This window comes from Pelophylax lessonae (assembly GCF_965119305.1).
Source record: "Pelophylax lessonae genome assembly, chromosome: 6".
Taxonomy (NCBI): domain Eukaryota; kingdom Metazoa; phylum Chordata; class Amphibia; order Anura; family Ranidae; genus Pelophylax; species Pelophylax lessonae.
This window is the reverse complement of record NC_138773.1, coordinates 211682299-211826477: the sequence shown is the minus strand read 5'-3', so window position 1 is coordinate 211826477 and position 144179 is coordinate 211682299. Positions and strand designations below refer to the sequence as shown.

The following is a 144179-nucleotide window of genomic DNA, read 5'->3' as shown; positions in this document are numbered from 1 at the left end:
GTGTGGTTGTGTACGTGTGATATACATACACTTTTTTGGGATCATATTTTCTATTCCGCTATTTAATCAAAAACCTTTGGGGATCAGTTAAATTGGGGGATAGTCTGTGTTGGTACGTGTGAGAGAGATCCACCTTTCCAAGTTGTTGGGGTTCATCTCATACTTCTGAAGGTTTGAGGGTGCTGCCTGTTCCATACTCCCCCTACTCCTAGCCTTTTAGGGGTACAAACAATAGTAATTGGGGCCTAGTGTGGTTGTGTACGTGTGATATACATACACTTTTTTGGGATCATATTTTCTATTCCGCTATTTAATCAAAAACCTTTGGGGATCAGTTAAATTGGGGGATAGTCTGTGTTGGTACGTGTGAGAGAGATCCACCTTTCCAAGTTGTTGGGGTTCATCTCATACTTCTGAAGGTTTGAGGGTGCTGCCTGTTCCATACTCCCCCTACTCCTAGCCTTTTAGGGGTACAAACAATAGTAATTGGGGCCTAGTGTGGTTGTGTACGTGTGATATACATACACTTTTTTGGGATCATATTTTCTATTCCGCTATTTAATCAAAAACCTCTGGGGATCAGTTAAATTGGGGGATAGTCTGTGTTGGTACGTGTGAGAGAGATCCACCTTTCCAAGTTGTTGGGGTTCATCTCATACTTCTGAAGGTTTGAGGGTGCTGCCTGTTCCATACTCCCCCTACTCCTAGCCTTTTAGGGGTACAAACAATAGTAATTGGGGCCTAGTGTGGTTGTGTACGTGTGATATACATACACTTTTTTGGGATCATATTTTCTATTCCGCTATTTAATCAAAAACCTCTGGGGATCAGTTAAATTGGGGGATAGTCTGTGTTGGTACGTGTGAGAGAGATCCACCTTTCCAAGTTGTTGGGGTTCATCTCATACTTCTGAAGGTTTGAGGGTGCTGCCTGTTCCATACTCCCCCCTACTCCTAGCCTTTTAGGGGTACAAACAATAGTAATTGGGGCCTAGTGTGGTTGTGTACGTGTGATATACATACACTTTTTTGGGATCATATTTTCTATTCCGCTATTTAATCAAAAACCTCTGGGGATCAGTTAAATTGGGGGATAGTCTGTGTTGGTACGTGTGAGAGAGATCCACCTTTCCAAGTTGTTGGGGTTCATCTCATACTTCTGAAGGTTTGAGGGTGCTGCCTGTTCCATACTCCCCCCTACTCCTAGCCTTTTAGGGGTACAAACAATAGTAATTGGGGCCTAGTGTGGTTGTGTACGTGTGATATACATACACTTTTTTGGGATCATATTTTCTATTCCGCTATTTAATCAAAAACCTCTGGGGATCAGTTAAATTGGGGGATAGTCTGTGTTGGTACGTGTGAGAGAGATCCACCTTTCCAAGTTGTTGGGGTTCATCTCATACTTCTGAAGGTTTGAGGGTGCTGCCTGTTCCATACTCCCCCTACTCCTAGCCTTTTAGGGGTACAAACAATAGTAATTGGGGCCTAGTGTGGTTGTGTACGTGTGATATACATACACTTTTTTGGGATCATATTTTCTATTCCGCTATTTAATCAAAAACCTCTGGGGATCAGTTAAATTGGGGGATAGTCTGTGTTGGTACGTGTGAGAGAGATCCACCTTTCCAAGTTGTTGGGGTTCATCTCATACTTCTGAAGGTTTGAGGGTGCTGCCTGTTCCATACTCCCCCTACTCCTAGCCTTTTAGGGGTACAAACAATAGTAATTGGGGCCTAGTGTGGTTGTGTACGTGTGATATACATACACTTTTTTGGGATCATATTTTCTATTCCGCTATTTAATCAAAAACCTCTGGGGATCAGTTAAATTGGGGGATAGTCTGTGTTGGTACGTGTGAGAGAGATCCACCTTTCCAAGTTGTTGGGGTTCATCTCATACTTCTGAAGGTTTGAGGGTGCTGCCTGTTCCATACCCCCCCTACTCCTCATCTAGCCTTTTAGGGGTACAAACAATAGTAATTGGGGCCTAGTGTGGTTGTGTACGTGCGAGATACATACACTTTTTTTGATCATATTTCCTATTCCGCTATTCAATAAAAACCTTTGAGGATCAATTGAATTGCGGGATAGTCTGTGTCGGTACGTGTGAGAGAGATCCACCTTTCCAAGTTGTTGAGGTTCATCTCATACTTCTGAAGGTTTGAGGGTGCTGCCTGTTCCATACCCCCCCTACTCCTCATCTAGCCTTTTAGGGGTACAAACAATAGTAATTGGGGCCTAGTGTGGTTGTGTACGTGCGAGATACATACACTTTTTTTGATCATATTTCCTATTCCGCTATTCAATAAAAACCTTTGGGGATCAATTAAATTGCGGGATAGTCTGTGTCGGTACGTGTGAGATCCACCTTTCCAAGTTTTTGGGGTTCATCTCATACTTCTGAAGCTTTGAGGGTGCTGCCTGTTCCATACTCCTCCTCCTCCTCATCCATCCTTTTAGGTGTACAAACAATAGTAATTGGGGCCTAGTGTGCTTCTGTACGTGTGAGATACATACACATTTTTTGATCATATTTCCTATTCCGCTATTCAATAAAAACCTTTGGGGATCAATTAAATTGCGGAATAGTCTGTGTCGGTACGTGTGAGATCCACCTTTCCAAGTTTTTGGGGTTCATCTCATACTTCTGAAGCTTTGAGGGTGCTGCCTGTTCCATACTCCTCCTCCTCCTCATCCATCCTTTTAGGTGTACAAACAATAGTAATTGGGGCCTAGTGTGTTTCTGTACGTGCGAGATACATACACTTTTTTTGATCATATTTCCTATTCCGCTATTCAATAAAAACCTTTGGGGATCAATTAAATTGCGGGATAGTCTGTGTCGGTACGTGTGAGATCCACCTTTCCAAGTTTTTGGGGTTCATCTCATACTTCTGAAGCTTTGAGGGTGCTGCCTGTTCCATACTCCTCCTCCTCCTCATCCATCCTTTTAGGTGTACAAACAATAGTAATTGGGGCCTAGTGTGCTTCTGTACGTGTGAGATACATACACATTTTTTGATCATATTTCCTATTCCGCTATTCAATAAAAACCTTTGGGGATCAATTAAATTGCGGGATAGTCTGTGTCGGTACGTGTGAGATCCACCTTTCCAAGTTTTTGGGGTTCATCTCATACTTCTGAAGCTTTGAGGGTGCTGCCTGTTCCATACTCCTCCTCCTCCTCATCCATCCTTTTAGGTGTACAAACAATAGTAATTGGGGCCTAGTGTGCTTCTGTACGTGTGAGATACATACACATTTTTTGATCATATTTCCTATTCCGCTATTCAATAAAAACCTTTGGGGATCAATTAAATTGCGGAATAGTCTGTGTCGGTACGTGTGAGATCCACCTTTCCAAGTTTTTGGGGTTCATCTCATACTTCTGAAGCTTTGAGGGTGCTGCCTGTTCCATACTCCTCCTCCTCCTCATCCATCCTTTTAGGTGTACAAACAATAGTAATTGGGGCCTAGTGTGTTTCTGTACGTGCGAGATACATACACTTTTTTTGATCATATTTCCTATTCCGCTATTCAATAAAAACCTTTGGGGATCAATTAAATTGCGGGATAGTCTGTGTCGGTACGTGTGAGATCCACCTTTCCAAGTTTTTGGGGTTCATCTCATACTTCTGAAGCTTTGAGGGTGCTGCCTGTTCCATACTCCTCCTCCTCCTCATCCATCCTTTTAGGTGTACAAACAATAGTAATTGGGGCCTAGTGTGCTTCTGTACGTGTGAGATACATACACATTTTTTGATCATATTTCCTATTCCGCTATTCAATAAAAACCTTTGGGGATCAATTAAATTGCGGGATAGTCTGTGTCGGTACGTGTGAGATCCACCTTTCCAAGTTTTTGGGGTTCATCTCATACTTCTGAAGCTTTGAGGGTGCTGCCTGTTCCATACTCCTCCTCCTCCTCATCCATCCTTTTAGGTGTACAAACAATAGTAATTGGGGCCTAGTGTGCTTCTGTACGTGCGAGATACATACACATTTTTTGATCATATTTCCTATTCCGCTATTCAATAAAAACCTTTGGGGATCAATTAAATTGCGGGATAGTCTGTGTCGGTACGTGTGAGATCCACCTTTCCAAGTTTTTGGGGTTCATCTCATACTTCTGAAGCTTTGAGGGTGCTGCCTGTTCCATACTCCTCCTCCTCCTCATCCATCCTTTTAGGTGTACAAACAATAGTAATTGGGGCCTAGTGTGCTTCTGTACGTGTGAGATACATACACATTTTTTGATCATATTTCCTATTCCGCTATTCAATAAAAACCTTTGGGGATCAATTAAATTGCGGAATAGTCTGTGTCGGTACGTGTGAGATCCACCTTTCCAAGTTTTTGGGGTTCATCTCATACTTCTGAAGCTTTGAGGGTGCTGCCTTTTCCATACTCCTCCTCCTCCTCATCCATCCTTTTAGGTGTACAAACAATAGTAATTGGGGCCTAGTGTGTTTCTGTACGTGTGAGATACATACACTTTTTTTGATCATATTTCCTATTCCGCTATTCAATAAAAACCTTTGGGGATCAATTGAATTGCGGGATAGTCTGTGTCGGTACGTGTGAGAGAGATCCACCTTTCCAAGTTGTTGGGGTTCATCTCATACTTCTGAAGGTTTGAGGGTGCTGCCTGTTCCATACCCCCCCTACTCCTCATCTAGCCTTTTAGGGGTACAAACAATAGTAATTGGGGCCTAGTGTGGTTGTGTACGTGCGAGATACATACACTTTTTTTGATCATATTTCCTATTCCGCTATTCAATAAAAACCTTTGAGGATCAATTGAATTGCGGGATAGTCTGTGTCGGTACGTGTGAGAGAGATCCACCTTTCCAAGTTGTTGGGGTTCATCTCATACTTCTGAAGGTTTGAGGGTGCTGCCTGTTCCATACTCCCCCTACTCCTCATCTAGCCTTTTAGGGGTACAAACAATAGTAATTGGGGCCTAGTGTGGTTGTGTACGTGTGATATACATACACTTTTTTTGGATCATATTTTCTATTCCGCTATTCAATAAAAACCTTTCTAGGGCAAGATCTTAAATTACAGAAATATGAGGAGACCGTCAAATAAGGGCCGTGGCCTGGGTCGTGGTGCTGCTGGTAGAGCTCCTGTTGCAAGGAGAGGACATGGTCGATCTGTGCCAGCTACACGCACAAGTGAAACACCTTCCTCAAGTGTGAGTAGGCGACAGAACCTGCATCAGTATTTGGTAGGGCATCAAACGCCCCTAGAAGTGATGAGGCCAGAACAAGTTGAGGCGATAGTAGATTGGTTTGCTGCTGACAGTGCCTCCAGTTCCTTCACATTGTCTCCCACCCAGTCTACTGCAGAAAGGTCAGAGTTGGCACCTGCAGCCAATGTCCAACCGTCTTTCACCTCACCCCCTTGCAAATCAGGCCAGCAGTCTGAGCCCCAAGCCATACAGCAGTCTCTTATTCTTTTTGAGGACTCTGTCAGCAGGGTTTCCCAGGGCCATCCACCTAGCCCTGCCCCAGAAGTGGAAGAGATTGAGTGCAGCGATGCCCAACCACTTATTCCTCAAGATGAGTACATGCAAGGATCATCGCAGCACGTCTCCGATGATGACGAAACGCAGGTGCCAACTGCTGCGGCGTTCAGCATTGTGGAGACCGACAAGGAGGGCAGGGGTGAAGACTGGGTGGAAGATGATGTGGAGGACGATGAGGTCCTCGACCCCACATGGAATGAACGTCATGCAGGTGAACTGAGTAGTTTGGAGGAAGAGGCGGTGGTCGCACAGAGCCACCAGCACAGCAGAAGAGGGAGCAGGGTGCAGAAGCGGAGCGGCCGTGCCCTAGACACTACGCCCGCTACTGCCCAACGCAGCAAGGGAACGAGCGCACCAAAGTCAGCTCAAAGGAGTTCTCTAGCGTGGAAGTTCTTTAGAAAATGTGCTGATGACAGGACACGAGTGGTTTGCACCCTGTGCAATCAGAGCTTGAAGCGAGGCATGAACCTTCTCAACCTGAGCACAACCTGCATGATCAGGCATCTAAGTGCAAAGCACGAGCTGCAGTGGAGTACACACCTTCAAAACCAAGAAACGTCTCTGGCTCATCCTGCTTCCTCTTCTGCTGCAGTCTCGGCCGCTCCAGCCACATCTGTAGTGATACCGGCACCTGCCACCCCGCAAACAGACGATCTGTCAGCAACACCACCACCTGGGTCACCAACAACCATCTCCACAATGTCCCGTGGAAGCGTTCAGCTTTCCATCTCCCAAACACTTGAGAGGAAGAGGAAGTACCCCCCTACCCACCCGCGATCCCTGGCCCTGAATGCCAGCATTTCAAAATTATTGGCCTTTGAAATGCTGTCATTCCGTCTGGTGGAGACGCACAGTTTTAAAAACCTTATGTCGGTGGCTGTCCCACAGTACGTCGTGCCCAGCCGCCACTACTTTTCCAGGCAAGCCATCCCTTCCCTGCACAACCAAGTGGGGGAAAAAATCAGGTGTGCACTGCGCAACGCCATCTGTGCCAAGGTCCACCTAACTACGGATACGTGGACCAGTAAGCACGGTCAGGGGCGTTATATCTCCCTAACGGCACACTGGGTAAATGCAGTGGCGGATGGGCCTGAGGCGGATAGCAATTTGGCGCATGTCCTTCCACCACCGAGGATTGCAGGGCGCTTCAGTTTGCCTCCTGTTCCTAACTCCTCCTACTCCGCTTCCTCATCCTCTACCGCCTCCTCATCCGGACAGCGTAACACCTTCACCACCAACTTCAGCACGGCCAGGGGTAAACGACAGCAGGCAGTTTTACAACTTGCCTGTTTGGGGGACAAACCACACACCGCGCAGGAGTTGTGGAGGAGCATGGAACAGCAGACAAATGAGTGGTTGCTGCCAGCGAGCCTCAAGCCCGGCCTGGTGGTGTGCGATAACGGGCGAAATCTCATAGCAGCTCTGGGCCTAGCCGGTTTGACGCACATCCCTTGCCTGGCGCATGTGCTGAATTTGGTGGTGCAGAGGTTCCTTAAAAACTACCCCGATATGTCAGAGCTGCTGCAGAAAGTGCGGGCCGTTTGTGCGCACTTTCGGCGTTCTCACCCTGCTGCTGCTCGCCTGGCAGCGCTGCAGCGTAACTTCGGCCTTCCCGCTCACCGCCTCATATGTGACGTGCCCACAAGGTGGAACTCCACCTTGCACATGCTGGAAAGACTGTGCGAGCAGCAGCAGGCCATAGTGGAGTTTCAGCTGCAGCACGCACGCGTGAGTCGCTCTGCGGAACAGCACCACTTCACCACCAATAACTGGGCCTCCATGCGAGACCTGTGTGCCTTGTTGCGCTGTTTTGAGTACTCCACCAACATGGCCAGTGGCAATGACGCCGTTCTCAGCTTAACTATCCCACTTCTATGCCTCCTTGAAAAAACAATTCGGGCGATGATGGAAGAGGATGTGGCACAGGATGAGGAGGAGGAGGAGGATGAAGAGGTAACATTTCCAAGGCTTTCAGGGCAGTCATTCGCAAGGGGCTCCGAGGGTGGGTTCCTGCACACGCAAACGCCAGGGACGCAATTGTCCAGCAGGGGCACAGTTCTGGAGGATGAGGAGGATGAGGAGGAGGAGGAGCTGGAGGAGGAGATGGAACCATGTTCACAGCAGGGTGGCACCCAGGCCAGCTCATGGCCATCACTGGTGCGTGGCTGGGGGGATACAGAGGACACGGACCATACACCTCCCACAGAGGACAGCCTTTCGTCGCCTCTGGGCAGCCTGGCACACATGAGCGATTACATGCTGCAGTGTCTCCACAACGACCGCCGAGTTGCCCACATTCTAACTTGTGCTGATTACTGGGTGGCCACGCTGCTGGATCCCCGTTACAAGGACAACGTACCGTCCTTAATTCACTCACTGGAGCGCGATCGCAAGATGCGCGAGTACAAGCGCACGCTGGTAGACGCCATGCTGCTGGCATTCCCATCTGACAGCGGGGCCACAGTGGAAGCACAAGGCAGAGGAGGAGGAGGAGGAGGTCGCCAACGCAACCAGGGCACCGCCAGCACCTCAGAAGGCAGGGTTAGCATGGCCGAAATGTGGAAAAGCTTTGTCAGCACGCCACAACAAACAGCAGCACCAGCAGCTCAGATGGAACGTCTTAGCAGGAGGCAGCATTTTACCAACATGGTGGAGCAGTATGTGTGCACACGCCTACATGTAGTGAATGACGGGTCTGCCCCCTTCAACTTCTGGGTCTCCAAATTGGGCACATGGCCTGAGCTTGCCCTTTACGCCTTGGAGGTGCTGGCGTGCCCTGCAGCCAGTGTATTATCTGAACGGGTATTTAGCACGGCTGGGGGCGTTATAACAGACAAGCGCAGCCGCCTGTCCAGAGACAATGTGGACAAGCTCACGTTCATTAAAATGAACCAGGCATGGATCCCACGGGACTTTTCCGTACCTTATGCAGAATAGCAATGGATACCGACCTTACCCACCCATTGTTCCATTTTTGCTCTTTCTCACTCTTTTGGGGTGTACCCTCATTTAAAATTTGTGAAAAGAAGCAGTGTTGGCTACCTCGTCCTCCTCCTCAGGGCCAGATTAATGTAGGGTCTATTGGAGCTGCAGCTCCAGGCCCCTACCTTTTATATAGGCCCCGGGTTGGCCATATTCACTGTTACCGCTCTTCTGTCACTTGTAAACACAGAAGTCTGGCTTCTATGCTCGCTTCCCCAGGCAGCACCCTCAGAACCTCCCCACACAGCGTGAAGGCCGGACAAGGAGGGACAGTTGGCGATGCATGGATGTGTTTATGGGCTTCAGAGACAGCATCCCATGTTGAATTAGGCATGCATGGCTGCACCCTTCCTCCTCTGGGTGCATGGCAAGGCACGGCCCTAAGGCCCTTCAAAATCCTCAGCACCAAGCCCATGATGCTGTTAATCCGGCCCTGGTCCTCCTCCACCGCCGCTTCCACCTACACCGCCCATAGGTGTGCGCAGCCTATTGCATTAAGGTGTGCACCCCAAAGTTGAAATACACATGCATGTGTTTGCCAGCAGGGAGAGTAATGTATCGGGGCCATGTACCTGTAGGCAAGGAGAAATAGAGCAGAGCAGGTCCCAGGGAGATCTTTCCCATCTCCTCACTGGCAATGCTATGTGCCCTAGGTGATTAGGGTGTGCCCAGGCACACCCAGCACACCCTGTGCGCACGCCTATGTCACCGCCACATCCACCACCACCTCAACCTCCCTCCTACTCCATATGGGCCTCGTCCTTCAGAGATGAAGAAGAACATTGTTTTATTTTTCTGTTTTTTTTTGTTGTTTTAAGTTATTTCCCTATCCACATTTGTTTGCAGAGCACTTGCCATGCTCTTAATTACGTTTTGCTGCCATTTGCAGCACTCTAGCCCTTTCCTTTGGTGTTTTAGAGCCATTTTAGTGCCTTAAAGTTCGGGTCCCCATTGACTTCAATGGGGTTCGGTGTCCGGGAAAAGTTCGGTAAAAGTCCGGGACACGGACCCGGACTTTTTTTTAAAGTTCGGCCGAACCCGTCGAACACGGACATCTAGGTGTCCGCTCAACCCTAGTGAAGAGCACTTTTAATCACATCACTTTCATGGACTTATATGGGGGCTAATTTATATGATATTACCATTGCCTGTCATTTTTAATTTGGATGTGTTTGTTTATTAATTTTCACATTTTTATGGTGTTTGTTAAATAGATTATAGCACTGCACTTTCTTACTTATATATACTATAAAATATGTGTTAAAGAGTAACTCTACTTTAGTTGAGAAAAAAAAAACATCCCTCTGGGTGATCAATGTACGTTGCAGGGATTTAACAAATTTTGCTGCAGAATTCTACATGTTTCTGGTCTGAAGAAAAAGCTGTTTGTTCTCCAATGTCTTTTGTATACTAAAGCCCCGTACACACGTACCGATTGTCGGCCGTAAATATTCGGCCGACGACCGATCGGCCGATTGTAGGCTTGTTAGTATGATGCTTCCGACAGCCGACAGCGCATTTTCGGCCGAACAGAATCTGTCCTGCAGGCATTAAAATTTCTGTTGGCCAACACCAGAACGGCCGATTGTTCGCCAGTCAGTACAGAATTCGGCCGACAATCAGCAGATTTGCAAGACTGGGCATGCTCAGAAAAGAAAAAACACAGGGAAAGTTAACCATCACATGACATCACTTCTGCAGTCAGGGGACAAAATTCCTGTGCAGTCTTTTGCACTTTTCAGCGGACAGGACAGCCCTGGACAAAAGACGGCCGATCGGTCGGCCGACGATCGGTACGTGTGTACGAGGCATTAGGGGTTGACTTTTTCATTATTCATTAGCTAATGTACTTGCAGGGCTGTTGTTGTGAGGAAAGTTGTAGGGTCTGCATACCTTTAGAAGTGATTAACCCTTTAGGACCATCTCACCAAAAATTATATTTGTGTTGCAGAGGATGGCTAAAATCTGACTTGTATTTTAGTGTAGATTTCTGGGAAAATTGAGCCAATCACACAAACAGCAAATTACATTTCTGGGGGATTTCCTTACAACAACTGTGTACAGAATACCTCCAGGTTGCCATATTGCATTTCATTGTACAGAAAATTACATCGCTGCAAATTGAAAAGGAAATGTCATTTTTAATAACAGTAAATTACAATATGGCTTGTGTAGTAATTGTATAAGCTATATGATTTTTTTAATTTGCTGTATTTTTCCTTTATATTAAATCAAAGTCTATAGTGCTGAACTAATTTTTCACATACATTGAATTTTGCTGCTGTAACTGCATTTTTCTACTTTTTAATTTGCTATCACCTTTTCCTTAAAGCGGTGTTCCAGCTGGGGGAAAAAAAAAATAAAAGTCAGCACCTACAAATACTGTAGCTGCTGACCTTTTAACATATAGACACTTACCTGTCCAGGGAGCCCACACTGTCAGCACCACAGCCAATTTTCGGATCAGCTGCCGGGTGTTGCCGGTGCCATTCATTCTAAGGGTAACCGGCAGTGAAGCCTTTCGGCGCTGAGCAATCGAATTGGCTCGGCGGTGGGAGAAGAAGGAGGGGGGCCAAACTTCAGAGGGACGGCGCCGTGGCGCCGTCTCCCGGGAGTGAGCAAGGGTACCTGTCCCCCCCCTCCCCCCTTAACTGACATTTTTGACACTTTTGGGGGGACCAGTGACATTACTACAGTAATCAGTGCTAAAAAATATGCACTGTTACTGTAATAATGACACTGGCATGGAAGGGGTTAACATTGTGGGTGATCAAGGGGTTAAATGTGAGCCTAGGGGAAAGATTCTAACTGGGGGGGGCGTGGCTTGTGAAATGATCATAGACACCTGTGATCCTATATAGAATATACAGCTTTCCAGGGAGAACTGTCAGCTGTGTTTACAACAACTTACCATCCTTCTCTCTCAGCGGGGAACGATCGCGGGTGTCAGGCAGAAATCAGAGCTGCCTGACCTGTGCTTCTCTGCTGCAGAGTGGAGGCGGGAGCGCGCCGCCGGCGGCGCATGCTCGCTCCCTAGCTGCAGGTCTACGTTGGTTTGCGCAGAAGAGCCACCCTGCCATAGTAAAAAGTTGGCGGTGGTCGGCAACAGGTTAAGGAGAAGTGTACAAAAAAAATAAATTTGTGTCACAATAAATTTAATGGCATCCCGGTGTTAGTCCGTAGAGTTCAATATTAAGTTTGCCCACCCTTTCCAGCTATAACAGCTTCCACTCTTCTGATAAGGCTGTCCACAAGGTTTAGGAGTGTGTCTATGGGAATGTTTGACCATTCTTCCAAAAGTGCGTTTGTGAGGCCAGGCACTGGTGCCTGGCTCGCCGTCTCTGCTCTGATTTATCCTAAAGGGGTTCTATTGGGTTAAGGTCAGGTTAGTCAAGTTATTCCACCCCAAACTTGCTAATCAATGTCTTTATGGACCTTGCTTCGTGCACTGGTTCAAATCATTTTGTGAAGTGGTGATTATGGTGTGGGTTTTTTTTTCAGTGGTTGGGTTTGACCCCTTAGTTCCAATAAAGGTAACTATTAAGGCGTCACCATACTTTGGACAATTTCATGCTCCCAACTTTGTGGGAACAGTTTGGGGATGGCCCCTTTTGGTTCCAACATGACTACACACCAGTGCACAAAGCAAGGTCCATAAAGACAGGGATATGCGAGTTTGGGGTGGAGGAACTTGACTGGCCTACACAGAGTCCTCAACCAGATAGAACACCTTTGCGAGCAGAAACTGTAAGCCAGGACTTTTTGTCAAATATCAGTGCCTTGATCATTCTTCCAGAAGCGCATTTGTGAGGTCAGGCACTGATGTTGGATGTGAAGGCCTGGTGCACAGTCTCCACTCTAATTCATCCAAAAGGTATTGAGCACAAGACTCTGTGCAGGCCAGTCATGTTTCTCCACCCCAAACTCACTCATCCATGTCTTTATGGACCTTGCTTTGTGCACTGGTGCTTAGTCATGTGGGAACAGGAAGGGGCCATCTCCAAACTGTTCCCACAAAGTTGGGAGTATGAAATTTTCCAAAATGTCTTGGTATGGTGACGCCTTGGTTGTTCCCTTCTCTGGATCTAAGGGGTCAAGCCCAACCCCCGAAAAACAACCCTACACCATAATCCCCCCTCCACCAAATGATTTGGACCAGTGCACAAAGCAAGGTGCATAAAGACATGAATGAGCTAGTTTGGGGGTGGAGGAACTTGACTGGCCTGCACAAAGTCCGATAGAACACCTTTGGGATGAATTAGAATGGAGACTGTGAGCCAGGCTTTCTCGTCCAACATCAGTGCCTGACCTCACAATTGTGCTTGTGGAAGAATGGTCAAACATTCCCCCCATGGACACACTCCTAAACTTAATTGGCATGTAAAAGCAGGCATCCCAATACTTTTGAATATATATATATATATATATATATATATATATATATATATATATATATATATATATAATATATATATATATATATATATATATATATATTTGTATATATATTTATGCATGGATGTGTGTGCGTAGGTACCATTCACAAATCAGAGAATGGTGACCTGCATTTATATTGTATATAGAGGCAGTTTGTTCAGGAAGGGCTGGACAACAGTACAATATTGGTGTCTGCAGGCAACAGTGAAGCATGGTGGAGGTTCGTTGCAAGTTTGGGGTGGTGTTTTTGCATATAGTGTTGGCAAGTTGGTCAGGATCATTATTGTCCTTAATGCTGAGAAATGCAGGTAGATACTTATCCATTATGCCATACCATCTGGGAGGCATGCGATTGACCCCAAATCATTAAAAATATCTTCATTGTAAAGGACAGAGTCCTGGAAGTGTTGGTTTGGCCCCCACAGAACCCTGCTCTCAACATCAACGGGTCTGTCTGGGATTACATTATGAGACAAAAGGATTTGAGGCAGCATACATCCACAAAAGATCTGTGGTTAGTTCTCTAAGATGTTTGGATCAACCTACCTGCTGAGTTCTTTCAAAAACAGTGTGAAGGTGTACCTAGAAGAACTGGTGCTGTTTTGAGGGAAAAAGTTGGTCACACAAAATATTAATTTGATATGGATTTCCCTTCTGTTCATTTCCATTTTGTTAATTGATAAATCTAAATTAGTAACACTTCCATTTCTAAAAGCATTCTTAATTTAGAGCACTATTTCACATCTGCCCAAGGCTATATATATATATATATATATATATATATATATATATATATACACAGTATCTCACAATAGTGAGTACACCCTTCACATTTTTGTAAATATTTTATTATATCTTTTTATGTGACAACACTGAAGAAATGACACTTTGCTACAATGTAAAGTAGTGAGTGTACAGCTTGTATAACAGTGTAAATTTTCTGTCCCCTCAAAATAACTCAACACACAGCCAATAATGTCTAAACCGCTGGCAACAAAAGTGAGTACACCCCTAAGTAAAAATGTCCAAATTGGGCCCAATTAGCCATTTTCTCTCCCTGCTAATTGGGCCCAATTAGCCATTTTCTCTCCCCTAAGTGAAAATGTCCAAATTGGGCCCAATTAGCCATTTTCTCTCCCGGGTGTCATGTGGCTCCTTAGTGTTACAAGGTCTCAGGTGTGAATAGGGAGCAGGTGTGTTAAATTTGGTGTTATTGCTATCACTCTCTCATACCGGTTTACTGGAAGTTCAACATGGCACCTCAGAGCTCTCTGAGGATTTTAAAAAAAGAATTGTTTCTCTACATAAAAATGGCCCAGGCTATAAGGAGATTGCCAAGACCCTGAAACTGAGCTGTAGCACGGTGGCCAAGACCATACACCCGTTAAACAGGACAGCTTCCACTCAGAACAGGCCTTGCCATGGTCGACCAAAGGGGTTGAATGCACGTCCTCAGCATCATATCCAGAGGTTGTCTTTGGAAAATAGACGTATGAGTGCTTCCAGCAGTGCTGCAGAGGTTGAATGAGTGGGGAGTAAGCCTGTCAGTGCTCAGACCGTACGCCGCACACTGCATTAAATTAATCTGCATGACTGTCGTCCCAGAAGGAAGCCTCTTCTTAAGATGATGCACAAGAAAGCCCGCAAACAGTATGCTGAAGAAAAGCAGACTAAGGGCATGGATTACTGGAACCATATCCTGTGGTCTAATGAGACCAAGATAAACGTATTTGGTTCAGATGGTGTCAAGCGTGTGTGGCAGCAACCAGGTGAGGAGTACAAAGACAAGTGTGTCTTGCCTACAGTCAAGCATGGTGGTGGGAGCATCATGGTCTGGTGCTGCATGAGTGCTTCCAGCACTGGGGAGCTATAGTTCATTGAAGGAACCATGAATGCCAACATGTACTGTGACATACTGAAGCAGAGCATGATCCCCTCCCTTCAGAGACTGGTCCACAGGGCAGTATTCCAACATAATGACCCCAAACACACCTCCAAGATGATCACTGCCTTGCTATAGAAGCTGAGGGTAAAGGTGATGGACTGGCCAAGCATGTCTCCAGACCTAAACCCTATTGAGCATCTGTGGGGCATCCTCAAACAGAAGGTGGAGGAGTGCAAAGTCTCTAACATCCACCAGCTCCGTGACATTGTCAGGGAGGAGTGGTAGTTGACTCCAGTGGCAACCTGTGAAGCTATGGGGAACTCCATGCCCAAGAGGGTTAAGGCAGTGCTGGAAAACACAGGTGGCCACATAAAATATTGACACTTTGGGGCCAATTTGGACATTTTCACTTAGGGGTGTACTCACTTCTGTTGCCAGCAGTTTAGGACATTAATGGCTGTGTGTTAATTTGAATGGACACCAAATTGACACTTTTATACAAGCTGTACACTCACTACTTTACATTGTAGCAAAGTGTAATTTCTTCAGTGTTGTCACATGAAAAGATATAAACGTGAGGGGTGTACTCACTTTTGTGAGATACTGTGTGTGTGTATATATATATATATATATATATATATATACAGTATATATATATATGTGTGGATATATTTATATATATATATCATACACAAACAACTATATAAAAAGTTCACCTTTCACTGTAAAATAGCAATGTCCTATGTGTTTGTCCTTGATCTATAGTTTTTAATTTTGTGGGGTTTTTTTTTTTTTATTAGTTACACCTGCTGCCTCGTGCAAACAGCCAAACAGTAAATCATGTGGCTATGGCACGATACATAAAGCAGACCTGTTCAGGAGGTATGCTTTCATATAAGCAAGCTTTAGAATGGAGAAGAACTGCATCTAAACAACTGTGACTGTAAAATAATTGTTTGTGCCCCTTGGCCAACACAGTGATGGTGGTACCAACCCAGAAATTGCCGACCTTCTTCCACTATCACATACTGCAACGTGTAGAATTTATAGAGAGTGTTGTGAAAAGCAAAGAAAAATGAAATGAGTGTGTGAGTGAAAGCACCTTGTTAATGAGAGTTCAGAGGAGAATGGCTAGACTTGTTACAATAGGACATCCACACCTGTTCAAATAACTGTTCTTTACAACATTGCTGTGCAGAAGGCCACAAATAATGCTACCACATTCAGATAGAAAAGTTACAAACCAATCTGCAGGTGTGTGGTGGTGCAGATGTCATACTACTAAAATGTATCCCTACCCAAACCTTTTCATTAAAGTTTCCGGTAGATAAGTGTTAGAGCCTTTGTTAGATTTTGATGGCTGTCTGTGTCCCCTCTGGATAGAATCACCCCTTCTATTTGTCCTGGTGAATGTTGTCACTGAAAAAAAAAGTGATGGGCTATCCAATATTATACAGTTGTTCTCCATTCTACTCTAATTTTGGAAAAATTTCCTCTCCCCAGCTGCTGTTTTGACTCTGTGACAGGAAGTGAAGAGAAACCTCCCTAACAGGATTTCCTGGTGCCTCCATGGCAGCATACCAATGATAGAGCTCCGCCTCTACTCCGTCTTCAGGACTAGTGAATAGCATAAAAGAAAGACGCCCCCTACTCCCATCATTCTCCTTTTTTTCCTCATACCTTCTTGACTGGTGAATAGTAGCAGTATGTCCTTACCTGCTGACCATCTGGCAACTTCCGCCGGGTTAAGCCTCTCCCGTGGCAGTCCCTGCTTCTTGGTTCGCTCAAAGCACTGATAAGACTGGGAACCCCTTCTGTGGATCTTGGGGTAAGGCACAGAGTTTCCTCATAGGAACGCATTCTGCCTGCAAAGGAACAGATTTATGATGATTTGCCTGCAGGGTTTTGCAGGAGGACTCACTTCCTTTAAAGTAGTTCTTTTCCTTTTTTTTTTTTCTTTTCCTTTTCCTTCCCCCTTTTCTGTTCCTCTTTTGTAAATAGGTAATTTTCTTTCCCTCTTTTGCTCTCCCCTTCTAATTTTTTCCCCCTTCTCTCCCCTCTTCTATCGATTGACAAAATATAGCCCCCTTGTATGTTATGTACCTTGTTTGAGTGCCTGGTGGTCGCCCTGTTTGGATTCGTTGTCCCGCTCCGGGCTCCCGCTTTGCCGGCGTGCAGTATCCCAATGTGTGCATCTCAGCGCTCTGGAGTGTTGTTCGGCCGCTCCGCTCCTCCACTCCTTATCCCATTCGCTGGCGTCCCAGCGTGGGGAGGCGGGGATTCTGGCAGTCGTGTGGGTAGGGCTTGTGCACATTCGCAGGCGCATGCGCAGTGCGGCCGAGGTGCGGCGGCCATCTCGGTTAAGGGAAACGGGTAGGGTTTTTGCCCCCAGTTTCCCTTAACATTCCAATTAATGGAGGAGGAGGGATTTTCGAGTTCCCTCCCTCCTCCTTTTAGTATTAAAGGGATCATTAGCCTGGTAGTTATCCAGGCTGATGGTTCCTGCCTCATCCTCTACACATAAAGCCCTAGGTAAGATATTGCTATCTGCAGGGCAATATAGTAGGTAGGAGTGAAAAACTTTATTCTTTGGTAAAAACATTTTCTTGTCTTAAAAGTTGGTTAAAATAAAAAGAGAAGTGTGTGTATGATAGTATATATGTATATATATATATATATATAAAAAAAGGGAACTTTAAAAAAAAAAGGGGGGGGTATTGTTTTCTTTTCGTTTTTCTGTTTTCCCCGGCCCCTTCATTGAAGACCCCTGTGCCCATTCTTTCTCTAATCACCTTTTGTTCTCATCGTCTTGGCCTCCTTTTCATCTATTCTACTTTTTCTTTTTAGTCAGTCCTCCCGTAACGCCCTGCAATGAGACAATCATCCCGTGGACAAGATCCTCGCAATAGATATAGGACCACCTTATCGTGAGTATGTTTAGGTACCAAAAAAGAGTGCATAATTGGCTGACAAAAGTACTTTGTTTCAGCCCTACTCATTCTAGAAGATCAGGAAGATCTTCAGGACACCGCGAAGATGACAGCCCGGATCGCAGATCCCGCCATAGATCTTCAGAAAGATCAAGATCAAGGCAACGTCGCTCGCCCTCTGCACCTCCTCGCTCCCCCAAGAAATGCTGGGCCTGTGGAACAATACCCTTGCCACGCAAGCTGGTTTACAGAGACTGCTTCCGCGAGTATGCCTCCAACCGGGAAGCAGAAAATATCCAAGTGGTAGATCTGCTCAAACAAACTATTAAGGACTCCCTCGCAGAGTTGACAACCCTGGTTCCCGCGCAGACAGCCCCTCTTAAGGCATTAGTGCAAGGCACAGATCCTGATGCTCCAGGTCCTTCGGGCCTCAACACCTCTCGGCCGTCAGCAGACCCACCGGCCAGAGACGATTCCGCGGATTCACTCTCAGAGGAGTCCTCAGATGAAGCACATCCATCAGGCTTCAGCTATACCTTGGTGCAGCCATTCATCCAGGCAGTGAAGACAGCCATTGCCTGGGAAGACACAGAGGATTCCCCGGCAAAATCCAAAACTTACTTCCCATTCCTTAAAAGGAAGCAGGTTTTTTTCCCACTAATGGGCAAGATCAGAGAGATCATAGAGGAAGAATGGAAGAAAACCGATAAAAAGTTTTCTCTGGGCCGCCTTAATAAGCTTTACCTACTGGCCGAATCGGATGCACAATCCTTAAACTGTATGCCGGTAGTTGATGCAGCAGTGGCACGCCTTGCCAAGAATGTGACTCTTCCCATGGAGGATTCAACTTCCTTTAGGGATCCTCTAGACCGCAGAATCGATTTTGATCTAAAGAGAAGCTACTTGGCCTCAGGCGCTGCCTGCAAGTCGGCCATTGCACTCACATCGGTGTCTAACGCCATCAGAGTCTGGACAGATAATGTTGAGACAGCCTTGCGCCAGGGTGTTCCCCCGAAAAGACATCTTCAAGGCGCTTGAAGAACTCAAGATATCAGCAGATTTTGTCGGAGAAGCCGCAATCGATACAATCCGCTGTTCAGCCAGGTCAATGCTTCACGCAGTAATGGCTAAAAGGGCCCTTTGGTTAAAGTCTTGGACGGCGGATCTATCGTCCAAACAAAATTGGTGTAGGATTCCCTTTGATGGAAAGGCTCTCTTTGGGAAAAGATTGGACGAAGCCATCTCCAGAGTCTCAGGAGGGAAGTCCGGTTTACTCCCCCAGGACAGGAAACCCAAGAGATCGAGAGTGGTTTCTTCAAGAATTCGCCCATCAAGATACAGAGACTACAGGCAGCCAATACAACAAGGGGAGAACAGAAGACCCTGGAGGGGCACGCAGGCCTCCTTTCTAGGGGCATGCAGAAACAAGACTCTTACAGCTCCCCAAGATTCCACAAAGTCTTTTTGACGCCAGGGGTCTGCAGTCCCTCCCAGTCGGAGCAAGACTGCAACTTTTCTACCCGGTTTGGGCTGCCCGCTGACAGGACCCTTGGGTCTTATCTGCAATCAAGCTAGGGCATCATTGGGAGTTCTCCCATTCACCGCCTCAAGTCTTTCAGAAGACAAGGATCCCAGCTTCTCGGGAAAAAGCTTCGGCTCTACTGCAATTTCTGACAGAACTTCAGCTCCAGGGAGCAGTCGTTACAGTCCCATCAGCAGAACACTATACAGGCTTTTATTCCCTGCTCTTTCTGGTCAAAAAAAAGACAGGAGGATGGAGACCTGTGATAGATCTCAAGAAGCTAAATCGTTATATATAACACTCGAAAGCTTCAAGATGGAATCATTAAATACAATCATCCAGGTAATCCAGCCAGGAGACTGGATGACATCCCCATCCTTCCAGAGGTTCCTGAGGTTTACAGTAGGGGGACTACATCTACAATTCAAGGCCCTTCCATTCGGCCTCTGCACTTCACCTCGGGTATTTACCAAGGTTCTGATAGCCGTTCTCGCTCCCCTCCGGGAGAGGGGTTTAAGAGTGTTCCATTATTTGGACGACATCCTTCTCCTTGCAGACAATCCAGTACAGCTCATGTCCCACAAGGAGATTCTTCTTCAGTCCCTGAAAGATTTCGGATGGCTGGTAAACCTGAAAAAGAGTCATCTTTCACCAACACAACAGATGGTTTATCTAGGGGCATTCTTCAATACTCGACAGGGGACGGTATCCTTACTCCCCGAGAAGAGAAACATTGTCATCCAGAGAATGTTCAAGATCACAGAGAGTACTCATCTGATGGCCTCTCAGTGCCTGAGCCTAGTGGGTATGATGTCATCCTGCATCCCCATGGTGCCATGGGCCCATTGGCATCTACGTTTCTTCCAAACAGGCTTCCTAGCGCAGTGGAAGAAGGAACATCTTTGCCAGAGGATCAAAATAACCTCAGTAATGCGCAGGAGCTTACACTGGTGGACAAAGAAGAGGAACCTCGAGAAGCCTCATTATCTAGGCTTGTTTTCATGGACCATTGTTACATCAGACGCGAGCGGATACGGTTGGGGCGCCCATTGCGGAGATACAATACTCCAAGGAAGATGGTCTTGTTCAACCAGGGGAACAGTATCCAATGTGCTGGAGTTGAGAGCGGCCTTCTTAGCCCTAACATGTTTAACACCACTCCTCCAAGGACACAGAGTTCTTCTCAGGATGGACAACAAAGCAGCAGTATCCTACCTACAGAAACAGGGGAAAACACGCAGCAGATCCCTCCTGTTGGAGGTCGAACCGCATACGCTCCCTCCCTCGGTATTCTAAATTACAGGAGAATGTTGGGAGTAGGGGGCATCTTTCTTTTATGCTATTCACTAGTCCTGAAGACGGAGTAGAGGCGGAGCTCTATCATTGGTATGCTGCCATGGATAGGCACCAGGAAAGGAAATTTACGGTAAGTATGATACAATTTTCCATTTTCCCCTAGTTTTAGAAATATTTCCTAACATTGCTATTGGGTTTCTGGGACAGGAAGTGATAAAAAATCTTTCCAAGAGGATTTCCCTTCATTTTAGAAAGATTTCCTCACAGTTGTAATTGTGTTTCTGGGACAGGAAGTGAAAGAAGAATCTTGTGTATCAGGATTTTCCTTAATTTTAAAAAGATTTCCTCACAGTTGCTATTGTTTTTCTGGGACAGGAAATGAAAAAAAATCTTCCCAACAGGATTTTCCTTAATTTTAGAAAGATTTCCTCACAGTTGCTATTGTGTGTCTGGGATAGGAAGTGAAGAGAAACCTCCTTACCAGGATTTCCCCTAATTTTGGAAAGATTTCCTCACAGTTGCTATTGTTTTTCTGGGACAGGAAGTGAAAAAAAATCTTTCCAACAGGATTTCCCTTCATTTTTGAAAGATTTCCTCACAGTTGCTATTGTGTGTCTGGGACAGGAAGTGAAGAGAAATCTCCCTAACAGGATTTTCCCTAATTTTAGAAAGATTTCCTCACAGTTGCTATTGTGTTTCTGGGACAGAAAGTGAAAAAAAAATCTCCCCAACAGGATTTTTCTTTTCATTTTAGAAAGATTTCCTGAGATGGGCAAAGTGGTTCTGAGAGGGCGAATCATTGCGTTCGCCTCCGCATACAAAGGTAGCGGTTGGCTATAAAACGGCCAGCGCTGCGCTCCAATCGGCCCACACACATCTTCAGCTGCAGCACTCCTCCCAACATGTAGCGCAGTGGAAAGAGGCAAAGCATAATTTTGACGAATGGGCATTGGCCCAGGAACAGTTCCACAAGTCTGTCCAGGACATTCAGTTCCATAAATTCGGAAACAAGTCTGTCAAATTGCTATCCCCTCTGTGTAAGGGACCTCATACCACCACCCCTATAAAATCGTTAAAAGATCCCATGGGTACCCTGATTTCCACTCCAGAGGGAATTAATCTGATTATGGAACGCTTTTATGCTACTCTATATGGTCAAGATCCCATTGATGAGACGGAAGCTCACAACTTCCTCCGGGGAGTGACTCTGCCCATGATCTCGGACTCCCAACTATCCCAACTCAATGCCCCCATTGCTCTTACTGAAATTCACACCGCCATCACCTCACTATCCTCTGGCAAAGCCCCTGGACTGGATGGGTTTTTCCTCTGAGTTCTTTAAATTGACCAAAAACGTCTTCTCCCCCACCCTGCTCACCATGTATCAGCATATTTTGGATGGCGACAGATATATCCCTACCGGTGCCCAAGCCTATATTAAGCTTATCCCCAAACCGGGTAAGGATCCTTCCGAGCCAGGATCATATTGTCCGATTTCCCTGATCAATCTAGATGCCAAATTGTTATCTAAAATCATAGCCAACCGTCTTGCACACATCATGCCCACACTCCTGCACCTCTCCCAATCAGGTTTCACTAAAGGACGTTCAGCTACTGCCAACATTCCTAAAGTCCTGGCGGTGTTATCCAAACAACAAGCCCAGCCACACTCTGATATTGCCATACTTACATTAGACGCCGAAAAGGCATTTGATAATGTCAACTTTCGTTGGCTACACCTTACCCTTCAAAAATTTGGTTTCTCCGGTCCCTTTCTACATCTTATTAATGCCATGTACAAATCGCCCACTGCAAAAGTAATCACCTCCAACTTTCTGTCCAACGATATCCCCCTACACAAAGGCACCCGTCAAGGCTGCCCCCTCTCCCCTCTCCTTTTCAATTTAGCCCTGGGACCTCTATCCTGTTTCCTTGCACTCCACGCCCCTCTCACTGGTGTCCAGATTGGCCATGAGGAAATCCGTTCTGTCCTCTTCGCTGATGACATTTTACTTTTCACCTCCAATCCCGCACAGGATGTCGGTATGGTCAAACTAATCTTTGATAGATTCAGGCTATGCTCTGTTCTTAGGATTAACTACACCAAAAGGGAGATCCTTGCACTGAGATCCCCACTCCCTCCACTTTGGTCAATCTCTTTTCCTTTCCCAATAGCCAAAACCCACATTAAATATCTGGGAATTCTGATTGGCAGGACTCCGTCCCCCCTATATCACCTAAATTACACCCCGCTCATTATTAAACTTACCAAAGAGTTAGCCGGCTGGTCCAAACTCCCTCTCTCCCTCATTGGCAGATGCCATCTGTATAAAATGGTCTCCTTCCCTAAATTACTGTACGTGCTACAGACCCTACCCCTACTCATCAAGCATAAGGATCTAATCACACTTTGGAAATCCCTAACTACTTTCTTGTGGTCCTCCATAAAGCCCCATATTGCCCTTCACAAATTGTACCCTCCTAGACTCAGGGGTGGCATGAACCTTCCAGACATCAGATTCTACAATCTATGCAGTCTAGTAAGAGAGGGTCTAGATTGGATCCAGGGTACGTCAAACTTCTCCAACTACCTACTTGAGTCTCAAATAGTACAACCCTACACTCCTGCAGCTGTTCTGCATTGCAAATTTAGTGATCTACCATTATCCCTATGTCAGCATATTCTTCTTAGAGACACTCGGGCTGCTTGGAAGGAACTTCGTAAGAAACTGGGTCTCCGCAACACATTTCCCGGCATCTCCCAATCAGTGGTCACCCTGCCCGTATACACCTCCATTTGGAACGTATTTACTCCCTCTGGGCATCCCATGGCCTAAAATTCTTAGCCCAACTTTATGACCCCACCTCTGGATCTCCGCTTTCATTTAACACTCTACAAGTAAATTATGGACTGCCTCAGACTCATTATCTCTATGTTGATCATGGATCGTCACATGCTTCATGATCTTCAGGCGGGTCATCCTCTGCCATTGGGTGTCCTCCACTACTCCGTTGGTGGGGGAAGTCAAGTCTGATCTTAATACTCTCTTGCAAAGGGAACATCTGGACATGATCCTCACCAAAACTGATCCTCACAGATTCTGGAGAAAATGGTCTGCCTACTCGGACTTGCAAAACTTTACTCACCTTCCTCGCAGCCCTAGTGGAAATCACCCTGACTCTATAGGCACTGGAGATCCTGTTCCTTACCCCCCCTTTCTAGTTGGATCCATCACCCCTGTCTAATCCGTTATTCCATCTGATATGATGTTACGCTGTATGTATGTGCTTGCTGTTAATGTATATTTCCATTTATGAACACTCGGACCACTTCCTTCCCTCCTCCCTTCCTTTTCCTATTCCCTCCCCTCTTCCTCCCTTCCCCACTTCCCGTGACCACTGTGAATGTCTCTGCTAATATCCTCAGTGGCTTGGACTTGGTTTGTTTCCTGTTTGTCATTCCCCACCTTTAACCGTGAGGGGTCTCATTAGTTGGCTCATCAGAATAATCCCCTGATACGCTTCACGTATCTACACGACTCTCCCTCCTATTCACACCCCCCCCCCCAAACCACACTGTTTTTCGTTACTATTCCTTTTAGTGGGCGTAATTACAGCAGTTGATTGATGGTTGATATGCTCTGTGTTTTAGTTCCTGTGATTGCATACCCTTTTTGTACTTTGTTGTTAAATTTTTGAAATACCAATAAATATTTCTTTAAAAAAAAAAGAGAGATTTCCTCACAGTTGCTGTTGCGTGTCTGGGATAGGATGTGAAACAAATCTTCCGAACAGGATTTCCCTTAATTTTAGAAAGATTTTCTTACAGTTGCTATTGGGTTTCTGGGACAGGATGTGAAGAAAATCTTCCCAACAGGATTTCCCTTAATTTTAGAAAGATTTCATTACAGTTGCTATTGTGTTTCTGGGACAGGAAGTGAAAAAAAATGTTCCCAGAAGGATTACCCTTCATTTTAAAAAAGATTTCCTCTCAGTTGCTATTGTATATCTGGGACAGGAACTGAAGGGAAATCGCTACAGGACATAGCTGTACCTAAAAAGAGAAAATTGGTTTTATTTGATGCATTATCTTTTTTTAAACTGAGAAAGGATTAGGACCTTTATTGCTATCTATGTCCCTATTAGGTTGATTTGCCTTTACTTCCTATCCCATGGGCAGTTGGATCAGGAAGTGAGGACAATCTGCCTAGTAGAGATAGCAATAAAAAAAAACTTACAGAGGGTTTTACTTTTGCCTCTCTTTATAAAAAAGTATTATCTGAGGTGCCATTATAAAATGAATTAGCCCAGCTAAATATAACAGAATTGGTGCTGTACACCTAGTAGTTGTATTTGCTATTTCCTCTTGCTGTATTACAAGGAACACATCTAGTTATATCAACTGTACAGATAAAGAAAATGTGTTAATAAAGTCTTCTAAGTATTATAATTGTGTTTCTTCAGTTCATGCTACCTATCATTAATCATTTTCATTCCCATCCAAACAACCCATGTTGTCATCACATTTAACAATCTGCCTTTGGAACATAATTGATTAATAATTGACTGTCTTTATTGAATTAATGACATCGCCTTGCCTTGATACATAGCAGATTTTTCGTACAAAGCACGCAATTCCTAAGCAGCAATCCAGCCTTTCAGTATGTCACATTCAGAATAAATGTAAAATGTAAACTTGAAAACCTTGCCAAGCCTGCATCTAGAATTACAGGGGCAGCGCTGTGTCATGTAATGTTACCCTTCACATAAATGATGTTTTAATAAGCCAGACTGCTTTTCATTGCTTTCGTTAACACTTAACAGACCTAAATTTGAGCTGAAAAATCCCTAAAAAGGTGCTAGACTAAAATTATTACATTTGCAAGTGTCTACAAAGGGTATTGTAAATACTGCCAAGCAAAGATAAGCATCCGCATCCCTAGTGGTGGACAAAAATTGGAAACAGTCAATAATATGAAGGACACTAGGTTATAGGAGGAGCTACAGCCAATGGGTGGAGGCTGCTTGACGTTCTACACACAAAATAGTTTTTTGTGATGGGACAGAAAGAGTGTACTTTAATAACAAAATGTATGCACAGCAAAAAGCTATTGGCTGCCATCTAATGGATTAAATGTTTCTGTGGGTTGCAACAATATTTGTAATAAAACTAGTTATGACTCTGTCACTCAGCCTAATGTAATGCACAACATAGCATATACAGTGCTGGGGTCAGGAGCATAATGTATATCACAGGTGTCAAACACAAGGCCCGCAAGCCGGATCTCATGTCCTCGCACCCAGGGCTTTTTTCAGTTGGAATGTGGTGGAATTTCGTTCTGCCACCTCAGACTCTTGCAGATACCTGCCTATCCTGCATGCACTTACAGCGGGGCACAGCAGTGCTGACCAATGATCTCCCTGCAAGTGAGAGAGATGCAGAGCCACCTACACTGACGGGAGGTACTACAACCAGGCAGATGATATGTAAAGAAAGCTTTTTGGGGGTGGAGGGGGGGGGGTACTCTGTACACTGCGCACTTCTGAACTCTGTACTTAGCGCACTTATAAACCCTGCACTCTGTATGTCATACACTCCTCAACCCTGCAGTCTGTACACAGCGCACCCCTGAACTCTGCATTCTGTGCGTAGAGCACCCATAAACCCTGCATTCTGCATGTCATACACTCCTTAACCACGGAGGATTTTCCTGCTTTACGTCCAGACCACTTTTTGCAACTCGGCACTGCGTGACTTTACCTGACAATTGTGCGGTCATGCAATGTGATACTCAAACAAAATTTACGTCCTTTTTTCCCACAAACAGAGCTTTCTTTTGGTGGTATTTGATCACCTCTGCGCTTTTTATTTTTTGCGATATTAATAAAAAAATTGCGAACATTTTGAGAAAAAAATGACATTTTCAACTTTGTCTTTTAAAAAATATCCAATATACTCAATTTATGTCATATATTTTGGCCAAAATGTATTTAGCTACATGTCTTTGACAAAAAAAATCTCAGTGAGCGTATTTTTATCGGTTTGCGCAAAAGTTATAGCATCTACAAACTATGGTGTAAATACTGGAATTTACACAGCTTTAATTTCTGACTGCCTATCTCATTTTATGAAGTGCTAAAATGGCAGGGCAGTACAACCCCCCCCCCCAAATTACCACTTTTTGGAAAGTAGACATCCTAAGAAATGTCCTGAGAGGCATGTTGAGCTTATTGAATATTTCATTTTTTTTTTTTGAAAAATGACTAAAAATAATTTTTTTTTTTTTTACACTAAGTTGTCACTAAAAGATAAATTGCTCACACATGCCATGGGTATATGTGGAATGACACCCCAAAATACATTCTGCTGCTTCTCCTGAGTACAGGGATACCACATGTGAGACTTTTTGGGAGCCTAGCTGTGTACGGGACCCCCGAAAATCAATCCCCACCGTTAGAATTTCAAAGGGCGTACATTTTTCATTGCATTTTCTCACTACCTATAACGGTTTAGGAGGCCCTGAAATGAAAAGATACCACAACCCCCCCCCCAATGACCCCATTTTGGAAAGTAGACACCCCAAGCTGATTGCTGAGAGGCATGGCGAGTCCATGGAATATTTTATATTTTGCTACAAGTTTTGGGAAAATTACAGTTTTTTTTTTAGTTTTTTTTAACACAAAGTTGTCACTAAAAGATAAATTTCTCAAACATGACATGGGTATATGTGGAATGACATAAAATACATTCTGCTGCTTCTCCTGAGTATGGGGATACCACATGTGGGAGACTTTTTGGGAGCCTAGCTGTGTACGGGACCCCGAAATTCAATCACCATCTTCAGGTTTTCTAATAGCGTACATTTTTGATTTTTCTCCTCACTACTAGGGTTGAGCGGACACCTAGATGTCCGTGTTCGACGGGTTCGGCCGAATTTTAAAAAAAAGTCCGGGTCCGTGTCCCCGGACTTTTACCGAACTTTTCCCGGACACCGAACCCCATTGAAGTCAATGGGGACCCGAACTTTAAGGCACTAAAATGGCTCTAAAACACCAAAGGAAAGGGCTAGAGTGCTGCAAATGGCAGCAAAACGTAATTAAGAGCATGGCAAGTGCTCTGCAAACAAATGTGGATAGGGAAATAACTTAAAACAACAAAAAAAAACAGAAAAATAAAACAATGTTCTTCTTCATCTCTGAAGGACGAGGCCCATATGGAGTAGGAGGGAGGTTGAGGTGGTGGTGGATGTGGCGGTGACATAGGCATGCGCACAGGGTGTGCCGGGTGTGCCTGGGCACACCCTAATCACCTAGGGCACATAGCATTGCCAGTGAGGAGATGGGAAAGATCTCCCTCGGACCTGCTCTGCTCTATTTCTCTTTGCCTACAGGTGCATGGCCCAGATACATTACTCTCCCTGCTGGCAAACACATGCATGTGTATTTCAACTTTGGGGTGCACACCTTAATGCAATAGGCTGCGCACACCTATGGGCGGTGTAGGTGGAAGCGGCGGTGGAGGAGGACCAGGGCCGGATTAAGAGCATCATGGGCTTGGTGCTGAGGATTTTGAAGGGCCTTAAGGGCCGTGCCTTGCCATGCACCCAGAGGAGGAAGGGTGCAGCCATGCATGCCTAATTCAACATGGGATGCTGTCTCTGAAGCCCATAAACACATCCATGCATCGGCAACTGTCCATCCTTGTCCGGCCTTCGCGCTGTGTGGGGAGGTTCTGAGGGTGCTGCCTGGGGAAGCGAGCATAGAAGCCAGACTTCTGTGTTTACAAGTGACAGAAGAGCGGTAACAGTGAATATGGCCAACCCGGGGCCTATATAAAAGGTAGGGGCCTGGAGCTGCAGCTCCAATAGCCCCTACGTTAATCTGGCCCTGAGGAGGAGGACGAGGTAGCCAACACTGCTTCTTTTCACAAATTTTAAATGAGGGTACACCCCAAAAGAGTGAGAAAGAGCAAAAATGGAACAATGGGGCGGTAAGGTCGGTATCCATTGCTATTCTGCACAAGGTACGGAAAAGTCCCGTGGGATCCATGCCTGGTTCATTTTAATGAACGTGAGCTTGTCCACATTGTCTCTGGACAGGCGGCTGCGCTTGTCTGTTATAACGCCCCCAGCCGTGCTAAATACCCGTTCAGATAATACACTGGCTGCAGGGCACGCCAGCACCTCCAAGGCGTAAAGGGCAAGCTCAGGCCATGTGCCCAATTTGGAGACCCAGAAGTTGAAGGGGGCAGACCCGTCATTCACTACATGTAGGCGTGTGCACACATACTGCTCCACCATGTTGGTAAAATGCTGCCTCCTGCTAAGACGTTCCATCTGAGCTGCTGGTGCTGCTGTTTGTTGTGGCGTGCTGACAAAGCTTTTCCACATTTCGGCCATGCTAACCCTGCCTTCTGAGGTGCTGGCGGTGCCCTGGTTGCGTTGGCGACCTCCTCCTCCTCCTCCTCCTCCTCTGCCTTGTGCTTCCACTGCGGCCCCGCTGTCAGATGGGAATGCCAGCAGCATGGCGTCTACCAGCGTGCGCTTGTACTCGCGCATCTTGCGATCGCGCTACAGTGAGTGAATTAAGGACGGTACTTTGTCCTTGTAACGGGGATCCAGCAGCGTGGCCACCCAGTAATCAGCACAAGTTAGAATGTGGGCAACTCGGCGGTCGTTGTGGAGACACTGCAGCATGTAATCGCTCATGTGTGCCAGGCTGCCCAGAGGCAACGAAAGGCTGTCCTCTGTGGGAGGTGTATCGTCCGTGTCCTCTGTATCCCCCCAGCCACGCACCAGTGATGGCCATGAGCTGGCCTGGGTGCCACCCTGCTGTGAACATGGTTCCATCTCCTCCTCCAGCTCCTCCTCCTCCTCATCCTCCTCATCCTCCAGAACTGTGCCCCTGCTGGACAATTGTGTCCCTGGCGTTTGTGTGTGCAGGAACCCACCCTTGGAGCCCCTTGCAAATGACTGCCCTGAAAGCCTTGGAAATGTTACCTCTTCATCCTCCTCCTCCTCCTCATCCTGTGCCACATCCTCTTCCATCATCGCCCAAATTGTTTTTTCAAGGAGGCATAGAAGTGGGATAGTTAAGCTGAGAACGGCGTCATTGCCACTGGCCATGTTGGTGGAGTACTCAAAACAGCGCAACAAGGCACACAGGTCTCGCATGGAGGCCCAGTTATTGGTGGTGAAGTGGTGCTGTTCCGCAGAGCGACTCACGCGTGCGTGCTGCAGCTGAAACTCCACTATGGCCTGCTGCTGCTCGCACAGTCTTTCCAGCATGTGCAAGGTGGAGTTCCACCTTGTGGGCACGTCACATATGAGGCGGTGAGCGGGAAGGCCGAATTTACACTGCAGCGCTGCCAGGCGAGCAGCAGCAGGGTGAGAACGCCGAAAGTGCGCACAAACGGCCTGCACTTTCTGCAGCAGCTCTGACATATCGGGGTAGTTTTTAAGGAACCTCTGCACCACCAAATTCAGCACATGCGCCAGGCAAGGGATGTGCGTCAAACCGGCTAGGCCCAGAGCTGCTATGAGATTTCGCCCAGGCCGGGCTTGAGGCTCGCTGGCAGCAACCACTCATTTGTCTGCTGTTCCATGATCCTCCACAACTCCTGCGCGGTGTGTGGTTTGTCCCCCAAACAGGCAAGTTGTAAAACTGCCTGCTGTCGTTTACCCCTGGCCGTGCTGAAGTTGGTGGTGAAGGTGTTACGCTGTCCGGATGAGGAGGCGGTAGAGGATGAGGAAGCGGAGTAGGAGGAGTTAGGAACAGGAGGCAAACTGAAGCGCCCTGCAATCTTCGGTGGTGGAAGGACATGCGCCAAATTGCTATCCGCCTCGGGCCCATCCGCCACTGCATTTACCCAGTGTGCCGTTAGGGAGATATAACGCCCCTGACCGTGCTTACTGGTCCATGTATCGGTAGTTAGGTGGACCTTGGCACAGATGGCGTTGCGCAGTGCATACCTGATTTTTTCCCCCACTTGGTTGTGCAGGGAAGGGATGGCTTGCCTGGAAAAGTAATGGCGGCTGGGCACGACGTACTGTGGGACAGCCACCGACATAAGGTTTTTAAAACTGTGCGTCTCCACCAGACGGAATGACAGCATTTCAAAGGCCAATAATTTTGAAATGCTGGCATTCAGGGCCAGGGATCGCGGGTGGGTAGGGGGGTACTTCCTCTTCCTCTCAAGTGTTTGGGAGATGGAAAGCTGAACGCTTCCACGGGACATTGTGGAGATGGTTGTTGGTGACCCAGGTGGTGGTGTTGCTGACAGATCGTCTGTTTGCGGGGTGGCAGGTGCCGGTATCACTACAGATGTGGCTGGAGCGGCCGAGACTGCAGCAGAAGAGGAAGCAGGATGAGCCGAGCCAGAGACGTTTCTTGGTTTTGAAGGTGTGTGCTCCACTGCAGCTCGTGCTTTGCACTTAGATGCCTGATCATGCAGGTTGTGCTCAGGTTGAGAAGGTTTATGCCTCGCTTCAAGCTCTGATTGCACAGGGTGCAAACCACTCGTGTCCTGTCATCAGCACATTTTCTAAAGAACTTCCACGCTAGAGAACTCCTTTGAGCTGACTTTGGTGCGCTCGTTCCCTTGCTGCGTTGGGCAGTAGCGGTCGTAGTGTCTAGGGCACGGCCGCTCCGCTTCTGCACCCTGCTCCCTCTTCTGCTGTGCTGGTGGCTCTGTGCGACCACCGCCTCTTCCTCCAAACTACTCAGGTCACCTGCATGACGTTCATTCCATGTGGGGTCGAGGACCTCATCGTCCTCCACATCATCTTCCACCCAGTCTTCACCCCTGCCCTCCTTGTCGGTCTCCACAATGCTGAACGCCGCAGCAGTTGGCACCTGCGTTTCGTCATCATCGGAAACGTGCTGCGATGATCCTTGCATGTACTCATCTTTGAGAAATAAGTGGTTGGGCATCGCTGCACTCAATCTCTTCCACTTCTGGGGCAGGGCTAGGTGGATGGCCCTGGGAAACCCTGCTGACAGAGTCATCAAAAAGAAGAAGAGACTGCTGTATGGCTTGGGGCTCAGACTGCTTGCCTGATTTGCAAGGGGGTGAGGTGAAAGACGGTTGGACATCGGCTGCAGGTGCCAACTGTGACCTTTCTGCAGTAGACTGGGTGGGAGACAATGTGAAGGAACTGGAGGCACTGTCAGCAGCAAACCAATCTACTATCGCCTCCACTTGTTCTGGCCTCATCACTTCTAGGGGCGTATGATGCCCTACCAAATACTGATGCAGGTTCTGTCGCCTACTCACACTTGAGGAAGGTGTTTCACTTGTGCGTGTAGCTGGCACAGATCGACCACGTCCTCTCCTTGCAACAGGAGCTCTACCAGCAGCACCACGACCCAGGCCACGGCCCTTATTTGACGGTCTCCTCATATTTCTGTAATTTAAGATCTTGCCCTAGAAAGGTTTTTATTGAATAGCGGAATAGGAAATATGATCCAAAAAATTGTATGTATCTCGCACGTACAAAACCACACTAGGCCCCAATTACTATTGTTTCTACCCCTAAAAGGATGGTTGAGGAGTAGGAGGAGGAGTATGGAACAGGCAGCACCCTCAAATCTTCAGAAGTATGAGATGAACCCCAAAAACTTGGAAAGGTGAATCTCACACGTACCGACACAGACTATCCCGCAATTCAATTGATCCTCAAAGGGTTTTATTGAATAGCGGAATAGGAAATATGATCAAAAAAAGTGTATGTATCTCGCACGTACACCACCACACTAGGCCCCAATTACTATTGTTTGTACCCCTAAAAGGATGGTTGAGCAGTAGGAGGAGGAGTATGGAACAGGCAGCACCCTCAAATCTTCAGAAGTATGAGATGAACCCCAAAAACCTGGAAAGGTGGATCTCACATGTACCGACACAGACTATCACGCAATTTAATTGATCCCCAAAGGTTTTAATTGAATAGCGGAATAGAAAATATGATCAAAAAGAAAGTGTATGTATCTCACACGTACACCACCACACTAGGCCCCAATTACTATTGTTTGTACCCCTAAAAGGATGGTTGAGCAGTAGGAGGAGGAGTATGGAACAGGCAGCACCCTCAAATCTTCAGAAGTATGAGATGAACCCCAAAAACTTGGAAAGGTGGATCTCACACGTACCGACACAGACTATCACGCAATTTAATTGATCCCCAAAGGTTTTAATTGAATAGCGGAATAGAAAATATGATCAAAAAGAAAGTGTATGTATCTCACACGTACACCACCACACTAGGCCCCAATTACTATTGTTTGTACCCCTAAAAGGATGGTTGAGGAGTAGGAGGAGGAGTATGGAACAGGCAGCACCCTCAAATCTTCAGAAGTATGAGATGAACCCCAAAAACTTGGAAAGGTGGATCTCACACGTACCGACACAGACTATCACGCAATTTAATTGATCCCCAAAGGTTTTAATTGAATAGCGGAATAGAAAATATGATCAAAAAGAAAGTGTATGTATCTCACACGTACACCACCACACTAGGCCCCAATTACTATTGTTTGTACCCCTAAAAGGATGGTTGAGGAGTAGGAGGAGGAGTATGGAACAGGCAGCACCCTCAAATCTTCAGAAGTATGAGATGAACCCCAAAAACTTGGAAAGGTGGATCTCACACGTACCGACACAGACTATCACGCAATTTAATTGATCCCCAAAGGTTTTAATTGAATAGCGGAATAGAAAATATGATCAAAAAGAAAGTGTATGTATCTCACACGTACACCATCACACTAGGCCCCAATTACTATTGTTTGTACCCCTAAAAGGATGGTTAAGCAGTAGGAGGAGGAGTATGGAACAGGCAGCACCCTCAAATCTTCAGAAGTATGAGATGAACCCCAAAAACTTGGAAAGGTGGATCTCACACGTACCGACACAGACTATCACGCAATTTAATTGATCCCCAAAGGTTTTAATTGAATAGCGGAATAGAAAATATGATCAAAAAGAAAGTGTATGTATCTCACACGTACACCACCACACTAGGCCCCAATTACTATTGTTTGTACCCCTAAAAGGATGGTTGAGGAGTAGGAGGAGGAGTATGGAACAGGCAGCACCCTCAAATCTTCAGAAGTATGAGATGAACCCCAAAAACTTGGAAAGGTGGATCTCACACGTACCGACACAGACTATCACGCAATTTAATTGATCCCCAAAGGTTTTAATTGAATAGCGGAATAGAAAATATGATCAAAAAGAAAGTGTATGCATCTCACACGTACACCACCACACTAGGCCCCAATTACTATTGTTTGTACCCCTAAAAGGATGGTTGAGGAGTAGGAGGAGGAGTATGGAACAGGCAGCACCCTCAAATCTTCAGAAGTATGAGATGAACCCCAAAAACTTGGAAAGGTGGATCTCACACGTACCGACACAGACTATCACGCAATTTAATTGATCCCCAAAGGTTTTAATTGAATAGCGGAATAGAAAATATGATCAAAAAGAAAGTGTATGTATCTCACACGTACACCACTACACTAGGCCCCAATTACTATTGTTTGTACCCCTAAAAGGATGGTTGAGGAGTAGGAGGAGGAGTATGGAACAGGCAGCACCCTCAAATCTTCAGAAGTATGAGATGAACCCCAAAAACTTGGAAAGGTGGAACTCACACGTACCGACACAGACTATCACGCAATTTAATTGATCCCCAAAGGTTTTAATTGAATAGCGGAATAGAAAATATGATCAAAAAGAAAGTGTATGTATCTCACACGTACACCACCACACTAGGCCCCAATTACTATTGTTTGTACCCCTAAAAGGATGGTTGAGGAGTAGGAGGAGGAGTATGGAACAGGCAGCACCCTCAAATCTTCAGAAGTATGAGATGAACCCCAAAAACTTGGAAAGGTGGATCTCACACGTACCGACACAGACTATCACGCAATTTAATTGATCCCCAAAGGTTTTAATTGAATAGCGGAATAGAAAATATGATCAAAAAGAAAGTGTATGTATCTCACACGTACACCACCACACTAGGCCCCAATTACTATTGTTTGTACCCCTAAAAGGATGGTTGAGGAGGAGTATGGAACAGGCAGCACCCTCAAATCTTCAGAAGTATGAGATGAACCCCAAAAACTTGGAAAGGTGGATGTGACGTGAGACACTTTGGTTGGGGGGCTTGTGGAACCCCAATTGCTTTAGGGAGGTTGGGAGACCCCTTGTCCAGCATCCCCAGTCCCTCTTATGTGTAAATCACTCTGTGTCTATAAGGGGCACAGGGTGACCAAAAACCCTAATCAGGCCAGCTCTGCACTAATCAGACTCTTGCTGGGGGGGGTGTGTTACACTTTAATGCTGTCTATTGTTCTTTGGGATCTCGATGCCGGTGTGTCTGGCCTTGAATGAGATTCCTGAATGTTCAGGTGTTTGTGTCATCTATTGTTTGCCTGCTAGCATTCTGTGCATTCTGCCTAGGCTGATTTAAGTGCTCAGTTAATTGGTAATGATATCATGGTCAGCCCTACCTCGTTATCGTAGCTATTGTGTGATATTTTGTGTAAATATTTGACTGGCCAATGACATACTTCTCCAATGTATAAAAGTCTGTGAGTTGGTTTTAATAAAACAGTTCATTCTGGTTTGACCCCAAAACTTGTACTGTCTAGTTCTTGGGGTAACTATAGCCAGAATCACGGATCCCGTGTTCCAGAGCTTAGGAAGCAGGTTACTGGCGGAGATACCCAGTCGTTGGTGTCCGGATTCCGTCACATTGGTGGCAGCGGTGGGATGCTTCCTGCAGTCTGGGACATCCAAACCTCCACCGGGATCCAAGATCGGGATAGCAGACTTTGGTGGCTACAACGGAGATATGGACCTGGCATCAGAGTTTGAGGGGGTGCTGCGGATCGCCCTTTCAGTATACCCCAGGATGGTCTCTGCGGATCAATACCTGGAGCTCAGGCAGCAGATTCGGGTGGGGCTCTGGCTTGGAGCCCTCCAGCTTGCTGGTATATACCAGGGAAAGTGCTTTCCAACCCCAGGGGAACAGGCCAGTGATCAACGGAAGTTGCGGATGGCATTCCTGGGAGAGCGGCCCCAGGAGCAATGGGTATCCGAGTTGGACAGGCTGGTCCAGCAGGAGATAGAGCTGGACAATCAGTATCGGGCTCTGCAATGGCACGCAGAGCAGAAATATTTAGGAGAGACATCAGAATGCTCTCCGGAGGGATATGACTTTGGTGGCCCTGGATTGCTGTGGGAGAGCCTTACAGATGTCTTTGTGTTTGGGGATGAAGGGGAACCTACCCTTGAGAACCTGCGAGAATACAGAGAGGCTATGCTCCGTCTCACAGGGGTCTCAGAGCTTGAACCTGATCTAGAACACTTGGTAAGGAAAGAACAGCATCTGGAAAGGGCATACAGGAAACTGCTAGGACACGTTCAGCAGCATGCCTATGAGTCGGCAGTGGAAACTCCGGAGATTGCTGTTCCCAAAGCTAAAGTGCTGACAACAGGGCAGAGCTCTGCTAGCCTCTGCCCAGCACCAGTAACATCTTCTGGATTCCACAGAAAGGAGATGGTGAACCTCGATCCCCAGACACCACCAGAGACTGGGGATTTAATAGACTTTTCTATTGAGGAGGAACAACCCGGTGAGACTCCTGCAGAACAGCTCACTTCAGAGCATGGCGCTGTGGACCCCTGCATACAACAATCGGTGGCCCTGAAGGATGTGTGCAAGGTCACCGATGTTTCAATTTACTTCACAGTGGAAAAGCTGGAAGCTGGGCAGAACGCTACTGGCCACTGCCCACAACAGTCTCTCCTTGGTTGGAGAGACAGTACAGACTGGGGGTACTGTGAAGACCCACCGATGGCTGGTGGAGATGGGACCGCGGTCTCTGCACCAGACCTACAGGGATGGTGGACGGCCGGTCCAGATCCCCCACCTACCCCGCAGGAATACAAGGAGGAGGAGGTAAGTGATCCCTCCTCTCTACAGCAGACCCCCAACCAGGTTCTGGGGGTAGTATTCGCCAACCCCAACCCAGCAGAAGGGCTGGCAACAGAGCAGAGCGCTGCTGGCCTCTGCCCCCAACTAATAGAAGATGGATTCCCTGTGGTAGTGGATGAGACTTTGGTTCCCACTTACACAACCCCAGAAAAAGGTCTGGCATTGGGACAGGAGGATGTCAGCCTTGTTGTGCAATCACTGGTGGATTTTCATACAGAAAAAGTATATGAGACTACAGTCTCCACCTGCATACCCCAGGGATACTGGGCAGTCGGCCCAGATCCCCAACAGCATGATGGAGTGATCCCAGTCACCCTGTCTTCTCTCCAGCGGCTAAATGGACTCCAGGGAGAAGGACCAGTCCACACTTCTCCCCAGCAGGGGTTTTGTTCTACAAGAGAGGCAGAGGTTGGCTGGGTGAGTAACGATCTGTTCCGGACAATTTGTTTGGGGTACTGTGTGGGTGCAGACATTGGGGGACTGGAACTACGGACTAACTTCAAAGTCAACCCGTTTGGGGTCTCCTTCTGTGTTAGTCTCCTGCCGAAAGGGGAGATATGTGACGTGAGACACTTTGGTTGGGGGGCTTGTGGAACCCCAATTGCTTTAGGGAGGTTGGGAGACCCCTTGTCCAGCATCCCCAGTCCCTCTTATGTGTAAATCACCCTGTGTCTATAAGAGGCACAGGGTGACCAAAAACCCTAATCAGGCCAGCTCTGCACTAATCAGACTCTTGCTGGGGGGTGTGTGTTACACTTTAATGCTGTCTATTGTTCTTTGGGATCTCGATGCCGGTGTGTCTGGCCTTGAATGAGATTCCTGAATGTTCAGGTGTTTGTGTCATCTATTGTTTGCCTGCTAGCATTCTGTGCATTCTGCCTAGGCTGATTTAAGTGCTCAGTTAATTGGTAATGATATCATGGTCAGCCCTACCTCGTTATCGTAGCTATTGTGTGATATTTTGTGTAAATATTTGACTGGCCAATGACATACTTCTCCAATGTATAAAAGTCTGTGAGTTGGTTTTAATAAAACAGTTCATTCTGGTTTGACCCCAAAACTTGTACTGTCTAGTTCTTGGGGTAACTATAGCCAGAATCACGGATCCCGTGTTCCAGAGCTTAGGAAGCAGGTTACTGGCGGAGATACCCAGTCGTTGGTGTCCGGATTCCGTCACAGTGGATCTCACACGTACCGACACAGACTATCACGCAATTTAATTGATCCCCAAAGGTTTTAATTGAATAGCGGAATAGAAAATATGATCAAAAAGAAAGTGTATGTATCTCACACGTACACCACCACACTAGGCCCCAATTACTATTGTTTGTACCCCTAAAAGGATGGTTGAGCAGTAGGAGGAGGAGTATGGAACAGGCAGCACCCTCAAATCTTCAGAAGTATGAGATGAACCCCAAAAACTTGGAAAGGTGGATCTCACACGTACCGACACAGACTATCACGCAATTTAATTGATCCCCAAAGGTTTTAATTGAATAGCGGAATAGAAAATATGATCAAAAAGAAAGTGTATGTATCTTACACGTACACCACCACACTAGGCCCCAATTACTATTGTTTGTACCCCTAAAAGGATGGTTGAGGAGTAGGAGGAGGAGTATGGAACAGGCAGCACCCTCAAATCTTCAGAAGTATGAGATGAACCCCAAAAACTTGGAAAGGTGGATCTCACACGTACCGACACAGACTATCACGCAATTTAATTGATCCCCAAAGGTTTTAATTGAATAGCGGAATAGAAAATATGATCAAAAAGAAAGTGTATGTATCTCACACGTACACCACCACACTAGGCCCCAATTACTATTGTTTGTACCCCTAAAAGGATGGTTGAGGAGTAGGAGGAGGAGTATGGAACAGGCAGCACCCTCAAATCTTCAGAAGTATGAGATGAACCCCAAAAACTTGGAAAGGTGGATCTCACACGTACCGACACAGACTATCACGCAATTTAATTGATCCCCAAAGGTTTTAATTGAATAGCGGAATAGAAAATATGATCAAAAAGAAAGTGTATGTATCTCACACGTACACCACTACACTAGGCCCCAATTACTATTGTTTGTACCCCTAAAAGGATGGTTGAGGAGTAGGAGGAGGAGTATGGAACAGGCAGCACCCTCAAATCTTCAGAAGTATGAGATGAACCCCAAAAACTTGGAAAGGTGGAACTCACACGTACCGACACAGACTATCACGCAATTTAATTGATCCCCAAAGGTTTTAATTGAATAGCGGAATAGAAAATATGATCAAAAAGAAAGTGTATGTATCTCACACGTACACCACCACACTAGGCCCCAATTACTATTGTTTGTACCCCTAAAAGGATGGTTGAGGAGTAGGAGGAGGAGTATGGAACAGGCAGCACCCTCAAATCTTCAGAAGTATGAGATGAACCCCAAAAACTTGGAAAGGTGGATCTCACATGTACCGACACAGACTATCACGCAATTTAATTGATCCCCAAAGGTTTTAATTGAATAGCGGAATAGAAAATATGATCAAAAAGAAAGTGTATGTATCTCACACGTACACCACCACACTAGGCCCCAATTACTATTGTTTGTACCCCTAAAAGGATGGTTGAGGAGGAGTATGGAACAGGCAGCACCCTCAAATCTTCAGAAGTATGAGATGAACCCCAAAAACTTGGAAAGGTGGATGTGACGTGAGACACTTTGGTTGGGGGGCTTGTGGAACCCCAATTGCTTTAGGGAGGTTGGGAGACCCCTTGTCCAGCATCCCCAGTCCCTCTTATGTGTAAATCACTCTGTGTCTATAAGGGGCACAGGGTGACCAAAAACCCTAATCAGGCCAGCTCTGCACTAATCAGACTCTTGCTGGGGGGGGTGTGTTACACTTTAATGCTGTCTATTGTTCTTTGGGATCTCGATGCCGGTGTGTCTGGCCTTGAATGAGATTCCTGAATGTTCAGGTGTTTGTGTCATCTATTGTTTGCCTGCTAGCATTCTGTGCATTCTGCCTAGGCTGATTTAAGTGCTCAGTTAATTGGTAATGATATCATGGTCAGCCCTACCTCGTTATCGTAGCTATTGTGTGATATTTTGTGTAAATATTTGACTGGCCAATGACATACTTCTCCAATGTATAAAAGTCTGTGAGTTGGTTTTAATAAAACAGTTCATTCTGGTTTGACCCCAAAACTTGTACTGTCTAGTTCTTGGGGTAACTATAGCCAGAATCACGGATCCCGTGTTCCAGAGCTTAGGAAGCAGGTTACTGGCGGAGATACCCAGTCGTTGGTGTCCGGATTCCGTCACATTGGTGGCAGCGGTGGGATGCTTCCTGCAGTCTGGGACATCCAAACCTCCACCGGGATCCAAGATCGGGATAGCAGACTTTGGTGGCTACAACGGAGATATGGACCTGGCATCAGAGTTTGAGGGGGTGCTGCGGATCGCCCTTTCAGTATACCCCAGGATGGTCTCTGCGGATCAATACCTGGAGCTCAGGCAGCAGATTCGGGTGGGGCTCTGGCTTGGAGCCCTCCAGCTTGCTGGTATATACCAGGGAAAGTGCTTTCCAACCCCAGGGGAACAGGCCAGTGATCAACGGAAGTTGCGGATGGCATTCCTGGGAGAGCGGCCCCAGGAGCAATGGGTATCCGAGTTGGACAGGCTGGTCCAGCAGGAGATAGAGCTGGACAATCAGTATCGGGCTCTGCAATGGCACGCAGAGCAGAAATATTTAGGAGAGACATCAGAATGCTCTCCGGAGGGATATGACTTTGGTGGCCCTGGATTGCTGTGGGAGAGCCTTACAGATGTCTTTGTGTTTGGGGATGAAGGGGAACCTACCCTTGAGAACCTGCGAGAATACAGAGAGGCTATGCTCCGTCTCACAGGGGTCTCAGAGCTTGAACCTGATCTAGAACACTTGGTAAGGAAAGAACAGCATCTGGAAAGGGCATACAGGAAACTGCTAGGACACGTTCAGCAGCATGCCTATGAGTCGGCAGTGGAAACTCCGGAGATTGCTGTTCCCAAAGCTAAAGTGCTGACAACAGGGCAGAGCTCTGCTAGCCTCTGCCCAGCACCAGTAACATCTTCTGGATTCCACAGAAAGGAGATGGTGAACCTCGATCCCCAGACACCACCAGAGACTGGGGATTTAATAGACTTTTCTATTGAGGAGGAACAACCCGGTGAGACTCCTGCAGAACAGCTCACTTCAGAGCATGGCGCTGTGGACCCCTGCATACAACAATCGGTGGCCCTGAAGGATGTGTGCAAGGTCACCGATGTTTCAATTTACTTCACAGTGGAAAAGCTGGAAGCTGGGCAGAACGCTACTGGCCACTGCCCACAACAGTCTCTCCTTGGTTGGAGAGACAGTACAGACTGGGGGTACTGTGAAGACCCACCGATGGCTGGTGGAGATGGGACCGCGGTCTCTGCACCAGACCTACAGGGATGGTGGACGGCCGGTCCAGATCCCCCACCTACCCCGCAGGAATACAAGGAGGAGGAGGTAAGTGATCCCTCCTCTCTACAGCAGACCCCCAACCAGGTTCTGGGGGTAGTATTCGCCAACCCCAACCCAGCAGAAGGGCTGGCAACAGAGCAGAGCGCTGCTGGCCTCTGCCCCCAACTAATAGAAGATGGATTCCCTGTGGTAGTGGATGAGACTTTGGTTCCCACTTACACAACCCCAGAAAAAGGTCTGGCATTGGGACAGGAGGATGTCAGCCTTGTTGTGCAATCACTGGTGGATTTTCATACAGAAAAAGTATATGAGACTACAGTCTCCACCTGCATACCCCAGGGATACTGGGCAGTCGGCCCAGATCCCCAACAGCATGATGGAGTGATCCCAGTCACCCTGTCTTCTCTCCAGCGGCTAAATGGACTCCAGGGAGAAGGACCAGTCCACACTTCTCCCCAGCAGGGGTTTTGTTCTACAAGAGAGGCAGAGGTTGGCTGGGTGAGTAACGATCTGTTCCGGACAATTTGTTTGGGGTACTGTGTGGGTGCAGACATTGGGGGACTGGAACTACGGACTAACTTCAAAGTCAACCCGTTTGGGGTCTCCTTCTGTGTTAGTCTCCTGCCGAAAGGGGAGATATGTGACGTGAGACACTTTGGTTGGGGGGCTTGTGGAACCCCAATTGCTTTAGGGAGGTTGGGAGACCCCTTGTCCAGCATCCCCAGTCCCTCTTATGTGTAAATCACCCTGTGTCTATAAGAGGCACAGGGTGACCAAAAACCCTAATCAGGCCAGCTCTGCACTAATCAGACTCTTGCTGGGGGGGGGGGGTGTGTTACACTTTAATGCTGTCTATTGTTCTTTGGGATCTCGATGCCGGTGTGTCTGGCCTTGAATGAGATTCCTGAATGTTCAGGTGTTTGTGTCATCTATTGTTTGCCTGCTAGCATTCTGTGCATTCTGCCTAGGCTGATTTAAGTGCTCAGTTAATTGGTAATGATATCATGGTCAGCCCTACCTCGTTATCGTAGCTATTGTGTGATATTTTGTGTAAATATTTGACTGGCCAATGACATACTTCTCCAATGTATAAAAGTCTGTGAGTTAGTTTTAATAAAACAGTTCATTCTGGTTTGACCCCAAAACTTGTACTGTCTAGTTCTTGGGGTAACTATAGCCAGAATCACGGATCCCGTGTTCCAGAGCTTAGGAAGCAGGTTACTGGCGGAGATACCCAGTCGTTGGTGTCCGGATTCCGTCACAGTGGATCTCACACGTACCGACACAGACTATCACGCAATTTAATTGATCCCCAAAGGTTTTAATTGAATAGCGGAATAGAAAATATGATCAAAAAGAAAGTGTATGTATCTCACACGTACACCACCACACTAGGCCCCAATTACTATTGTTTGTACCCCTAAAAGGATGGTTGAGCAGTAGGAGGAGGAGTATGGAACAGGCAGCACCCTCAAATCTTCAGAAGTATGAGATGAACCCCAAAAACTTGGAAAGGTGGATCTCACACGTACCGACACAGACTATCACACAATTTAATTGATCCCCAAAGGTTTTAATTGAATAGCGGAATAGAAAATATGATCAAAAAGAAAGTGTATGTATCTTACACGTACACCACCACACTAGGCCCCAATTACTATTGTTTGTACCCCTAAAAGGATGGTTGAGGAGTAGGAGGAGGAGTATGGAACAGGCAGCACCCTCAAATCTTCAGAAGTATGAGATGAACCCCAAAAACTTGGAAAGGTGGAACTCACACGTACCGACACAGACTATCACGCAATTTAATTGATCCCCAAAGGTTTTAATTGAATAGCGGAATAGAAAATATGATCAAAAAGAAAGTGTATGTATCTCACACGTACACCACCACACTAGGCCCCAATTACTATTGTTTGTACCCCTAAAAGGATGGTTGAGGAGTAGGAGGAGGAGTATGGAACAGGCAGCACCCTCAAATCTTCAGAAGTATGAGATGAACCCCAAAAACTTGGAAAGGTGGATCTCACACGTACCGACACAGACTATCACGCAATTTAATTGATCCCCAAAGGTTTTAATTGAATAGCGGAATAGAAAATATGATCAAAAAGAAAGTGTATGTATCTCACACGTACACCACCACACTAGGCCCCAATTACTATTGTTTGTACCCCTAAAAGGATGGTTGAGGAGTAGGAGGAGGAGTATGGAACAGGCAGCACCCTCAAATCTTCAGAAGTATGAGATGAACCCCAAAAACTTGGAAAGGTGGATCTCACACGTACCGACACAGACTATCACACAATTTAATTGATCCCCAAAGGTTTTAATTGAATAGCGGAATAGAAAATATGATCAAAAAGAAAGTGTATGTATCTCACACGTACACCACCACACTAGGCCCCAATTACTATTGTTTGTACCCCTAAAAGGATGGTTGAGGAGTAGGAGGAGGAGTATGGAACAGGCAGCACCCTCAAATCTTCAGAAGTATGAGATGAACCCCAAAAACTTGGAAAGGTGGAACTCACACGTACCGACACAGACTATCACGCAATTTAATTGATCCCCAAAGGTTTTAATTGAATAGCGGAATAGAAAATATGATCAAAAAGAAAGTGTATGTATCTCACACGTACACCACCACACTAGGCCCCAATTACTATTGTTTGTACCCCTAAAAGGATGGTTGAGGAGTAGGAGGAGGAGTATGGAACAGGCAGCACCCTCAAATCTTCAGAAGTATGAGATGAACCACAAAAACTTGGAAAGGTGGATCTCACACGTACCGACACAGACTATCACGCAATTTAATTGATCCCCAAAGGTTTTAATTGAATAGCGGAATAGAAAATATGATCAAAAAGAAAGTGTATGTATCTCACACGTACACCACCACACTAGGCCCCAATTACTATTGTTTGTACCCCTAAAAGGATGGTTGAGCAGTAGGAGGAGGAGTATGGAACAGGCAGCACCCTCAAATCTTCAGAAGTATGAGATGAACCCCAAAAACTTGAAAAGGTGGATCTCACACGTACCGACACAGACTATCACGCAATTTAATTGATCCCCAAAGGTTTTAATTGAATAGCGGAATAGAAAATATGATCAAAAAGAAAGTGTATGTATCTCACACGTACACCACCACACTAGGCCCCAATTACTATTGTTTGTACCCCTAAAAGGATGGTTGAGGAGTAGGAGGAGGAGTATGGAACAGGCAGCACCCTCAAATCTTCAGAAGTATGAGATGAACCCCAAAAACTTGGAAAGGTGGATCTCACACATACCGACACAGACTATCACGCAATTTAATTGATCCCCAAAGGTTTTAATTGAATAGCGGAATAGAAAATATGATCAAAAAGAAAGTGTATGTATCTCACACGTACACCACCACACTAGGCCCCAATTACTATTGTTTGTACCCCTAAAAGGATGGTTGAGGAGTAGGAGGAGGAGTATGGAACAGGCAGCACCCTCAAATCTTCAGAAGTATGAGATGAACCCCAAAAACTTGGAAAGGTGGATCTCACACGTACCGACACAGACTATCACGCAATTTAATTGATCCCCAAAGGTTTTAATTGAATAGCGGAATAGAAAATATGATCAAAAAGAAAGTGTATGTATCTCACACGTACACCACCACACTAGGCCCCAATTACTATTGTTTGTACCCCTAAAAGGATGGTTGAGGAGTAGGAGGAGGAGTATGGAACAGGCAGCACCCTCAAATCTTCAGAAGTATGAGATGAACCCCAAAAACTTGGAAAGGTGGATCTGACACGTACCGACACAGACTATCACGCAATTTAATTGATCCCCAAAGGTTTTAATTGAATAGCGGAATAGAAAATATGATCAAAAAGAAAGTGTATGTATCTCACACGTACACCACCACACTAGGCCCCAATTACTATTGTTTGTACCCCTAAAAGGATGGTTGAGCAGTAGGAGGAGGAGTATGGAACAGGCAGCACCCTCAAATCTTCAGAAGTATGAGATGAACCCCAAAAACTTGGAAAGGTGGATCTCACACGTACCGACACAGACTATCACGCAATTTAATTGATCCCCAAAGGTTTTAATTGAATAGCAGAATAGAAAATATGATCAAAAAGAAAGTGTATGTATCTCACACGTACACCACCACACTAGGCCCCAATTACTATTGTTTGTACCCCTAAAAGGATGGTTGAGGAGTAGGAGGAGGAGTATGGAACAGGCAGCACCCTCAAATCTTCAGAAGTATGAGATGAACCCCAAAAACTTGGAAAGGTGGATCTCACACGTACCGACACAGACTATCACGCAATTTAATTGATCCCCAAAGGTTTTAATTGAATAGCGGAATAGAAAATATGATCAAAAAGAAAGTGTATGTATCTCACACGTACACCACCACACTAGGCCCCAATTACTATTGTTTGTACCCCTAAAAGGATGGTTGAGGAGTAGGAGGAGGAGTATGGAACAGGCAGCACCCTCAAATCTTCAGAAGTATGAGATGAACCCCAAAAACTTGGAAAGGTGGATCTCACACGTACCGACACAGACTATCACGCAATTTAATTGATCCCCAAAGGTTTTAATTGAATAGCGGAATAGAAAATATGATCAAAAAGAAAGTGTATGTATCTCACACGTACACCACCACACTAGGCCCCAATTACTATTGTTTGTACCCCTAAAAGGATGGTTGAGGAGTAGGAGGAGGAGTATGGAACAGGCAGCACCCTCAAATCTTCAGAAGTATGAGATGAACCCCAAAAACTTGGAAAGGTGGAACTCACACGTACCGACACAGACTATCACGCAATTTAATTGATCCCCAAAGGTTTTAATTGAATAGCGGAATAGAAAATATGATCAAAAAGAAAGTGTATGTATCTCACACGTACACCACCACACTAGGCCCCAATTACTATTGTTTGTACCCCTAAAAGGATGGTTGAGGAGTAGGAGGAGGAGTATGGAACAGGCAGCACCCTCAAATCTTCAGAAGTATGAGATGAACCCCAAAAACTTGGAAAGGTGGATCTCACACGTACCGACACAGACTATCACGCAATTTAATTGATCCCCAAAGGTTTTAATTGAATAGCGGAATAGAAAATATGATCAAAAAGAAAGTGTATGTATCTCACACGTACACCACCACACTAGGCCCCAATTACTATTGTTTGTACCCCTAAAAGGATGGTTGAGGAGTAGGAGGAGGAGTATGGAACAGGCAGCACCCTCAAATCTTCAGAAGTATGAGATGAACCCCAAAAACTTGGAAAGGTGGATGTGACGTGAGACACTTTGGTTGGGGGGCTTGTGGAACCCCAATTGCTTTAGGGAGGTTGGGAGACCCCTTGTCCAGCATCCCCAGTCCCTCTTATGTGTAAATCACCCTGTATCTATAAGGGGCACAGGGTGACCAAAAACCCTAATCAGGCCAGCTCTGCACTAATCAGACTCTTGCTGGGGGGGGTGTGTTACACTTTAATGCTGTCTATTGTTCTTTGGGATCTCTATGCCGGTGTGTCTGGCCTTGAATGAGATTCCTGAATGTTCAGGTGTTTGTGTCATCTATTGTTTGCCTGCTAGCATTCTGTGCATTCTGCCTAGGCTGATTTAAGTGCTCAGTTAATTGGTAATGATATCATGGTCAGCCCTACCTCGTTATCGTAGCTATTGTGTGATATTTTGTGTAAATATTTGACTGGCCAATGACATACTTCTCCAATGTATAAAAGTCTGTGAGTTGGTTTTAATAAAACAGTTCATTCTGGTTTGACCCCAAAACTTGTACTGTCTAGTTCTTGGGGTAACTATAGCCAGAATCACGGATCCCGTGTTCCAGAGCTTAGGAAGCAGGTTACTGGCGGAGATACCCAGTCGTTGGTGTCCGGATTCCGTCACATTGGTGGCAGCGGTGGGATGCTTCCTGCAGTCTGGGACATCCAAACCTCCACCGGGATCCAAGATCGGGATAGCAGACTTTGGTGGCTACAACGGAGATATGGACCTGGCATCAGAGTTTGAGGGGGTGCTGCGGATCGCCCTTTCAGTATACCCCAGGATGGTCTCTGCGGATCAATACCTGGAGCTCAGGCAGCAGATTCGGGTGGGGCTCTGGCTTGGAGCCCTCCAGCTTGCTGGTATATACCAGGGAAAGTGCTTTCCAACCCCAGGGGAACAGGCCAGTGATCAACGGAAGTTGCGGATGGCATTCCTGGGAGAGCGGCCCCAGGAGCAATGGGTATCCGAGTTGGACAGGCTGGTCCAGCAGGAGATAGAGCTGGACAATCAGTATCGGGCTCTGCAATGGCACGCAGAGCAGAAATATTTAGGAGAGACATCAGAATGCTCTCCGGAGGGATATGACTTTGGTGGCCCTGGATTGCTGTGGGAGAGCCTTACAGATGTCTTTGTGTTTGGGGATGAAGGGGAACCTACCCTTGAGAACCTGCGAGAATACAGAGAGGCTATGCTCCGTCTCACAGGGGTCTCAGAGCTTGAACCTGATCTAGAACACTTGGTAAGGAAAGAACAGCATCTGGAAAGGGCATACAGGAAACTGCTAGGACACGTTCAGCAGCATGCCTATGAGTCGGCAGTGGAAACTCCGGAGATTGCTGTTCCCAAAGCTAAAGTGCTGACAACAGGGCAGAGCTCTGCTAGCCTCTGCCCAGCACCAGTAACATCTTCTGGATTCCACAGAAAGGAGATGGTGAACCTCGATCCCCAGACACCACCAGAGACTGGGGATTTAATAGACTTTTCTATTGAGGAGGAACAACCCGGTGAGACTCCTGCAGAACAGCTCACTTCAGAGCATGGCGCTGTGGACCCCTGCATACAACAATCGGTGGCCCTGAAGGATGTGTGCAAGGTCACCGATGTTTCAATTTACTTCACAGTGGAAAAGCTGGAAGCTGGGCAGAACGCTACTGGCCACTGCCCACAACAGTCTCTCCTTGGTTGGAGAGACAGTACAGACTGGGGGTACTGTGAAGACCCACCGATGGCTGGTGGAGATGGGACCGCGGTCTCTGCACCAGACCTACAGGGATGGTGGACGGCCGGTCCAGATCCCCCACCTACCCCGCAGGAATACAAGGAGGAGGAGGTAAGTGATCCCTCCTCTCTACAGCAGACCCCCAACCAGGTTCTGGGGATAGTATTCGCCAACCCCAACCCAGCAGAAGGGCTGGCAACAGAGCAGAGCGCTGCTGGCCTCTGCCCCCAACTAATAGAAGATGGATTCCCTGTGGTAGTGGATGAGACTTTGGTTCCCACTTACACAACCCCAGAAAAAGGTCTGGCATTGGGACAGGAGGATGTCAGCCTTGTTGTGCAATCACTGGTGGATTTTCATACAGAAAAAGTATATGAGACTACAGTCTCCACCTGCATACCCCAGGGATACTGGGCAGTCGGCCCAGATCCCCAACAGCATGATGGAGTGATCCCAGTCACCCTGTCTTCTCTCCAGCGGCTAAATGGACTCCAGGGAGAAGGACCAGTCCACACTTCTCCCCAGCAGGGGTTTTGTTCTACAAGAGAGGCAGAGGTTGGCTGGGTGAGTAACGATCTGTTCCGGACAATTTGTTTGGGGTACTGTGTGGGTGCAGACATTGGGGGACTGGAACTACGGACTAACTTCAAAGTCAACCCGTTTGGGGTCTCCTTCTGTGTTAGTCTCCTGCCGAAAGGGGAGATATGTGACGTGAGACACTTTGGTTGGGGGGCTTGTGGAACCCCAATTGCTTTAGGGAGGTTGGGAGACCCCTTGTCCAGCATCCCCAGTCCCTCTTATGTGTAAATCACCCTGTGTCTATAAGAGGCACAGGGTGACCAAAAACCCTAATCAGGCCAGCTCTGCACTAATCAGACTCTTGCTGGGGGGGGGGGGTGTGTTACACTTTAATGCTGTCTATTGTTCTTTGGGATCTCGATGCCGGTGTGTCTGGCCTTGAATGAGATTCCTGAATGTTCAGGTGTTTGTGTCATCTATTGTTTGCCTGCTAGCATTCTGTGCATTCTGCCTAGGCTGATTTAAGTGCTCAGTTAATTGGTAATGATATCATGGTCAGCCCTACCTCGTTATCGTAGCTATTGTGTGATATTTTGTGTAAATATTTGACTGGCCAATGACATACTTCTCCAATGTATAAAAGTCTGTGAGTTAGTTTTAATAAAACAGTTCATTCTGGTTTGACCCCAAAACTTGTACTGTCTAGTTCTTGGGGTAACTATAGCCAGAATCACGGATCCCGTGTTCCAGAGCTTAGGAAGCAGGTTACTGGCGGAGATACCCAGTCGTTGGTGTCCGGATTCCGTCACAGTGGATCTCACACGTACCGACACAGACTATCACGCAATTTAATTGATCCCCAAAGGTTTTAATTGAATAGCGGAATAGAAAATATGATCAAAAAGAAAGTGTATGTATCTCACACGTACACCACCACACTAGGCCCCAATTACTATTGTTTGTACCCCTAAAAGGATGGTTGAGGAGTAGGAGGAGGAGTATGGAACAGGCAGCACCCTCAAATCTTCAGAAGTATGAGATGAACCCCAAAAACTTGGAAAGGTGGAACTCACACGTACCGACACAGACTATCACGCAATTTAATTGATCCCCAAAGGTTTTAATTGAATAGCGGAATAGAAAATATGATCAAAAAGAAAGTGTATGTATCTCACACGTACACCACCACACTAGGCCCCAATTACTATTGTTTGTACCCCTAAAAGGATGGTTGAGGAGTAGGAGGAGGAGTATGGAACAGGCAGCACCCTCAAATCTTCAGAAGTATGAGATGAACCACAAAAACTTGGAAAGGTGGATCTCACACGTACCGACACAGACTATCACGCAATTTAATTGATCCCCAAAGGTTTTAATTGAATAGCGGAATAGAAAATATGATCAAAAAGAAAGTGTATGTATCTCACACGTACACCACCACACTAGGCCCCAATTACTATTGTTTGTACCCCTAAAAGGATGGTTGAGCAGTAGGAGGAGGAGTATGGAACAGGCAGCACCCTCAAATCTTCAGAAGTATGAGATGAACCCCAAAAACTTGGAAAGGTGGATCTCACACGTACCGACACAGACTATCACGCAATTTAATTGATCCCCAAAGGTTTTAATTGAATAGCGGAATAGAAATTATGATCAAAAAGAAAGTGTATGTATCTCACACGTACACCACCACACTAGGCCCCAATTACTATTGTTTGTACCCCTAAAAGGATGGTTGAGGAGTAGGAGGAGGAGTATGGAACAGGCAGCACCCTCAAATCTTCAGAAGTATGAGATGAACCCCAAAAACTTGGAAAGGTGGATCTCACACGTACCGACACAGACTATCACACAATTTAATTGATCCCCAAAGGTTTTAATTGAATAGCGGAATAGAAAATATGATCAAAAAGAAAGTGTATGTATCTCACACGTACACCACCACACTAGGCCCCAATTACTATTGTTTGTACCCCTAAAAGGATGGTTGAGGAGTAGGAGGAGGAGTATGGAACAGGCAGCACCCTCAAATCTTCAGAAGTATGAGATGAACCCCAAAAACTTGGAAAGGTGGAACTCACACGTACCGACACAGACTATCACGCAATTTAATTGATCCCCAAAGGTTTTAATTGAATAGCGGAATAGAAAATATGATCAAAAAGAAAGTGTATGTATCTCACACGTACACCACCACACTAGGCCCCAATTACTATTGTTTGTACCCCTAAAAGGATGGTTGAGGAGTAGGAGGAGGAGTATGGAACAGGCAGCACCCTCAAATCTTCAGAAGTATGAGATGAACCACAAAAACTTGGAAAGGTGGATCTCACACGTACCGACACAGACTATCACGCAATTTAATTGATCCCCAAAGGTTTTAATTGAATAGCGGAATAGAAAATATGATCAAAAAGAAAGTGTATGTATCTCACACGTACACCACCACACTAGGCCCCAATTACTATTGTTTGTACCCCTAAAAGGATGGTTGAGCAGTAGGAGGAGGAGTATGGAACAGGCAGCACCCTCAAATCTTCAGAAGTATGAGATGAACCCCAAAAACTTGAAAAGGTGGATCTCACACGTACCGACACAGACTATCACGCAATTTAATTGATCCCCAAAGGTTTTAATTGAATAGCGGAATAGAAAATATGATCAAAAAGAAAGTGTATGTATCTCACACGTACACCACCACACTAGGCCCCAATTACTATTGTTTGTACCCCTAAAAGGATGGTTGAGGAGTAGGAGGAGGAGTATGGAACAGGCAGCACCCTCAAATCTTCAGAAGTATGAGATGAACCCCAAAAACTTGGAAAGGTGGATCTCACACATACCGACACAGACTATCACGCAATTTAATTGATCCCCAAAGGTTTTAATTGAATAGCGGAATAGAAAATATGATCAAAAAGAAAGTGTATGTATCTCACACGTACACCACCACACTAGGCCCCAATTACTATTGTTTGTACCCCTAAAAGGATGGTTGAGGAGTAGGAGGAGGAGTATGGAACAGGCAGCACCCTCAAATCTTCAGAAGTATGAGATGAACCCCAAAAACTTGGAAAGGTGGATCTCACACGTACCGACACAGACTATCACGCAATTTAATTGATCCCCAAAGGTTTTAATTGAATAGCGGAATAGAAAATATGATCAAAAAGAAAGTGTATGTATCTCACACGTACACCACCACACTAGGCCCCAATTACTATTGTTTGTACCCCTAAAAGGATGGTTGAGGAGTAGGAGGAGGAGTATGGAACAGGCAGCACCCTCAAATCTTCAGAAGTATGAGATGAACCCCAAAAACTTGGAAAGGTGGATCTGACACGTACCGACACAGACTATCACGCAATTTAATTGATCCCCAAAGGTTTTAATTGAATAGCGGAATAGAAAATATGATCAAAAAGAAAGTGTATGTATCTCACACGTACACCACCACACTAGGCCCCAATTACTATTGTTTGTACCCCTAAAAGGATGGTTGAGCAGTAGGAGGAGGAGTATGGAACAGGCAGCACCCTCAAATCTTCAGAAGTATGAGATGAACCCCAAAAACTTGGAAAGGTGGATCTCACACGTACCGACACAGACTATCACGCAATTTAATTGATCCCCAAAGGTTTTAATTGAATAGCAGAATAGAAAATATGATCAAAAAGAAAGTGTATGTATCTCACACGTACACCACCACACTAGGCCCCAATTACTATTGTTTGTACCCCTAAAAGGATGGTTGAGGAGTAGGAGGAGGAGTATGGAACAGGCAGCACCCTCAAATCTTCAGAAGTATGAGATGAACCCCAAAAACTTGGAAAGGTGGATCTCACACGTACCGACACAGACTATCACGCAATTTAATTGATCCCCAAAGGTTTTAATTGAATAGCGGAATAGAAAATATGATCAAAAAGAAAGTGTATGTATCTCACACGTACACCACCACACTAGGCCCCAATTACTATTGTTTGTACCCCTAAAAGGATGGTTGAGGAGTAGGAGGAGGAGTATGGAACAGGCAGCACCCTCAAATCTTCAGAAGTATGAGATGAACCCCTAAAACTTGGAAAGGTGGATCTCACACGTACCGACACAGACTATCACGCAATTTAATTGATCCCCAAAGGTTTTAATTGAATAGCGGAATAGAAAATATGATCAAAAAGAAAGTGTATGTATCTCACACGTACACCACCACACTAGGCCCCAATTACTATTGTTTGTACCCCTAAAAGGATGGTTGAGGAGTAGGAGGAGGAGTATGGAACAGGCAGCACCCTCAAATCTTCAGAAGTATGAGATGAACCCCAAAAACTTGGAAAGGTGGAACTCACACGTACCGACACAGACTATCACGCAATTTAATTGATCCCCAAAGGTTTTAATTGAATAGCGGAATAGAAAATATGATCAAAAAGAAAGTGTATGTATCTCACACGTACACCACCACACTAGGCCCCAATTACTATTGTTTGTACCCCTAAAAGGATGGTTGAGGAGTAGGAGGAGGAGTATGGAACAGGCAGCACCCTCAAATCTTCAGAAGTATGAGATGAACCCCAAAAACTTGGAAAGGTGGATCTCACACGTACCGACACAGACTATCACGCAATTTAATTGATCCCCAAAGGTTTTAATTGAATAGCGGAATAGAAAATATGATCAAAAAGAAAGTGTATGTATCTCACACGTACACCACCACACTAGGCCCCAATTACTATTGTTTGTACCCCTAAAAGGATGGTTGAGGAGTAGGAGGAGGAGTATGGAACAGGCAGCACCCTCAAATCTTCAGAAGTATGAGATGAACCCCAAAAACTTGGAAAGGTGGATGTGACGTGAGACACTTTGGTTGGGGGGCTTGTGGAACCCCAATTGCTTTAGGGAGGTTGGGAGACCCCTTGTCCAGCATCCCCAGTCCCTCTTATGTGTAAATCACCCTGTATCTATAAGGGGCACAGGGTGACCAAAAACCCTAATCAGGCCAGCTCTGCACTAATCAGACTCTTGCTGGGGGGGGTGTGTTACACTTTAATGCTGTCTATTGTTCTTTGGGATCTCGATGCCGGTGTGTCTGGCCTTGAATGAGATTCCTGAATGTTCAGGTGTTTGTGTCATCTATTGTTTGCCTGCTAGCATTCTGTGCATTCTGCCTAGGCTGATTTAAGTGCTCAGTTAATTGGTAATGATATCATGGTCAGCCCTACCTCGTTATCGTAGCTATTGTGTGATATTTTGTGTAAATATTTGACTGGCCAATGACATACTTCTCCAATGTATAAAAGTCTGTGAGTTGGTTTTAATAAAACAGTTCATTCTGGTTTGACCCCAAAACTTGTACTGTCTAGTTCTTGGGGTAACTATAGCCAGAATCACGGATCCCGTGTTCCAGAGCTTAGGAAGCAGGTTACTGGCGGAGATACCCAGTCGTTGGTGTCCGGATTCCGTCACATTGGTGGCAGCGGTGGGATGCTTCCTGCAGTCTGGGACATCCAAACCTCCACCGGGATCCAAGATCGGGATAGCAGACTTTGGTGGCTACAACGGAGATATGGACCTGGCATCAGAGTTTGAGGGGGTGCTGCGGATCGCCCTTTCAGTATACCCCAGGATGGTCTCTGCGGATCAATACCTGGAGCTCAGGCAGCAGATTCGGGTGGGGCTCTGGCTTGGAGCCCTCCAGCTTGCTGGTATATACCAGGGAAAGTGCTTTCCAACCCCAGGGGAACAGGCCAGTGATCAACGGAAGTTGCGGATGGCATTCCTGGGAGAGCGGCCCCAGGAGCAATGGGTATCCGAGTTGGACAGGCTGGTCCAGCAGGAGATAGAGCTGGACAATCAGTATCGGGCTCTGCAATGGCACGCAGAGCAGAAATATTTAGGAGAGACATCAGAATGCTCTCCGGAGGGATATGACTTTGGTGGCCCTGGATTGCTGTGGGAGAGCCTTACAGATGTCTTTGTGTTTGGGGATGAAGGGGAACCTACCCTTGAGAACCTGCGAGAATACAGAGAGGCTATGCTCCGTCTCACAGGGGTCTCAGAGCTTGAACCTGATCTAGAACACTTGGTAAGGAAAGAACAGCATCTGGAAAGGGCATACAGGAAACTGCTAGGACACGTTCAGCAGCATGCCTATGAGTCGGCAGTGGAAACTCCGGAGATTGCTGTTCCCAAAGCTAAAGTGCTGACAACAGGGCAGAGCTCTGCTAGCCTCTGCCCAGCACCAGTAACATCTTCTGGATTCCACAGAAAGGAGATGGTGAACCTCGATCCCCAGACACCACCAGAGACTGGGGATTTAATAGACTTTTCTATTGAGGAGGAACAACCCGGTGAGACTCCTGCAGAACAGCTCACTTCAGAGCATGGCGCTGTGGACCCCTGCATACAACAATCGGTGGCCCTGAAGGATGTGTGCAAGGTCACCGATGTTTCAATTTACTTCACAGTGGAAAAGCTGGAAGCTGGGCAGAACGCTACTGGCCACTGCCCACAACAGTCTCTCCTTGGTTGGAGAGACAGTACAGACTGGGGGTACTGTGAAGACCCACCGATGGCTGGTGGAGATGGGACCGCGGTCTCTGCACCAGACCTACAGGGATGGTGGACGGCCGGTCCAGATCCCCCACCTACCCCGCAGGAATACAAGGAGGAGGAGGTAAGTGATCCCTCCTCTCTACAGCAGACCCCCAACCAGGTTCTGGGGGTAGTATTCGCCAACCCCAACCCAGCAGAAGGGCTGGCAACAGAGCAGAGCGCTGCTGGCCTCTGCCCCCAACTAATAGAAGATGGATTCCCTGTGGTAGTGGATGAGACTTTGGTTCCCACTTACACAACCCCAGAAAAAGGTCTGGCATTGGGACAGGAGGATGTCAGCCTTGTTGTGCAATCACTGGTGGATTTTCATACAGAAAAAGTATATGAGACTACAGTCTCCACCTGCATACCCCAGGGATACTGGGCAGTCGGCCCAGATCCCCAACAGCATGATGGAGTGATCCCAGTCACCCTGTCTTCTCTCCAGCGGCTAAATGGACTCCAGGGAGAAGGACCAGTCCACACTTCTCCCCAGCAGGGGTTTTGTTCTACAAGAGAGGCAGAGGTTGGCTGGGTGAGTAACGATCTGTTCCGGACAATTTGTTTGGGGTACTGTGTGGGTGCAGACATTGGGGGACTGGAACTACGGACTAACTTCAAAGTCAACCCGTTTGGGGTCTCCTTCTGTGTTAGTCTCCTGCCGAAAGGGGAGATATGTGACGTGAGACACTTTGGTTGGGGGGCTTGTGGAACCCCAATTGCTTTAGGGAGGTTGGGAGACCCCTTGTCCAGCATCCCCAGTCCCTCTTATGTGTAAATCAACCTGTGTCTATAAGAGGCACAGGGTGACCAAAAACCCTAATCAGGCCAGCTCTGCACTAATCAGACTCTTGCTGGGGGGGGGGGTGTGTTACACTTTAATGCTGTCTATTGTTCTTTGGGATCTAGATGCCGGTGTGTCTGGCCTTGAATGAGATTCCTGAATGTTCAGGTGTTTGTGTCATCTATTGTTTGCCTGCTAGCATTCTGTGCATTCTGCCTAGGCTGATTTAAGTGCTCAGTTAATTGGTAATGATATCATGGTCAGCCCTACCTCGTTATCGTAGCTATTGTGTGATATTTTGTGTAAATATTTGACTGGCCAATGACATACTTCTCCAATGTATAAAAGTCTGTGAGTTAGTTTTAATAAAACAGTTCATTCTGGTTTGACCCCAAAACTTGTACTGTCTAGTTCTTGGGGTAACTATAGCCAGAATCACGGATCCCGTGTTCCAGAGCTTAGGAAGCAGGTTACTGGCAGAGATACCCAGTCGTTGGTGTCCGGATTCCGTCACAGTGGATCTCACACGTACCGACACAGACTATCACGCAATTTAATTGATCCCCAAAGGTTTTAATTGAATAGCGGAATAGAAAATATGATCAAAAAGAAAGTGTATGTATCTCACACGTACACCACCACACTAGGCCCCAATTACTATTGTTTGTACCCCTAAAAGGATGGTTGAGCAGTAGGAGGAGGAGTATGGAACAGGCAGCACCCTCAAATCTTCAGAAGTATGAGATGAACCCCAAAAACTTGGAAAGGTGGATCTCACACGTACCGACACAGACTATCACACAATTTAATTGATCCCCAAAGGTTTTAATTGAATAGCGGAATAGAAAATATGATCAAAAAGAAAGTGTATGTATCTTACACGTACACCACCACACTAGGCCCCAATTACTATTGTTTGTACCCCTAAAAGGATGGTTGAGGAGTAGGAGGAGGAGTATGGAACAGGCAGCACCCTCAAATCTTCAGAAGTATGAGATGAACCCCAAAAACTTGGAAAGGTGGAACTCACACGTACCGACACAGACTATCACGCAATTTAATTGATCCCCAAAGGTTTTAATTGAATAGCGGAATAGAAAATATGATCAAAAAGAAAGTGTATGTATCTCACACGTACACCACCACACTAGGCCCCAATTACTATTGTTTGTACCCCTAAAAGGATGGTTGAGGAGTAGGAGGAGGAGTATGGAACAGGCAGCACCCTCAAATCTTCAGAAGTATGAGATGAACCACAAAAACTTGGAAAGGTGGATCTCACACGTACCGACACAGACTATCACGCAATTTAATTGATCCCCAAAGGTTTTAATTGAATAGCGGAATAGAAAATATGATCAAAAAGAAAGTGTATGTATCTCACACGTACACCACCACACTAGGCCCCAATTACTATTGTTTGTACCCCTAAAAGGATGGTTGAGCAGTAGGAGGAGGAGTATGGAACAGGCAGCACCCTCAAATCTTCAGAAGTATGAGATGAACCCCAAAAACTTGGAAAGGTGGATCTCACACGTACCGACACAGACTATCACGCAATTTAATTGATCCCCAAAGGTTTTAATTGAATAGCGGAATAGAAAATATGATCAAAAAGAAAGTGTATGTATCTCACACGTACACCACCACACTAGGCCCCAATTACTATTGTTTGTACCCCTAAAAGGATGGTTGAGCAGTAGGAGGAGGAGTATGGAACAGGCAGCACCCTCAAATCTTCAGAAGTATGAGATGAACCCCAAAAACTTGGAAAGGTGGATCTCACACGTACCGACACAGACTATCACGCAATTTAATTGATCCCCAAAGGTTTTAATTGAATAGCGGAATAGAAAATATGATCAAAAAGAAAGTGTATGTATCTCACACGTACACCACCACACTAGGCCCCAATTACTATTGTTTGTACCCCTAAAAGGATGGTTGAGGAGTAGGAGGAGGAGTATGGAACAGGCAGCACCCTCAAATCTTCAGAAGTATGAGATGAACCCCAAAAACTTGGAAAGGTGGATCTCACACGTACCGACACAGACTATCACGCAATTTAATTGATCCCCAAAGGTTTTAATTGAATAGCGGAATAGAAAATATGATCAAAAAGAAAGTGTATGTATCTCACACGTACACCACCACACTAGGCCCCAATTACTATTGTTTGTACCCCTAAAAGGATGGTTGAGGAGTAGGAGGAGGAGTATGGAACAGGCAGCACCCTCAAATCTTCAGAAGTATGAGATGAACCCCAAAAACTTGGAAAGGTGGATCTGACACGTACCGACACAGACTATCACGCAATTTAATTGATCCCCAAAGGTTTTAATTGAATAGCGGAATAGAAAATATGATCAAAAAGAAAGTGTATGTATCTCACACGTACACCACCACACTAGGCCCCAATTACTATTGTTTGTACCCCTAAAAGGATGGTTGAGCAGTAGGAGGAGGAGTATGGAACAGGCAGCACCCTCAAATCTTCAGAAGTATGAGATGAACCCCAAAAACTTGGAAAGGTGGATCTCACACGTACCGACACAGACTATCACGCAATTTAATTGATCCCCAAAGGTTTTAATTGAATAGCGGAATAGAAAATATGATCAAAAAGAAAGTGTATGTATCTCACACGTACACCACCACACTAGGCCCCAATTACTATTGTTTGTACCCCTAAAAGGATGGTTGAGGAGTAGGAGGAGGAGTATGGAACAGGCAGCACCCTCAAATCTTCAGAAGTATGAGATGAACCACAAAAACTTGGAAAGGTGGATCTCACACGTACCGACACAGACTATCACGCAATTTAATTGATCCCCAAAGGTTTTAATTGAATAGCGGAATAGAAAATATGATCAAAAAGAAAGTGTATGTATCTCACACGTACACCACCACACTAGGCCCCAATTACTATTGTTTGTACCCCTAAAAGGATGGTTGAGCAGTAGGAGGAGGAGTATGGAACAGGCAGCACCCTCAAATCTTCAGAAGTATGAGATGAACCCCAAAAACTTGGAAAGGTGGATCTCACACGTACCGACACAGACTATCACGCAATTTAATTGATCCCCAAAGGTTTTAATTGAATAGCGGAATAGAAAATATGATCAAAAAGAAAGTGTATGTATCTCACACGTACACCACCACACTAGGCCCCAATTACTATTGTTTGTACCCCTAAAAGGATGGTTGAGGATTAGGAGGAGGAGTATGGAACAGGCAGCACCCTCAAATCTTCAGAAGTATGAGATGAACCCCAAAAACTTGGAAAGGTGGATCTCACACGTACCGACACAGACTATCACGCAATTTAATTGATCCCCAAAGGTTTTAATTGAATAGCGGAATAGAAAATATGATCAAAAAGAAAGTGTATGTATCTCACACGTACACCACCACACTAGGCCCCAATTACTATTGTTTGTACCCCTAAAAGGATGGTTGAGGAGTAGGAGGAGGAGTATGGAACAGGCAGCACCCTCAAATCTTCAGAAGTATGAGATGAACCCCAAAAACTTGGAAAGGTGGATCTCACACGTACCGACACAGACTATCACGCAATTTAATTGATCCCCAAAGGTTTTAATTGAATAGCGGAATAGAAAATATGATCAAAAAGAAAGTGTATGTATCTCACACGTACACCACCACACTAGGCCCCAATTACTATTGTTTGTACCCCTAAAAGGATGGTTGAGGAGTAGGAGGAGGAGTATGGAACAGGCAGCACCCTCAAATCTTCAGAAGTATGAGATGAACCCCAAAAACTTGGAAAGGTGGATCTGACACGTACCGACACAGACTATCACGCAATTTAATTGATCCCCAAAGGTTTTAATTGAATAGCGGAATAGAAAATATGATCAAAAAGAAAGTGTATGTATCTCACACGTACACCACCACACTAGGCCCCAATTACTATTGTTTGTACCCCTAAAAGGATGGTTGAGCAGTAGGAGGAGGAGTATGGAACAGGCAGCACCCTCAAATCTTCAGAAGTATGAGATGAACCCCAAAAACTTGGAAAGGTGGATCTCACACGTACCGACACAGACTATCACGCAATTTAATTGATCCCCAAAGGTTTTAATTGAATAGCGGAATAGAAAATATGATCAAAAAGAAAGTTTATGTATCTCACACGTACACCACCACACTAGGCCCCAATTACTATTGTTTGTACCCCTAAAAGGATGGTTGAGGAGTAGGAGGAGGAGTATGGAACAGGCAGCACCCTCAAATCTTCAGAAGTATGAGATGAACCCCAAAAACTTGGAAAGGTGGATCTCACACGTACCGACACAGACTATCACGCAATTTAATTGATCCCCAAAGGTTTTAATTGAATAGCGGAATAGAAAATATGATCAAAAAGAAAGTGTATGTATCTCACACGTACACCACCACACTAGGCCCCAATTACTATTGTTTGTACCCCTAAAAGGATGGTTGAGGAGTAGGAGGAGGAGTATGGAACAGGCAGCACCCTCAAATCTTCAGAAGTATGAGATGAACCCCAAAAACTTGGAAAGGTGGATCTCACACGTACCGACACAGACTATCACGCAATTTAATTGATCCCCAAAGGTTTTAATTGAATAGCGGAATAGAAAATATGATCAAAAAGAAAGTGTATGTATCTCACACGTACACCACCACACTAGGCCCCAATTACTATTGTTTGTACCCCTAAAAGGATGGTTGAGGAGTAGGAGGAGGAGTATGGAACAGGCAGCACCCTCAAATCTTCAGAAGTATGAGATGAACCCCAAAAACTTGGAAAGGTGGAACTCACACGTACCGACACAGACTATCACGCAATTTAATTGATCCCCAAAGGTTTTAATTGAATAGCGGAATAGAAAATATGATCAAAAAGAAAGTGTATGTATCTCACACGTACACCACCACACTAGGCCCCAATTACTATTGTTTGTACCCCTAAAAGGATGGTTGAGGAGTAGGAGGAGGAGTATGGAACAGGCAGCACCCTCAAATCTTCAGAAGTATGAGATGAACCCCAAAAACTTGGAAAGGTGGATCTCACACGTACCGACACAGACTATCACGCAATTTAATTGATCCCCAAAGGTTTTAATTGAATAGCGGAATAGAAAATATGATCAAAAAGAAAGTGTATGTATCTCACACGTACACCACCACACTAGGCCCCAATTACTATTGTTTGTACCCCTAAAAGGATGGTTGAGGAGTAGGAGGAGGAGTATGGAACAGGCAGCACCCTCAAATCTTCAGAAGTATGAGATGAACCCCAAAAACTTGGAAAGGTGGATGTGACGTGAGACACTTTGGTTGGGGGGCTTGTGGAACCCCAATTGCTTTAGGGAGGTTGGGAGACCCCTTGTCCAGCATCCCCAGTCCCTCTTATGTGTAAATCACCCTGTATCTATAAGGGGCACAGGGTGACCAAAAACCCTAATCAGGCCAGCTCTGCACTAATCAGACTCTTGCTGGGGGGGTGTGTTACACTTTAATGCTGTCTATTGTTCTTTGGGATCTCGATGCCGGTGTGTCTGGCCTTGAATGAGATTCCTGAATGTTCAGGTGTTTGTGTCATCTATTGTTTGCCTGCTAGCATTCTGTGCATTCTGCCTAGGCTGATTTAAGTGCTCAGTTAATTGGTAATGATATCATGGTCAGCCCTACCTCGTTATCGTAGCTATTGTGTGATATTTTGTGTAAATATTTGACTGGCCAATGACATACTTCTCCAATGTATAAAAGTCTGTGAGTTGGTTTTAATAAAACAGTTCATTCTGGTTTGACCCCAAAACTTGTACTGTCTAGTTCTTGGGGTAACTATAGCCAGAATCACGGATCCCGTGTTCCAGAGCTTAGGAAGCAGGTTACTGGCGGAGATACCCAGTCGTTGGTGTCCGGATTCCGTCACATTGGTGGCAGCGGTGGGATGCTTCCTGCAGTCTGGGACATCCAAACCTCCACCGGGATCCAAGATCGGGATAGCAGACTTTGGTGGCTACAACGGAGATATGGACCTGGCATCAGAGTTTGAGGGGGTGCTGCGGATCGCCCTTTCAGTATACCCCAGGATGGTCTCTGCGGATCAATACCTGGAGCTCAGGCAGCAGATTCGGGTGGGGCTCTGGCTTGGAGCCCTCCAGCTTGCTGGTATATACCAGGGAAAGTGCTTTCCAACCCCAGGGGAACAGGCCAGTGATCAACGGAAGTTGCGGATGGCATTCCTGGGAGAGCGGCCCCAGGAGCAATGGGTATCCGAGTTGGACAGGCTGGTCCAGCAGGAGATAGAGCTGGACAATCAGTATCGGGCTCTGCAATGGCACGCAGAGCAGAAATATTTAGGAGAGACATCAGAATGCTCTCCGGAGGGATATGACTTTGGTGGCCCTGGATTGCTGTGGGAGAGCCTTACAGATGTCTTTGTGTTTGGGGATGAAGGGGAACCTACCCTTGAGAACCTGCGAGAATACAGAGAGGCTATGCTCCGTCTCACAGGGGTCTCAGAGCTTGAACCTGATCTAGAACACTTGGTAAGGAAAGAACAGCATCTGGAAAGGGCATACAGGAAACTGCTAGGACACGTTCAGCAGCATGCCTATGAGTCGGCAGTGGAAACTCCGGAGATTGCTGTTCCCAAAGCTAAAGTGCTGACAACAGGGCAGAGCTCTGCTAGCCTCTGCCCAGCACCAGTAACATCTTCTGGATTCCACAGAAAGGAGATGGTGAACCTCGATCCCCAGACACCACCAGAGACTGGGGATTTAATAGACTTTTCTATTGAGGAGGAACAACCCGGTGAGACTCCTGCAGAACAGCTCACTTCAGAGCATGGCGCTGTGGACCCCTGCATACAACAATCGGTGGCCCTGAAGGATGTGTGCAAGGTCACCGATGTTTCAATTTACTTCACAGTGGAAAAGCTGGAAGCTGGGCAGAACGCTACTGGCCACTGCCCACAACAGTCTCTCCTTGGTTGGAGAGACAGTACAGACTGGGGGTACTGTGAAGACCCACCGATGGCTGGTGGAGATGGGACCGCGGTCTCTGCACCAGACCTACAGGGATGGTGGACGGCCGGTCCAGATCCCCCACCTACCCCGCAGGAATACAAGGAGGAGGAGGTAAGTGATCCCTCCTCTCTACAGCAGACCCCCAACCAGGTTCTGGGGGTAGTATTCGCCAACCCCAACCCAGCAGAAGGGCTGGCAACAGAGCAGAGCGCTGCTGGCCTCTGCCCCCAACTAATAGAAGATGGATTCCCTGTGGTAGTGGATGAGACTTTGGTTCCCACTTACACAACCCCAGAAAAAGGTCTGGCATTGGGACAGGAGGATGTCAGCCTTGTTGTGCAATCACTGGTGGATTTTCATACAGAAAAAGTATATGAGACTACAGTCTCCACCTGCATACCCCAGGGATACTGGGCAGTCGGCCCAGATCCCCAACAGCATGATGGAGTGATCCCAGTCACCCTGTCTTCTCTCCAGCGGCTAAATGGACTCCAGGGAGAAGGACCAGTCCACACTTCTCCCCAGCAGGGGTTTTGTTCTACAAGAGAGGCAGAGGTTGGCTGGGTGAGTAACGATCTGTTCCGGACAATTTGTTTGGGGTACTGTGTGGGTGCAGACATTGGGGGACTGGAACTACGGACTAACTTCAAAGTCAACCCGTTTGGGGTCTCCTTCTGTGTTAGTCTCCTGCCGAAAGGGGAGATATGTGACGTGAGACACTTTGGTTGGGGGGCTTGTGGAACCCCAATTGCTTTAGGGAGGTTGGGAGACCCCTTGTCCAGCATCCCCAGTCCCTCTTATGTGTAAATCACCCTGTGTCTATAAGAGGCACAGGGTGACCAAAAACCCTAATCAGGCCAGCTCTGCACTAATCAGACTCTTGCTGGGGGGGGGGTGTGTTACACTTTAATGCTGTCTATTGTTCTTTGGGATCTCGATGCCGGTGTGTCTGGCCTTGAATGAGATTCCTGAATGTTCAGGTGTTTGTGTCATCTATTGTTTGCCTGCTAGCATTCTGTGCATTCTGCCTAGGCTGATTTAAGTGCTCAGTTAATTGGTAATGATATCATGGTCAGCCCTACCTCGTTATCGTAGCTATTGTGTGATATTTTGTGTAAATATTTGACTGGCCAATGACATACTTCTCCAATGTATAAAAGTCTGTGAGTTAGTTTTAATAAAACAGTTCATTCTGGTTTGACCCCAAAACTTGTACTGTCTAGTTCTTGGGGTAACTATAGCCAGAATCACGGATCCCGTGTTCCAGAGCTTAGGAAGCAGGTTACTGGCGGAGATACCCAGTCGTTGGTGTCCGGATTCCGTCACAGTGGATCTCACACGTACCGACACAGACTATCACGCAATTTAATTGATCCCCAAAGGTTTTAATTGAATAGCGGAATAGAAAATATGATCAAAAAGAAAGTGTATGTATCTCACACGTACACCACCACACTAGGCCCCAATTACTATTGTTTGTACCCCTAAAAGGATGGTTGAGCAGTAGGAGGAGGAGTATGGAACAGGCAGCACCCTCAAATCTTCAGAAGTATGAGATGAACCCCAAAAACTTGGAAAGGTGGATCTCACACGTACCGACACAGACTATCACACAATTTAATTGATCCCCAAAGGTTTTAATTGAATAGCAGAATAGAAAATATGATCAAAAAGAAAGTGTATGTATCTTACACGTACACCACCACACTAGGCCCCAATTACTATTGTTTGTACCCCTAAAAGGATGGTTGAGGAGTAGGAGGAGGAGTATGGAACAGGCAGCACCCTCAAATCTTCAGAAGTATGAGATGAACCCCAAAAACTTGGAAAGGTGGAACTCACACGTACCGACACAGACTATCACGCAATTTAATTGATCCCCAAAGGTTTTAATTGAATAGCGGAATAGAAAATATGATCAAAAAGAAAGTGTATGTATCTCACACGTACACCACCACACTAGGCCCCAATTACTATTGTTTGTACCCCTAAAAGGATGGTTGAGGAGTAGGAGGAGGAGTATGGAACAGGCAGCACCCTCAAATCTTCAGAAGTATGAGATGAACCACAAAAACTTGGAAAGGTGGATCTCACACGTACCGACACAGACTATCACGCAATTTAATTGATCCCCAAAGGTTTTAATTGAATAGCGGAATAGAAAATATGATCAAAAAGAAAGTGTATGTATCTCACACGTACACCACCACACTAGGCCCCAATTACTATTGTTTGTACCCCTAAAAGGATGGTTGAGCAGTAGGAGGAGGAGTATGGAACAGGCAGCACCCTCAAATCTTCAGAAGTATGAGATGAACCCCAAAAACTTGGAAAGGTGGATCTCACACGTACCGACACAGACTATCACGCAATTTAATTGATCCCCAAAGGTTTTAATTGAATAGCGGAATAGAAAATATGATCAAAAAGAAAGTGTATGTATCTCACACGTACACCACCACACTAGGCCCCAATTACTATTGTTTGTACCCCTAAAAGGATGGTTGAGGAGTAGGAGGAGGAGTATGGAACAGGCAGCACCCTCAAATCTTCAGAAGTATGAGATGAACCCCAAAAACTTGGAAAGGTGGATCTCACACGTACCGACACAGACTATCACGCAATTTAATTGATCCCCAAAGGTTTTAATTGAATAGCGGAATAGAAAATATGATCAAAAAGAAAGTGTATGTATCTCACACGTACACCACCACACTAGGCCCCAATTACTATTGTTTGTACCCCTAAAAGGATGGTTGAGGAGTAGGAGGAGGAGTATGGAACAGGCAGCACCCTCAAATCTTCAGAAGTATGAGATGAACCCCAAAAACTTGGAAAGGTGGATCTCACACGTACCGACACAGACTATCACGCAATTTAATTGATCCCCAAAGGTTTTAATTGAATAGCGGAATAGAAAATATGATCAAAAAGAAAGTGTATGTATCTCACACGTACACCACCACACTAGGCCCCAATTACTATTGTTTGTACCCCTAAAAGGATGATTGAGCAGTAGGAGGAGGAGTATGGAACAGGCAGCACCCTCAAATCTTCAGAAGTATGAGATGAACCCCAAAAACTTGGAAAGGTGGATCTCACACGTACCGACACAGACTATCACGCAATTTAATTGATCCCCAAAGGTTTTAATTGAATAGCGGAATAGAAAATATAATCAAAAAGAAAGTGTATGTATCTCACACGTACACCACCACACTAGGCCCCGATTACTATTGTTTGTACCCCTAAAAGGATGGTTGAGCAGTAGGAGGAGGAGTATGGAACAGGCAGCACCCTCAAATCTTCAGAAGTATGAGATGAACCCCAAAAACTTGGAAAGGTGGATCTCACACGTACCGACACAGACTATCACGCAATTTAATTGATCCCCAAAGGTTTTAATTGAATAGCGGAATAGAAAATATGATCAAAAAGAAAGTGTATGTATCTCACACGTACACCACCACACTAGGCCCCAATTACTATTGTTTGTACCCCTAAAAGGATGGTTGAGGAGTAGGAGGAGGAGTATGGAACAGGCAGCACCCTCAAATCTTCAGAATTATGAGATGAACCCCAAAAACTTGGAAAGGTGGATCTCACACGTACCGACACAGACTATCACGCAATTTAATTGATCCCCAAAGGTTTTAATTGAATAGCGGAATAGAAAATATGATCAAAAAGAAAGTGTATGTATCTCACACGTACACCACCACACTAGGCCCCAATTACTATTGTTTGTACCCCTAAAAGGATGGTTGAGGAGTAGGAGGAGGAGTATGGAACAGGCAGCACCCTCAAATCTTCAGAAGTATGAGATGAACCCCAAAAACTTGGAAAGGTGGATCTCACACGTACCGACACAGACTATCACGCAATTTAATTGATCCCCAAAGGTTTTAATTGAATAGCGGAATAGAAAATATGATCAAAAAGAAAGTGTATGTATCTCACACGTACACCACCACACTAGGCCCCAATTACTATTGTTTGTACCCCTAAAAGGATGGTTGAGGAGTAGGAGGAGGAGTATGGAACAGGCAGCACCCTCAAATCTTCAGAAGTATGAGATGAACCCCAAAAACTTGGAAAGGTGGATCTCACACGTACCGACACAGACTATCACGCAATTTAATTGATCCCCAAAGGTTTTAGTTGAATAGCGGAATAGAAAATATGATCAAAAAGAAAGTGTATGTATCTCACACGTACACCACCACACTAGGCCCCAATTACTATTGTTTGTACCCCTAAAAGGATGGTTGAGGAGTAGGAGGAGGAGTATGGAACAGGCAGCACCCTCAAATCTTCAGAAGTATGAGATGAACCCCAAAAACTTGGAAAGGTGGATCTCACACGTACCGACACAGACTATCACGCAATTTAATTGATCCCCAAAGGTTTTAATTGAATAGCGGAATAGAAAATATGATCAAAAAGAAAGTGTATGTATCTCACACGTACACCACCACACTAGGCCCCAATTACTATTGTTTGTACCCCTAAAAGGATGGTTGAGCATTTGGAGGAGGAGTATGGAACAGGCAGCACCCTCAAATCTTCAGAAGTATGAGATGAACCCCAAAAACTTGGAAAGGTGGATCTCACACGTACCGACACAGACTATCACGCAATTTAATTGATCCCCAAAGGATTTAATTGAATAGCGGAATAGAAAATATGATCAAAAAGAAAGTGTATGTATCTCACACGTACACCACCACACTAGGCCCCAATTACTATTATTTGTACCCCTAAAAGGATGGTTGAGCAGTAGGAGGAGGAGTATGGAACAGGCAGCACCCTCAAATCTTCAGAAGTATGAGATGAACCCCAAAAACTTGGAAAGGTGGATCTCACACGTACCGACACAGACTATCACGCAATTTAATTGATCCCCAAAGGTTTTAATTGAATAGCGGAATAGAAAATATGATCAAAAAGAAAGTGTATGTATCTCACACGTACACCACCACACTAGGCCCCAATTACTATTGTTTGTACCCCTAAAAGGATGATTGAGCAGTAGGAGGAGGAGTATGGAACAGGCAGCACCCTCAAATCTTCAGAAGTATGAGATTGTGTTCACTGTACCCCACAAAGATTGTGTTCACTGCACCCCACAAAGATTGTGTTCACTGCACCTCAAAAAGGATTTTGTTCACTGCACCCCACAAAGATTGTGTTCACTGCACCCTAAAATGATTTTGTTCACTGCACCCCAAAAAGATTGTGTTCACTGTACCCCCCAAAGATTGTGTTCACTGCACCCCACAAAGATTCTGTTCCCTGTACCCCACAAAGGATTTTGTTCACTGCACCCCAAAAAGATTGTGTTCACTGCACCCCAAAAAGGATGTTGTTCACTGCACCCCAAAAAGGATTTGTTCACTGCACCCCAAAAAGATTGTGTTCACTGCACCCCACAAAGGATTTTGTTCACTGCACCCCAAAAAGATTGTGTTCACTGTACCCCCCAAAGATTGTGTTCACTGCACCCCACAAAGGATTTTGTTCACTGCACCCCAAAAAGATTGTGTTCACTGTACCCCCCAAAGATTGTGTTCACTGCACCCCACAAAGATTCTGTTCACTGTACCCCACAAAGATTGTGTTCACTGCACCCCACAAATGATTTTGTTCACTGCACCCCAAAAAGATTGTGTTCACTGCACCCCAAAAAGGATGTTGTTCACTGCACCCCACAAAGGATTTTGTTCACTGCGCCCCAAAAAGATTGTGTTCACTGTACCCCCCAAAGATTGTGTTCACTGCACCCCACAAAGGATTTTGTTCACTGCACCCCAAAAAGATTGTGTTCACTGTACCCCCCAAAGATTGTGTTCACTGCACCCCACAAAGATTCTGTTCACTGTACCCCACAAAGATTGTGTTCACTGCACCCCACAAAGGATTTTGTTCACTGCACCCCAAAAAGATTGTGTTCACTGCACCCCAAAAAGGATTTTGTTCACTGCACCCCAAAAAGGATGTTGTTCACTGCACCCCAAAAAGGATTTTGTTCACTGCACCCCAAAAATATTGTGTTCACTGCACCCCACAAAGATTGTGTTCACTGCACCCCACAAAGGATTTTGTTCACTGCACCCCAAAAAGATTGTGTTCACTGCACCCCAAAAAGGATTTCTTTCACTGCACCCCAAAAAGGATGTTGTTCACTGCACCCCAAAAAGGATTTTGTTCACTCCACCCCAAAAAGATTGTGTTCACTGCACCCCACAAAGATTGTGTTCACTGCACCCCAAAAAGGATTTTGTTCACTGCACCCCAAAAAGATTGTGTTCACTGCACCCCACAAAGATTGTGTTCACTGCACCCCAAAAAGGATGTTGTTCACTGCACCCCAAAAAGATTGTGTTCACTGCACCCCACAAAGATTGTGTTCACTGCATCCCACAAAGGATTTTGTTCACTGCACCCCAAAAAGATTGTGTTCACTGCACCCCAAAAAGGATGTTGTTCACTGCACCCCAAAAAGGATTTTGTTCACTGCACCCCAAAAAGATTTTGTTCACTGCACCCCAAAAAGGACGTTGTTCACTGCACCCCAAAAAGATTGTGTTCACTGCAGCCCAAAAAGATTGTGTTCACTGCAGCTCACACACAGAAAAATGAATGTGGATCACTGACACCTGCCTATCTCCTATCCCACACCACACAGCAATATCGATTGTAGTTTGTAGAACACAGTTTCCCTAAAATTCAGCAGCAGCCTCTCCCTAACAGGATTAAAAAGAGATCGTAGATCAGGATTGAGTGCAGATTCACCCCACCCCCCACACAGCAATATCGATTGTAGTTTGTAGAACACTCTGACCCTAAAATTCAGCAGCAGCCTCTCCCTAACAGGATTGAGAAGAGATCGTAGATCAGGATTGAGTGCAGACCCCACCCCCCACACAGCAATATCGATTGTAGTTTGTAGAAGACACTGACCATATAATTCAGCAGACTCTATCCCTAAAATGCCTACAACTCGCCCTGCCTAAACACTCCGACCTGTCCCTCAATTCTATCCGGACACAAATGGTTTTTTCCTGCCTGTCTTTCCCTAATCAGCAGCCAGCACGTTGATGTGTGCTCTGTCCCTGATCTAAGCAGCAGAATGAAGACGCTGCGGCTGCCTGGAACTTATAAAGACTTGGTCACATGCTTCAGACGGCCAATCACAGCTACTGAGACATTTGCAGGCATGGCTGGGATGGCTTAAGGCACACCAGTTAAACGATTGTTGATTGGCTGTTGAAAGCCCGCCATGAAAAGAGCGCCAAAGCATGCAAAACCCGGAAATAAAACGACTGAACACGGATTTTTACCCGAACATACAGTAAAGTATCCGTGTCCGTGTTCGGGTACAAAAAATCCAATTATTCGGTACGAACACGAATAATACAGTCTGTGTTCGCTCAACACTACTCACTACCCATCAAAGTTTTAGAGGCCCTGAAATTTCAAGATAGCACAAAACCCCACCAAATGACCCCATTTTGGAAAGTAGACACCCCAAGCTATTTGCTGAGAGGCATGGTGAGTCCATGGAATATTTTATATTTTGCCACAAGTTTCGGGAAAATTACATTTTTTTTAAATTTATTTTTTAACACAAAGTTGTCACTAAAAGATAAATTGCTCACACATGCCATGGGTATATGTGGAATGACACCCCAAAATACATTCTGCTGCTTCTCCTGAGTACAGGACCTGAGACTTTTTGGGAGCCTAGCTGTGTACAGGACCCTGAAAAGCAATCACCACTTTCAGGTTTTCTAATGGCGTAAATTGTGCATCTCACCTCCGCACTACCTGTCACAGTTTCGGAGCCCCTAAAATTCCAAGATAGCACAAACCCCCCCCCCCCAAATGACCCCATTTTGCAAAGTAGACACCCCAAGCTATTTGGTAGTAAGCAGTGAAATCAACAATTTACGCCCTTAGAAAGCCTGAAGGTGGGGATTGGTTTTCGGGGTCCTGTACTCGGCTAGACTGCCAAAAAGTCTCACACATGGGGTATCTCTGTACTCAGGAGAAGCAGCAGAATGTATTTTGGGGTGTCATTTCACATATACCCATGGCATGCATGGGTATATGTGAAATGTAATTGTAATGTAATGCAATGTAATTTTCCTGAAACTTAGGGCAAAAGGTAAAATACTCCATGGACTCAATATGCCTCTCAGCAAATAGCTTTGGGTGGCTACTGCTCGTAGCTTCCGATATCTTAGGCCATAGAGATGATTGGAGCCATTCTCATCTCCACTTAGCTCTATGGTTAGATAACTGAACCACCGACTGCACTCTCGGGTTAACCGGTGGGACAGGAGAGCCCAAGAAAAACCGTGGAAGGCGGCGGAAGGTGGCAGGAGTAAAAGCAGTTTAGCGGCCAATTATCCGCTAGGATTTCTTTTACATGTAAGCCAACCGCTGGCTGTAAAAAACGATACCAAGATGATGCCTAAATCTGCAGGCATCATCCTGGTATAATCACTCAAAGTCCAGCAACGTACCAGTACATTGCTGGTCCTTGTTTGGCATATAGTGTAGGTTTTTTTTTTCATGCAGCCTGTGGGCTGAACAAAAAAAAAGAGAACCTAACAGAAATCACCACAGTAATATTGTGTAGTATTACACACCATTAACCGCCCAAACAGCCACCCACTGATTTTAATGGTGGGTATACATGACAATATTCCACGTATACCTAAAGGTATTTTAACTGCAGTGGTGAAATCAGCCTACCACAGCTGCTGCCATCAGAGGTATCCATATATGCTGAGCGCAAACGCTCTTTGTGTCAGAATATATCAAATCAGTGTGGCAGCCGACGGGTACCTGCAAGAGAAACAAGTTAACAAAAGAATAAAAAAAAAACAAGTACAGTAAAAGTACAGTAGGAAGTGTAGAAGAACATAAAAATAACTTAGACGACAACTATTTTTTATTTTATGTTTTTATGTATTTTTTTTTTTCTTCAATCGTTAGAGTTCTAGGTTCCAGGTAGGGGTACTCGGGAGGTATTCCAGAAAATGCCTCTCATGCGACCGGCTCACTGCATCTGGTTGGGGAATTTGGGCAGGAGCGCCAGCTGGATACAGAAGGGCTCTGATTATCTCTTCTTGGAATTGAAAGAAGGATAATGTTCCAGCAGATGCGTTGTAAATAGCCAACTGAAATAGGTATACAGACACTTTTTTGTACCAGCGTCTGGCCTTACGGGCAATTAAGTACGGTCTCATCATCTGGTCATTGAAGTCCACCCCTCCCATTTTACGGTTATAGTCGTGGACACAGAGGGGCTTCTCAACAACAACACCGGTGACCGTAGTAATTTCGACTGCCGTGTCTGGGTGAATGGAGGACAGAACGAAAACGTTCCGTTTGTCCTTCTTCTTCACTGCAAGCAATTAATTGCACCTCAAGCAGGCTCTCTCCCCCGGACTCAGTGGGGCATTTACTAGCCGTTGGGGGAAGTCCCGACGATTAGATCGCACGGTGCCACAAGTGCCAATTTGAAATTGAAAGAGATGTCTAAAAAGTGGCACGCTTGAATAAAAATTGTCCACGTACAAGTGGTACCTCTTTCCGAATAAGGGTGACACCAAGTCCCAAACTATCTTGCCGCTGCTCCCTATGTAGTCTGGGCAGTCGGGGGACTCCACAGAGCTATCTTTTCCCTCGTAGACACGGAAACTAACTGTATAGCCTGTGGCCCTGTCACACAGCTTATACAACTTGACCCCGTATCTGGCACGCTTGCTGGGGAGATACTGTTTGATAGCAAGGCGGACTCGTCAACGCATACATCTTGTTGGGGGGTAAACAAGGCTGCAAACCGCTGATTGAAGTGGTCTATGAGGGGCCGAATTTTGTGGAGCCGATCATATTCAGGGTCTCCCCAAGGAAGACAGAGTTCATTGTCGCTGAAACGCATGAACCAAAATATTTGTTCGCATCGAGCCCTGGACATAGCAGCAGAGAACACGTGTATTTGATGAATTGGGTGAGTGGACCAATATAACCACAATTCATTCTTTTTTGTAATGCCCGTGTTGAAGGATAGGCCCAGAAAGGTCTTAAAATCGGAAACCGTTATAGGATTCAAGCCGAATGGTCTGGCAAGGGGTGAATTTGGGTTGGCAGCGATGAATTGTTGTGCGTATAAATTTGATTGATACACAATAGATCTGAAAAGATCTTCAGTGAAAAACAGCTCAAAAAAGTTAATGGGATTAAAACCAGCTGTTTCCACTTGGATTCCAGGTTGGGCAGTGAATGGGGGAAGTACTGGCGCTGTGGAATCTGTGGGCTGCCAATTAGGATATGCCAGTGCTTCAGGGAGGGCACTATGGGCTCTACGGGCCTGTCTTTGAATACGCGGTGGCTGCGGGCCACTACTCGTGCAGCTTCTACTGCACTTATGGGACTCGCCATGTCACCAAGTGTTACTGCAGTGCTGGTTGTTCAAGGTCCAGGGTTTACTAGGCCCCTCGTGCTTGCCAGATCAGGAGAAGTGTGAGCGACACTACTAGTACTGGCACTCTACTGCATACGAGAAACATCCGGTTCTTGCATCTCAGCAACTCCAGAATGGGGTCGGGTACGCCTGACCTTAGCAGGGACCCCTCTGTCGCCGGAGCTATTTGTCAGGGAGCGCTGCTGTCATCAGGTTTGTATACTGACCCTGATTCTGCCAGTGAGGCTTCCCCATCGCTCTCATCTGACATGGTCAGTATACTGTAAGCCTCTGCACTACTGTACAGACGTTTGGAAATTTTAGTAACTAAATTTACCGGTACAGTAGTGTGACTAACAGGTAAAAAAGCACCTGGTTGTCAAGGACTATTTGGTCGCTACAAAAAAAACTACTAGTGCTAGCAGAGATCAGGCTTGACTCTGCTAACGCAGCAGTTTTGTGGGATTTGTGTTTTTTGGAAGTGACAGTAATCTATTGATTACTACACTTGCCTGGGTAGGGTGGGCTGGGCGGAGGGGCTAAACGCAGGTGCTAACAGGAATCAGTGCTGATTGTGCAAACACTGCGTTTTGGGAACACTAAACTGTGGGGATGCTAGTATAGTTCTGATCAGATCAGATATTGATCTGTTCAAACACTATACTAGTAATGGAGGCGTGTGTTAGTGTACTTGACTCTAACTGATGCTAAATAACGATGGTGTAGTGGGACCCTGAAGCTAACTAGCCTAAGTTGTGTCACCCGTGACACTAATACAGTAATCGGTAATCACTGTATATAGTGAACACTGTGACAGGGAAGTGAAGGGGTTAACTGGGGGAGATCAAGGGGTTAAACCTTTATAGGGGATAGATGGCGGGTGGCCTAAACCTATTTGGGCTTAGCGCAAGCGCAAATTAGGGTCACGAGTGACACTAAATACAGTGATCAGTGGTTATCTGATATACTGTATATATTAGTGCACTGTGTGATAGGGAGTGAAGGGGTTAACTGGGGGAGATCAAGGGGTTTAAAAGTTTATTAGGGGATAGACGGTGGATGGCCTAAACCTATTTGGGCTTAGCGCAAGCGCAAATTAGGGTCACAAGTGACACTAAATACAGTGATCAGTAGTTATCTGATATACTGTATATATTAGTGCACTGTGTGATAGGGAGTGAAGGGGTTAACTGGGGGAGATCAAGGGGTTAAAAGTTTATTAGGGGATAGATGGCGGGTGGCCTAAACCTATTTGGGCTTAGCGCAAGCGCAAATTAGGGTCACAAGTGACACTAAATACAGTGATCAGTATTTACCTATATACTGTATTTAGTGCTGAGAGTGATAGGGACTGAAGGGGTTAACTGGGGGTGATCAAGGGGTTTAAACTTTATTAGGGGATAGATAGCGGGTGCCCTAACCCTATTTGGGCCTAACGCAAGCGCAAATTATGGTCACAAGTGACACTTTTACAGTGATCAGTAAAAGATCTGTATACCACTGTATATAGTGTTCACTGTGAGGGGTTTGGGGGGTTATCAGGGGTAATCAGGGGTGATCAAGGGGTTAAATGTGCCTATGTGAGGTGCGTCAGTGTAGTGTTTGGTGGAACTCACATTTTTGATGTCTCTCTGTCTTCTCATGGAACCGAAAGGGCTCCAGAAGGGACAGTTACATCACTTCCCCTGCCTGTGTTTATATTACACCAGGCAGGGGACATAATGCCATTGGCTGGAACCGATCACCAGATCCAGACCAAAAATCATTGGTCTGTATCTGGTGACTGATCGGTTCTCTGCCGAATCAGACCAGGATCAGCTTGCGGGGCCGTGATCGCGCCCGACGTAGGTCTACGTCGCTGGACGGAATTGAGCCACTTTGCCGCAGTACCAGCTCAGTGAGCGGTCGGCAAGTGGTTAACCATGCAGTTTGTACACAGCGCACCTCTGAACTCTGCAATCTGTATTTAGCGCACTTGTGAGCTCTGCACACTGCGTGCTCCTAAGTATCTAAGTAGATACATAGTCTTGTAGATACAACCGGCCCTTTGAGTACAACCCTAATGCTGATGTGGCCCACAACGAAATTGAGTTTGACACCCCCGATGTACAACATTGCAACACAGAGCTTTAAATTGCCAGCAAATGACATCACCCTACTGTCTTTTTAATTTTTTTAAGAAAAAATGGTGCACAGGCCCAAAACGTTCCCCAAAACACATTGCAGATCCCCAAGGGTCTGTTATTTATTGTACAAGACCTTTGGAGGGGCCTGCGTCCCCCACCTTTTTTTTGTTTTAAAGAAGCCAGTAATTAAGTTTTCTTTCCTGGCAACCTAAACTGTGCCACTTTTTAACTTTGCACTTTGACTGTAGCACATCCTACAATAAGAATGAAAAAAAAAATTGTGTTGAACCCTCCCACCCCTCAAATGCATACTAGAGCCTTTAATTCTGATATAGATTTTAGGTTGGACTACTGGAAAAAAATGTGTGGTTCCCCCTACAATCCATACTAGACCCTTAATGTGATCACGCAGCCTGGCTGGCTAGGGAAAGGTAAGGACAAGCATTCACCCCCCCCCCTTCCCCCCAAGCCATGGGCCTCTTCCTAACAAACCTGGACCAGTGGTTGTGGGGGTCTGGAGGCTGGGGGCTTATGGGAATCTGGAAGCCCATTTAATAATAACCACCCCCAACATGAATAAAGTTGGTACATAGTACCCCTACTTTTTATTCACAAAAAAAGATGTCCCCTAGAAAAACACCCAATCAGCAGACAAGTCCTATATAAAAAAAAATAAAAACCCTGAAAAAATGTCCCTCTCTGAGGATAGCAGGGACATTATTGCCCAAATATGTCTATGTGGCCTTATTTAGGCAATGATATAACCTGCTCTATTTTCCTCTCATTTGCTTACAAGGCCAGAGATTCCCAACCATGTAATTGAATGGGTCAGTTGATGTCAGTGTTTGGTAAGGTGCAAGCATCCACTGCTTCCTTAGCAACCATTGACAGCCAGAAACTGTCACAGAAACTGTCACTTTTGTGCACACCAAACCCTTTGAGATCATTTCAATTAAACAATGTTTCTTTTCTTTTTTTTTTTTCCAAAAACAATGTTTATTTTCTTTTTGCCATGTCTACATTGAAGAAATGTTTCCGGTCATCAGCTATAAAAGTGATATGGAGAGGATAGTGGTTGCATTATGCTCATGTGGCCATATATAGTCAATGATGTAACCTGAACTATTCTCCGCCCATTTGCTTACATAGCCAGGGATTCCCAATCATGTAAGTGAATGGGTTGGGTGATGTCATTGGTTGGTAAGGTGCAAGCCCCGACTGCTTCCTTGGCATTGACAGCCAGAAACTGTGACAAAAGCTGTCACTTTCATTCACTACTAACGCCCTGAGCTCATCCCTATTAAACAATGTTTATTTTATTTTTGCTTTGTCTACATTGGAGAAATGTTTCCTCACTTCCTGTCCTGTCAACCACTAGGTAAATCTCCCCAACAAAAACAGGGGTGGAAATTATAACCTATCCAACCCCGCAACCTATCTAAACCTGATGATCTATCCAAAATAAACACAACAGTTTAGGCTATAGTCCCTGGTAAAACCTTGGCATAATTTATTTTCTCTAAAATTACCCCTAAATCTCAACTCCAGGATATTTTTTATTTCTTCTGTGTCCGCCACATGTTGGATGCTGGGTAAAATGGTAGACGTGCATGTGCGGGTAAATGCTGATGCACAGAAGCATCAGTGTTTACAAGAACACAGTCATTCACTTATATGGCAGCCTTTATGCAGTAATTGCAGGTCTCTGGGTGTGGGAAAGCTTCAGAAAATGTATGCTAGGCATAAAAAATGCCTATAACTGTCCTAGTGCATGAATCGTAAAACAATTTACTTTACTCACTATTTACTTTCACTGTCTTTAGAAAAGCTTAAGGCACAGTTGAGGTCTTACACCTTTTTATCTCTTTATATTTCTGTGACTGATTGCGTGGAAATATTCTCTCAGTAAAATGCTCTCTTTAGCTCTTTAGCTCTCCTCTCCCACTCCAATGCTCTATGCTACCCCCCCCCCCCACTACCAGACGGATACACCTTACTAACCAATCAATCTGTGACTGCTGTCCCTCTCTGCCAATCTCATCACTGGCTTCCCCTACCCTATTATATACAATTCAAAATACTAACCACAACATACAAGACAACATCCACAACATTGCCTCCAGCAACATCATCAGCATCATCTCATATCACCAAAATCCATCCTGCTCTCTAGCTCCCTTGTTACCTCCTCCCATGTTCACCTCTAGGACTTCTCCAGAACCTCTCCCATCCTCTGGAACTTCCTGCCACAGTATGTCCGGTCAGCTCCTACCCTGTCCGCCTTTAGGGGATCCTTGTCAGCCCATTTATGTTACAGTGGCTGATTACAGAGTTCACTGGGTCTAACTGTGATTCCAAACACCTCACCGAGTCACCTCCATCAGATCATCCCCTGCAGCTATTACCTTTTTTACCACCCCCTCCTTCAGATTGTAAGCTCCATAAGCAGGGCCCCCTCCTATTCATTTTGTATTGAACTGTATTGTAATTATACTGTCCCCTTTTTTTGTAAAGTGCTGCATAAACTGCTGCACTATATAAAGCCTGTATAATAATATTATAATAATAGCTGAATACCAGTCAAACCCCTCAACACAAGCATCCTCACACAGACTTGTATGGCAAAAGAAGAGAGGGTCGTGTCAGCCCATTTATGTTACAGTGGCTGATTACAGAGTTCACTGGGTCTAACTGTGATTCCTATTGAACTGCATATTCATATGACACATATATATATATATATATATATATATATATATATATATATATATATATATATATATATATATATATATATATATATATATATATATATATATATATACTGAATATGAATATGCAGTGTACAGCTTGTATAACAGTGTAAATTTGCTGCCTCTTGAAAATAACTCAACACGCAGCCATTAATGTCTAAACCTCTGGCAACAAAAGTGAGTACACCCCTAAGTAGAAATGTCCAAATTGGGCCCAAAGTGCCAATAATTTGTGTGGCCCCCATTATTTTCCAGCACTGCCTTAAACCTCTTGGGCATGGACTTCACCAGAGCTTCACAGGTTGCCGCTGGAGTCCTCTTCCACTCCTCCATGATGACATCACAGAACTGCAAAAAATTGGCAGAACCCAAGCTCTGCTTTCCGTAAGGCAGACTTTACTGGCATGACCAAGAGACCAAATAGTAAAAAAAATGTGTAATTTTTATTTTTATTCTTTTACAGTGCAGCTGCAACAGGACATGCATAGATGATGATTTTTTTCCTGAAAGAGGTACAGACAAAAAGGTGTGTCAGCACAGGAGATATATATTTCTTTGGTTGCATCTCTGTATCCCTTTGGATGGGATGCTCATAGATGAACACCTATGGCAGGTTGACCCAATACAGGTGGTCCTTAGATTGCAATATATTTTTTTGACCTGATACACACCCATCTAGCAGCCCCCCTTTCTTGTTAAACACAGAAAATTCAGGGTGGCGGTTGTAAAAATATGTTATTCAGGAAAATATCTGCTTGATATCCTTGATGACAATGGCTCCCCCGGTGGGTCTGTGAAATTTTCCCCATGCACGTGTTCTCAAATGACAAATTTAAACAAAGACTGATCTACAGCCTGGTCTTGATAAAGCGAAGGTCTGCGAAACGCGTCGACCCATTGGCTATATCAACTTTCTGTCACTGGAACAGGGTCATCTCATGGGAATCAAAAGGGGGCTATAGGATCATCCCTGTCTCCCCACCAGGAGCAAGTGTCCTTTGTTCCAGTTCTTTTTCACATGTCCTGTTTCACTGGTTTTATATTTTGTATATTGTGATGTTCTTGTCAGATGTTCATTGTGGAAATATCTTTTATATGTCGATATATGTGTTTTGTCCTAAAAATAAGTATTGAATAATAAAAATTACACATATTTTTTTACTATTGAGTCTCTTGGTAGTGAAAGTAAAGTCCGCCTTACGAAAGGCAGAGCTGGGGTTCTGCCAATTTTCTGCATACAATTAACTGGATGTGGAATTTTATAAAGAACTACTTTATATCAGACATCACAGAGCTGGTGGATGTTGAAGACCTTGCGCTCCTCCACCTTCCATTTGAGAATGCCCCGCAGATGCTCAATAGGGTTTAGGTCTGGAGACATGCTTGGCCAGTCCATCGCCTTTACCCTCAGCATCTTTAGCAAGGCAGCGGCCGTCTTTGAGGTGTGTTTGGGGTCGTTATCATGTTGGAATACTGCCCTGCGGCCCAGTCTCTGTAGGGAGGGGATCATGCTCTGCTTCAGTATGTCACAGTACATGCTTTGTGCACTGGTGCAAGGTCATGCTGGAACACAAAGGGGCCATCCCAATACTGTTCCCACAAATTTGGAAGCATGAAATTGTCCAAAATGTCTTTGTATGCTGATGCCTTAAGAAGTTCCCTTCACTGGAACTACCCCTTCACAAGCCCAACCCCTGAAAAACAACCCCACACCATAATCCCCCCCCCCCACCAAATGATTTTGACCAGTGCACGAAGCAGGGTCTTTTAGGGTGGAGGAAATTGACTGGCCTTCCCAGAGTTCTGACCTCAACCCGACAGAACACTTTTGGAATGAATTCGAGTGGAGACTGCGAGCCAGGCCTTCTTGTCCAACATTAGTGCCTGACCTCACAAATGCGCTTCAGGAATAATGTGATAAAGAAATTAAGTGGGTGTGGCGCTGCTTATGCTGGATGTATTGCAATACTCATAATAATAACTTATACATGCTATACATAAAAATTAATAGTTTAAAGCAAATAAAAAAAAATAAATATATAAACCTATGTGACTCAGTGATAAAGTGACATGTGCAAGAAAACTTTCAATATAAACCATTAATACTGATATATGCTTGCACACAATATAATGACAGTCCTAAAATTTGATATTGCACGGAAATCAGAGAAAAGAAAAGGATGCTTTTACAAATTGTTCATGCCGGTGTCTTCACAAGTGCTCCCCCTTATGTACCGCACTCACCAGAAATCTCACCCAACCAAGGCTGCATGTGTGACCTAGGGTTGATAGGACACTGCACCTTATTTAAACCAGATGGTGTAGCAATATGGCACCGCTCGCCATTATGTCAGAGTGACGAAAGGTGTAGGGCAGAGCCACAGCGTCATTGCATCACTTCCAGTTTCGGTTCCGTGGAGTGCACCGGCATTCCAGACTTCTAGATTCTCTCTTTTTACTGCTTTGCTTTTATTGCTCAAATGTAAGTGCACTACTAGCTTCTTATTAAAAATGTAAACCACGGAATTATGCTATGGATGTTTCATTTCCCATATACTGTATGTATGAGACTTTGGGGGTAACTGGAGCATAAGAATATAGTGTGTCAGCCACCCATTGCGAAAAGGAGATTACATACAGCCACTGGTGCTGTGAATACTGAATACGCCCTTGGTGGGGAGAGCTTTCCGGTGAGTGCGGTACATAAGGGGGAGCACGAGTGAAGACACCGGCATGAACATTTTGTGAAAATACCTTTTTTTCTTTTTTCTAAATTCCGTGCAATATAACATTTTAGGACTGTCATTATATTGTGTGCAAGCTCACCTCACTTTTGCGCTATTAAAGTCATAGAGGCACTAAGACTATTAATGGTTTATATTGAAAGTTTTTTTGCACATGTCACTTTATTACTAAGTCACATCAGTTTATATATTGATTTTTCGTGATTTTCTTCAAACTATTATTTTTTATGTATAGCACGTATAAGTTATTCATTTGGTGTATACACTGAGTAGTGCAATACACCCAGCATAAGCAGTGCCTCACCACTCTAACTTTCTCAATCACATATACTAACATCTACCTAGGTAGCTGTTTAATTGGAGGAAGCAGCTTCATTTCACTACTTCTTATCAGTCTATTTTTTGCTTCTGGAAGAATGGTCAAAAATTCCCATAGAAATACTCCTAAACCTTGTGGACAGCCTTCCCAGAAGAGTTGAAGCTGTTAAAGCTGCAAAGGGTGGGCCAACTCAATATTAAACCCTATGGACTAAGACTGGGATGCCATTAAAGTTCATGTGCGTGTAAAGGCAGGTGTCTCAATACTTTTGGTAATATAGTGTATCTGTGTTTCTCCAATTGAGCTTTAAAGCTTAATAATGTACCACAGTTAGAAAAAAAGGCATGTATGCTCTCTCTAGGGTCAATTTGCACGTAAGCCAGTGCCAATATGTTTTAGGATTATGGACATAAACCAGAGCATCCCAGGGAAACCCACACAGTCATGTGTAGGAAATATAAATTCTGTTTAAACAGTCCTGAGGAGGTATTGATCCCAGAATTCCAGCGCCACAAGGTAAAAGTGATGACCACATAGCTTTTGAACAGCCCATAAGACCTAAAAGTATTTGCTGAGGTGAGAAACTGCAACCAAAATGTATGTTTTAACTGCAAGTTCTGGAATATGAAATACTTTCCAACTTTAATACGGTCCTGAACTTCAGCCCAGGTCTTTTGCTAAGATAGAAGATCGGTGCCAGTTTTAAATGTGTAATTCATGGCAATAGAGAGGTTTTTTCATTACATCTGTTTCCTGAATGACTCATTACAGCAAAGTACAGTACCAAGTCAAGACATACAAGCTGATTTAAATCAACCAATCAGGTTTTTAACAATGGATTTATTGAAACAAATTTTTTTATACAATATTTTTGTATTCGTTTATTGTGCTTTACTGAAGTGCAGGACTAAAGCCCCGTACAAACGCGTCGAAAATTGGCAGGGAATTTTCGGCCAACGTCCATTCTGCCGATTTTCGACTTGTTAGTATGATGCTTCCGACAACCAACTCCGACTTTTTGGCCGAAAAAAAATCTGGTGTGCAGGCTGTAAAATTTTTTGTTGGCTGTCAACACAACGGCCGATTTTCGTGCAGTCAGTACAGATTTCGACAGGGAAAAATCTGATGAGCAAGTCTGGGCATGCTCAGTGAAGAAAAAACACAAAGAAAACAAACCAACACATGACATCACTTCTGAAGTAGAATTTTGTTGGCCGAGAAAATTCGTGTGCAGTCTAGGCACATTCCAACCAACAAAAAACAAAAGTCAGACGATCGGTCGGCCGATAATCATTGCGTGTGTACGAGGCTTCAGTTCTCAAATCTGCTTTCATTCCATCATAGCTAACTGCAGTTCCAACTAGTGGGCTATGAATAGGGGTAACAGTAATTGCAAAAATGTTCTGTATCCTCCCCTTTCCAATTACCCTCCCCAATAACCCTCTTGAACCCTCAAACCAAACCCAAATCCCCTACTTGAAGCACAATTTCAGTATCCCAACTGACTCCCAGGAATGCATCATGACTGCATCAATAGAGATGGCCTTGCGGTTCGCCCGACGGTCGGTTCACGGCAAACTTTGGTCGTTCACTGTCCGCAAATCATGCAAACATATGGCGATGTTCGCGGTGGCCATATTCTTTTACATTGTGAAGAACTTTGACCCATTACACATCCATCAGGTGGTACAGGACAGCCAATTAAGACATTTCAGCACATGGACATACCCCCTACCTTATAAATAGACCTTACCTGGCTGCCATTTTACATTCTGCTTTTTGTCAGTGTAGGGAGATATTTGCTGTGTGGAGCAGAGACAGATTGTTAGTGACACAGATCACTCGGTTATAGGTCCACAAAAGTCCTTTTAAGGACTGGTATTTGGTATAGGTGTACTATCTATATTCTGCTTTTGTCAGTGTAGGTAGAGGTTTGCTGTGTGGAGCAGGGACAGACTGTTAGTGAGTGACACAGATCGCTCGGTTATAGGTCCACAAAAGTCCTTTTAAGGACTGGTATTTGATATAGGTGTACTATCTATATTCTGTCTTTTGTCAGTGTAGGGAAAGGTTGCTGTGGGGGGCAGGGACAGACTGTCAGTGCTGGTTCACACTGATGTGATGCGGTAACACTGCAAATATATCTGCGTGTTCCCACATCGCATCCGCAGCACAGGCAGTTCACACTGCCATATGCCATACGCCGGGGGTGTCAATTCAAAGTTAACGACACCCCCAGCTCAGATCGCATATCACAGTGCAATCTGACAGTTCGCACAGAATAGGATCGCACTGGTGTGAACCACCATGCAATCCGATTCTGCTGCGGACCAAAAAAAGGGTCCTGTGCATGTTCACTGCGATTGCGGTGTGAATTCAGGCATACAATCTGTATGGCTGAATTTGCACCGCACAGACATCGCATGTCATTTTAGGAGTAGTGCGCTCCGAATTACATGCGATCTCTGTGATTGCATCAGTGTGAAACTGCACTATGTGCCAACTAACTTCACACCAGTGCGATCCGATTCTGTGCGAACTGTCAGGTAACACGCAGATATATTCACAGTGTTCCTACATCGCATCAGTGTGAATCGGCACTGAAAGGACTGATATTGGTGTACTATTGTTTGGTGTGCAGTATATATGGGTATAATACACTTACAATATACTTTCTAATATAGAAAGCATATTATAGTGTATTTGGATACTGCAGAAATTTTGCCTCTTTCGCTGCGTTAACTCTGCTACACACAGTGACAAAAGTTACTAGAAAATATTTTTCATAACTGGTGTGATAAACTAGTGGCCCCCCAAAACGACAGATTGGAGAAGGGTGTTATACTTTCATAATAGTGTATTTGGGTACTGCAGAAATTTTGCCTCTTTTGCTGCATTAACTCTGCTACACACAGTGATAAAAGTTACTAGAAAATATTTTTCATAACTGGTGTGATAATCCAGTGGCCCCCCAAAACGACAGATTGAAGCAGGGTGTTATACTTTCATAATAGTGTATTTGGGTACTGCAGAAATTTTGCCTCTTTCGCTGCGTTAACTCTGCTACACACAGTGACAAAAGTTTCTGGGATAAAAAAACGACAGATGGAAGCGGGGTGTTATATACCTTCTTCCACATATACTGCGCTTCTCTAGAGACTTTTGTCACAGGATCATTTAAAAAATGACAGGCAGAGGAAAAGGCAGGCCCTTCCGCCCCACAAGGGTGGTAGGGGTAGGGCAGGAGCACCAGGCCGGAGCCAAAGTGGGAAGTTGCAGAAGGTGCGTTCGATTACGTCAAAGGACGCACCAGACTTGGTTGAGTGGCTCACTTAGCCTTCCTCTTCTGCACCCTCCTCATTCTCTCTATCTGTACCCTCTTCACTCTCTGCTGTGTGCACCCCCAAAGACACCATCACCACCATCATATACCCTCCGCTTGAGTCACAGGAATTATTTTCCGATCCATCACAAGACATTTACGATGCGCAGCCATTCTCGGCATCGGATCAGGAAGAGGAGGAAGCAACAGCCACCACTCAGCAGTCTGACAACAGTACCCAGATCAGCGCAAGGAGGTTGGTCCCCGCTGTTGCTGCCTACTCCGAGATCTCTAATGTTAGTGGTGGGGAAGGTGACGTAGATGATGCAGAGGCACAATTTCTGCTGTACCCAAATACACTATTATGAAAGTATATTGTTATATAACACCCCCGCTTTAATCTGTCGTTTTGGGGGGCGACTGGTCTATCACACCAGTTATAATACTTTTTTCTAAATGCGTTTGTCACTCTTTGTAGTTGTAGTATCGCTGCAGAACCACTCACCAGTCACAATGCTGCACAATACAAATCCACTATAATATGCTATATTCTATATTCATCCAGCATTGCAACTTACTCATCTTCCTGCTCCTGCTCCTCGACGGCTTGATCCATGACACGACGCAATGCACGCTACAGAAAGAAGGCATAAGGTACGATGTCACTGACCAGTTTAGTGATCTCATCAAATGGCCGCAGAAGTCTGCATGCATCGCGCATGAGCAGCCACTGGAGCGGTGAAAAAAACCCAAGCTCCCCAGAACCTGTCCTCCGCAGAGTTCGTACAGGTAGTCGTTAGGCTGCTCCAGCAGAAACGTGCAGTTATCAAGCATATACAAGGTTGATTTCCATCGCGTCGGGCAGTCAAAAATAAGACGTCTGACAGGCAGGTTGTGTCACCGCTGAATGTCAGCAAGGCGAGCCATGGCTGTGTAGGATCTTCTGAAATGGCCCGAAATTTTCCTGGCCTGCCGCAAGACATCCTGGACCCCAGGGTATTTGACAACGAATCGCTGCACGACCAGGTTCAGGACGTGTGCCATGCATGGCACGTGTGTAATTTTGCCCTGTTTCAGCGAGCTCAGCAGATTGGCACTGTTGTCGCACACCACTTTACCAACTGTCAAATTGAGCGGTGTTAGCCACTGATCTGCCTGTGAATGCAAAGCTGAAAGGAGTGCAGGACCAGTGTGGCTCTTGGCTTCCAGGCACAACTGATGCAGCACAGCATGGCAACGTCTCACCTGGCATGTCGAATAGGTTCTGGGGATCTTGGGTGGCGCAGTGGAAGAGATGGTAGTAGCGGAAAAGGAGGAGTCAGCCGAGGAGGAGAGCGAGGATGGAGTAGGAGGAGGAGAAGAAGAGGCTGGCCTGCATGCAATTCGTGGCGGTAAAACCAAATCTACTTGGGTGCCACGGGTTACATGCTTGACGGCTGTCAGAAGATTCACCCAGTGGGCAGTAAAAGTTATATTCCTTCCCTGCCCGTGTTTGCTAGACCACGTGTCTGTGGTCAGATGTATCTTGGTACCGACACTGTGTGCCAGAGATACATTCACTTGCTGCTGAACATGGCCATATAGCTCTGGGATGCTCTTCTGCGAGAAATATTTCCTTCCTGGGACCTTCCATAGTGGTGTTCCAATGGCCACAAATTTTCGAAAGGCCTCCGAGTCCACCAGTTTATATGGCAGTAGTTGGCAGGCTATCAGTTCCGTCAAGCCAGCGGTCAACCGTTGGGCAAGAGGGTTATCCGGCGTCATAATTTTTTTACGCTCGAACATTTTGGCCACGGAAGCCTGCCTTTTTCTAGAAAAATGTTAGGACTGCATGATGGAAGGTGGAGTTGGGGACAATTAGGAGGAGAGAGGAGAAGGAGAAGAGGCTGGACGGTGAGAGCCTGGAGTGTGGGTTCTGACGGCGTTGCTCCCACTGGGCTCGGAGATTGGAGTCCAAGTGCCTTCTTAGGCCCCTTTCACACAGGCGGACCGTTCAGATCTGCCTGTCCGTTTTTTTGGCGGATCTGAACGGTCCCCCATGCATGTCTATGGGGCATCGGATGTCAGCGGAGACATGTCCGCTGACATCCGATCCAATCCGATCCGTCAAATCTGGACGGATGGAAACCCTATTTTCTATCCGTCAAGTGGATCACCCCTAGGTGAGTGTTGGGCTTACCGCGACTTATGCGTTGACAGCAAAGGTTCCAGCATCAGGGAACGCATAGACCGAAAAGGTGTCTGACTACATCGGGTGAATAGCCGATGTGGATGCTCTGAGAAGTGATGAACCCCTGGACTACTGGGTGGGCAGGCTTGACCTCTGGCCAGAGCTTGCACAATTTGCAATGGAACTGTTGGCTTGCCCCTCGTCCAGTGTCCCGTCCGAAAGTACGTTCAGCCCAGCAGGGGGGATCGTGACCGATAAGCTCACTCGCCTAGCTCACGACAGTGTTGACTACCTCACATTTCTAAAAATGAATGAGGCATGGATCTCGGAGGAATTCAACACATGTGACCATTAGACCATGTTTGATTCATATTCCTTATGACAGGCCACAAATATCCGCCACCACCCATAACAATTCATGGTCCCTGTCTTAGGTAAATACAGCGGCATAAAAGGCCTTTTATGTCCGTTTATTGCCTCATTGCTACAGTCTATCCCAGCTTCACACAGCAACCTCTCCCTACACTGTCAAAAGACTTTTGTGGACCTATTAGCTAGCGACTTGTGTCACCATACAGTCTGTCCCGGCTCCAAACAGCAACCTCCAGCCACAGAATACAAAGTTCTTTGCTTTCAGGTGAACGCCTGTGGGCTAATTTTCGGGGCCTGTACTGGCCGACACTTACTTCTGTATCCTGTGAATGCCTAATGTACCTCCAGCCACAGAATACCAAGTTCTTTGCTGTCAGGTGAACGCCTGTTGGCTAATTTTTGGGGCCTGTACTGGCCGACACTGACTTCTTTATCCTGTGAATGCCTAATTTTTCAGACTGGCATTGAAAATCAATGGGTCTGTAAACGTTCCACTAAATTGTGGAACGGATGCGGACCCATTTTACAGACGTGTGAGTGGACCCTATATGTATTTGACATGTATTTACTGGCTGCTGTCAGTTCTGGCTAAATTAGAAAAAAAAATATATATATTTTTTGGCTGAAAAAAAAATAAAAAATTTTATGGCAACTTTTCCAATAGCAATACTTCTGGTCAGTGTCCATGTTGTGGGACTATGTGTGCACAGCTAGTAAGTATTTTTTGGCTGCAAATATGACCTGAAGGTTTTTAATGTTCGCCTGCCATTATAGTAAATAGGGTCTGCCGCGAACTTGCAGTTCGCGAACATTTGAGAATGTTTGCGGATGGCGTTCGCGAACCGCCCCGTCCAATGTTCGTCCATCACTATGCATCAATACTGAAGTTGGATATTTGTAATCCATGTTTTTCTATGTAAAGGACTAAACATAGATGGTAGAATGCAGGACATGCCTCACCTCTCCTACACATTAAAACTATATGGCACAATTATAGTAAAGTATTAAAAATTCAATGCACTTTTCTTTTATGAAAATGCCTAGAAAACACATAGGTATGTAGAAGGTCTTAGTTCCAGTTCACATAGATAAACATTCCCAAGCACAATGCCCCCACGCTAAGGAAACATAAATCTATGCTCCACTGTGGAATCAGGAGCCCATAGTAGTGCCAGTTACTAGTTTCAAAATCACACTATCACTGATAGCTACTGGTCTCAACCAATTGTCAGGTACCAATCAGCGTGGTCCCCAATCATGTGATCACCATGTTAGCTATGACATCTCATGACTTATGTAAGTATACAAACCCTGCAGGCTGCAGCTGTCAGTGAATTTCTTTCTCGGTACATTTCCTGTGCACAGGGAAACAGATACTTTATTTAAAGACAGTATAAGGCTTAAAAAAGTAAATAAAATACTATATATATATATATATATATATATATATATATACAGTATCTTACAAAAGTGAGTACACCCCTCACATTTTTGTAAATATTTTATTATATCTTTTCATGTGACAACACTAAAGAAATTACACTTTGCTACAATGTAAAGTAGTGAGCCATTAATGTCTAAACCGCTGACAACAATAGTGAGTACACCCCTAAGTGAACATGTCCAAATTGGGCTCAAGTAGCCATTTTCCCTCCCCAGTGTCATGTGACTCGTTCGTTTCACAAGGTCTCAGGTGTGAATGGGGAGCAGGTGTGTTAAATTTGGTATTATCGCTCTCACTCTCTCATACTGGTCACTGGAAGTTCAACATGGCACCTCATGGCAAAGAGCTCTCTGAGGATCTAAAAAAAAAGAATCGTTGCTCTACATAATGATGGCCTAGGCTATAAGAAGATTGCCAAGACCCTGAAACTGAGCTGCAGCACGGTGGTCAAGACCATTCATCAGTTTAACAGGACAGTTTCCACTCAGAACAGGCCTCGCTATGGTCTACTAAAGAAGTTTAGTGCATGTTCTCAGCGTCATATTCAGAGGTTGTCTTTGGAAAATAGACGTATGAGTGCTGCCAGCATTGCTGCAGAGATTGAAGGGGTGGGGGGGTCAGACCACACACCGCATCAAATTTGTCTGCATGGCTGTCATCCCAGAAGGAAACCTCTTCTAAAGTTGATTCACATGCCCACAAACAGTTTGCTGAAGACAAGTAGACTAAGGACATGAATTTCTGGAACCATGTCCTGTGGTCTGATGAGGCCGAGATAAACTTATTTGGTTCAGATGGTGTCAAGTGTGTGTGGCGGCAACCAGGTGAGGAGGCCATGGCCATAGGTTGTGGTTTGTATGGTGCTATTGAATCACTTACAATGGTTCTGTGTGAATTATATAAAATGTCTGCAACTTCATCTTCATATTTGAGTAAAAAAAAACTACCCATCCAGCTTCCTTAGGGTTAATAGGTGCATCATATTATAATACAAATTACAAGGCAAACAAAAAATTGCAGAAACATTCTTGCCAGAGCCAGACGACTCATCCACAGTCAGCATTTCTGCGTTCGGAACATTTGCCTTTTTCTGTTTAGAGAATTTTTAATATCCCAGGAACTGATTTGCATTTTAAAATGAGCTGTTTGACCTTGGATCTACCATCTGTACGTGCAACCCTTCAATCCCCCCCCCCCCAAACTTTACCATAAAGCCTGTATGTATAAATGTTTAATGAATGAGGCCCTAAAGGTTTGTGAAGATTCCAGATTTATATTCCATTAAACCTGATTCTCGCAGCCTAATTAGCTGGTAATTTCACCCTTGCTTGTACTATAAACCATTTTATGTTCAATAATAATAATAAAATCTCTGTAAACCTTGTCCCTTTATTAATAAACATTATGTGCTTCTGGCTTTTAAGAAAAAAAGTAATGAATTGCTTGGCTTGTTATTCCAACCTATCAAATGATAGCTGTTTTATCCTGCATAGGAAAAAAAAAAAAACGAACCATTGATTGGAAATATTCAGGGGAATCTGAAAAACAATACAAATTCTAAGTGAAATTGACAAGACTGTTTTTTTTTTTCACATTCTAACATGAGGCTACAGATCTGGATTTCACCAAGGTCAGCAGTCTGAAAACTTTGCTGTTTTGAGTTTTGACTTTCAAACTAAGCATTTCGTGATGTTTGGCATTTTTCAAGACGGACTACGCTTTCTGTGTAATCCGGACCACCTTTCTCCGTGAATTTGGCATGATACACGTAAAGGGAGTTAAGAACTGTGTGGCATATACATTGAGGGCATTAGAAGTAGTTTTGTTTACTTTTCTCTCTTTAATAACCCTTCAGAAACACAGATTGCAATGACTGATACCAGCTACTCAGCTCTATTAGTCTGCCCATTTTCCCATCTACTGTGACATTGGTGAAACTGGATTCTTTAGCTGTAATTTAGACCATGGAATTGACAATGGTATGGATTTCATTTTTTAAGCCTCATACACATAAAAAAAATACCTATACAGAATTCGTTGGAATCTCTACCACTCAATATATGTTTTAAAGTCAAATTCTATTCACTAAAATACATATAACGACAACAGTGATTTCAAACAAGCAATATTTTGAATCTAATGCTATTAAAAATGTCTGGTTTCATCAATCATCCTATTTATAGGTAATAAGTGAAAAAAACACCCCAGAATTTATGACTTACCATAAAATCTATTTAATGGAGTACATTAGGGGTTATGCAGCTGCACTCAGGAGGTTGGACAATCAAAGCTGTACGACAGCTTCAATCCCAGCATGCCTCAGTTTTGTAGCAAGCAGTAGTAGGAGTGGATCACAAAAACAGGGTAAAGGAGCCTGTGTTTCCTAATGAACTCCAAGAAAACGCTTTTATGGTCAGTCAAAAATCCTGTTTCCCAGATTGTTTATTAGGGAGACTGGGTGGAGTCTGAGAGGTAGGGATGTCCTAAAACAATGTCATTGAGGAGTGGACAACACAACAAATAAAATGCTGAGAAGCCCAGAGTACCCAAAATTTAACAAGGAAGGCTTAATAGAGCTCACATGCCCATTTTAGAGCCTTACAGTTAAAATTTGCTTCAAATTAGGGCCAAACATCCTCCTGGTAGGAAAATTGAGAAGGAGACCAGTTGGCAACTTTGAAAATTTGAGATAAAGATGGCTGATGCTAAAAAGCCAAAGAAGCACTAACAGACCTAGTGGAGTGCAGTTTAACAAGAAAAGGAGGAAACATGTTCTTAACTGATAAACTCAAATGATAAGCTGCCTATTTCACATACAAATAGTGGAAGAAGATGCAGCCTGTTGTTTAAAGTATGCTTCAAAAGGGACGAAAAAAGAGTGTCAGTCAATATACTGTAAGTGAGGCAATAGCTGTGAGAAAACTCCAGCAGCTCTCATTACATCTGGGCAATAGGGACAAAACTTGAAATGTCTTGGAACAGGCTAGAGAGAATGGAGCATAATGTCCTGGTAGAGGTGAAAGAAAAAAAAAAACACTTTAGATTAAAAAGGGCTTAGTCCTGAATGCAACCTTATTCCTCCATAACACAAAAAAGGGTTCTTTAAGGGTTAATGCAGCCAACTCGGAAACTTATCTTACTGCGGTAATGGCAACGGAAGGGTCAGTTTGTAAGTAAGTGCAGACAAAGGAATATCCCTGATAGGGCCAGGCAAAGAATCAGTCCTGACTGGAGATAAAACATATTTTAAAACATGGAGAATGTCCTGGAATAGGAATTCCTTGCCTTGCAGCAAGCCAAATATGCTTTCCAGGTACCATTGTAAACTTTAAAGGAGGTTGATTTCCTAGCTTTGAGAAGATAGATAGGCCCATTTGGATTGTTTCTGTTGGACAGGTTGATGTACACACGGGCTGAACGTTGGCCGCTTTCTGCTGAACAGATATTTGGCCCATTTCATTTACTTGATTGATTTTTGTGTGTCTAGAAAGCTAATGGATGACCACCAGCTCTTCTCTCTTTGTAGAGAAGGAGTGTCAGAGAAACCTTCAGCTGCAGACTGGTCATCATATGACAAGCACCACATGACTTCCACATGACTTCCTGGCTGCCTATAAAAGCTGAGCAAGTGCTCAGAATAATTGCTGGTTTGTCTTTCAGCTTCCTGTACATGAGTTCCTGTGTGATCATTTACCTGCTGTGACCCGGATTGACCCTGACCTACTCTGCTCTTCTCCTGGACCCGACCTTTGCTTGTTTTACGGACTTTGCTTTTGCTTACCTGTGTTTGACCCTCTGCCTGCGACCCGGATTTACCTTCAGTCTCCTGTGCTTTGACCTTCTGCTTGTGACCTAGTCTTGTCTCCTATCTCCAGTGCCTTGACCCTCAGCCTGTGACCTGGATTGTCTGCTTACCTGTGTTTGACCCTCAGCCTGCTCCGGACTTCTTCTGCTGGATCCTGATCAGTCTCTGCTTCAGTTCTACAGGACCTCCACGCAAGCTCTACCTGCCTGCTGGTAGCTTGTGCCTCTTTGTGCCATCCACCCTCTGTATCACCTCCAGAGGGGCGGAGTGCGCTTAGTCGCAACAGCGAACCGCTCTCGGCATCTCGGCCTCGGTGAGTACCTCTATTCTGATAGAGAAACAGTGATATAACATTATCAGATACCAACATTGTGTTGGTTAACCAAAAAGTGTAACTATACAGTATGATGCAGAACACAATAAAGTTGAGTTTTATGTGAGAAGATTGTATGGAAAATGGAAAAAGAGAAGTTGAAAGGAAAATAATGAAGTAGAATAGATTTACCTCAGCATGTGGAAAGGGAAGTTAGGGAGTAGCATCATTAAAACATGATTATGAACAGCGAGATTTCAAAGGATCCCATGTGGTGTTAAAAAGAGCCATTTTATCTTTCAGTACGCTAGTTAGTTTAGCTTAATCTCGAATACTTTGGCCACCTAATGCGAAGAGAGGACTCATTGGAGAAGACCCTGAGGCTGGGAAACATGGAAAGAAAAAGAGAATGACAGAAAACAAGATGGATTGATAGCATCATTGAAACAATGAACATGAAGTTAAGCAAGCTCCAGGAGGCAGTGGAGGACAGAAAAGCCTGGCGCGTTATGGTTCATGAGGTCACGAAGTGTCGGACACGACTAAATGACTGAACAACAATAACACACTAGTTAGTTTGCCACTTATGATCCAGTTGATCTTTGTTTTTACTGTTATAATATTATCAAAACAGTTTTCCAGGATTTAGCTATGGCTATTTTAGCAACTAGAAAATATACAAAATCAATGGTTGAGGTATCTCAGGTAATGGAGTAGACCATTTTATAAGATCTTATGTAGAATATCTATATTTTGGGGCATGTCCATCATATAGACTTCCTATCTGTCCACAGTTTCTGAAGCAGTAGGGGGAAACATAAGCAGCCAATTTCGATAGATTGGCAGGTACCATGCGTCATCACATCAATGCATTATAATTTGACTCAATTAAAAATGTAATTTCAAGGTATGGTTGCCTACTCTTGCCACTGTTGTATGTCAATGAGTGCTCCTTTTGCCCTCTATGTCAATTTGTGCCATAGTTTGTAATTTGAGGTAATTAGGAGGGAGTATATAGCCAAAATGTTACCTCAGTTGTGAGTGTCCTCTCTGCACACACTCAAAGATTTATTTAAAGGTAATATCCTCAGTTTTTTTTTTTTTTTGGCTAAAGTTCATAAGAAGGATGGCATTTGTGCATATCAAAAAAAACCTCAGAAACCTCAGAAATTGAGGTTTGAGTTTGTCTTAAAGTAACTTTGTGGTTTTGATACCTCTGGTTGTTTTATAGTGACCAATTTATATAAGACCTTTATTGATCTACCACTGAAGAAGGAGTACGGCAAGCCCTGGTTTAAATTCAGGGATTCCCCAGAGCTCCTAGTGGTGGAGATGGATTTTGCTGCATATTAGTACCAGGTCGCTGTCCTCAGAATTGCCCCGCAAGGAGGTGAGCAGGCTGAAGTCCAGTAGCAGATATAGCAAGTAGGGATCAGGCAGAAGCGTAGTCAGTAAACAAGCCAAAGGTTGGTAACAAGTAGTTTCAGGTTGGGATCAAGCAAAAGCACAGTTGAGGAACAAACCAAAGGTCTGTAACAAGTGGTTTAAGGTTGGCATTATTCGGAAACGCAGTTGAGGAACAAGCCACAGGTCAGTAACTAGGGGTAGCAAAGATACGGGTGACAGCAGGCGTAACAAGGGTGAGATATTGGCTGGAGAGAGCATAATAATCTGTTAGACAGGAAGTGCAGAAGGCATGGCTTAAATAGGAAGTTAATGGAAATAGCAAAAGGATTAAGGTTAAGAAGAAACAAGACACAAGGCAAGGTTGTCTAAGAAATGAGGCAGGGGCTGTCCAGCATCTTGTGTGACTCAGCAAGAAGAAATACTGCCAGACACAGCAGAGGTTGCAGGTTCAGATCAGGGTCCTGGCAGGTGGGTATCCAATTTAGCATATTACCTTTTATTTTTTAATGGATAACCACTTAGGTGGTTTTGGTTTCATACAGTTGGCAAAGAGATGTCCCTGTGTTCTGATTTATGTTATATTAACATGTAGGGATCTGATGCCCTCTACTGTCTGTAGGTGGCTCTGCCGCCTAATGTTTACAGAAATTATTTATGCACATCACTTCTTGTCTCTGTGTTTCTGGGTCAGAAACCCCAAAAAGAGGAAGTGGAGAAAGAACTGAGCCACATGTCCTGATACACACAGGAGCTACTACTGCTGCTGTATTTTCACCAGACCAGAAACAAAGACTATTAGGCAAGTATTCCAATGTTTTATTAGTCTAACTGCAGCTGCCAATAGCTTCTTGAGTGTGTATCTAAATCCTTGTGACAGGCTTATTTCTGTCCTATTGATATCTCACATGCACAGTGCCAGATAACTAGGTCTGTGCTACTGTATGTGTGTAGTGGTCACCTTCCAGTAAATTAGTAGGTAAGCTCTTTTTTTTCAGTTCAATTCAGTATTTCAGTTTGTATACAGCTACTGTTTTTTTTTAGTTAACCGTGTCCCTTCTGGTCTGGGATTCTATAGCTAGCTCAGGGCTCAATAACCAATAAAGGCTAGAGCCAGGTTAGTCACCTGACAACCACTTATGGTAGTTAGAGGTCTAGTTGCATGTCAGATTAGAAACTAGGAAGCACAGAAAAGATAGGTTGACTCTGAATTCTCCTGCCACACCACAGTTTTACACAGAAGCTGTGTTTCAGGTTAGTTGGATAATGGCTTGAGAGTTTCCCCATCACTGCAGATCTTGTCTTCAGGTCTCCAACACCATGATCATCCTTAGGGGTCCCTGCAACCGGGCTTTGCCGCAACATTCATCTAGAGGAATCTTTATTAATATATAAATATAACTTCTATATACTGTATACCTGGGCATATAGACAAGGTAGGACTCTTATTGTACCCTTTGTTAATAATACCTGTTTGTACAAACCCAATTCCAAAAAAGTTGGGACACTGTACAAATTGTGAGTAAAAAAGGAATGGACTAATTTACAAATCTCATAAACTTATATTTTATTCACAATATAATATAGATAACACATCAAATGTTGAAAGTGAGACATTTTGAAATGTCATGCCAAATATTGGCTCATTTTGGGTTTCATGAGAGCTACACATTCCACAAATGTTGGGACAGGTAGCAATAAGAGGCTGGAAAAGATAAATGTACATAAAAGGAACAGCTGGAGGACCAATTTGCAATTTATTAGGTCAATTGGCAACAAGATTGGGTATAAAAAGAACCTCTCAGAGTGGCAGTGTCTCTCAGAAGTTTAGATGGGCAGAAGATCACCATTTCCCCCAATGCTGCAGCGAAAAATAGTGGAGCAATATCAGAAAGGAGTTTCTCCGAGAAAAATTGCAAAGAGTTTGAAGTTATCATCATCTACAGTGCATAATATCATCCAAAGATTCAGAGAATCTGGAACAATCTCTGTGCGTAAGGGTCAAGGCCAGAAAACTATACTGGATGCCCGTGATCTTCGGGCCCTTAGACGGCACTGCATCACATACAGGAATGCTACTGTAATGGAAATCACAACATGGGCTCAGGAATACTTCCTGAAAACATTGTCAGTGAACACAATCCACCATGCCATTCGCCATTGCTGGCTAAAACTCTATAGGCCAATAAAGAAGCCATATCTAAACATAATTCAGAAGCGCATGCGTTTTCTCTGGGCCAAGGCTCATTTAAAATGAACTGTGGCAAAGTGGAAAACTGTTCTGTGGTCAGATGAATCAAGTTCTTTTTGGAAAAAAGGGACGCCATGTCAACCGGACTAAAGAGGACAAGGACAACCCAAGTTGTTATCAACGCTCAGTTCAGAAGCCTGCATCTCTGATGTTATGGGGTTGCATGAGCAGCTTACACATCTGGAAAGGCACCATCAATGCTGAAAGGTATATCCAAGTTCTAGAACAACATTTGCTTCCATCCAGATCTCGTCTCTTTCAGGGAAGACCTTGCATTTTCCAACATGACAATGCCAGACCACATACTGCATCAATTACAACATCATGGCTGCGTAGAAGAAGGATCCATGTACTGAAATGGCCAGTCTGCAGTTCAGATCTTTCACCCATAGAAAACATTTGGTGAATCATAAAGAGGAAGATGCGACAAAGAAGACCTAAGACAGTTGAACAACTAGAAGCCTGTGAAGAATGGGACGAAACTTTTTGGGCCATTACCACCATCATGCTATCCTTGGTTGTTTTGCACTCAGTGCTACTGCCATATTATGAACATCATTTATTGCATGCACCTGACCATTGGGACACGCACCCCAGTTTGTTTTCTCCTACACCTGTCCCTGACCTTTTGCCCCTCCCAGGGCGGGGTCCGGGTGGTGTGGGCGGTGGCCACTGGCTATATAACTTCCTAGGAGTGCATGGTGGGTCAGTGGCGATTTTGACTCTGAGGAAGAGGTTCCTCCCTCGAAACGCGTAAGCCACATCAGGTTTTGAGGACGCCATCACGCTATCCAGCAGTAGAGAAGTGTCCTGGAAGCGAGCGGTGCCCATTTCCTATATGCTTGTTCATATGCTACATTTGTGAGTATATTGTACGCTACCCTTCTTTGATTTTAATAAACTTTTAAGTGGTAATGCACAAGGTTGGTGCGCTCTTCTCTTGTTGTTTTCCATTAAAAACTTGGGTCCTGAAAACCAAATGGTTTGTGTGAGGACAACTGCTGGCACTGACCTAGTGGCAATGTCTGCGGGATTCAAACCAGTCGGAACATAGTTCCATTGTTCAGGTCTACTGTTTTTCCTTATTCTTTCTACTCTGTTAGCCACATACGCATAGAACCTTCTCACACTGTTGCATATATAACCAAGCACTACCTTGCTGTCAGTGTAGTACTTAATCTGATCGATTTCAATGTCCATTTCATTTTACAGTAATTCTGCGACTTCAACAGCTAGGGTTGCACCACACAATTCTAATCTTGGAATAGTGTGAGCAGGTTTTGGAGCTAACTTGGCGCTTCCTAGTAGAAACCCGACATGGGGTCTCCCGGACGGATCTATGATCTTGAGATAAGCCACAACCCTATGGCTTCAGTAGATGCATCACAAAAGATGTGAATCTCTTTCCTCAGACTTCTTGAAACTGAGGTGGGTGAATAGCAGCGTGGGATATTAAGTTCTTCCAGTACCTTCAAGGAGTTTCTCCATTTCTCCCATTTAGGCAGTAGGTCTACTGGCAGAGGGGCATCCCAATCTGTCACTCTCTCAGTAAGCTGACGAAGTATGGATCTCTCTTGGATGGTAACTGGAGTCATAAAGCCTAGGGGATCGTAAAGGCTGTTAACAGTTGACAAGACTGCACGTCTGGTGAATGGCTTCTTAGCGTCAGAGACTTGAAAGGTGAATGTGTCTAAAGTTACATTCCAGAGAAGACCGAGACTTCTTTGCATGGGCAGGGAATCTACTCCCAAGTCCAAATCCTTCAAATCCTTCAAATCCTTAGCGTGATCTTCTGGATTGAAAGCCCTCATTACTTCGCTGCTATTAGATGCGATCTTATGAAGCCTCAAGTTAGCAGTCTACAGGAGCTGTTGGGTCCTTTTTATCAAATTGACGGCTTCTTCAGGTGTTGAGAAGGATTTTAGGCCATCGTCTACATAATAATCTCTCTCAATAAATTGCCTGGTGTCAGATCCGAATTCCCTTTCACCTTCCTGCGCTGTTTTTCTCAGTCCATAAGTTGCCACGGCAGGAGATGGACTATTTCCAAAGACATGGACTCTCATGCGATAATCTATCACCTGATCATTAATGTCATTGTTGCGGTGCCACAAGAACCTGAGATAATTTCTGTGGTCCTCTTTGACTATGAAACAGTGGAACATCTGTTGGACGTCAGCTGTCAGGGCAATTGGTTCCTTCCTGAACCGCATCAACACTCCTATAAGGTTGTTCGTTAGATTTGGACCAGTTAGAAAAACGTTATTTAGAGAGGTTCCCTGGAACTGAGCGCTTGAGTGAAAGACTATTCTGATTTGCCCCAGTTTACGAGGATGGTAGACTCCAAAGGATGGAAGCTACCAGCATTCTTCACCTTTCTTAAGGTCTGGTGCTGGCTCAGCGTGAAGGTTATCTAAAATCTTCTGCATGAATGCTAGAAAGTGCTCTTGCATCTCAGGTTTGTTACGGAAAGTTTTCTTAAGTGCAGCAAATCTGGTTAAAGCTTGTTCTCGATTGTTAGGGAGAGTAAGCCTTGGTACTCGGAAGGGTAATGGAGCTACCCAACTGTTGGAATTGTCCTTGAAGAACTCTTCATCTATAATCTTGATGAACTCCTTGTCTTCGACTGAAGGAGCAATCTTGTTGTCATCACAAGTAGTCTGGTACACTGAATCACCAAAGTCCTTTTGAGAAGTGAGCTTGCAGTTAATACTTTGAAGTGCTTGATATGGAACTTCATTTTTTTAAATTAAGTCTTTCCTTCATATAATAGTGCAATGGACGTTTCATCAATGGATAGGTAACATTAGTTTTGTAGGAAGCTACATCCAAGAGCTTGTGAGATTGGTCTAAATAGACTTCTCCTATTATCACCCATCCAAGATCAAGTTTCTGGGCCTGAGGAGCATCATCTGGACCGTTACATAACTCTCTTATTTTATGAACTCTAGGAATGTCCCTCCCTAGTAGAATCAAAATCTTAACATCCTTGTTAAGTGGTGGAATGTAGTTAGCAATGTGGCTCAAATGAGGGTGATGACGTGCAACCTCTGGTGTGGGGATTTCTTCTCTGTTGTTCGGTAGCTGACCACATTCGATTAGAGTTGGAAGAGGAAACTCTGTGTCCTCATATTCTGACACAACTATGAAGCCATGGGCTCTTCTTCCAGAAGTATTGATCTTTCCTGGACATGTCTGCAAGGTATAGGACCAGGTCTCTCCTTGAATGTTGAATAGGTCAAAGAATTCTCTACTGGCCAATGAGCGATTGCTCTGATCATCGAGTATGGCATACATTTTTATGGAATTTTGTGGACATCCTTCAGGAAAAACCCTTACAAGACATATCTTGCTACAAGACTTGCTATGAAGCCCTTCTCCACATACCTCTGTACACCTTGTGGTTATGGGTTTGGCATATTGCTCAGTTTTCTCCCCGCCATCATCTGATGTAGTCTTGGAGTTGCTGCCACGTGAAGGTTTCCTTTTGAACAGGCCTGAATGAAGAGTGTCCACATGTTTGGCACTGTTACAGAGAGAACATCTGATGGCGATCTACAGTCTCTAGCTAAATGATTGGAGGATGCATAACACTTAAAACAGATATTATGCTCTTTGAGAAATGACTTGCGTTCTTCAATAGGCTTGTCCTTAAATGCACGACATTTGGAGAGAGAGTGTGGCGCATTATGAATAGGACACTGTTGATTAAGATTGCTAGCTTTAATGTCTGTAGCTAAGACGTTGGATGCTATCGCGGTCTTCCTCACAGCAATAGGATGCCTTATATCCTTGAATTTACTGTTGGTGGCAATACCCCTTGAAGTAGTTAAAGGAATGGTGGTTGTATCTGGATAGAAGAAGCTTGGATCTTGCAACCTTCCGCACAAACTCTGCTAAATAAGAAAAGGGAGGGAAGGAAACATGATGCTCATACTTATACTTTGATCCTACACTAGTCCACTTTCCCTGAAGATAACTGGGCAACTTTGCTACAATAGGATTTACGCCCTGAACAGTGTCTAAATTGCTAAGACCTGGTAAACTAGGATCTAACTTAGCAATTTCAAGTTCATGAAGGAGGTCACCTAACTCTCTAAGCTTATGATTGTCCTTAACAGAGATCTTAGGAAAGTCGTTTAGTCTCTGGAATAAGGCAGATTCAATGACTTCGGGGCTCCCATAGTCTTGTTCTAGACGTTCCCAGGCAGCATCAAGGCCTGCTTTAAAGTTATAAATGTAGACAGATTTAAGTCTCTTTACTTGTTCTGAAGATTGACGCCCCAACCACTTTATTAGTAGTAAGTCAAGTTCTGCTTGAGGTTCAATGTCCAAGTTCTTGGTTACCGCCTTAAATGTAGATCTCCAACTCCTGTAGTTCTCTGGGCGGTCATGAAATCTAGACAGTCCAGTTGTAATCAACTCTCGTCGAATCATATACTTGCTGAACTCTGCAATGTCAGTGCTTTCAGTTTTTATAGCCACAGGGGGTACTGATGGTGCGCCGTCTAGGACCATGGTTGGTATATGATGTTGGCTGGTAGGTGGAGAGAAAGGTGTTGCAGATGGGTTTAATCTAGGTAAGAGTCTGTCGTCTGAAGGTCTCTGAGCATTTGAAGTTAAAGAGAGCTGTATTAAAGGGGGTATAGAGTTCATTCTATAGTCTTCTGCTGTGCCCTTGTAATCTCTATGCACATAGGGTTGTGGTGGCACATGAGCTGCGTAGGTTGATTCACTTGATTTTGTGACATGCGGTAGTTGTGTGTAAGGTTCTGGCACTCTCAGTGCCTCCTATCACATCATTTCCGGGTGCGTTCCATCTACCTAGATAGATGAAGCACATATAGGTGTGTTTCCCTTTAAGAGTGCTGTCATCACTGAGCGCCGGACTGAACAGCTATTTAAATCACCAGCTCTCACTCACATGTGTTCGTTCAACCTGCTTTGTGCCTTGATGCTAACCTGTCTTGAAGCTCTCATGCTTGCAAGCATACCTCGCTGTCGGAACCACGCTGCGCTGATCCCTGTATCCCGCTACCGGATCATCCGCTCTTGACGAACCTCTCCTCTGCTACATTGCTACTAGTGATAAGTACCCCACAGGGGAAACCTCTATAAACCTTCATACTAAAGCTTACACTATCTAGCTCTGCATACTAAGGACTATTATTACATCTGCATTATCTAAGATTGCTAGCTCTTGAGCCTACTACCATTTGCTCTTGCACTGGGTTGGTCTCTCCTGTATGTTCACCTGCTACTCTATCATCTGCTACCATACATGATTGCTAACCTATCTGCATCCCATCTGCTACTATCTTACTTTCAAGAACATTTCCTTTCAAGTGTCTGTCATCTACCATCTCTACCCAACCTCTCTCTTCAGCCTATCATCACTGTGTTACTATATACATAAGTCACTCTAGGAACATCTTATTGAGTGTGTGTATTTGCTTGCTGAATTGAGATCATCCACACATGATGAGTCTTTGGGAGTTGGGATTGGTGTCTCAGCATTTCTCTACATGACTACTGAAGTGGAATATTTCTGCAGCTGTAAATCCACATCATACATAAAACGCATATATGAATATAGGAATATGGTGATCCTGCCTGGTCATGGTCCAAGCCTGCCTTAAACAGTCAGCCTTGTCACTCTGACACATCTCATTTGAACCCTGATCCTACAGAGATGGATGAGGAGCCTATGGAGATTGGTGCCGTACATACTAAGTTGTCCTTACAAAAAAAAAAAAGATCACAGGAGAATCTGTGGCCTTTGTTTTTATTGTGGAGAAGGGGGACATTTCATTACATCCTGCCCAACCAGACCCCATAGGCCTAAGGCTCTCCCAATGGAGGCCAGGCGAATCCGAACTGTCTTCCCTGAAAAACAGCCTGGAAATTACCAAGGCTGTTGCCAGCCCTGTCCCCGTTCTATATCAGAAAAGGACACCCAGAAATTGGCAGATGTTGGTATAGATACTCCTATTTTTGCAAGTACATTTCTAGCTTCCAATGAAAACATTGAGATTCTTGCACCTGACTGCGTACGCGCTTCTAATGGCACGGTGGTATGTAGGAAGGATCTGAGGATGTTTGAAGAAGCATTGGTTGCTAGGACTACTAGGATTACTTCGGATGGTTATGCGTCTGATTCTAGTGAGGGGTTCATGTAGCAGACACCCTAACAACAAGTGATCCGATTCTCACATCGGTTACCAACCTGATCCGATTTTCATATCGGCAACAAGTGATCCGATTCTCACAACGGTTACCAACCTGATCCGATTCTCATATCGGCAACAAGTGATCCGATTCTCAGATCGGTTACCAACCTGATCCGATTCTCATATCGGCAACCAGCTTTATCCGATTTCTCGCATCGGCAACCAGTCTTTTCCGGATTCTCATATCGGCAACCAATCTTATCCGATTCTCGCATCGGCAACCAGTTTTTTTTTTTCTCCGATTTTCACATCGGCAACCAGTCTTATCCGATTCTCGTATCGGCAACCAATCTTATCCGATTCTCGCATCGGCAACCAGTTTTTTTCCGATTTTCACATCGGCAACCAGTCTTATCCGATTCTCGTATCGGCAACCAGTCTTATCCAATTCTCGCATCGGCAACCAGTCTTTTCCCGATTCTCATATCGGCAACCAACCTGATCCGATTCTCATATCGGCAACAAGTGATCCGATTCTCACATCGGTTACCAACCTGATCCGATTCTCGTATCGGCAACCAGTCTTATCCGATTCTCGTATCGGCAACCAGTCTTATCCGATTCTCGTATCGGCAACCAGCCTTATCCGATTTTCACATCGGCAACCAGTCTTATCCGATTCTCGTATCGGCAACCAGTCTTATCCGATTCTCGTATCGGCAACCAGCCTTATCCGATTCTCGTATCGGCAACCAGTCTTATCCGATTCTCGTATCGGCAACCAGTCTTATCCGATTCTCGTATCGGCAACCAGTCTTATCCGATTCTCGTATCGGCAACCAGTATTATCCGATTCTCGTATCGGAAACCAGTCTTATCCGATTCTCGTATCGGCAACCAGTCTTACCCGATTCTCGTATCGGCAACCAGTCTTATCCGATTCTCGTATCGGCAACCAGTCTTATCCGATTCTCGTATCGGCAACCAGTCTTATCCGATTCTCGTATCGGCAACCAGTCTTATCCGATTCTCGTATCGGCAACCAGTATTATCCGATTCTCGTATCGGCAACCAGTGTTATCCGATTCTCGTATCGGCAACCAGTCTTTTCCGATTCTCACATCGGCAACCAGCTTTTTCCGATTCTTATATCGACAACCAGCCTTAGAGGCCTTCCGGAGCCGGCCTTACGGGGGGGGGGTACTGTAAGGTTCTGGCACTCTCAGTGCCTCCTATCACATCATTTCCGGGTGCGTTCCATCTACCTAGATAGATGAAGCACATATAGGTGTGTTTCCCTTTAAGAGTGCTGTCATCACTGAGCGCTGGACTGAACAGCTATTTAAATCACCAGCTCTCACTCACATGTGTTCGTTCAACCTGCTTTGTGCCTTGATGCTAACCTGTCTTGAAGCTCTCATGCTTGCAAGCATACCTCGCTGTCGGAACCACGCTGCGCTGATCCCTGTATCCCGCTACCGGATCATCCGCTCTTGACGAACCTCTCCTCTGCTACATTGCTACTAGTGATAAGTACCCCACAGGGGAAACCTCTATAAACCTTCATACTAAAGCTTACACTATCTAGCTCTGCATACTAAGGACTATTATTACATCTGCATTATCTAAGATTGCTAGCTCTTGAGCCTACTACCATTTGCTCTTGCACTGGGTTGGTCTCTCCTGTATGTTCACCTGCTACTCTATCATCTGCTACCATACATGATTGCTAACCTATCTGCATCCCATCTGCTACTATCTTACTTTCAAGAACATTTCCTTTCAAGTGTCTGTCATCTACCATCTCTACCCAACCTCTCTCTTCAGCCTATCATCACTGTGTTACTATATACATAAGTCACTCTAGGAACATCTTATTGAGTGTGTGTATTTGCTTGCTGAATTGAGATCATCCACACATGATGAGTCTTTGGGAGTTGGGATTGGTGTCTCAGCATTTCTCTACATGACTACTGAAGTGGAATATTTCTGCAGCTGTAAATCCACATCATACATAAAACGCAGGAGCGTTACATTGTGGAGGGTCTCTGTTAGTAGGTGTGTCTAGTTGACCAGCTTGCTTTGGCGACACATTGCCTTCTGATCCACTTGCTGGATAATTATGAGAAGAATCTCCAACTGTAGGTGGGACTGTATTGTCGTGGTTCTGAGTTAAGACAAACTGTAGGGTCCTTTCAACAGGGTCTTGGCAAGCAGCCAAGCTGGTACACACTGCTCCTTCTTCTTCCAATAGGGCTTGCTCTTAGACAGATAACTCTGCTAAAGCTACTTCCTTTTCTCTATTCTTCAGAAGAATTTCTAGCTGAGCCTCTGTTTCTGCTTGTATTCTTGCTTGAATGCGTTAAGCTTCTGCTTCCTTGCATTTAGCTTCTACCTTGAAGGCTGCTTCTTTTTCAGAGCAGACGACTTGAACCTGGGCTACTGCAACCTTTTGGCGAGCTTTGAGTATTTGGTCGCTCAGCATTGACCTTATAGAGCAGGACCGTAATGACTTAGAAGAAGATTTATGATATGAGCGGGCAGATCTAGATGATTTTCCTGAGTGTCTGGAAGAAGCAGATTTACAGGATGTAGTTTCATGTAGTTGTGCTAATCTACCTTCTATCTGTGCCTTTGCTTCAAGATATGTGCTATGCCTCTGCTGGTCAGTAGAAGTAAAGTCCTTTAATTCCAATGCAGCTTCCTCTATGTTGGAATGTGACAATAGGTAATAGTACTTCTCAGAAAGTCTTTTATAATTCTCAAATGCCTTCTTAACCCTTGAGAGAGCAGTGTTCAATTGCTCAGAATTGTTGCTAGTTTCATTAGTGGCTGTTATACAACTTAAAGTCTTTTCCCATAATGCAGTCAGGTTACTAGATGTTTCTTACTTACTTGTTTCATAAGCCTCCCTTGCCTTCAAGGATGGATGAGGGGCTCTAACAGGACGAGGAGAATGAAGTAAGGAGTCTGCTTTATCTTGACTAAATGCAGGTAACTCTATGGGATCTCTGGCAGACATAATGACAAGTACTGTAGTTTTGGTGTCTTGTTAGAAATCTGCGAGAGCTCTGTAAGTAGTGACTTCTGTTAGTAAGCAGGCTGAGCTGAGAAGCTGGATATTTGTGACAATGAGCCAGCTAGTGCTGCAACTGGTTCAGACTGGATAGCTCAGCTCAGTGCACAATTCACTATCACTTTATACAGGCAGGAATATACAGTTATTTTAGTAGATTCAGGTACTGGATTCACCACCCAAACAGCTTGACAATGATGAATCCTTGGGACTTGATATAGCTATGATACACAGCCCTTACACAGTTCAAAAGGTACTTATGGCTCCTCAATAAATGCAAAACTTGTATAAGCTGGTATTACTAGAGTAATGGGTCCATAGCACAGACCAGCAATCCCTGGCAGTAAAGGCTGTAACAGCAATGGAGCATTCAGTAGGTGGCTGGCTTCATATGCAGAGTAATGCTTCTGGTGACTGCAGCAGTAACACACAGGCATTGTCTTTCAGTGCACAGTCTGACGATGGGTTCCTGTCTTAGGGCGTTTGTTATTCACATGGGCATGTGTTTACTCATGTTTCTGAAGCTGCAGAGATAACCATGTGATGGATTCTTTTGGAAATTTACTGTTCTGTCTCAGCATCGATTGTACCTGTGACCTTCTTGTAGACCCAGTCTGAAAGTGTGTGCAGCAGGTTGAATGATGACTTTAACAGATAGTTTACTCAATGAATAAAGATTCCAGAGGTGTTCTCCAATGCTTCTGTATGCTTCAAGTTAGCAAAGGCATAAACATAGAGACTTTTCCATAGTTAAATTTCCAATGAAGTTACGCAGCTTCCACACTCTGCAGTCTCTTCATAACAACTAAACAAAATGAAGTTACAGCTGGAAATGGAGGGTGGGAGCAACCAACTAGCCAGAAACAGCAGGGGTGCAAGGATGATACCAATAACATAGCATAACATAACATGTAATAACAACTGCTAGACAGTTAAAGTTGCGTGGCAGCACAGATATTATTACTACTGCAGAGTAATGTCTTCCTCTGTGCTTGCTAGACCTACTTGTTATACTGTATGCTATAAGATATGGGAGGTTTATCCCTACAACAAACAATGGTATCTTATATAGTGAATAGCAAACAGAAGCCAGGGAAAGAGAATCAAGGAAGGTAGAGACAGATTTTGTGTAATTTAGCAGTCATGTTAAAGCTAAATTCTAGGAATCCAGCTCCTTTCTAAAAATTGAGGGCACACTATGAGTTAAGTCCAATGAAGTGAATGACACCTCCTGGACTTAGCTCCATTATTTACATCTGACAGCTTTATATTACTCTTGGAAGACAGCTATCACTGTAGTTCTAGGAGAGTGACACTGATCCTTCTGAGCTCTGCATCTTGAACATAAGAGTCACTGCAGCTGCTATGCTTGCCCCTCCCCTCCTCCTGCCCAATTACAGAAGCCTTGTTATTATGTGAACACCTTCTGTGAATGGGCAGCAGAGAGGAGGTGTGGGCATAGCTGCTCTATTTGATCCTCTGAGTGTTTCTCGCAGGGCAATGAACCTGTCAAAAGTACATAATAGAAACAAACCTAGGAGATGTCATGCAGCTCTTCAAACTTATACATAGTGTGCCTTCAGTTTTGATAAAGTGGTCGAATTCCTGTAATTCAGCTTTAAATCCTGCTCTAGCTTTATCTAATGCCATGCTACCTGGTAGCATCTTTATAAGAAGGAGGTCTACCCTATAGTAAATCTCAACTAAAGGGAATATAGGCTGATATTGTGCTAATATTCTTCTAAAAATGTTAATAACTTTGTTGTCAATATGAACCACTTGCTTCAATCCTTTCTGAGTCACCAAGAATACGCATAGTTGTACTGGAGTTATGATTTTACTATGACTTAAGTTATAGTCTACTTGTTCCAGGTCAGTAACTTGGAAATATTAAAGTCAAAGACAGATTCATTAAAGTAGCATTTCATGAGGATGTCAGCAATGGATGCAGAGATTCCCTTTAAACACACAAGAGCTAGGGTTTATTATTAATTGTCTGTATGTATCTGGGACAATTGTGGATGTAGTCTACAGAAGTTAGCTGTGAAATTAAGCAGCTTGGGCTCTGTTATTCCACACATGCATTTACTCTCTTGGCATAATGACACCAGGCTAAAGGCACCCACAATAGGTACTACCTGTCCCAACATCTGCAAACTTTACCTTCATTTCATATGTATTCACTTACAACTCCTTCCACAGTTCTGTACAGCATCACTGAAGTAACCAGCACCAGCCAAAAATTAAAACCCAAGTAAAGGGGCTGTAGCCAAGATGGCAAGGTAAGCCGCCCTGCTTTCCTCAGTGGTGTGCCTCACAAATCCTCTTGACAACCTAAGGTAGGGAGAGGGGGGGCTTAGCTTTTCTCATATTATGGCAGCTATTACTACCTACCGGGCAGCTCTGACATGCAAGATAGAGGCTGTACAGTTAAATATTGACCTGATTCTGCAAGAACTACACAAAATTCCCTCTCGACTCACCACTCCTGATCAGCGTGTTAGCTATGTGGAAGTCACTACTGTGGGGCACACACTGCTACTATCTGCTCCTTGCAAACAAAACTCACAGCCCTGGAATATATAGCAAAGAAGAAATAATCTCCAGATTGTGGGGTTGGCTGAGTACGTAGAGGGAAAGAGACTGTTTCTGTTTGTGGAGGAGTTACAGCCGCCCAACATTCTCCTTACTTTACGGTAGAAAGTGAACATTGTATGACGCCTAAACCTGACCTGGTAGGCTCCTGCCTCACATACTGATTCTTTGCCTGCTGAATTTCAGGGATGAGATTCTTTGGGCAGCATGTGGCACTAGCAACCTAACTTATTGTAATGGGAATCTTTTACTCTTCCTGGACTAGTCTTTTGAACCCAAAAAATGTAAAGGTCCTTTAAAATAGTTAAGGTTGCTATGAGAGCTTAGGTAATCAAATATAGTGAATTATTGCCTGCAAAGTTGAATGTGCTGGATGGAGAGACTGTCCGCTTTTTCACAGCTCCTTAGAGGCTTCTGCCTGGCTGGAATCCTTTCTCCCACAGAGGTGACGTTGCTAAGTTTTGGGCTCCTCTCCTGGTCTGCATGTTGAGCTGTATCCACTTTTGCTCCATCTAAAGGCTCTGGGGGGGGGCATGTACTTCCTTATTTCCATAAGGATTTTTTTGGGGCTCTTCTTGGCAATGTTTAGTTTGGTGGGCCATACAGAGTTGTAAAATGTTTCCTATCCTGTGGCACATACACTACTATGCAAAAGTTTTAGGCAGGTGTGAAAAAATGCTGTACATTGAGAATGCTTTCAGAGATACAGTAGAAGTGTTAATTGTTTATTTTTATCAATTATCAAAATGGAAAGTAAATGAATAGAAGAGAAATCAAAATAAAATCAATACTTGGTGTGACCACCCTTTGCCTTCAAAACAACACCAGTTCTAGATACACTTGCACACAGTTTTTGAAGAAACTTGGCAGGTAGTTGTTCCTGACATCTTGGAGAACTAACCACATATCTTCTGTAGATGTAGGCTGCCTCAAATTCTGTCTCTTCTTGTAATCCCAGATAGACTTCATGTTGAGATCAAGGCCCTCTTGGGGCCAAACCATCACCTCCAGGACTCCTTGTTCATCTTTACGCTGAAGTTATTTCTTAATGACATTAGCTGTATGTTTGGAGTTGTCCTGCTGCATAATGGTATGGTATGATGAATAAGTATCTGCCTTTATTTCTCAGCATAAGGACACTACTGACCCTGCCAAATCTTCAATTCCATTTGCAAAAATGCAGCCCCAAACCCGCAAGGAACCTCCACCAGGCTTCACTGTTGCCTGCAGACACTCATTATCGTACTGCTTTCCAGCCCTTAGCAAACAAACTGCTACAGCCAAATATTTCAAATTTTGACTCCTCAGTCCAGAGCATCTGCTGCCATTTTTCTGCACCTCAGTTCTTATGTTTTTGCACATAATTGAGTCGCTTAGCCTTGTTTCCACATCAAAGGTATGTTTTTTTTGGCTGCAATTCTCCCATTGAGACCACTTTTGGTCAGACTTCTCTACTGGACATCTTCCGATGTCAGAGGAAATTAAGCATGACATGTCTTTCACCTGCTGCATTAAGTTTCCTTGGTGGCCAATGTGTCCCTGGTCCTCAGTGTTGCCTGTTTCCTTGTGGTTTTTCAAAAGAGCTTAAACAGTACATCTTGAAACCCCAGTGTACTTTGAAATCTTTGCCTGGAAGGACCTTATTGATACAATATAGCTACCTTGTTTCTTGTTGCTTTGCTCAGTCTTGTCATGGTGTATGACCTATGGCATGAAACTGTCTTCCACAGCCTCACCTTAGTAGCGTAGTTTGCTTGTTCCTCATCCAGTTTTAAGCCTCCTATACAGCTGTTTATGTTTCAGTTAATGGCTGTGCTTCAATCTACATATGAAATTGATGATCATTGGCACCTGCGTGGCATAATTGGTAAACCATGCACCTGACTCTAGTCCTACAAAGTCCTTGACTTTGTGCAAGTGTACAAAGTGTGCAAGTGTAAGAATTGATGCTAATTTGAAGCCAAATGGTAGTCACACCAAATATTGAGTTCATTTAGATTTTTCTTCTGTTCTTCTGTCGATACAAGATTTCAAAAAGATGTGTCTGGGATTCTTCAAATTGCAATACCGGATGTTGCTTGGTTTGTTTTCCTGTCATCCCCCTCTTCTGTTAATGTTGGAAACCGAGTTCAAGTTTGTGTCCCTAGCTTAGTCCAGGAGAATAAGGTTTTGTGCTCCCATGTTGTAAAGTGCTGTGCAAACTGTTGGCGCTATATAAATACTGTATAATGATAATAAAAATACTAACAACAATCCAGCATCTCTTATTGGGTGTTTTCCTTCCTCCACACCTTTTTATTATGGACTTTTAATTGAGTCTATGGGTTTCCTTAATTGGACTATTTTAGAGAGTTATGTGTTATGTGGAAAATCCAGGGTAGGAGGGATGCCAGCCATTGCTGGCTTTGAGTGGGATGTTAAGCATTGAGCTCTGTTTTATGTTTATTTCTTCTTCTGTGATATGGATATACATTATCTCACAAAAGTGAGTACACCCCTCACATTTTTGTAAATATTTTATAATATCTTTTCCTGTGACAACACTGAAGAAATTACACTTTGCTACAATGTAAAGTAGTGAGTGTACAGCTTGTGTAACAGTATAGATTTACTGTCCCCTCTCCCCTCAAAATAACTCACACAGCCATTAGGGTCTGAACCGCTGGCAACAAAAGTGAGTACACCCCAAGCAGAAATGTCTAAATTGGGCCCCAATTAGCCATTTTCCCTCCCCAGTGTCATGTGACTCGTTAATGTTACAAGGTCTCAGGTGTGAATGGGGAGCAGGTGTGGTAAATTTGGTGTTATCGCTCTCACTCTCTCATACTGGTCACTGGAAATTCAACATGGCACCTCATGGCAAAGAACTCTCTGAGGATCTGAAAAAAAAGAATTGTTGCTCTACAAAAAGATGTCCTAGGCTATAAGGAGATTGTATTGTATAGAGAGAAATAGCCGCACTCCTTGAAGGTGAAAAATATAAAATCTGTTTTATTCGTATCCAAAAGATAAAATCAATTCAAAGTGTATCCATAGTACAGTCAGAGACAAGAGATGAACGCATAGTAGTTGACGCGTTTCATGGATAAACGTCCGCTTAGTCGTAACCATGCACATACATGAAGAGATATTGCTTAAATAGTGGCTGAAACTGAGCTGCAGCATGGTTGCTAAGACCGTACAGCAGTTTAACAGGACAGGTTCCACTCAGAACATGCCTCTCCATGGTTGACCAAAGAAGTTGAGTGCATGTGCTCAGCGTCATATCCAAAAGTTGTCTTTGGGAAATAGACGTACTTTGCTGCATTTGCTGCAGAGGTTGAAGGGGTGGAGGGTCAGCCTTTCAGTGCTCAGACCATACGCTGCATGCTGCATCAAAAATTGGTATGCATGGCTGTCGTCCCAGAAGGAAGCCTCTTCTAAAGAGGATGCACAGGAAAGCCCACAAACGGTTTGCTGAAAACAGGCAGACTAAGGACATGGATTACTGGAACCATGTCCTGTGGCCTGATGAGACCAATATTACTTTATTTGGTTCAGATGGTGTCAAGCATGTGTGGCGGCAACCAGGTGAGGAGTACAAAGAGAAGTGTGTCTTGCCTACAGTCAAGTATGGTAGTGGGAGTGTCATGGTCTGGGGTTGCATGAGTGCTGCCAGCACTGTGGAGCTACAGTTCATTGAGGGAACCATAGATGCCAACATTTACTGTGACATACTGAAGCAGAGCATGATCCCCTCCCTTCAGAGACTGGGCCACAGGGCAATATTCCAACATGATAATGACCCCAAACACACCTCCAAGATGACCATTGCCTTGCTAAAGAAGCTGAGGGTAAAGGTGATGGACTGGCCAAGCATGTCTCCAGACCTCAACCCTATTGAGCATCTGTGGGGTATCCTCAAACTGAAGGTGGAGGAGCGAAAGGTCTCTAACATCCACCACCTTTGTGATGTCATCCTGGAAGAGAGGAAGAGGACTCAAGTGGCAACCTGTGAAGCTCTAGTGAACTCTATATTTTGACACTTTAACTTTTTTTTTTAAACTAAATAAAACAAGTAGCTTAAGTTATCAAAACGGTGTTTTAGAATTTTCAACATGTGTATGCAGGGAGTGGAAATAATGAGGAGAGGATTTCTCAGATTGAATCTCCAAGCAAAAGAGATATCCATATCTGTTTTCTGTTTGTTACATATTGGTCAAACTGACCATACTTGCCAATCCCACAAAATTCAATCTCCAACTGTTCTGCATATCCAAAAAATTCTCAGCACAAAAATTTGTGAAAACCCAAACCCCAACCAAGCCAACAAGTTTTGCCCATAAAATGGCTTACAGTAGTCAGGAATGAGAAAGTGTCATAAAGTAAAAATAACTGTGTTCCAAACAAAAACATGTGCTTAATGGCGACCACCATGACAATCTTCTTTTATTGTTGAATTGATTACCCAATTATAAGACTTACTATTGGACAGCTTTCCTAGTTATAATTAGTTGGTGGTTTACATGACCCCTTGCTAATGCATCTGTCTGTTTGGGGGAAGCCTTTTTGGGTTCCCTTTCAGAACTTACTTTCTTCATCTGAGTTGACCTACCTATGTTTTCTTTAATGTTTCTTTTTAATGGTGCTCTGTGCCTTACTCAGCTTTGTCCAGCTTTGTATAGATTTATTTTTACACCACATTATGTCTATATGACGTGATCCTGGTATTGTAACATTTTCATGTGTTTCAAAAAAGAAAGAAATCCTTGTTTGTAAAATAAAATCCCAAGTAACGGATGGTAGGTAGAAGTATCTCTTGATTGGAACAACTTGCAACAATTTGTGGCAGATATTAGTATTTCATTAGTTCATTAGCCAGAAAAACCTCCACTGTTCTTTTTGAATCCAGATTAATTGTATTACTAATTGCCTGACTTCAGGAAAAAGTCTTCTCTATCTGCCAACTTCCTATCCTTTTTGGCCACTAGGGCATTCTCATTAGACAGATCAAAGGTGCGTGGGTTGACAGAGCTTGGTCCAAGGTGTGACATTATCTTGAACCAAGATATCTGCATTTGTTTCAGAATGAGAAAAAGAAGAAAATTGTGTACATCTTTTTAGGTATTATCTGATAAAGCTTGATAAAATGGTAGTGGCATTAGAATGCTCTTCTGTGCTCCATAAGTATGGGTAAACTGTATGTTAATATTCCTTTGGGCTCTGGGCTGAGAAAGCCAACTTTAACAGGACCAAAACGGCATAAAAGTAAAACAGAATAGTTAGCCCAAAAACCTTTCTAAAAGTTGACCTGAACCCAAAAAGTGTACATTTGCTATGTAATAAAGAACATATAGAATGTTAAGCGGACCTAAGCAGTACCCTGAAAGATGTACATTTTGCTTGGAATTCCTTCCGAAAAACTGAAGTGTTTACCTTTGGCTAGGCACTCCTATGCTTTGAACATAATAGCTGTATATCTGCAGTGTGAGAAAACCTAAGGCACTGCTGCTTCTAAATGGTGGTCTCAAAAGATTTGTAGTGAGATTTTAGTGATGTTACAGGAGTAATATCACTATTGTTGTGCTAACTGTTCTCCTCGCCAGAGAGGAAGCTGTTCCCGAAGCCCTCTAGTGTAAGGAACTCGCACACCTACAAAAACTCAGTGCTTCTGCTTCATTCATTCTGTAGATTTGTGCTTTTTTGTCACTTCTGCTGCTTTTTGCTCAATATACCACAAGTCATCAGATCACCAGTTACCGGGGGGAGCAGGTCTGACATGAAAAATCAAAAGCCCTATTCCTCCCACCAGATGGTCACCTCCACATAGACACATAATGCAGAACAAAGCATGGTATGGGTGAATTCACACTATATGTGGTGACGGACATTTTATTCCATTGTAAATCATCTGTCACCACAGGGGCACACAGGAAACAACTATTTCCTTTGTCTCCAATTCACACAGCAAGGCAGCCCAGCACTGCGCTCCAACATGCTGTGATAAAATGCTGACATGCTTCATTTTATCACAGCACACCCAGCCAAATCGCATTGCAATGTACAGCAACGCAGTGCAGCACACTGCTGTACATTGCCGTGAATAAAGCGTATATTTTGTACACTTTAAGTTCATACAAAACAAAAAAAGGGAGCTGTGTGATACGCTAAATCACACACCACACTGCCCCCTACTGCTCTGGCAGGTCTCCATTGCAGTGTATATTCAGCCTAAAAGTAAAGGTAAAGGTAACAAGAGGAGATCCAATAATGCAGAGTATAATAATAGTCAAAATAGGGGGAGATCTAGTACAGTAAGTACCTATTCATGAAATAGTTTAAACCTTTCGGTGAAAGCAGCAGGATCGGCAGCCGAGAATATTTTCTCCACAAAGTACTACACTCACAATATTAATAGGCAGAAAGGTTCTAAACACTGCAATAACAATAAGTGTGAAGCAAGAACCCACTTTCTCTTCCATAGGATAAACAATTAGTAAGTACTTCCCAAAAAAAGTATAAGGGTCATACTGTCCCTCCACGAAGGTCAATAAGGATCACACAAATCCTTTCAGTGAGGAAAATAGAGTTAATAATTCTATTTCCCCAAGTCATTCATGTAATGTGAGTAGATTTAGCACATCACAGCAAGGTGGTGGGCATGTGGAAGAAAACAGAGTATTTTTCTAGGGAGAAAGGCTGGGAGTGCACCAGCACATGCAGCCTTGAAAAACAAGAGTCCGACAAAGACTGCCAAATATGCAAGGAAGAGGGAAAGTGTACGAGAAGAGGAAAAAGAGGAGGAAAGAGACAGAAAAAAAAGGGAGGAGATGAGGTTTTCACACTCTACAATTAAGAAAAAGAAACCGAGTTAGAGTTTTGTTTTTGTTTTTCATCAATAAAATAATTTTTAAAGGTAATGTGCAAGGCTGGTGCATCTTCTGTTTTTGTTTTCTAGTGTTCCTTTTGGGCTTCCCCAGTCCTTAGGGAGCTGAAAGGTCTTGCATAGTTTTAAGCTTTTGGTGATATAAGGTTCACCATTGCTGGAACATCCACCTTGAGTGCAGGAGTTTGTTTTGTTTGCACAGGAGGACAGAAAGTGTGAGAAATTCAAACATTTCCAAAAAAGACACCATATTGATAACAACTATCTAAGCATCGATTTCACCTCACTTTGGAGATGCTTTCTCACAGTTTTTGTTGATTCTTCAGAATTTCTCATTGCATACAGACCACTAAAAAAATCAAACATGTTCAAACAACGTTCTACTCTATCCAAAACTAAAAAGAACATTTTGGCTTTAGATGCACTTTGGTAAATGCTTATTGAATAGGGCAGTCAGAGCCTTGGACTGAAATACAATCAGAGCCTAAGTCCTTTAACATTATAGGTTATGTAATTGCACAGGTTTCTACAGTACAGACAATCCAATATTACATTAGTGGATTTTTTGGGTTCAGTCTACATAATGCTTAGAGGAAATGTTGCATTGTATTTTTAGGTATGAAATTAGGTTATATACACCACTGAGACATCGACAAATGTGAATGTCCAAAGTTAACATAACTCAACCACTTCAGCTGTCATACATTTACATCCCTTATGGACTTGAGAAATTTTTACATTACCACTATGGGTCTGTTTATTTGGTGATAGCATTGTCATCACTTAATATAACAAAATAAGCATACATTTTTGGAGACAAACTAATTTGTTCTGCAAAAAATATATTATTTTCTATGTAATCTATAGACAAAATACAAAAAAAGAACGTAGAATGTGTTTTTTTTTTCTATTTTGACCAGGTATTTTTTTTTTAATCATGTCATTTTTATTGAACATTTTTAATTTTTTTTACAAACAACATACAAACATATCCTCATGTACATAATAATAATATTCCCCCATACCCAAATAATATCAACAAAAAAAAAAAGGGGGGGAGGGGAAAAGAGGAGGTAATCCTCCCTCTCCTACCCCTCTCGCCTGCCATATACCTTCTCCAGGGGCGTAACTACAGGGGTTGCAGGGGTTGCAATCGCTACCGGGCCCCATGCTCCAGGGGGCCCGGTAGCAAACCAGTGGGTGAACTTCTAGGATCTCAAAGGTCACACTTGCGACCGGGCCCTGGCATTTCACCACTGTGGGGAGGCCCCAAGATTGCAGGAAGGGGGCCCACTGCAGAACTTGTGAAAGGATCCTGATGCGGGACCATAATAAAAGGCCATGCAATGAGAGTAAAGAGCCCCAGGATTAGTGGGAAGAGCCCCGGGCTTGAAGGGAAGGGCCCCGGCCAGGGGTCTGGGGGGCCCTTCATGGTTTCTTGCATCGGGGCCCTGAAGGTTCTAGTTACGCCTCTGACCTTCTCCCTCCCCTCCTTTTATCCAACCATTTCTTCCATATTTTAACAAACTTTTCTGGACACCCTCTATGCAGAAAAATCATTTTTTCTTTAAGTAAATTCTCCTTAATTTGTATTATCCATTCCTCGACTGTTGGGGGGTGTGGTGCCAGCCATTTTTGTGCAATAAGTTTACGGGCAAGAAAAAGACACCAAACTATCAGGACAAGAGTATTTACCGGAGTCCTCATTCTATCCAATATGGACAACAAACATATTGCAGGTTCTGCCAAGAAGACTACACCAAAGACCAAGTTAAGAATGGAAATAATTCCCTGCCAATAGCGATGGAGGTGGGGCACCTCCATAACATATGCATTATATTTGCTGGATCCTGATTACATTTTGGGCATCTTGATGTGTCCCGCCGTCGCCACTTAAATAACTTTTCCGGGGTATGGTAAGATCTATGCAGTATAAATAATTGAGTCAGACTATGTGTAGGGGATGGAGAAACCATGGGCAATATTGACAGTACCTCAAACCATTGTTCATCTGATATAAACCCAATATCGCAAAAAGGGGGAGGAATAAATGGACTTTGAAGGCACCGTAATAAAAAACAACGCTTTATTTTAGATAAGTATTAAAACCAAAAAAGTATGTGTCGACCGATCAACATGGGCAGAATCCATTGATCAGAGGATACAAATGATAGGTGAATGGGGAGGACCTCACCACCTAGGACATACAATACAACAAACAATACAAGATTGCATTTGAATGATATACAAGGGAAAAGAAGGGCGCTATACGCTGCACACAGGCCGCACCACGGTGCAGGCAACGCAGAGCGTCCTGTACAATACAGTAACAGCTTCCAAAAGGAAATAAACCAATATGTCCAATTGCTCTACATGTTTCGCCTGGTGTTCAGACTTCATCCGGAGCGGTTTGGAATATAGATTCTGTGTAGTAGGATACAATGAGATTAGTATAATAACATGCCATCAGAAAAATAACATTGATGTCGCAAGTTGAGTATGTCCAACCAATTAACACGTATCGCCAAATCGAACACTAACTGGCAAATTGCTAAAATGTTCTCATAATTAACAACTAGAATAGTGCAGCTGGCACAGAGGGGGAGAAGATGGTATGCTCCTCTCCAGTCATGGTCAAACTGGGTGGGCTATAGATCACCAATTCAAGGGTCTCAGGAGTAAAGGGGTCACTGTGGGGAACAAGGGAGAAAATAGCAAGACAAAAAGGATTGTATAAGTCAGGTGACAATACCTACCCATAGGAAGATGTTGCTGGAGCCAACCAAAAGGCACCAGGAGGATAATCTTGTAATTAGTAATCACGAGGGGTGACCTGTTGAGGTAGCTGGAGGAGCACGCACTGCTTATGGCCAATTAAAAAGGTATCAGGTAATCACAATATAGAGTATGCCTGTGGTAAGGAGTAAGATGTCATAGGGCCAGTTAGGGTAGCAGGTGACGGCATCAAAAAGATGTAACAAGGGGTAACTATAGCGACAAATAGCAATGTACCCAAGCCAGGAAATATCCCACGGAGATAGATGATGCAGAAAGCATGCATAAAAGCATTGACAAGAACCAGCACCCAAAGGGTTAATGAACCCTAATCAGAAAAGTAAATTAAATATATGGAACACCAACACCTAAAGAGTAAAACCAAAGGGGGAAGTGCCAAATGTCTAGAGACAAAGGCCGTGAGGGGTGGCCAATGTCGGTATTAAAGCCAATGTATACTCACCTGTCCCATACATAACCGGGCATAGGGCATAGGGTAAAATAGCAGGCAGTTCCTCCAAAACGAAAGCAGCTAGCAACAAGTAGACAGTTAGAGACTAGACTGAAGCCCTAGATAGGCAGAGAGATGAAGTAGGGAGATAAAAATTACCATGCAGCGCGTCCTCCAGATGCTCCTCAAAAGCGCAGATCAGTGACCCCCGGATGGGGAATGACCACCATAACGGAGGCTGGGTAACTGCCTCCTTTATAGCTCAAATGTTCCCGGGTCAGTGAGTCACCAGGAAGTGACGTCAGTCTGACCCCGGCCGTCCAACCCGCGCATGCGCCAGAAAGCCGTGCGTACAAGGGCAGGAACCGCCGGACTGGCAGAGCGTGGGAGGGGAGGAGCCCACCAGAAGCCCTAGGGTCTAATGGGCTCATATGCCACATGTAAAGCCTCAGTCAAGAAGCGTCACAATGTGGCTCCCCGGCCGCACAGTGAAACCCAATAATACTCAAGCAGACCGTTGGCAATGAAACAGCGCCACCCAGTGGAACCAGGACGTAACAGCATCCCTCAATGACAGCCGCACCTATAGAGAAAAAAAATTTGTTATATTGAATATCAGATCCATGAATGATGTTAGGTATAGAGAGGTCAACAAATAAAATTCCAGCCATGGCAAAAGCCCAACCCTAAGGGCGTCTGCAATGAGAAGGAACAACCTTCAAACTGAAAAAATATCAAACAGTAGGGGCGCAAAAAATGCGCGCCAAGTCCAATGGACCATATATGAATCAAAGGAATAGAGTCAAAAGAGGGGAGGGGAGGGGGGGGGGTTTAGAAGGGGAAGGTAGGGGAGAGTGGTAGAATTACAAAAAGGATTTGAAAGACTGTGCCTCATTCAACCCCGGGCGGCAGGTGGCATTGAGGCGTAGGATCCAAAGTGCCTCACGTTGTAGGACACGCCTATTCCAGTCACCTCCACGAGGGTCTTGAGGAATCACCTCTAGAATAAAAAAATGTGCACAACGGTTGTTAAATCTGTGATGCAGATCTAAATGTCTGGTGACAGGGGTAAGCATCTTCCCTTTAGAAGAACAATACACATGGTCGTTAATACGACGTCTGAGTGGGCGTACCGTCTTCCCTACATAGAAGACCCCACAGTCGCAATACATTAAGTAGATCACCCCTTGGGTATTGCAATCCGCTCGAAATGTTGGAGATAGGGTCTCACCATTGGGTAACAAAAATTGGGTGCCCTCAGCGACCCAGGGGCAAAAAGCACACTGATGGCATCTAAAGGTGCCCCTGCTCCTGGGAGGGGGTACTCTAGAAGGTTGGTAGAAGCTGCTTGTCAGGCGATCGCGCAAGGAGCGCGTCCGCCTGAAAGTCACCTGTGGGGTGGGATTAATGTGTTTGCGAACAATGGGGTCCTCACTGAGCATGTGCCAGTGTCTATTCAAAATACTTCTAAGTAAACCTTGGTGGCTCGAGAACTCAGTGATGAGTCTAACAGTAGATTGATGTGGGGCCACATTAGGTTTATAAAGAAGTTCGGCCCTGTTTTTAGAGCGGGCACGATTATAAGCTTTACGTAGTATGCTCTTACTATACCCTCTCTGAAGGAGGCGGGTACGTAGGAGGCCTGCTTGATGGTTGAAATCGGTAGTGAGCTTGCAATTACGCCTCAGCCTGATATACTGAGCGTAGGGGATACTACGTAGTAATGTGGGTGGATGCGCACTGGAGGCATGGAGAATAGTATTGCCTGAGGTCGGCTTACGGAATAGGTTGGTCACAACCTGGCCCTCCGAGTCCTTCATGATGGTCAAATCTAAAAAGTTGACCTCGGTAGGATGAAAAGAAAAGGTAAATTTCAAGTTAAACTCATTAACGTTAAGGAGTTCAATAAACTTGGTCAGGGTATTGGAAGAGCCTGACCACACAATTAGAACATCGTCAATATATCTAAGCCATAATTGAATATGGCAGACATACTGAGTGTAAACTTCTTCAGAGAAGATGTAGCGTTCCCACCCCCCCAGGTACAGGTTGGCGTAGGCAGGTGCACAGCAGGTGCCCATAGCCACCCCCTGTACCTGGAGGAAGTGGGAACCATTGAAGGAGAACCAATTGTGGGTAAGGACAAATGTTAGTAGTTTGAGAAGAAACCGATTGAAGGGCCAGGTATGACGATCCTGTTCGGAGAGGAAGGTACCTATCATCCCGACGCCCTGCTCGTGAGGGATGCTCGAGTACAGAGCCTCCACATCCAGAGTCACGAGCAGGGCGTCAGGAGGAAGGACCATACCCTCCAGGGTCCTCAGCAAGTCCACAGTATCCTTGATATAAGAGGGAAGACCCACTACATGTGGGAGTAAAAAGAAGTCAATAAAACGACTGGCATGTTCGGTGAGGTTGCCTATACCCGACACGATAGGACGCCCCGGAGGGCAATGTAAATTTTTGTGCGTCTTAGGGAGGGCGTAAAACGTCGCCTCCCTAGGAAGACGCACATTTAAATAATTATATGTGTCTTGGTCGATGATGCCATTCTGGAATGCTTCCCCAATAAGGGTTTTGTACTCCTCACCGAACCTGACAGTCGTGAAACAATTTATCCTCCTATACCACGAGGTGTTATTGAGTATATCGTAACACATTTGTTCATAGCTTGCCTTCGTCATGAGAACCACGTTGCCCCCCTTGTCCGAGGCTTTAATCACTAAGTCTGGATGTTGTTGTAGATTACGTAAAGCTCTATGTTGTTTAGATGTGAGATTACCACGAGAGGGTGGCAATTGACATCTATAGATATCACTGGCACAAGCTATCAAAAACGCCCAAATCTTAGGGTTGGTGTTAAGGTCAGGGAAGGCGGTGGATTTAGGTTTAAACTTCCTGTGGGTGGATGGAGGGGTCACCTCCGAAGGAGGTGGAGTAGCTGAAAGTAGGCCCGATGGAGGAGAAGAGGTGGCGCGTTCATTTTCCTCCAGAAGGAGGATCAGATCACGTAGAGCCATAAATTCTTTGATAGTGAACTTTTTGATCTGTTCAGAGAGTTCACGCTCTTTATTCTGGCGGACGTGCTCCTGATCAAAGATGAACCTGTATGTCAAATTGCGGCAAAACAGGTATAAATCCTTGATAGTGTTGTACCTATCTAATGGAGTAGTGGGGCAAAAAGTTAGGCCCAGTTCCAGCAACTCCACCTCCTCGGGAGTAAGCACATACCCAGTCAGGTTGATAACAGAAAGGTTAGACTTTAGGTGGGAGGGATGGGGGTTGACTCAGCTGAAAAAGGGAGGGTTGTGACCCTGGAAGACTGAAATGAGAGTCCAGTGTGGTTTGTCTACTACCAGGCAGTCAACCCAACGAGGAAGATAGATTAGAGGCCCCTTGTAGGGGCAAAATGGGCCCCACCGCAGGGCTGGTGTTATTGCCCAATTGGCCAGTATTGCTATCAGGGGGATTGCTACTGTCTGCCAGGGTAGGTTGGAGCATCTGCAGTGCCCGGGCCGCAATGTTGCCCAGATAGGGATCAGGGGCAGGACCCGATGCATCCACAGGGCCCAAAGCACTAGAATGGCTGTTGTTAGGGTGGGTAGACGGCTGTTTCTTGGCTGGTAGGCCAGACCGTTTGGCTGATTTGAATGGAGGATTGGGTGCAACAGGTGGGCGATTATGGAGACCATCGCGAGCCCTAGAACGGGTAAGCATTCGATTGGAAGTGCCAGACTGTTGTGAAGTGTTGGAGAAGGACGATGAATCGGATTCACCGTCCGTCTCTCTGTGGTCAGAAGCCCTGGAACTAGATGTAGCATTGTAAGGTTGTCTAGGTCGTCTGGAACGAGATGGACCTTGCCAATGATAGGCATAGCCTTCAGTGAAGGCCAACTTATCTTTTACAAATTTGAGTTGTTTGTTGTGAATGATGTCCTTATTTAGTTTAGTTGTATATTCCTTGACTTCTGACCATCTTTTGTCATAGCTAGCATGTTTCTTAATATTTTCATATTTGCCATAAAGAGTGGCTAACTCTGAGTCAAGAACCGTCAGGTCCAACCTGTATTGGGTCACCAATAACCTGCATAGCTCAAGACTACAATGAGTCAAGGCATGCTCCCATTGTATTTTGAACTCAGCTGAAGTGATCTCGAATGATGGGAACAGTTGTACTCTGAGACCCATCGGGCATATCCCATCTTGAATACATTTACAGAAATATTCGATGTGCCAAAACAGGTTGGACTTACGTTTGAGTAGTTTCTTGACTGTGTTGATGTATTGGTTCAGGCTAATATCATCGCTGACTGGAGTGGCAACACTCTGTTGCAGCTCCGACATGTAGCCAGTCCATGCCTCACCCATAAACTCCATCCCGATACCACTGGAGGGGTCCAATACCCAAGTAATCCAGATCACAACTAGACACTGTTGAAATAAAGAGAGGGGGGGATGAAACACAAGGAGGAAAAGGAAGTAAGGAAAAGGGGAACAAGGGAAACAAACAACAAGCACAGAAAACCTGGTCAGAGACTGGAGACAACCAAGTGTCGGCAGTCAATGATCAGGAACAAAGGTGATTCACAATAGGTATAATGGTTGAACATGGGTAGTATCGTGATAACCTTAAGGTAAAAAAGCTGCAAAAGCCAGTATGATGACTGGCGGGTGCTTCCACCCAAAAATGTTTAACTAAATAGAATATCTACGCCTATCCCTGGTGCAGCAAAAGACAGGGGCGTGATAAAATAAGGAACCATGTGCCACGTCCTGAATGTCAGAATTGCAAAAAGGGGGAGGAATAAATGGACTTTGAAGGCACCGTAATAAAAAACGCTTTATTTTAGATAAGTATTAAAACCACAAAAGTATGTGTCGACCGATCAACATGGGCAGAATCCATTGATCAGAGGATACAAATGATAGGTGAATGGGGAGGACCTCACCACCTAGGACATACAATACAACAAACAATACAAGATTGCATTTGAATGATATACAAGGGAAAAGAAGGGCGCTATACGCTGCACACAGGCCGCACCACGATGCATAAACCCAATATCCTCAGCCCATTTTGCTTTTGCTGGTATATCCACTGTTTCCTGAAATTTGTTATGTAATATCAGGTATAATTGTGATATAAGCCCTTTTTTACATCCACTTCTAGTCAGAAGCAGAACCATTTTAGACCTATTAAATATCAATACTTGTGATCGTGCCTCTGTCTCTACTGCATGTCTCAGTTGCAGATATTGGAAAAATCTCTGACTCGGGATCCCATATTCACTACTCAACTGTGAGAAGGTTTTAAATTCATCACAGTGGAACAGCTCCTGAACATACAAAACTCCCCTTGCCTTCCAAAATCCTAAGCCCACAAAAACTCTGCAGTTCTAGATATCTCGAGTTATTCCACAGTGGTGTTACTGACAGGTATCCATTCTCCTGAGTAATACTTTTCATCACCTGCCATATTTAATCAAATAATTTTCCTGTCAAAAATTTTTTATCTTTTAATATGTTCCTTGTTTCCAATAGGGTCATAAAAGAATGATCACCATAGACAGATAATAATAAGCCCTGTATTGAGTCATACTATATCCTTTCTGACCAACCAAAAAACTGCTGCAATTGCGAAGCAAGAAAATTGTTTTTACGTTGGGGATCGATAGACCACCAGCTTCTTTATCAAACATTAATGTAACTTATTTGTGGTTGTTTTTTCTTCCATATGAGTTCCCGGAACAGAGAGTCTATTCTTTTAAACCAACATGAGGCAATCCATACAGGGGAATTATGCAATATATAAAGAAGTTGCGAGTTCCATACCATTTTGATAAGGTTGGCTCTACCTATAACTGACAGTGGGAGTTTGCACCAGCTTAGACATTTATCTTTAAATTTAACTAGTAATGGTTTTAAATTTAGATCTATATAATCCTTTATGTTTCGGGACACTATTATATGTAGATATTTTACTGTTTAATTTGAATTTGAGATGCTGAAGCAGGTAGAGATGTTTTAATTCTGACCAGGTATTTAAAAAAAAAAGTATGTTAAAGTTTTTTTAAAAAGTCGTTTTAGCATGAATAAACAATATCCATTATTAAAATGACACTTAAATTATGTGCCTTGTACAAAGCATGGTAACGTTTTTTACAAATTTAAAAAAGTGCTTTTTTTTTTTCTAACAGCAAGGGCTTAGGGATCCCTGGATTTGGAAAGATCTGTGAAATAGAGGAACAACCCCCTTTCTTCTCCAGGTCAAGGCATTAAAGCTTTAGAAAATCTGCTTGCCAATTGTCCAATCCCGGAATGTGGGCTGCTGAAAGAGCTGGAATATTAGATTCTGTAACACTCAAGGTGCATTGATCTACCCCAAATGGCAGTGCAACAAACTAAGTGCTAGCCTCCCACAGCAAAATACAGGAAGAGCTTTTTGTGATGAGAAAATGGGAATATGAAGATAGGCAACTTGTATGTCTACTGATTTAGGAATTCCCCTTGTCTTAGGGAATCAATGAAATATCTTATAGATTCCATCTTGAACGAATGAAAGAAAGAATTCTTGAAAGAATGCTGTTTAGGTATTTTAAGCCCATTTGTTATCCAGACTGTGAATTGATTTGAACAGAAATCCTCTAACTATTCTTCTGAAGGAACTGGTATAACCATCCCTTGTGTCTGAAGTTAGTGCAAGGTGGTCAACAAATCTGCCTGTCTTTGGCCTGAGGCTGATAGATTGCAAGGTAAAAAGTGAGGTAGGGGCAGGAATAGAAAATAAAAATGAAAGATTGCACCCAGAGGTCTGTGACAGCTTGGATCCAGACTAGCGCAAAGGCCATAAGACATCCCCACACTCTGAGAAGTCGAGGTGCCCCTTCATTGTGAGGGGGGCTTTAGGGAAGGATTGGTAAGCTTGGTTGGCAAGGACTTGCAATGAAAGCAAGTGTTAAGCCTTAGTTTTGAGGTTGATACCTAGGGAAAGATCCCTTTCTTTGAGTAGAGGCAGAAGCTGTAGGAGTAGGGGTCTTTTTCTTGTAAGGTAGCAGTATCTAGCCTTCATTTCCTTGATTAATTTTTCACGGGATTCCCCAAAGAGGTGTTCACCATCAAAGAACATTTCTTACAAGCATGTTCAGCAGATCAAAAAATCTTGCACAAATGCACACAGATGGGAGAGATTCTTGAGGCTTGATGAATGATATTTTCAAAGCATCAACAGAAACAATAGGACAGACATGATAAAGACATCAGCTGTAATTGTTCTAAGGGCTGGGGTTTGTGTGTCTGAAAATGGAGTTGCTAATACCTAGGCACTGACTGAATTCCTGTGGCTGTGTCTCCATCAAAGATGGCTGTGTGAATGCAACAATATACTCTGTGCAATCTTGGTTGAAGGGCCAGGTTGAAACAGATCATCTGGGAGGTGTGACACAGTTACCTCATCCTTTGGAGCAGTGGTGGGATTCAAACATTTTAGTAACCAGTTCCGACTTTCAATGCACAGCGACCAGCGAGCCCCCTTTCAATGCAGAATGACCAGTGTGCCCCCTTTCAATGCTAAGTGACAAGTGTGCCCCCTTTCAATGCACAGTGACCAGCGTGCCCCCTTTCAATGCACAGTGACCAGCGTGCCCCCTTCAAAACAGTGACCAGCGTGCCCACTACATTGCAGTGACCAGCATGCTCCAATCAATGCAGAGACCAGCGTGCCCCCTTCAATGCAGTGACCAGCGTGCATGCCCCATTCAACGCAGTGACCAGCGTGCATGCCCCCTTCAATGCAGTGACCATCGTGCCCCCTTTCAATGCAGTGACCAGCGTGCCCCCTTTCAATGCACAGTGACCAGCATGCCCCCTTTCAATGCACAGTGACCAGCGTGCCCCCTTTCAATGCACAGTGACCAGCCTGCCCCCTTTCAATGCACAGTGACCAGCGTGCCCCCTTTTAATGCAGAGACCAGCGTGCCCCCTTTCAATGCAGAGACCAGCATGCCCCCTTTAATGCAGTGACCAGCGTGCCCCCATTAATGCAGTGACCAGCGTGCCCCCTTCAATGCAGTGACCAGCGTGCCCCCTTTCAATGCACAGTGACCAGCGTGCCCCCTTCAAAACAGTGACCAGCGTGCCCCCTTCAATGCAGTGACCAGCGTGCCCCCTTCAATGCAGTGACCAGCGTGCCCCCTTCAATGCAGAGACCAGTGTGCCCCCTTTCAATGCAGAGACCAGCGTGCCCCCTTTCAAAGCAGAGACCAGCGTTCCCTCTTCAATGCAGGGACCAGTGTGCCCCCTTCAATGCAGAGACCAGCAGGCCCCCTTCAATGCAGAGACCAGCTTGCCCCCTTTCAATGCAGAGACCAGCGTGCCCCCTTTAATGCAGTGATCAGCGTGCCCCCTTTCAATGCAGTGACGACCAGCGTGCCCCCTTTCAATGCAGAGACCAGCGTGCCCCCTTTCAATGCAGAGATCATCGTGCCCCCTTTAAATGCAGAGACCAGCGTGCCCCCTTTCAATGCAGAGTGAACAGCGTGCACTTACCTATATCGGCGGCTTCTCCTCAGTCCCCCGGCATCTCCTTGAGTCCTCAGTCCTCCCGCCTCCTCCTCAGCCAATGGCATGGGGTTTGCCTTTCGGCCAATCAGGAAGCGGGTCTCGGACCCGCTTCCTGATTGGCCAGGAGGAGGATCCTTGTGACAATAGCGAATTTTCATTCACTATTGTCACACAATGGGTGAGCTCGGGGGGAATTACTCTGCGCCCCGGGTCCACCCTTTGCTGGAGCCAAATTGTAATAGGCGGGGACTGGGAGGCGGCGGCCTGGAGGAGAAAGGGGGTGACGTCACCGGTTGCTAGACGCTAAGCGGCTCTAGCCTAGCAACCAGTGCAGTGTGTGGGCTATATACAGGGAAACTCTAGCTGACATTATACATGATGCTGAATGCAGGCAATGAATCCTAGAAACTTTGTTGAAGTTTTTTAAGGTATATTTCTTACACTTAAGATCCTTAAGTGTTTACCACTTAATGCTCAGAGGTAATTGATGCCTAGGTGCCCCAGTCAGTATCAATAATTTTATGACAAATTTGGATACCCAAATGACCTTTATGTTTTACTATAAGGATTTCATTTGGTATAATCTTTAATATTAAAAAAAAACAAACAAACATATATACAGCCAGTAAAATAAGTCACAATTATACTTTATACTTAATTATACTTAAATATACATTTCTAATGGTGCTATTAACTAGAATTGATAAAAGTGTCTCATTACAAAGGTGTCACACAAGAAACATCTCATGACGGGTAAAAGCAAAGAGCTTTCTCAAGACCTTCACAACCTTATTGTTGCAAAACATATTAATGGCATTGGTTACAGAAGGATTTCTAAACTTCTGACTGTTCCAGTGAGCACTGTTGTGGCCAAAATCCGGAAGTGGAAAGAACATCATTTCACCATAAACTGGCCACAACCAGGTGCTCCTCCCAGGATTTCTGATAGAGGAGTGAAAAAATTATCAGAAAAGTCGTCCAAGAGCCAAGGGCCACTTGTGGAGAGCTTCAGAAGGACATGGAATTATCAGGTACAATTGTTTCAAAGAAAAAACAATAAGTAATGCACTCAACAGCCATGGCCTGTATGCACGCTCAGTCGCTCACCATGCAAGACTTCATTGCTTAAGAAAAAGCATGTTGAAACTTTTTAAAGTTTGCTACACAGCATTTAAACAAGCCTGTGAAATACTGGGAGAATAAAGTCTGGTCAGATGAGGCCAAAATTGAACTCTTTGAATGCCATAATACACACCATGTTTGGAGGTCAAATTGCACTGCACATCATCCCAAAAACAGCATATCAACAGTGAAGTTTAGAGGTAGGAACATCATGGTGTGGGGCTGTTTTTCAGCATACGGTACTGGCAAACTTTTCAAAGAAATAAAATAAAGCTGCTAGAATAGCCCAGCCAATCACCTGACTTGAAGCCAATAGAAAATCTATGGAAAGAACTAAAGATCCGAGTTCAAAGAAGAGACCTACAGAACCTTCAAGATTTGAAGACTGTTTTTGTGGAAGAATGGGACAATATCACACCTGAGCAATGCATGCGACTAGTTTCTCTATACAGGAGGCGTCTTTAAGCTATCATTAGCAAGAAAGGATTTTGTACAATATATTAAATAAATTTCAGATAGCGGGTATAATACTTTTTTCCTATGGCATTTAGTTTTTTTACACATAACTTAATTTCTGAACTTATTTATTTTTTTGTTTCTTTGTATGTATGGATTGCATGGGTTGTTACCAACATGTGGTGAAAATTTCATGTCAATAACACCTTTAGAAATATATTTAGCTATAAAAATGGTGACGTGTTCAACACTTATTTTACCTGCTATATATATATATATATATATATACAGTATCCCTCAAAAGTGAGTACACCCCTCACACGTTTTGTAAATATTTAATTATATCTTTTCATGTGGCAACACTGAAGAAATTACACTTTTCTACAATGTAAAGTAGTGAGTGTACAGCTTGCATAACAGTGTAAATTTGCTGTCCCCTCAAAATAACTCAACACACAGCCATTATTGTCTAAACCACTGGCGACAAAAGTGAGTACACCCCTAAGTTAAAATGTCCAAATTGGGCCCAATTAGCAATTTTCCCTCCCTGGGTCATCAGGTGTAACTGGGGAGCAGGTATGTTAAATTTGGTGTTATCTCTCTCACTCTCTCATACTGATCACTGGAAGTTGAACATGGCACCTCATGGCAAATAACTCTCTGAAGATCTAAAAAGGTATTGTTGCTCTACATAAAGATGGCCTAGGCTAGAAGAAGATTGCAAAGACCCTGAAACTGAGATGCAGCACAGTGGCCAAGATCATACAGCGGTGTAACTGGACAGGTTCCATTCAGAACAAGCCTTGCCATGGTCGACCAAAGAAGTTGAGTGCATGTGCTCAGCGTTATTTTCAGAGGTTGTCTTTGGGAAATAGACATATGAGTGCTGCCAGCATTGCTGCAAAGGTTGAAGGGGTGGGAGTCAGCCTGTCAGTGCTCCGACCATTCGCCGCACACTGCATCAAATTGGTCTGCATTACTGTCATCCCAGAAGGAAGCCTCTTCCAAAGATATGCACAAGAAAGCCTGCAAACAGTTTTCTGAAGACAAGCATACTAAGGACATGGATTACTGCAATCATGTCCTGTGATCGATGAGACCAAGATACATTTATTTGACTCAGATTTTGTCAAGCGTGTGTGGCGGTAACCAGGTGAGGAGTACAAAGACAAGTGTGTCTGCCTACATGTACTGTGATAGAGCATGATCCCCTCCCTTCTGAGACTGGGCCACAGGACAATATTCCAACATGATAATGACCCCAAAAAACCTCCAAGGTGACCACTGCCTTGCTAAAGAAGCTGAGGGTAAAGGTGATGAACTAGCCAAGCATGTCTCCAGACCTAAACTTTGTTGAGCATCTGTGGGGCATCCTCAAACAGAAGGTGGAGGAGCGCAAGGTCTCCAACATCCACCAGCTCCGTGATGTTGTCACGATCTGGTGAACTCCATGCCCAAGAGGGTTAAGTCAGTGCTGGGAAATAATGGTGGCCACACCATATATTGACACTTTGGGCCCAATTCAGACATTTTCAGGGGTGTATTCACTTTTGTTGCCAGCGGTTTAGACATTAATGACTGTGTGTTGAGTTATTTTGAGGGGACAGCAAATTTACACTGTTATACAAGCTGTACACTCACTACTTTACATTGTAGCACAGTGTCATTTCTTCAATGTTGTCACATGAAAAGGTATCATCAAATATTTATAAAAATGTGAGGGGTGTACTCACTTTTGTGAGATATGTATATATAGTTCTATGTTTTAATTATTTATTTTTATTTTTGTTTAATATCATCTAGTTATGGCATGTTTGGCAGATGTATGCAACTACAGATGTGATCACCTCATGTCATAGCTGATATAGTGGTCACATGCTTGCATAAACATGAACCATTGACAGTGTAGAGCCAGATGTAAGAGAGACTTTGAGCTCTGAATGGGGAGAATATTTCTAAATAGATCCCCAACGTGGGGCCTTATGCTGGAAAACCTCTACACACAGATGATGGCTGGAAAGGGGCTAATAAAAAAAAATATTGCTACATATAAAGAAAATTTTTTTATTTTTTGATATATATATATATATATATATATATATATATATATATATATATACACACACACACAAAATATACAATTTTAAACTAATAGATTAGCAGCAATTGCCCATTTACCAGCATACAGTATATTGTAAACCTGCAGCCACAGAATATATTTATTTTAATTTGTCAGTGCACTCTCCAGAATGCATACAAGTATGGAATGTACAGCATAAGGAGATAGATTCCAGGAAAGTAGATTCGTCAGACTTTATTGTTAATAAAAAAATATGCTATATGTAAATAAATTACCTACTTCATAAAGTTATTTGGCAACACGATATTACATTTCCTTTGATATTTCAGGCAGCTGTTAAGAGTCCTATTCTTGATAAATAAATGGGAGGTTTTATGTTTTAAGTACCATTTGCAAAACCTCTTTGCTATGACCACCATGGAACTATATACTTCTATATAATTGTTTTCAAGGAGAAGGAGGTTTTTAGAATTTAGGAGTTACTTTCCCTAACTATTTTCCTTAAAACGGCAATTTAAGAAAAAAGATCAACATGGTAGTTTTTGAAGGAAATTCAATACATAAGCATTTTCTACCCAAGGTGTTCCAGTGTGTGCAATTTTCTGGAAAGTGGAAAAAATAACACTCCATCTTGTTTAAAGCGGGTTAATCATTGCAACGTGTCTATAATCCTCATGCATTTATATAGGCCAGATCACTCTGGTTGTGTGCAATTAAGTGCATAACTTGTTCAAAAATAAATTGGCTACCTTTTTTGTTTTTGCTTTTTGCATGACCTTTGTGTTAGCACAAAAAGGGTTAAAATATTATATTTCATAAAGTGACTTACTGTAAAGGTGCAGAGAATAATGTTTTTCATTTCATTTCTTGGAAGTCTGTAAAAGCTTTTGGAATTGTAATAAATATTTTAAACAGAAATAAATGCACAAGATATATAGTAAAAAAAAAAAAAAAAAAAGTGGAATATTTCCTAGAAACCAATTGTACAAAGGTGAAATTGTCTAAAACTAATACGAGTCAAACGGTAGTAGGAAAAACTCATTGTTGACTAAGTAAAAAGGTTTTGTAATTTTAAAATGACAAGCAATCTCTCCAATAAGTTGTTTGTTAGCCTTAGGTTTAGGAGAGAAGTTTCAAGTGGCTAATGCAAGTGGCCTTGAATGTGGGGGAAATGACAGTGGTTGGAGGGGGTGGGTGGGAGGGGGTTTAGGGGTCTGCAACTTGTCCAAGGCTGTGAATATTCATTATGCTAGGAAAGGCCTTGGGTGCTTAAAGTCCAGGGGTTTATTGGTTATCAGGTGATGTGTGTATGGTGTGGGCTTATATGTGGAGGTTGGAGGAATTAATATGTGACAATGAGTCCTGGGATGGTGGTTGTAATTAGTCGTGAGACCAAAAAATGTGTGTTTGTTAATCCAGTATGCAGTTCAGTGTGCAGGTGGTAAAAGTGGTTGTGAATTGGGTGGAGTGAAAAGGGTTGCAGGCATCCAGTTGGAATAAGCGATCAATCCAGGTAGGAGGGATGCATGAACAAGTTAATCCTATAGTGTGGCAGGGGCGGACGTACAGGGGTCGCAGGGGTCGCCATGGCGACCGAGCCCCATGCTGCAGGGGGCCTGAGAGGGCCCCCTGTATGTATAGAGAGGAGGAGTGGCAAGTGCAGCTTAGATGGGAGCTCCCCGATCCTCAGCGAGTTACACACACACAGCAGCTGGTTTCTCTATCCAGCTGCCTGTGTGTGAGTGCAGAGACGAGCACTGAACTCGCCCCTCCCCCTTCCTGTGTGTTTCCTGTACAGTACACAGAGGAGAGGAGGCGGGACCAGCTCTCTCCAGAGTCTCCACTCTGCAACAGCGCCGCTCTGGTCTGTGATGTTTATGTAACTAATACTAACTTGCAAAGGGGGGGTGTATGGTGCTAGGGGGTGGAGATGAAAGGGTGTGTGAAGCTGGGGGGGTGTATGGAGATGGAGGGGTGCGTGAAGCTGGGGGGGGGGTGTATGGAGATGGAGGGGTGTGTGAAGCTGGGGGGGGGGAGTATGGAGATGGAGGGGTGTGTGAAGCTGGGGGGGGTGTATGGAGATGGAGGGGTGTGTGAAGCTGAGGGGGGGTGTATGGAGATGGAGGGGTGTGTGAAGCTGGGGGGAGTTGTATGGAGATGGTGGGGTGATATATGTAAAATTCCTACCACCCCACCCCACCCCCTGTCATCTTCATCCCCCATCAGCTTCCCACCATCCCACCCCCTGTCATCTTCATCACCACTGTCATCTTCCTAACATCCCACCCCCTGTCATCTTCATCCCCACTGTCCTCTTCCTACCATCCCACCCCCTGTAATCTTCATCCCCACTGTCATCTTCCCACCATCCCATCCCCTGTCACCTTCCTACCATCCCACCCCCTGTCATCTTCCTACCATCCCACCCCCTGTCATCTTCCTACCATCCCACCCCCTGTAATCTTCATCCCCACTGTCATCTTCCCACCATCCCATCCCCTGTCACCTTCCTACCATCCCACCCCCTGTAATCTTCATCCCCTCTGTCATCTTCCTACCATCCCACCCCCTGTCATCTTCATCCCCACTGTCATCTTCCTACCATTCCACCCCCTGTCATCTTCACTCCCCCTGTCATCTTCCCACCATCCTATCCCCTGTCATCTTCATCCCCACTGTCATATTCCTACCATCCCACCCCCTGTCATCTTCCTACCATCCCACCCACTGTCATCTTCATCCCCACTGTCATCTTCCTACCATCCCACCCCTGTCATCTTCATCCCCACTGTCATCTTCCTACCATTCCACCCCCTGTCATCTTCACCCCCCCTGTCATCTTCCCACCATCCCATCCCCTGTCATCTTCATCCCCACTGTCATCTTCCTACCATCCCACCCCCTGTCATCTTCATCCCCCTTGTCATCTTCCTACCATCCCACCCCCTGTCATCTTCATCCCCACTGTCATCTTCCTACCATCCCACCCGCTGTCATCTTCATCCCCACTGTCATCTTCCTACCATTCCACCCCCTGTCATCTTCACCCCCCCCTGTCATCTTCCCACCATCCCATCCCCTGTCATCTTCCCACCATCCCATCCCCTGTCATCTTCCTACCATCCCACCCCCTGTCATCTTCATCCCCCCTGTCTTCTTCCTACCATCCCACCCCCTGTCATCTTCACCCCCCCCTGTCATCTTCCAACCATCCCACCCCCTGTCATCTTCATCCCCCCTGTCATCTTCCTACCATCCATATTGTAAAAAAAAAAAATGAATAAAGCAAATGGTAGAAAAATGTAATTAAAATAAAAAACTACTGACACCAATGGCAGAACTACCACACAAACATTGCACTTGCGACCGACCCTGGCGTTCCGCCACCAGGCTGGGAGGGAAGAGCCCCGTCCGGGGGGCCCTTTATGGTTTCTTGCATCGGGGCCCGGAAGGTTCTAATTACGCCACTGGAGTGTGGAGAATGTATGTTAATGAATCCTAACAGTGTGTGTGAGTGGCAATGACTTTGGGGGTTAAAGGAGTGTGGGTGCCCTGACTGGGTACAGTTTTCAATGAATTCTAACTAATGTGTTAAAACTATGACTCTAGAGTGACCTAGAATTGCCTTAGCAATGAAAATGGCAGCTAGAGGTGAACCTGTTAAGAAGGTCGAACTCATGGTGTCAGTTTGAATGAGCTTGCATGTCAATCACTAGCTTTGTTGCCAAACATCTTATTTAAAGCTCAGCACAACCTAAAAAAGTTGCTGAGTTGTCACTAACTCCTGTGACCCATGACCTTAACTGCAACTCTGCTACCATGTGTTTGATCCAGGTTGCCTCCTGACTCTGCCTGCCCTCGCCCCTGCTTCTGAGTTTGGCCTGTGGCCTGATTCACCTTCTGCCTGCTACCTCTGCTGCTCATCTATGATCAAACATGACCTGGACTCTGACTTTGCGTTTGCTTTCTGAATTGGTATTTGTGTTGCCTGGTTTGTTGCTAAATCCTTCTTGCCCTGACTATGTTTCCACTTCCTGCTTCCATAGGTTCCTGTGCCTGTGCAAACCAGCATTCTGCACAGATTCTGAATTTCTAACATCTTAACTTCTCCATCAACGTAGCAGTATTCAGACTGTATGCAGATTGTCTACTGTGTCTGTATCCACCACAGGCACCTGTGTCACTCCTTGTCCTGCTAAACCCTGTAGCAAACCCCAGGGAGTATTAGACAGAAAGTGTAAGGGGAAGCCCTCTCGTCAACCTGGTCTCCACTAGGTATAAGACAGAACCAAGGGGGCAGTGAGCCACGTTGAAAAATGATTAAAGCCTAATAGCAGCCAAAATTAAAAAAAGAGAAATTAGCACAAGGGACATAACTTACATTTCATAGGATGTGTCCCTTGTGCTGATTCCTTTTCTTTTAGTAGTAATCTTCCTTTGTCCTGCCCACCCCCATCACTGTAATCTTTCAGTGCAGCAGGGGTTAATACAGCTAGGGGGCTATCATAGGTTGTCATCAAGAGAGGCCAACTATGCCCACCCTTTCCTCCCATCTGCTTCATTCACAGACACCATGCTACAACTGCTTTGATTGGAACATAATCTCTGAATAGAGGGTGAGGAGCTATCAATTATCTACTCATCCTCCATTTTTAGATCCCGTTTCATTCATAGAAGTTGTAGTACTGGCTTCTACTGTATGAATGGAGAAACTGGGAGGAAAGGGCGGGCATTGTCAGGCTTTTTTGATGACAGCCTGAGAAAGCTCCTTAGGAGTATTGACCCCTACCTCACTGGAAGATCACAGTGGTGGGGGTTTGGTGTGGGAGTTGGGCTAGGATGGAAGAGGATTAGTACTAAAATAAGAGAATCACCAACATCACCTCCTAAAAGAAGGGCATAATAACATAACAATACCAATTGTTCAAAGCAAAATGATTAGCCAACTGAATACCACAAATACAAAGCAGGAATAATACACATACAAAGGATTAAAGAGAACCTTACCCATAAAAAAATGATAAAAAAATGAATGGATTTTATTAATACAGACTTACCTGTAAAAATCAATTTCTTGAAGTACATCATGGGACACAGAACCATAAATCATAACATATGAGTTATATAGCCACCTATAGATGAAGGACACTGGCAATCAGAAAGGATGTCCCCCTATATAACCCCTCCCACACAGGAAGTACCACAGTTTTGTAGCAAGCAATAAAGACCCCATTAAAGAGGGAAGGGACCTCTGTGTCCTGTGATGTACTTCAAGAAATGGATTTTACAGGTAAGTCTGTATTAAAAAAATCCAATATTCTCTTCGTACATCACGGGACAAAGGGCCATAAATCATAACATATGGGATGTCCCAAAGCAATGCATCTGAGGGGAGGGGGACACCAAAAAATGCCACCATCTGATCACCAAAAGGATCACACCACTGCCTGCAGAACACTGCGGCCAAATGCAGATTCCTTCTGGGACCTAACATCCACTTCATAGAAATAAGTGAACATATGCACCAACAACCAGGTAGCGGCCTTGCAAATCTGAGCCAGCTTGATGGCAATGTGCCCAAGAGGCATCTACTCCTCTGGTAGAATGTGCCCTTACAGGAAAAGGTGAAACCTTCCCTACTAAATCATACGCCTGGGTAATAACCTGGCGAGCCCAAAGAGAAATCGTAGACTTAGATGCTGCCAACCCTTTCTTTGGCCCTTTTGGCAGCACAAACAAGCTCTCGGTCTTACGAATCTGAGCTAATTCCTCCAAGTAAAACTTAAGTGCACGCATTACATCAAGGGAATGCAATAACCTTTCCTCCTCTGAGTGAGGATCTGGAAAAAAGGAAGGTAGTACAATGTCCTGATTCAAATGAAAGGCGGATACCACCTTGGTCAAATTACCTGGGTGTGGACGTAGAATCACCCTATCTAGATGAAAAATCAAGAATGGCTCTTTACAAGAAATAGCTGCTGGTTGCGATACCCTTCTGGCTGAACTTATCGCAATCAAAAAGACCAGTTTTGTGGTCAAAAGAACCAGGGGAACCTGCCCTAGAGGTTTAAAAGGCTGTTTTTGCAAAACTGCCAGCACCAAATTTAAGTCCCAAGACACAATGGTGGCTTCACAGGTGGAAGCAAACGCAACATTATAAGGTCTGGACCAACGAATGGGAAGCGATCGGTTCCTGAAAAAAAAACGATAAAGCTGAAATCTGTTCTTTAATAATGCTCAAGGCTAATTTCAGATCTACTCCTGCTTGAATTCTCCCGATTATATTTTTGCGGGAATGCCATTTCCTGGCATCACACCAGGCAATGTAGGATTTCCAGACCCTGTAATAAATATTTCCAGAGACGGGTTTCCTAGCGTTTATCAGCGTATGAACTGCAGGGCCAGATACGAGGCCTGCTCCTTCAAGATTAAGGCTTCAATAGGCTTTTCATCAAATTTAGAGACTGTACAGCAGGGTGGAATATCGGACCTTGAGAGAGTAGGTCCGGATGCAATGGAAGAACCCAAGGCCTCATCACTGCCAACCTTTGGATTTGTGCATACCAAATCCTCTTCGGCCATGCCGGAGCTACCAGAATTACTGGTTTCCCCTCTTGCTGGATCCTGCACAGCCGACGCTGTATCAGCTGAACCTGAGGAAAGGCATAAATCAGGGAATACTCCTCCTAAGGAGTCACCAAAGCATCCACTCTGACTGCAAGTGGATCCCTGGCCCTGGACACAAATCTTTTTAACTTGTTTTTGAACCTGGATGCCAACAAATCTACGCCTGGGACCCCCCAGCATAGGCAGAAGGATTGAAAAATCTCGGGATGTAAGGACCATTCCCCTGGAAACATCTGTTGACGGGTCACAAATTCTGCCTGCCAGTTCTCTATTCCTGGAATAAACACTGCTGTCAGGCATGGCACAAACTTCTCTGCCCAGGACAGGATGATATCCACCTCTTTCTGGGCTGATTGACTCCTTGTGCCTCCTTGATGGTTGACATAAGCCACAGCCGTGGCATTGACGGATTGCACCCTGACAGGGTGACCCCGAAGTCTGGACGTCCAGTATTTCAAAGCCCTACTGACTGCTCAGATTTCCAGAATGTTGACGGGGAGACGGCTCTCTACCCAAGACCATTTCCCCTGGACAGTAGCTTCCTCCAGAACTGCTCCCCAGCCGGAGAGACTGGCATCTGAAGTCACCACCCTTCAGGTCACTGGAAGAAAGGATTTCCCCTTCACTAGATTTCTGGTCAACAACCACCACTTCAGACTCCGCTGTACCCTTGGTACCAGAGACATGGACCAGTCCAGAGACTGAACCCTTCCAGTCCATGCAGACAGAATGTTGTTCTGCAAGGGTCTGGCATGGAATTGAGCATAGGGAATAACCTCGAATGTGGACACCATCTTCCTCAGTAGCATCATGCAAGACGTATAGAAGTATATCTCAGCCTTACTATGGACCAAACCTGATCTTTCAGGTCTGAGACCATTCTTGCTGGGAAGAATATCTTTGCCTGTACCGTGTCTACAAGAAGACCCAGGTATTCCAGATGCTGGACTGGCTGTAATGCTGACTTTGCTAAGGTCAGTATCCAACCCAGACTTTCTAGAAATTGTATTGTCTGAAGGACATTTCGGCTTAGAGCCATCGCCGGTCGATCTATTAGTAATAGATCATCCAGATATCCTATTACAGATATCCCTCAGGAGCTTAGAACAGCCAATACTGGAGCTAGGATTTTTGTAACACTCTTGGAGCTGTGACTAACCCGAAGGGCAGGGCCACAAACTGAAAATGATGGTTTCCTATCGCAAAATGTAGAAACCTTTCATGAGCCTGGAATATAGGCATGTGAAGATGTGCATCCTTGATGTCTATGGATGCTAGAAATTCCTTTCCCTGCAGGGAGGGTATGACTGAACGAATTGACTCCATGCGGAAAATACGAGCGTTCAGAAACCGGTTAAAAGCTTTGAGATCCAGAATAGGTCTCACATCCCCACTTGGTTTGGGAATTATGAATCAGTTTGAGTAAAAACCCCTGAACCTTTCATTCTCTGGAACCACTGTTATCACATTTTGAGCCCTCAGCTGGTCCAATGCCAGAAAGAGAGACCTTCTTTTTATGGGATCTGTCGGTATACTTGACCTTACAAACCGAGGATATGGGAACACCCGAAACTCCAGCTTGTATCTCTGTGAAACGGTGGAGACAACCCAGTTGTATTGAATTGACTCCACCCAAACCCCTGAGAACTGCAGCAGCCTTCCCCCCACCCAAGTGAGTGGGGGCGCCCCTTCACAGAGTGGGCTTAGAGGAAGACTTGGCTGATCTCTCGGCCCAGGGCATTTTCTGACCCTGTCCTAAAGGCCTGGTTCCGGATCCAGGTGGTTGAGGCCGTCGCCACTGTCTGGAATTAGAAACACTGGTAGTATAAATGCTGGGGATCTTAAAAGAAGGACGCCTGCTCTTCCTTTTTACAGGTAGCAATGTACTCTTCTACCCCGAGATCTTTTGGATATACTTATCCAGATCATCACCAAAAAGGCGTTCTCCCTGAAAAGAGAAGCTAGCTAGTAATTTTTTACATGGTAATTCTGCAGACCAGCTCTTTAACCAAATGATTCTGCGCATATGCACTGTCATCAGAGCAAACCATGACATTTTCAAAACACAAAGTGCGAGAAGATCTGACAGATCTTCCACAGGATCTCCTTGAGAAGGAACTGTCTTGGACACTCATACGGTCTTTTAACGACTGACAAGCTCATATGGCCGCTATTGTTGGTTGTATCGCAGATCCTGCAACTGCAAAGGAAGCTTTCAATAAAGACTCCAGCTTCTTATCAGCTGGATCTTTAAAAACCTGGGCATTATCCACAGGGCAGGTTAAACTCTTGTTAACCGAAGAAATGGCAGCATCCACAGTGGGTATCTTCCATTTATTAGTAAACTTTTCCTCCATAGGATATAATAATTAAAACATTTTAGGAGGAACAAAAATCCTATCAGGATGATCCCAATCATTAAATATTTCTTACTCCAAGAGTGGATGTATGGGAAATGTTCGAGGACTCTGAGGAGAGCGCAATGAGCCTAAAGAGGAAAAAGAGACTTCAGCTGTCTCTAAGGGAGGAAACTTGTATCCAGACAAGACCATTTCAGTAAGAGACTAAATAAACAATCTCTGGGTTTGAGATACTGATAGAGACTCCTCTGACCTTGACTCCCCGTAAGTGGAAATCTCAGCTTGACCTTCCATAGGGTCACCATCAGCTTTATCTTCCACATCCTCTGCCCAACCCTGAACTGATTCAGTGGGGTGGCTCAGGTGAGGGGGATCTATCCCGTTTCTTTCCCCCCCTGTGATGCTGCAATCGTACCAGAAATTCTACCCTCCAGGCTGGCTAATGCCGATGCCAAATTGTCCTTCGTGATGTAGGCTGCGGCAGAAGTACTCGGAGTAGCTACTAAGCCTGACAACCATAATGGCTCAGATTGGCTTGTTGCCTCTGGCTCTTCAGGAGGAGTAAACACAGTGGAAGCAAGGCTAGGACCCTCAAGGCCTGACGGTGGCATCATAGTGCCTCCTCCAACTGTGCACACCCCAGTCCTTTTTCAGCCAGACATTGCTTTATAGCAAGACAAACTTGAGGTACTAACTTTTAAGTGTACTCAAAGCTTGTGCCAAGCTCATACAGCTTATCACACACCGCACTGATTACCCAAGATACAGGACTTGCTTGTGCCAGTAACATACACCCACAGTGACTCAGGCAAAACCTAGCTGCTTCTTCTATGTGTCCCCTTCAGCCTCTGACAGAGGCTAGCGCATTGGAGTTCGCAGGAGAGGAAAGCCACTCAGGTGTACATAGTCTGATGATCAGCGGTCGGGTGCACGTCAGATCCATAACTCCGGCAACATTGTTCACACAGACGATGAGAGACTACAGTACACTCCAACTTGAAATGATAAACGATTTATTGATCAAGATGACAGACAATATTATTCAGAGACAGGACCAAGGTTAACGCGTTTCACGGAGTTAGATCCGCTTAGTCATAACCAAGCTAGCGCGTTGGAAACAGTTCCTTCAAAATCGCGCCTATTTATGCTGTATGGCACATTTACGGCATGGTACGTGGCATCCACATGCATGCAAGCATTCAAACCTGCCCTCCATGCGGCGTACGCCTGTTTTAGAAAGCGAAGATTCTGGCGGAGCGCATGAACGGCCCTTCCCCCCAGACACGCCAGCAAGGCAGAAGACGAACATGCTGGCACTCAAGCGCCAAAGCAAAAAAAGCAACCACATGGGGTGAGAGCAGCTTAGGCTGAATGTTGTTTGTCACAGCTGATACCCTTTCAAGTGATCAACCCAGGGCAAGAAACAGTGTAACATCAATAGGCAAATAAATAATGCTTTAAACATACTTTTGCATAAAACCTGCCACATAAGATATATTCATAGTCTCAAGCAGAGACACACATGGCACTAGTCTCTGTAATCTTATTACAGAGACTAGTACCATGGCGTAGGTTAGAAAATGTACATTGGCGTAGGTTAGAAAATGTTGCTGTTTCCATAAACTTCTTGTCAACTAAAATTGCCTATGATTTTTTTTTTAAAGGTCAGGACTTTTATAACTAAGCCTTGCACTCAGCATAACCTACTCTTGACCTCTGAACTCTGTTACATAGGGCTGACCTCTGAACTCTGTGTTTTTTTACTCCTGGTCCCCTGAACTATGCATTACATACTATTGACTTTTGCACTCTTTATTACATACTACAGACCACTGAACTATGTGTTGCTCCTGTCCCCTCTACTGTATGTGGCATACTACTGACCTCTGCACTCTGCATTGCCTGCTCCTGACCTCTGCAACCTGCCTTACTTACTCCTAAAACTCTCCACTCCATGTTACTTACTTCTGACTTACTACTAAACCCTAAACTCTTCATTACTTACTACTGCCCCCTTAAGTCTTCAAATCCTTCTTCTCCTTAGCATCCAATCCACATACCTATATACAACCCATAATACGTTTCTCTTGAGGCAGTCAGGCAGAACAATGTGAGGTCATTAACACTTAACAATGAGACAGGGCAATCCACATTCCCTCCCAATACACAAACAAAATGAAAACCTGTCTGACATTGAAAGATATGTAATATACACAGTATTTAGGAATTACAGATTTTATGGCAAATGGGAATAAATCTTTATATTCCTATATGGAGATATTGCTGGCAAATATGACCGTCCCATCTGAAGCAATTCAAACCATTAATTATCTGTTTTTAACTTCCAGTGACGGTGAATACTGTCACAACATACATAACATAAATAGTGATCCCACCACAGCTCAGACTGACCAGCAACAGCCTACAACAGTCTACGAGACAAACTCATATAATGTTCCAGCACTCATAAAAGGTGGAATTAATAGATTTCTTGAGGGATATTGTTGATAACTTTTTCTGTCCCAAGTGAAGGAGCCTCTACAACCAAGTCTGCAGGAGGGCGACCATATTCCCTCTAACCAAAAAACCCCTATGAAACAAATATTAAACCTTTCCATCCACTCCAGAAGGGAAGCTTTGTTGTCCTTATTCAAAGAAGTAATCCAAGCCTTGCTTTCTGTATCGATTACATTGTTATCCATCGTTAGAGAATGATCTGCTCTCTCTATGGGCCATAATCAGTAGGTAGGAGGCTGGCCTCTAGTCTTCTCCAAAAGCCTGTGCCCTGGTTAGGTCTGCCACAGCTGTGTTTCTATCTTTTTTTTTTTTTTTTTTATTGCACAGCATTTTAAAACTAAATTATACAATAGGCTAACAATAGGTCTTTTGAAGGAACCACATCCATTATAAAATCATGCCCATCCCTAATTAAAATACATTTCCCCCCCCCTACAAAGCAAGGCAACTATGTGAGTCGGTGACTGGGCTGGTGAACCAAGTAAGTTCAGATCTAGAACAGAAGAGTTTCCTTGAGTGTTAGAATGGGCCCCAAAAGTATCTAGTATAACCTAATGTTTTATTATAAAGGTTTTTTTAAATGGTTCCAAGAACCTCAGGGGTCCCTTTCTATATCCTGGAGTGACAATATTGTACACTATGACTTTGTGAGTACAGCTGGTTTCCAACAGCTCTTTTTTAACATACACACTATAGTCTCCTGGATGGAAAATCAACAGCAGCTTGCTACCACAGTTATGGTTTTGTCTTTTTCTAGTATCCGTTGTGTAATTTTAATAGGTATTTTTCACAGGCAAAAAAATGTATCCTTCTGGTAGAGTATTACTCAACACTCAGTAGATGAACAGATGTGGAATGGAAGGAGAAACATGAAATGCGAATTAACACCTGTGCTGAACAACTTCTTAAAATATATAACGCAATATGAATTATCCTCTCAGTTTGACCATTCTTTGAGGGCTGAATTCCCCATTACAATTCAAAAGTATGAATCTCTCTGCTGGAGAAAGGCATGCTGTCTGAAATAATCTCTTTGGAATACAAATTAGCTAGTTTGTGTCATACTTGTTCACATGAAAGCAAAGTTTATTTTTGTTGACTGATCTGTTTTCTTGACATACTCAGTAATTTTCCAACACTTTTGCAATGTCCCTGGACATACCAGGTAAATACATTTCCATTCTCACTTGATTTGGAGTACTCTGATATATGGAGATTTTCAGCATTTCAGTTTGTAGTTATACCTTTATAACTATATACCTATACTGTATACCTGTAGCCAGGAGACATTGCTCTTTATTAGACTCTCTCTCTCCTGTGATATTAATGTTATGCTGCATCATCCTCCACTGCCCAGCAGAGGGAGAACTAAAGAAAAACAAGTCCTTAGATGTCTATTCAGAGCAGTGAGAATGCTGGGAGTTGTAGTCTTACATGACAGTCATATAATGGCTACACTATAATGGTTACAATACAGCCCAATATGCACTGTGCAGTAGCAGGAGTGGAAAGGGAATTTTATTAAACTGCCCAGGAAAGTTCTTCCTCTTAGCACCAAGGAAGTTAGTGAGAGAGCACCTCTGTCTGGATATTTGCCTGCCAGCTGGAGACCATACGGAGTCTGATCCCGGGAATGAGAACAACCGGGGGCAGCACAGTGCTGCCCACATTGCAACACCTGCATGATTACCGCAGGGAGACAGGAGCATCCACTCGCCTTTTGTTCCCCTGCCGCACCCTCCACTATTATACTCCTTTTCTTTTGGACAGTGCATACACAGTTGGTCTAAGACTTCGCTGCCATAAATGAGCTTTGGCAGTATAGTTCCAGAACTCGGTAGATTAAACTATACTACTGCTCCCTGCTGCACTTGAAGTGGCCTTGATACTGTTTATGCCAATTTGGATGCCAAATTTCATTTTATGGATAGTCACTTTGTGACTAAATTGTGTTTTCAATTAATCCATTTTATGCTTCCCTAGTTATTAGCCATTTTGGGTGGCATTATATTACGTTTGCCTTTAC

The 144179-nt window shown here is 44.5% G+C and overlaps 1 pseudogene across 1 annotated transcript; it reads right to left on the bottom strand.

The window, feature by feature from the left end:
* Positions 1 to 24618: 24618 nt before the first annotated feature.
* On the bottom strand, positions 24619 to 98665 carry LOC309558715 (annotated as a pseudogene). Its single transcript has 3 exons — positions 98315 to 98665; positions 97477 to 97829; positions 24619 to 24637 (listed from the first exon to the last, which is right to left on the bottom strand). The product of its transcript is annotated as an uncharacterized misc_RNA (transcript).
* Positions 98666 to 144179: the final 45514 nt, after the last annotated feature.